Here is a 144179-nt window from a genome sequence, read left to right as displayed (position 1 = left end):
ATCCTTCGAAGACAATGAGCCATTCTGGAAAGATTAGCATCCATCAGAACAAAAATCAAACATATAGCATTCATATTATCAAAAATAAATAAGGATATTTTAAAAAGAAAGATTATTATTTCCAAAAGAATCCCACTCATTAGAAATCAAACCCTTTATTTCTAAGTTTCTGAATATACTCTTTTGTACCTAAATGAAAAACAACAACAACAACACTGTAATAAAGCTCAATGAAAATGTTTCTACATAGTAACAAGTGAATAGATCCAGTCTTTTTAAAAAAAAATGATTCGAGTAAGAATTTACTAGTTATTACTAATTATTTTTAACTTGTGCAAATTGAATGATCATTTGACCGTCAGAAAAAGCAAAGTGTTTAAGTTTGTCTGGTTTTGGAAAAGTTCACTTTGTTTAGGAAGTGGGTGAAATGCTGCTATTAAAAAAAGTCTTTCTATTATGTCTGTTACCCTTGCTTAAAAAAAAAAAAGTGTACATTCTGACCCCAAATCAGTATCAGAAATTAGGTTCTGAGATTAAATTAGCCTTTATTTCTCTTGCATTTATTTTCAGAACCTTATCACAAGGGAAGAGGCATCAATATAAAAAAGAAAAGAGGGAAAAAAGACTTCTTATAATGCCAACCTATTTTGGAACAATGTGTTGAAGCAATAGAGTGGCACTTGGAGGCAAGTCGACCCATACTCAAAGCAAAGAAAGAAGAAAAACACTTTCATTCATTTTTGTGGCATGATTTTTAGTCAGCAAGTACTTAAATTGTGATAATCACAGCCATTAAATTATGAGTCCTATTTTGTGTCACCATCTTATTCAAAATGCTTTTCAGTAGAAGCAAAAAGTCTAGAGAAAATGAGGAACCAATAGACTATGCCTTGAAAGTCTATTTTAGGGGAAAAGAAATAATGGATTCATATCTTTGCCCCATAGAGAAGAAGCCCATTCAGGAAGTATAGGAAACTTTTTGCTCATGGGATAGGACACCCTGCTAGAGACATGTGTTTGGCAAATTCTAGCATCTGTAAATGACATGATAGCAAAGAGAGTCGGCAGATTTGGATAGAATCTAGAATGCATGTGAAGATTTCAGAATAATTTCCAATGCTATGTTCTTTGAATTTGTGGATTCCCCAGTTCCTCCCACAATGCCTGGTACATGGTGGATAACTTAATAGGTATTTATTATATAAACAAGTGTAGTCAATATATTTCTTAGATATAGATTCTAAATGTGAATAGGATATTGGGCCTCCAAGAGTCATTTAAAGTGATAACGGAGATCCCTAAAGTATTATAAACAAACTAGGCGGCCCTGGTTATTTAATTTTCATCTACATATTCTAAGAAAAGTACATCCATATATAAATCTTCATTAAATTAAGCTAGGGGTCCTTGGTGGCTCAATTGGTTAAGCAACTGCCCCCTGTTCAGGTCATGATCCCAGGATCCTGGGATGGAGTTCAGTGTAGGTCTCCCTGCTCAGTGCACAGTTTGCTTCTCTCTCTGCCCCTCTCCCCACTCTGGGCTTGTGCTCTCTCACTCTTTCTCTCCTTCTCTGTCATTCCCTCTGCCACTCCCTCCCCACTTGTGCTCTCGCCTCTCTCTCTCTCTCTCCTTCAAAAAATAAAAAAGATTATATGTAGATATATCTTACAATATACATTTTAATAACATATATAATGTTAATATTTCTATACCCAGTGTAGAATATCTATACAATAGAATATTATTCAGCCAGAAAAACAAATGAACCACTGACAAATGCTATAACATGGATGACCCTTGAAAACAATCACGCTAAATCACAAAAGGCTATATATTATATCATTCCATTCATGTGAAATGTCCAGAATAGACAAAGCTACAGAGACAGAAAGTAAATCACCATCACCGTTGGCCTAGGGCTGGCAGGGAGTGGGAGTGTGAGGAGGAGATGGGAGTGACTGATAAGGGTATGAGATTTCTTGTTGAGATGGTGGAACATTCCAAAATCAACTGTGATGATGATTGTACATCTCTGTGATTATGCAAAAACAAAACAAAACAAACAAACAAACAAAAAAACTCCAAGGAATTGTGCTCTTTAAATGGGTGAATTATATGTTAAATGAACTATTTCTCAACAAAGCTGTCATAAGAGAAAATTCAGGAATGGTTTTGGGGGCACTTGGGTGGCTCAGTCGGTTAAGCTGTTGACTTGATTTTGGCTCAGTTCATGTTCTCGGGGTCTTGGGATCAAGCCTCATGTCAGGTTCCATCCACGCTCAGCAGGGAGTCTGATGTCTACTTGATTCTCTCTCTCCCTCTCCTTTTCCCTCCCCGCCACCACAATAAGTAAAATATATGAGCATGGATCTTATGAGCTGTCACTCACTAATTAGATAAGTTCCTTTTCTGAAAAGGGGCCAATAGTATGAGTATCTACCTCACTGAATTGCTGCTATAATGAGTAAATAAGATATTCCTGGTAAAAAGCCTCAACTCTAGGGGCACCTGGGTGGCTCAGTTGGTTAAGCGACTGCCTTCGGCTCAGGTCATGATCCTGGAGTCCCGGGATCGAGTCCCCCATCGGGCTCCCTGCTTGACGGGGAGTCTGCTTCTCCCTCTGGCCCTCCCCCTTCTCATGCTCTCTCTCTCTCCCATCTTCTCTCTCTCTCAAATAAATAAATTCTTTAAAAAAAAAAAAAAGCCTCAATTCTAAAAAGCACATAAGCGGCAGTTATTATTAATTATTAAAGGACATTGGCCCCATCCCCAGCTCCAGCTGCCCTATTTCATTTAGGGTGCATCCCAGGCCCTGTAGCAGAATGTGAAAAGGCGGGCAGGGCCAGGCAAATTGCTGCTTTTTAGATTTAAATGGAGAAACAGGGAGTTTAGGGTAAAGGACTGTTGCAGTTTTGCAAGTCAGAGAGTTTGGGTGAGCTCTGAGCAATTGGAAAGGATGAGGGAATCGGAACAACTGAGGGGGCCGAAGGAAGCACAGAACACAAGCTCAGTGGGGTTGGGAATGACCAGTACCTAGAGCTCCCTGAATTCCTGATAATTTCCTTGTCTAACCTTGAGCCATTTGTAACCATGCAATATGCAGGCACCTCTGTGGGAGTCCATGCAACCAAGTGTTAAAGAGCAGGGGTGCTGCAATCACATTGCAGAGATCTGAGACCCCCTTTCACATCCTGGCTTAACACTCACTAGCTCTGTGACTTTGAGCAAAGTCTTGGTTCCATCTTTCTGAGGCTCAACCTTATTTGTCCAACTGGTATCAGGTTAGATCTTCCCTCACTGCATTGTTGAAGGAATGAAACAAAATCATGCACCTAAATGCTCAGCACGTAGTAGATACTCAATAAATGTGAGATTATTAGTTAATACCACAGTCTCTGTCTTTTTTATGTTAATGTAACTTTACTCATTATAAGCAAAAGCATTTAATTAAGTAGCTAGTTATACAAAGTCACTTACAATGTGAAGTTCTTTAGTTGAAAAGTAAATTGTATGAAAGACCACTTGACAGTGATATTTAGAAAGAGCCATCTACTCCAGCCCTTTGGCTGATGAAGGAAGAACGGACATCTAAAGATTCAATAGTCCTTCCAGCTCACACAGCTAAACAGAAGATAAGCAGGGACGGGAAGCCTTGCTCCTTGTGCGCTGACGTTCAGATCATCGAGACTGAAACTATTTTTTTTAAAGATTTTATTTATTTAGGGGAGGAGTCAAGATGGCGGAGAAGTAGCAGGCTGAGACTACTTCAGGTAGCGGGAGATCAGCTAGATAGCTTATCTAAAGATTGCAAACACCTACAAATCCAACGGGAGATCGAAGAGAAGAAGAACAGCAACTCTAGAAACAGAAAATCAACTACTTTCTGAAAGGTAGGACTGGCGGAGAAGTGAATCCAAAGCGACGGGAAGATAGACCGCGGGGGGAGGGGCCGGCTCCCGGCAAGCGGCGGAGCAACGGAGCACAAAATCAGGACTTTTAAAAGTCTGTTCTGCTGAGGGATATCGCTCCAGAGGCTTAACCAGGGTGAAGCCCACGCAGGGTCAGCATGGCCTCAGGTCCCGCAGGGTCACAGAAGGATCGGGGGCGTCTGAGTGTCGCAGAGCTTACAGGTATTAGAACAGGGAAGCCGGCTACAGAGACAGAGCCGAGGAGTGAGCTCTCAGCTCAGGGTTACCCGGACCGGTCGCAGGCTCGGTGAGCTCGGAGTGCGGCCAGAGGCCGGGGAGATGGGAGTAATTGGGCGTTATTCTCTGAGGCGCACTGAGGAGTGGGGCCCCGAGCTCTCGGCTCCTCCGGGCCAGAGACCAGGAGGCTGCCATCTTCATTCCCGCCCTCTGGAACTCTACAAAAAGCGCTCAGGGAACAAAAGCTCCCGAAAGCAAACCAGATGGGATTACTCAGACGGCCCGGGTAAGGGCGGTGCAAGTCCGCCTGGGGCAAAGACACTTGAGAATCACTACAACAGGCCCCTCCCCCAGAAGATCAACAAGAAACACAGCCAGGACCAAGTTCACCTACCAAGGAGTGTAGTTTCAATACCAAGGAGAGCAGCGGAATTCCAGAGGAGGAGAAAGCAAAGCACGGAACTCATGGCTTTCTCCCCATGATTCTTTAGCCTTGCAGTTAATTTAATTTTTTTTTCTTTTTCAATTTTTTTTCTTCTGCTGCTAAATTTTTTTAACTTTTACCCTTTCCTTTTTTAACGTTTTTTAACTAGTTTATCTAATATATATATATATTTTTTCCTTTTTATATTTTTTCTTTATTGGTTTTCTTTTTTTAATTGTTTCTTCTTTTTTTTTTTTTTTTTCTGAACTTTTTTTTATCCCCTTTCTCCCACCTCACGATTTGGGATCTCTTCTGATTTGGCTAAAGCATATTTTCCTGGGGTTGTTGCCACCCTTTCAGTATTTTACTTGCTCCTTCATATACTCTTATCTGGACAAAATGACAAGGCGGAAAAATTCACCACAAAAAAAAGAACAAGAGGCAGTACCAAAGGCTAGGGACCTAATCAATACAGACATCGGTAATATGTCAGATCTAGAGTTCAGAATGACGATTCTCAAGATTCTAGCCGGGCTCGAAAAAGGCATGGAAGATATTAGAGAAACCCTCTCGGGAGATATAAAAGCCCTTTCTGGAGAAATAAAAGAACTAAAATCTAACCAAGTTGAAATCAAAAAAGCTATTAATGAGGTGCAATCAAAAATGGAGGCTCTCACTGCTAGGATAAATGAGGCAGAAGAAAGAATTAGCGATATAGAAGACCAAATGACAGAGAATAAAGAAGCTGAGCAAAAGAGGGACAAACAGCTACTGGACCACGAGGGGAGAATTCGAGAGATAAGTGACACCATAAGACGAAACAACATTAGAATAATTGGGATTCCAGAAGAAGAGGAAACAGAGAGGGGAGCAGAAGGTATATTGGAGAGAATTATTGGAGAGAATTTCCCCAATATGGCAAAGGGAACAAGCATCAAAATCCAGGAGGTTCAGAGAACCCCCCTCAAAATCAATAAGAATAGGTCCACACCCCGTCATCTAATAGTAAAATTTACAAGTCTTAGTGACAAAGAGAAGATCCTGAAAGCAGCTCAGGAAAAGAAGTCTGTAACGTACAATGGTAAAAATATTAGATTGGCAGCAGACTTATCCACAGAGACCTGGCAGGCCAGAAAGAGCTGGCATGATATATTCAGAGTACTAAACGAGAAAAACATGCAGCCAAGAATACTATATCCAGCTAGGCTATCATTGAAAATAGAAGGAGAGATTAAAAGCTTCCAGGACAAACAAAAACTGAAAGAATTTGCAAATACCAAACCAGCTCTACAGGAAATATTGAAAGGGGTCCTCTAAGCAAAGAGAGACCCTAAAAGTAGTAGATCAGAAAGAAACAGAGACAATATACAATAACAGTCACCTTACAGGCAATACAATGGCACTAAATTCATATCTCTCAATACTTACCCTGAATGTTAATGGGCTAAATGCCCCAATCAAAAGACACAGGGTATCAGAATGGATAAAAAAACAAAACCCATCTATATGTTGCCTACAAGAAACTCATCTTAAACCCGAAGACACCTCCAGATTTAAAGTGAGGGGGTGGAAAAGAATTTACCATGCTAATGGACATCAGAAGAAAGCAGGAGTGGCAATCCTTATATCAGATCAATTAGATTTTAAGCCAAAGACTATAATAAGAGATGAGGAAGGACACTATATCATACTCAAAGGAACTGTCCAACAAGAAGATCTAACAATTTTAAATATCTATGCCCCAACGTGGGAGCAGCCAACTATATAAACCAATTAATAACAAAATCAAAGAAACACATCTAAAATAATACAATAATAGTAGGGGACTTTAACACTCCCCTCACTGAAATGGACAGATCATCCAAGCAAAAGATCAACAAGGAAATAAAGGCCTTAAATGACACACTGGACCAGATGGACATCACAGATATATTCAGAACATTTCATCCCAAAGCAACAGAATACACATTCTTCTCTAGTGCACATGGAACATTCTCCAGAATAGATCACATCCTTGGTCCTAAATCAGGTCTCAACCGTTATCAAAAGATTGGAATCATTCCCTGCATATTTTCAGACCACAATGCTCTGAAGCTAGAACTCAATCACAAGAGGAAATTTGGAAAGAACCCAAATACATGGAGACTAAACAGCATCCTTCTAAAGAATGAATGGGTCAACCAGGAAATTAAAGAAGAATTGAAAAAATTCATGGAAACAAATGATAATGAAAACACAACGGTTCAAAATCTGTGGGACACAACAAAGGCAGTCCTGAGAGGAAAATATATAGCGGTACAAGCCTTTCTCAAGAAACAAGAAAGGTCTCAGGTACACAACCTAACCCTACACCTAAAGGAGCTGGAGAAAGAGCAAGAAAGAAACCCTAAACCCAGCAGGAGAAGAGAAATCATAAAGATCAGAGCAGAAATCAATGAAATAGAAACCAAAAAAACAATAGAACAAATCAACGAAACGAGGAGCTGGTTCTTTGAAAGAATTAATAAGATCGATAAACCCCTGGCCAGACTTATCAAAAAGAAAAGAGAAAGGACCCAAATAAATAAAATCATGAATGAAAGAGGAGAGATCACAACGAACACCAAGGAAATACAGACAATTATAAGAACATACTATGAGCAACTCTACGCCAACAAATTTGACAATCTGGAAGAAATGGATGCATTCCTAGAGACATATAAACTACCACAACTGAACCAGGAAGAAATAGAAAGCCTGAACAGACCCATAACCAGTAAGGAGATTGAAACAGTCATCAAAAATCTCCAAACAAACAAAAGCCCAGGGCCAGATGGCTTCCCAGGGGAATTCTACCAAACATTTAAAGAAGAACTAATTCCTATTCTCCTGAAACTGTTCCAAAAAATAGAAATGGAAGGAAAACTTCCAAACTCATTTTATGAGGCCAGCATCACCTTGATCCCCAAACCAGACAAGGATCCCATCAAAAAAGAGAACTACAGACCAATATCCTTGATGAACACAGATGCAAAAATTCTCACCAAAATACTAGCCAATAGGATTCAACAGTACATTAAAAGGATTATTCACCACGACCAAGTGGGATTTATTCCAGGGCTGCAAGGTTGGTTCAACATCCGCAAATCAATCAATGTGATACAACACATTAATAAAAGAAAGAACAAGAACCATATGATACTCTCCATAGATGCTGAAAAAGCATTTGACAAAGTACAGCATCCCTTCCTGATCAAAACTCTTCAAAGTGTAGGGATAGAGGGCACATACCTCAATATTATCAAAGCCATCTATGAAAAACCCACCGCAAATATCATTCTCAATGGAGAAAAACTGAAAGCTTTTCCGCTAAGGTCAGGAACACGGCAGGGATGTCCGTTATCACCACTGCTATTCAACATAGTACTAGAAGTCCTAGCCTCAGCAATCAGACAACAAAAGGAAATTAAAGGCATCCAAATCGGCAAAGAAGAAGTCAAACTATCACTCTTCGCAGATGATATGATACTATATGTGGAAAACCCAAAAGACTCCACTCCAAAACTGCTAGAACTTGTACAGGAATTCAGTAAAGTGTCAGGATATAAAATCAATGCACAGAAATCAGTTGCATTTCTCTACACCAACAACAAGACAGAAGAAAGAGAAATTAAGGAGTCCATCCCATTTACAATTGCACCCAAAACTATAAGATACCTAGGAATAAACCTAACCAAAGAGACTAAGAATCTATACACAGAAAACTATAAAGTACTCATGAAAGAAATTGAGGAAGACACAAAGAAATGGAAAAATGTTCCATGCTCCTGGATTGGAAGAATAAATATTGTGAAAATGTCTATGCTACCTAAAGCAATCTACACATTTAATGCAATTCCTATCAAAGTACCATCCATTTTTTTCAAAGAAATGGAACAAATAATCCTAAAATTTATATGGAACCAGAAAAGACCTTGAATAGCCAAAGCAATATTGAAAAAGAAAGCCAGAGTTGGTGGCATCACAATTCCGGACTTCAAGCTCTATTACAAAGCTGTGATCATCAAGACAGCATGATACTGGCACAAAAACAGACACATAGATCAATGGAACAGAATAGAGAGCCCAGAAATAGACCCTCAACTCTATGGTCAACTCATCTTCGACAAAGCAGGAAAGAATGTCCAATGGAAAAAAGACAGCCTCTTCAATAAATGGTGTTGGGAAAACTGGACAGCCACATGCAGAAAAATGAAATTGGATCATTTCCTTACACCACACACGAAAATAGATTCAAAATGGATGAAGGACCTCAATGTGAGAAAGGAATCCATCAAAATCCTTGAGGAGAACACAGGCAGCAACCTCTTCGACCTCAGCCGCAGCAACATCTTCCTAGGAACATCGCCAAAGGCAAGGGAAGCAAGGGCAAAAATGAACTATTGGGATTTCATCAAGATCAAAAGCTTTTGCACAGCAAAGGAAACAGTTAACAAAACCAAAAGACAACTGACAGAATGGGAGAAGATATTTGCAAATGACATATCAGATAAAGGGCTAGTGTCCAAAATCTATAAAGAACTTAGCAAACTCAACACCCAAAGAACAAATAATCCAATCAAGAAATGGGCAGAGGACATGAACAGACATTTCTGCAAAGAAGACATCCAGATGGCCAACAGACACATGAAAAAGTGCTCCACATCACTCAGCATCAGGGAAATACAAATCAAAACCACAATGAGATATCACCTCACACCAGTCAGAATGGCTAAAATTAACAAGTCAGGAAATGACAGATGCTGGCGAGGATGCGGAGAAAGGGGAACCCTCCTACGCTGTTGGTGGGAATGCAAGCTGGTGCAACCACTCTGGAAAACAGCATGGAGGTTCCTCAAAATGTTGAAAATAGAACTACCCTATGACCCAGCAATTGCACTGCTGGGTATTTACCCTAAAGATACAAACGTAGTGATCCGAAGGGGCACGTGCACCCGAATGTTTGTAGCAGCAATGTCTACAATAGCCAAACTATGGAAAGAACCTAGATGTCCATCAACAGACGAATGGATAAAGAAGATGTGGTATATATACACAATGGAATACTATGCAGCCATCAAAAGAAATGAAATCTTGCCATTTGCGACGACATGGATGGAACTAGAGGGTATCATGCTTAGCGAAATAAGTCAATCGGAGAAAGACAACTATCATATGATCTCCCTAATATGAGGGAGAGGAGATGCAACATGGGGGGTTAAGGGGGTAGGAGAAGAGTAAATGAAACAAGATGGAATTGGGAGGGAGACAAACCATAAGTGACTCTTAATCTCACAAAATAAACTGAGGGTTGATGGGGGGAGGGGGGTTGGAAGGGGGGGTGGGATTATGGACATTGGGGAGGGTATGTGCTATGGTGAGTGCTGTGAAGTGTGTAAACCTGGCGATTCACAGACCTGTACCCCTGGGGATAAAAATATATTATATGTTTATAAAAAATAAAATTAAAAAAAAAAGATTCTATTTATTTATTTGTCAGAGAGAGAGAGTACACACAAGCAAGCTGAGTGGCAGGCAGAGGCAGAGAGAGAAGCAGGCTCCCCACCAAGCAAGGAGCCCGATGTGGGACTCGATCCCAGGACCCTGGGATCACGACCTGAGCCGAAGGCAGTGGCCTAACCAACTGAGCCACCAAGGCATCCCTGAAACTATTTTTTTTTAAGATTTTTATTTTTTCATTTGAAAGAGAGAGAGAACAAGTGGAGGGGGGAGGGAGAGGGAGAAGCAGACTCCCCGCTGAGCAGGGAACCCCATGCAGGACGCGATCCCAGGACCTGGAGATCATGACCTGAGCTGAAGGCAGACACTTAACTGACTACGACCCCAGGAGCCCTGAGATTGAAACTATTACATTGACTTAGTGAACTTTCCTATTGTTGTCTTCACCAGCTCTTTATTATTAGTTTCTTAAATAGAAGATACAATTAAAACCTTAAAGTTACTTACTTTTTTATTATATTAATTTTATTATGTAAATTATAATAAACTCCATCCGCTACTTATTATAGTTGGATTTTATTCCACTGTACTATTGGCTTATCCGTCTATACGGCCAAGTCCCACCAGGAAGGAGACAGTTTCTATGAAGAAATCATAAGAAAGTCATTGGTTCCCAGTGACCTAACCTGTTATTCTGTAGCTATGTCCTGAAGAAAGAATTCCTTATAGTGGAAGGACAATGAAGTCATTCTAGGGGTGGCTTTTTTTTTTTTTAAACATGATGCTAATACCAGTTATCCTAGAACAGGGAGGGGAAAAAAAAATAAAACTCTTACTTTTTTTGTCAGATTTCCCAGAGGCGTGAGCATGGCACAGTTCCTTTTCCTTTTCTGAAATTATTATCAAATTAATTTGCTCCTGGCCCGGTTTACTTTTATTCATTTCTATACCCATTGCATCACACCCAGAGGACTTTCCGTTTTCTATTGTTAGACAAATTTTCTCAGAACGTTTTAAGACTTTCTGCTTCTTGTTCATTCTGCCTTGTGGGCGAAGCGTGTTTAGACTCCTTTCTTCTGGAGTCCGCTTGGGTTACAAAGTTAAACAGTCATCCGTGGGTGGGAGACTTTGAGAAAGTTCTCACAGTTGTCGGAGGGCAGCTTGTGAAGTGACTTATATTGTCTGCCATTAGCTTGTCTGTTGAATGTACATTTAATAACTTGGTATTAATCATCAATAATGGTCAACACATTATAACGGAAACCATTTATTGTGGACTTACTATGTGCTAAGTGCTTATGTAGATTGTTCTATTTAATCACAAGAGGTGGGTTTTATGAACTCTACTTGATAGGTGGAAGAAGGTTAAGAATTCCAAAATTTAAGTTGCCTAAGATCAATCAGCTTGTAAGCAGCAAGCACTTCCTGAGTCCTAAGCTCGTACTGGTTACGTTCATTGTTCTCATAATGCTGTCCTCAGACCAGCAGCACCAGCATCACCTGGGAAATTGTTAGAAATGGGAATTCTCAAGCGGCATCCCAGATCTACTGAATCAGAAATTCATGGAGTGAGGGCCATCAGTCTTTGCTTTGACAAGTCCTCTGGGTGACTCCGATGACTGCTGAACTTACAGAATAAGCAGCATCATGCTATTCTTCATAGGAACAAAGGCATCACACCTGGAATTAGGGAGCTGGGAAGTCTGTTTGGGAAATGATTCCAGAAACTTTTGGCTGCCTGGCCAGGAATTGACTGTGACTTCCTGGTTCTCAGATGAAGGGCCAAGATTTCTCAGGGTTCTAGAGGACCCCGTGATCACCAAGGGCTACAGTTGGCATTTCTCTGAGTCCCCCAAACAGCTGGCATCTAAGTTCAGATTGTCTACACCTAAGCCCTAAATAGTTATCGTCATCCATATGCCCCTACCAAAAGCAAAATCACTCACCCCTTCTTAGTGAGAAGGGAGAGCAGTGGGAGGGAGAAGGTGAAGCATAGCTTCCCTTTGGGTACACACACACACATCCTGGTCCAGCTATGGCCCAACCAAAGCACATTGTCTGACCCTCCAAAGGGTGTCCCTTGCAACTGCTGACCTTCTGCCTGGGAGTTTCAGCCTGTACCTCATGAAAAAGTTCAAACCCAATATGCACTTGGGTTAGTTTCCTATTGCTGCCATAAAAAATGCTTGCAAACTTTGTGATTTAAACAATGAAAATGTATTATCTTATAGTTCCACAGGTCTGAAGTCCAACATGGGCCTCATGGACTAAAATCAAGGTGCATCAAAGGCTGCATTCCTTTGCAGGGGCTCAAGGGGAGAACCCATGTCCTTGCCTCTTCCATCTTCCAGAAGCAACTTGCATTCCTTGGCTTGTAACCCCTTCCTCCATGTTCCAGATCAACAATGTTGCATCTCTCTGAGCATTCTTCCATAGCCACTTCTCCCTTTAACCACAGCTGGGGGTGGGGGGTAGGGTGCCTTCTGCTCTCTTTGAATAATTCACCATGATAGTCCACAAAAATCTCTCCATCTCAAGTACCTTAATGCAATCACATCTGCAAAAACTCTTTTTGCCATGTATGGTAACATATTTACAGGTTCTGAGATTAGGACTTGGGCATTGTTGGAGGGTCGTTATTCTGCCTACTCGTTGTTTGTAAATTAGAGGAATATGTAAAACCACATTTCCTTGATTCCAAGACCATTTACTGGATATATACCCCTGTTTCAAAAAAAATTTTTTTTGAGGTAAAAGGAAGCATGGACACATCATAGGTGTCCATAGCTTGTATCCATAGCTTCTATTATGTTTGGCAAGTTTTCCCAGGAAGAAGTTACTTCTGAGTGGCAGCCAAGCTTTAGGTCACAAAGCTCCGGGGAAACAGTAATTACAAGGATGGGGACTTAATTCATCTGTTAAGCATTGGCTGAAGCCTGAGAGAGTAAAAGAGTAATGTGTATTTGTACCTTTTAAATATATGCAGGTGCTAAAATATTTGTGTGTGTGTATATATATACACACACAATATATACACATACATACAGGTGTTGTGATTTTGTACACAGTTTCCTTTGCTCATGTACTGCCTTCACAGTGGCATCTTGGCATTTCATTTTCTAAATACATGGATATGGAAAGTGAAACTGCTATTGGATGAGCATCTGAAATAAAAATACATATATATATATTATGTATGTATTTATGTGTTTCCTCTTCACAAATGAGATATCATTCTTCAAAAATATGGGAGTCATTCTTCTGCTTCATTTTATTTGATTTCAAACATTGAGAAAGTGAGGATCTACAAGAGATCTGCAAGAGAACCATGACTGTGATTTCTTATCTTATGCCTTCCTCCTTCTTTCCAAAAGCACTGAAACACCTTTTACTTGCTTTAAACTTCTTTTGGTGTGATTCTAGCTTCTCATCTTTCTCTTCAATCACTCCTGTTCAGGAACATCAGGAAGATTAAATAGATGGTACACTTGGAGAAGGAAAATTATAGGTTGTACAGAGCTGTCAATCACAGTCCTTGCTGGGCCCTCAGCATGGCTAAGGGGAAAGTGTCCCACCCAGCAGAGGCACTAAAGGTGTAGCACTATTGGCTTACTGGCAGACCTCAGAGACATTGCAGCCTTGGTTCCAGACAACCCAAATAAAGCAAATATGCACAATAAAGCAAGTCAAATGAATTTTTTGGTTTCCCAATTCCATATAAAAGTTATGATTATATTATACTGTAGTCTATTAAGTGTGCAATAACATTTTGTCTTAAAAAATACATACCTTAATTTAAAAATACTTTATTGCAAAAAAAATTGCTAACCATCATGTGAGCTTTCAGTGAGTCATAATCTTTTTGCTGGTGGAGATTCTGGTGTCAGTGTTGATAGTGCTAATTGATTTGGGTGATGGCTGACAAAGGTTGGGTAACTGGCAATTTCTTAAAAGAAAACAAAAGGCAAGTTGGTCACAATGATTGACTCTTCCTTTCAGTAGTTTGTGATACTGTTTGATAGCATCTTACCCACAGTAGAATGTCTTTCAAAATTGGGGTCAATCTTCTCAACCCCTTTATCTACTAAGTTCATGTCGTATTCTAGATCCTTTGTTATCATTTCAACAATCTTCACAGCATCTTCACCAGGAGTAGATTCCACCTCAAGAAATCACTTTCTTTGCTCATCCATAAGAGACAACTCCTCATCCATTCAGTTTGATCATGAGATCCCAGTAGTTCAGTGACATCTTCAGGCTCCACTTCTGATTCTAGTTCTCTTGCTATTTCCACCACATTTGCAGTTACTTCCTCCACTCAAGTCTTGAACCCAACAAAGTCATCCATGAAGGTTGTGATCAACTTCTTCCAAACTCCTGTTCATGCTGATATTTTTACCTCTTCCCATGAATCACACATGTTCTTAATGATATCTAACATGGTAGATCCTTTCCAGAAGATTTTCAACTGATGCTCCCCAGACCTATCAGAGGAATTACCATCTATGACAGCTACAGACTTGTGAAATGTATTTTTCAAACAGTAAGACTCAAAAGTCAGAAAGATCCCTTGATTCATGGTCTGCAAGAATGGGTGTTGTGTTAGCAGGCATGAAAACAGCCTTAATTCCATTGTACATTCTCCATCAGAGCTCTGGGTGACCAGGTGCATTACCAGCGAATGTAAGTATTTTGAGATCATTTCTTTTTCTGAGCAGTAGAGGGCTTAAAATATTTAGTAAACCATGTTGTCAATATGGTCGTAAAAAACTGTCGTCTGGGCTTTGTTGTTCCATGTATAGAGCACAGGCAGAGTAGATTTAGCATAATTCTTCAGGGCCTTAGGATTTCGGGAATGGTAAATGAGCACTGGCTTTAATTTCAAGTCACCAGCTACATTAGCCCCTAACCAGAAAGTCAGCCTGTCCTTTGAAGCTTTGAAGCCAGGAATTGACTTTCCCTTAGGTGTGAAAGTCCCAGAAGGCATCTTCTTCCAATAGAAGACTGTTTTGTCTACATGGAAAATCTGTTGTTTGGTGCAGCCCTTTCATTAATGATCATTCATTCATCAGCTAGATCTTCTGGATAATTTGCTGCACCTTCTACATCAGCACTTGCTGCTTCATTTTACATTTTTATGATATGAAGAGGGAGTCAACCTCCGCTAGCTTCAGACTTCTTCTATAGCTTTCTCATGTCTCTCAGCCTTCACAGAATTGAAGAGAGTTGCTCTGTTTGAGTTGTTCTGGATGCGCCTTGCTCTGGATGAGGCTTTGGCTTAAGGAAATGTTGTGGCTGATTTGATTTTCTATCCAGACCACTAAAACTTTCTCCACATCAGCAATAGGACTTTTTAATCATTCATGTGTTCACTGGAGTAGTACTTTTAACTTCCTCCAAGAACTGGTGTGCTTAACTGGCTTAGTCAGAAAAGCGTGTGATTCTTGATGTCAGGGTTGTGAGTTCAAGCCCCATGTTGGGTGTAGAGATTACTTAAAAATAAAGTCTTAAAAAAAAAAAAAACAAAGCTAAACACAAACTGTTTTCTTTGCATTTACAACCTGGCTAAATGTTGGCACAAGAGATCTAGTGTTCGACCTATTGACTTTCAACATGACTTCTTCACTGAGCTGAATCTTATCTTTTTTTAAGATTTTATTTACTTATTTGAGAGAGAGGGAATGAGTGAGAGAGAGAGAGCACAAGCAGGGGAAAGGGTAGAGGGAGAAGCAGACTCCCCGATGAGCAGGGAGCCCACATAGGGCTCAATCCCAGAACTCAGGGATCATGACCTGAGCTGAAGGTGGACACTTAACTGACTGAGTCACCCAGGGTCCCCTGAGCTGAATCATTTCTAGCTCTGGATTTAAAGTGACAGATATGCAACTTATCCTTCTACTTGAACACTTAGTCAGCCATTGCAGCGTTATTCATTGGCCTAATTTCAATATTTTTGTATCTCAGGGAATAGGAAGACCTGAGGAGAGGGAGATGGGGGAACAGTTGAGCAATCAGAACACACATTCATATGGGCATGGCTCGTGGCACCCCAAAACAATTATAATAGTAACATCAAAGAACACTGATGAGGGGCACCTGGGTGGCTCAGTGGGTTAAAGCCTCTGCCTTCAGCTCAGGTCATGATCCCAGGGTCCTGGGATAGAGCCCCACATCAGGCTCTCTGCTCAGCAGGGAGCCTGCTCCCCGCCCCCCCCGCCCCACCTCTCTGCTTACTTGTGATCTCTGTCTGTCAAATAAAGAAAATCTTAAAAAAAAAAAGATCACTGATCATAGATCACCATAACAAGCATAATAATAATGAAAACAATTGAAATATTGCGAGAATTACCGAAATGGACACGGAGACATGAACTGAACTGGAGCTGTGGAAAAATGGCACCGAAAGACTTGTTCCCTGCAGGGTTGCACAGACCTTTAATTTGTAAAACATAAAAAAATAAAACAAACAAAGTAAGCCAAAAACAAAACCTGCAGTATCTGTGAAGCACGATAAAGCAAAATGCAATTTAAAAAGTATGTCTGGGGGCACCTGGGTGGCTCAGTGTGTTAAGCCTCTGCCTTTGGCTCGGGTCATGGTCTCAGGTTCCTGGGATCGAGCACTGCTTCGGACTCTCTGCTCAGTGGGGAGCCTGCTTCCCCACCCTTCTCTCTGCCCGCCTCTCCGCCTACTTGTGATCTCTGTCAAATAAATAAATAAATAAATCTTTAAAAAAAAAAGTATGTCTGTATTTTATGAAAGTAGTGATTTACAAACTGACCAAATCAATACCATCAGCAGCATCTGGGAACTGGTTAGAAATATAAATTCTCTGTCCCCACTCCAAGGCTTACTGAATTTAGGGATAGACCATGCAATCATTATTTTAAGTGATTCTGATGCACGCTATAGTTTTGCCTGAACTTCTAATGGTAGCTGATTGGATCGAGGGGAACAACGTGAATCCAGACAGCTAGGCCACAGGCTCCGATGGCCTCTGCTAGGCTGTGCTGTGGGACTGAGGAGCTGGACATGACAGGCCTCCTTGTTGTGACAGCTAAGGCTAACAGTGACACTGTGAGTGTTGGCAGCACTGCCAATGCGGAGTGGGGCTGTGCCGTGGCATTGAGGGCTTACTGGAGACAAGAACTGAACCGTGATGAAGCAGAAGCTGTAGGGGGAAAAAAAGACGAGGAGAGACACTGAGCAAGGCAAGCCAATTGCAGAAGAACTAAGTGTGCAGGGAACGGCAGACCTCTTGGAGAGGTGGGCCATGGACCAGGACAGCACCCAAGTGAAGATCAAGAACAGCCGCTACGGAATCTTTAGATTCTGGTTCTGGTTCTGGTCTTGACAGTGTTCCAGTCCCTTCTGAGATGGAAGAATTCACTTTTCTGCAGCTCCTGTTCTGTTTGTGAATCCTTAAAAAGGTACCTCTTGTTTGCATTTTCTTAAAGGAAGCTGTGTGTGTGTGTGTGTGTGTGTGTGTGTGTGTGTGTGTGCTTTCAAAGAGGTAGAGAAGTAAGACCAAACTATTACAAGAAAAGAAGAAAACACACAACAAGCAAGACATGAAAAGTTCTCTGTATGTTAAGTTTTGCTCGTTGACTCCAGCATAAATTAGCAAAACTAAAAAGCCTAAGTCAATAGGCTTTCCAATCAGGTGATTTCACCACACAACAGCTCTGAAGAACATCGAATGAAGAACCACATGGCAATATTGTCCTGCCTCTAGTTATCTGGACTTCTCATTTTTTACTCTCTAAATATACAGAGGCAAGTGTTGTAGTAAAAATAAAAACCTTGGGGTGCTTGGGTGGCTCAGTCAGATAAGCATCTGACTCTTGATTTTGGCTCAGATCATGATCTCAGTGTCATGAGATCGAACCCCGCGTCAGGCTCTGCACTTGGAGAGAGTCTGCTAGAGATTCTCTTTCTCCCTCGGCCTTAGCCCCTCACCCCAGCTCATGCGTGCTCTCTCGCAAATAAATAAATAAATCTTAAAAACAATTTTTAAAAAAGCTTTGGAATGCTCATCTTAGATAATAAATAGGTTGACAATTGTAATAATCACAAGTAATAATTTTTGAGCTATTGCTATGTGACAAGCCATGTTCTAAGGATTTCACATGTTTTGAGTTATTTAATGCCAGTTCCACAAGGGAAAGACTTTTGATCTGTTTTGTTCTCCAGCCTGGAATCGTGCTTGGTTACCAGTCAACATGCAACAAATACTTACTGAATGAATTAAAGTGGATCATCAGAAAATTCAAGATGGAGATGCTATTATCTCCCTGTCACAGATCCTCCCACTGTTGAAATGGAAAGTCACATCCTGAAAATCTATGTGAGCCTAACACTGCCAGGCGGCGAGCTTCTGAGACAAAGAACCTGACCTTCAGGGTTCATCTCACAAATGTTTTGAAGCATCGTTATTTGAGGAATGTTGATGTTCCATGTTAATGGTTCATTCATTTATTTATCAAATATTTCCTTAGCCCATATACAAGCTATGTGTTGTTACAGGTATGGAGGGTATCGCGTCGAACACTAAAAATGCTCTACCTGCCCCCATGGGGAGAGAGGTAAAAAAAACTTAATTTCAGGTAGTGCCCAGGATATGAAGACAATAAAAGAGGTGATGTGATATGCCATAGTAGGGAAGGATTGCTTTGTATGTGGAGATCAGGAAAGGCTTCACAGAAGAGGTAATACTTGTGTTAAGACCTGAATGACAGAAAGAGGCAGTCATCAAAAGGGTAGAGCATCAGAGGAGGAAGGAACAGCAGGTGCAAAGATCTCTGGGTAGATTATGTTCGGTGAGCCCCAGGAACAGTAAGAAGAACACCGTGGCTGGACCACAGTGAGTGAAGGACACCTGACGGAGGATGAAATAAGAGGAGAGGCCCAACTACAGGTGCTGGCAGCCAGCAGGTGTGTGCTCTGGTCTCTCTTTAAGAACAGACCTGCCACAAGGAGTACAGTCAACTGACAGCCTCTAGAAGCAGCCCCTGTGGGACCAGCCAGTAATTAAACTGAGGACACCCTCTTCCTGGGCAGCTCCAGCCAGTGACTGGCTGCAGTGGGAAGACCAGGTCCTGGCCATGTTGGCTTTGTGAAAGACTTCTCTAATGAGCAGTCTTTGCTCTGAGGGTTCCCATTGTGCTTGCTTAGACCTTCTCAGTGTAGCGCTGTATTGGTTACCCAGAGAAACAGAACCAATGGGAGATAGATGTAAGCATCGATACAGAATAGATACAGACAGAGATAACAAGACTTTAAAAAAGATTTTATTTATTTATTTGACAGAGAGAAAGAAAGTGAGAAAGAGCACAAGCAGGGGGAGCGGCAGAGGGAGAAGCAGACTCCCCATTGAGCAGAGAGCCAGACTTGGGGCTCGATCCCAGGACCCTGGGATCATGACCAGAGCCAAAGGTAGATCCTTAACTGACTGAGTCACCCCAGAGCCCCGTGAGACTGTTATAAGGAAGGGGATCATGTGATTACAAAGGATGAAGTCCTGTCAGGTGCCCTCTGCATGCTGAAGACCCAGGAAAGCTAGTGGTGTCGTTCCAAAGCCTGAGAGTCAGAGAGATGATGGCGCAGGTTCTAGTCCAGGTCTGACAGTTTGAGAGCCATCATGGGCTAAGAGCAGAAGATCACTGTTCCAGCTCAAGGAATCGGAAAATTAATTCAACCTTCCTCCACTTTTTTCTCTTTTCAGGCCCTCAAAGGATGGGATGATGCCCTCCCACCCTGGAGAGGACCTTTTGCTTTAATCAGTCCACCAGTTAAGTCAATCAGAGAAAGACAATTATCATATGAGTTCCCTGATATGAGGAATTTGAGAGGCAATGTGGGGGGTTTGGAGGGTAGGGAAGAAAAAAATGGAACAAGATGGGATCGGGAGGGAGATAAACCGTAAGAGACTCTTAATCTCACAAAACAAACTGAGGGTTGCTTGGGGGAGGGGGTTAGGGAGAGGGTGGTTGGGTTATGGACATTGGGGAGGGTATGTGATATGGTGAGTGCTGTGAAGTGTGTAAGACTGATGATTCACAGACCTGTACCCCTGGGACAAATAATACATTATATGTTAATAAAATAATTAATCAAAAAAATTATTGCAAGAAAAAATTGAGTTTAAATATTTAAATATTTCTGAAACACCCTCATAGACATACTCAGAAATCATGTTTAACCAGGTATCTGGACATTCCATGGCCTGGGGAGGCTGACATGTGAAGTTAACTGTCAGGAGCACTCGATTCAGAAGCTTTTCCTGAATGGTGTTTCTTCTTGGCTCCTTCTAGGAAGGAAGGTGAAGATGTAAGAAGGCACAGGTGTCATGTCTGTCTTGCAGTCTGGAGGCTTTTGATGCCAACCCCTTCTGATTCTCTCTCCCTTTGTAATTTTCACAGCTGTTACCATCAAGATATCTTCATTTCTTTCTTTATTTTCTTTAAGATTTTGTTTACTTATTTGAGAGAGAGAGCACAAGAAAGGGGGGAGTTGCAAAAGGAGAGGGTGAAGCAGGCTCTCCACTGAGCAGGGAGCCCAACGTGGGGTTCTATCCCAGGACTCTGGGATCATGACCTAAGCAGAAGGCAGATGCTTAAACATCTGAGCCACCCAGGCATCCCTCTCCAGGATTTCTAATGAAATTCTGGTACCTGTTTTTGAGAGGAACCCCCCTGACAGTCAGGTGATAAGATGGGTTTTGGGTGGGGTCACCCACTTCCTGGGTGGCAGTGACGACTCCCATCTTGAATGGTGGGTGGGGTATGTATGTCTCTGGCAGAAGGTGGCAGCCCAACTGCCAAAAATTTTACTGGTTGTGACCTGGGAAAATGTCCACGTGGCAAGAAATGTCCATACCAGTGCGCTGAGTCAGGAATTTGAAAGGTCAACAGGTACAATATACCCAAGGATATAGGATTGTCTGGTTATTACCGAGTTGCCTTGACCCCCCTACAAAGGATAATGAAAAACCAGGGCAATTAACAAACAGTTGAGGGCGCCTGGGTGGCTCAGTGGGTTAAGCCGCTGCCTTCGGCTCGGGTCATGATCTCAGGGTCCTGGGATCGAGTCCCGCATCGGGCTCTCTGCTCAGCGGGGAGCCTGCTTCCCTTCCTCTCTCTCTGCCTGCCTCTCTGCCTACTTGTGATCTCTGTCTGTCAAATAAAAAAAAAAAAATTAACAAACAGTTGAAAACTGAGTGTGAGGAAAACAAAAACTGAGTGTGAGAGCCAGAGGGCCTTCTACATGGCTTGTAAAGAGGCCTTTATCCATTACTGTGCAAGATGAGACCAGCTGAGTGGAAGATTGATGGTCTAATTGTTGGAACCCAGGGCTCCAGAGATGTCTGGACACTCCGCTAAGTCAGGGATCAGGTTGGAAAAACCTTGGACCTGAAACATGGGACAGGGACATCTAGGTGGGTGCCCTTGGGAAATGTGGCTCTGTGGACTTCTCTGAATGCCCAGAGCCTGTGTAGGTGGCCTCTCTCTTCCCATTGAGAATGAGCTGAGCTGTTCCTCCATGTGGGAAGATACTGCAGAGCTTCCTTCCTTATAAGGTAACAGGTTCCCCTGACACCAACCCCACTTCCTCTGTGGATGCCAGGCTAGAAACAGGATTAAATCCCAGGATAGCCAAACTGAGAAAATGCTGGGCCTGATAAAGGAGGAAAAAGATTTTATGTGAGAAGAGATATAAGAATTAACTATCACGATGGAAACATTGGAACATCTTATACATTGCTGACAGGAATGTAAGATGGTATGACCACTTTGATTTTAGCCATTCTGACAGGTGTGAGGTGATATCTAGTTGTAGTTTTGATTTCCATTTCCCTGATGAATGATGTTGAGGATCTTTCCCTGTGTCTTTTGGCCATCTTATTGCCTTCTCTGGAGAAATGTCTGTTCGTGTCTCCTGCCCAGTTAAATCAGATTATTTGGTGTGTTGTGATTTTTTTTGTTTTTGTTTGTTTGTTTTGTTTTGTTTTTTTTTTTTGTTTTTTGGGTTTTGAGTTGTATAAGTTCCTTATATATTTTGGATGCTGACCCCTTATCAGGTATGCCATTTACAAATATCTTCTTCCATTCTGTAGGTTGTCTTTTAGTTTTGTTGATTGTTTCCTTCACTCAGAAGAGGTTTTTTTCTATTTTGATGAAATCCCAATAGTTTATTTTTGCTTTTGTTTCCCTTGCCTCGGGAGACACATCTAGAAAAATGTTGCCACAGCTGAGATAGAGAATTTACTGCCTGTGCTCTCTTCTAGGATTTTTATGGTTTCAGGTCTCACACTTAGGTCCTTAATCCATTTTGAACTTATTTTTGTGTATGGTGTAAGAAAGTGGTCCAGTTGCATTCTTTTACATGTAGGTACAGTGACTTTGGAAAACAGTTTGGCAGTTCTCTTGATAGGTTAAAACAGAATTACAATATGACCAAACAGTCCCACTCCTAGTTTATCCCCAAGAGAAATGAGAACATATGTCCACATGAAACTTGTACATGAATGCTCATCTGTTCTTCGTAGCAACATTCTTCGTAATAGACAAAACTCGACACTTCAGGGAAGTAGGAATGCTGTTTGGATTTATTCCAAGAGGCCGGAAGACACACCTCGGACTATATCCCAGGGGAGGGCCTGGAGGATGCTCGTTCCCTGAGGCCATCAGGCATGCCCTGGGCAGAGGGGTGCCATCCCCCGTTGGGGGTTCAGTCCAGCGGAGGCTCGCCTCTGCAGGCCAGGCCTGACTGGGAGGGGCGGCCACAAAGCTGGAGCTTACAGATAGTGATGGAGATGACAGGGGCTTGAAGCAAGACAAGCTAGCTGATGGGCTTTATCCCTAGAAGCCAGGGGATGGCATTCTTGTAGCCACAGAAAGTCGGAAGGGCAGCCACGGAGACTTGCCCCACAAGGTATGTGTGGAGGGCAAGAGAGGTGAGGCACCCACAAAGGTGCGATTAACATCTACAGTTGAAGGAGGCTCAGTGCGGTCAGCCCACTGAAAAGAGTGACAACATCAGCAAGCGAATCCTGGCCTAAATCTCAGACTCTGTGCTTGATGTGGCACAGTTGTCAGAGCACATTAGGAAGGCCGCTGGTATATAATGTGCCACTGTGGACTTGGCAGGTGCGTCGGGGCATTTTTTGGGTTTTTTTTGTTTTGTTTTTTTTTTTTTTTGTATTCCTATCTCAATCAGGAAGTAGGATCCGAAAGTGTTCACATTAAAGTGGAATGAGTATATGATCTCACTGATTGTGGGATTTAAGAAACAAAACAGAGGATCATAGGGAAAGAGAGGTAAAAAAAACAAAAGACAAAACCAGAGAGGGAGACAAATCATAAGAGACTCTTTTTTTTTTTTAAAGATTTTATTTATTTATTGGTCGAGAGAGAAAGCGAGCGAGCGCAGGAGAACACAAGCAGGCAGAGCGGCAGGCAGAGGCAGAGAGAGAAGCAGGCTCCCCACCGAGCAAGGAGCCCAATGCGGGACTCAATCCCAGGACCCTGGGATCATGACCTGAGCCGAAGGCAGCGGCTTAACCAACTGAGCCACCCAGGCGTCCCCATAAGAGACTCTTAATCATAGGAAACAAACAGACGATTGCTGGAGGGGAGAAGGGTGGAGGGTTGGGGTAGCTGGGTGATGGGCATTAAGGAGAGAACATGATGTAAAGAGTACTGGGTGTTAGCTAAGACTGACGAATCACTGACCTCTACCTCTGAAACCAGCAATACACTGTATGTTAATTAATTGCATTAAAATTTAAAAAATAGCTTTTAGCTTAAAAAAATGAAGTGGAATGAGTAAACTATCACTTGATAGCAGGAACCAAATTCCACATGTAGCTGCTGATAGCCTCTCCCCACCTCCCCTCTCCCCCACCGCCCTTGAATTGAGAATAGTTCTTACATTTTTTTAAGGTTCGTAAAATAACAAAAACAATGAAATAAAAAAAAGAATATGCAACAGAGATTATAGGTAGCCCAGAAAACTTAAAATATTTGTCATCTGGCCCTTCATAGAAATTTTCCAATCCCTGCCTTACAGCTTTACTCTTGGCCTCTGTTAATGTTCATGCCCTATGTCCTAATATAGTTAGGAGAGAATTGGACTAAATTATCTGGACATCCTACAGAAAATTCCAACGTTCTAATAGAGCACTGATGACATTAAGTTAACCAGACAGGATGAGCAAGAGGGGGCTAGCACACCAGAGGTTTCTGTAAGAAACACATACTCCAGGAGCGCCTGGGTGACTCAGTGGGTTAAGCCTCTGCTTTCAGCTCAGGCCATATCTCCGGGTCCTTGGATCGAGCCCCGGGTCGGGCTCTCTGCTCAGCAGGGAGCCTGCTTCCTCCTTTCTCCCTGCCTGCCTCTCTGTCTACTTGTGATCTCTCTCTCTGTCAAATAAATAAATAAAATCTTAAAAGAAAAAAAAAAAGGAAAGAAACACACACTCTAGAGAACAGAGATAAAGTCATGAAGAGTCAGGAACTTTCCATCTCAGTAAAGGTAGTTTCACCAGTCACACCTGTGCTCGTCACTTCTCCAAAGTGAAAGACAAATTGCTGCATCATGCGTCCCCTACTCTGAAGAGGGAAACGTCAGGACTGATCTGGTTCTGGAAACAGCATATTCCACAATTAGGACTATTATCTAGCCCGTACACCAGGTAACCTGGGAGGCCAGGTTTAAGTGGGGCTGGTGGAAGAAAGAGCTCAGCAGCAGGAAAGAGGCAGGATGGAGAGGATGGCAAGCCCAAGAGAAATAATCACAACGCTAGGCCTCTGGGATTCTGGAACAAAGTCGTGTCATCCACAACAGAGAATGACTGTGATGGTTAATTTTCTGTCACCTTGACTGGGCCATGAGGTGCCCAGATATTTAGCCAGACATTATTCCAGGTACTTCTGTGAGGGCGTTTTGGGATAAGATCAACATTTAAGTTGTAGAAGGACTGAAGCCAATTGTTCTCCCTGGTGTTTGGTGGGTCCCATCTAATCAGTTGACGGCCTGGCTGTCATGAAAGAGCTGATCCTCCCCTGAGTAAGAGATAGTTCATCTTCTCTGACTGCCTTTGAACTGAGACATCAGCTTTTTTCCTGCTTTCAGGCTTAAACTGAAATATTGGTTATTATTGGGTCTCGAGCCTGCCAGCCTTTGAATTAAAACTACACATTATCTCTCCTGGTTCTCAGGCCTTTGGACTTGGACACAGACATATACCATCAGTTCTCTCGGATCTCCAACTTCCCACTCACCCTGCAGATCTTGGGATTTGCCTGCCTGCATAGTCATGTGAGTCAATTCCCCATAATAAATCTTTTCCCGTGTATAAATATATATATATACATTCTGTTGGTTCTGTTTCTCTGGAGAACCCTGACTCATACAATTATGCATCTTTTAAAAAGCAGCTGTTGACATGCTTCTAAGGCCTGGTAGAGATAAAACTGTTGGTTGCCAAGTAATCATGGCTCTGGAACTGCATTCTTAACTGGTTCTGCCAGACCTACCATGTCCTAAGGTTGGACAAGCTTAAGAGCAATCCATTATGAAATGGAAATGGTACATCCAAGATAAGTCCAAGCAAGACTTGATGACACAAGTAAGCTGCACATGATCACAACCCCTCCTTCCACTCATATCTAGGGTTATGTGGAGGTCTCTTATGACCTACAGAATCAGGTGGAAAAAAAGCCCAACCTGAGTTTTTGGATGAGTGCGCTCAGAATAAGGATGCAACCTGAAAACGGATAATGACTGCATCATAACCATACTCAGGGGTGGCCTTGAAAAATGGTGACAATGGAAAAATCTTTGCAATAAACAAAGTCCAAGTTATGTCTTTCGGGCTCCAAGAGCCTCTGCCAACACCACTGTCCTGGAGCTTCTAGGATGCCTTATCTACAGATACGTATTCCCACCAACATAGTGGTTATCCCATATCACACCAACCAGAAGCAAGCTGTCCTCATGGAGAGTAGGAATGAGGTACTGAAGGCACAGCTGAAACTGTCAGCTTGGAGGCCACAGTCTGCAAGATGGGGTCATCTATAAGGACACAGTATATGTATACACACACACACACACACACACACACACACACACAGCTGTCTACATGGCACTGTGTCTCCAAGTAGTAAGAATACACATGGTTTTAGCAATCAAGCGGTGGTAGCAGAAGTGGTCTCACTTATTATCACTCCTAATGACCCACTAGGGACTTTATTCCTCCTGTCCCTAGAACTCTGGGCTCTGCCGAGTTGGAGGTCCTGGTCCCCAAGCAAGTGAATTTTTTCTTTAGACAAGGATCCCACTGAAACAACGGTCATGGCTGCCATCAGGATACTGTAGATTCCTTGCATTCAGAGACCAGTAGGCAAGAAATCTCTAACCTGCCAGGGAAATTGACCCTGATTATCAGGAAAAGTGTGAGGTGTCTTCTCAAAACTGTACAATGGCACTGCCTTTCACTTAGGGTAATAGTTTACCATATCCTCCATCATCTGGTCCTCTGCTACCTTTCTGATCTCCTTTCCTTATTATCTTCCCTTTGTTCACTCTGTTGTAGCCACGGTAACTTCTTTGCTGCTTAGTAAACAGACACACTTTCCAGAAGAGGGTTTTTTCATCCAGCTTCATTAGATAAAAGGGGCAAGAAGACCCCCAGAAGTACCTCAAATGGGAGCTAGAGGGTGGGAGAGATTCTCGATAAAATGCCCTTTTTTACACAGAGTTGATTGGTGAATTGTATGTTTATCTCTAATTTCTAGCTTAAGTGCCCTCAACTAGGGATTTCTCATCAATATTTTCCACTTACTCCTTGATTGGTGACCTGTAAGAAATTATTCAACAGCTTGAGAGAGAAGGTTGATACTTCCTGGAGAAACTACAAAGTTTTTGTCTTGGATAATGATTGCTAATAATAGCAAAGGTTTTTGTTTGTTTGTTTTTGTTTTTTTTTTGGTTGGTATTATGCAATTCCAAGCACTGGGCTAAGCCTTTTACATTCTTTAACTCATTTAATCATTATAAAATCTCTAAGAAGGTGGTATTATTATCCCTATTTCACATATAAAGAAAGAGAGGGTCAGAAAGATGAAGTCATTTACCTCTATCATACCTCTTGCAAGTGGACAGCTTTAAACACAGCTCTTTCTAAGCTTAAACCTATATTATTTTCTCAACCATTTGCTTCCCTTTAAGAGAAAGAGGTCATGATTACTGCCATTAGTTCATTTGTCCATTAATTCAATAAGTGTTCACTTGAGTGTTTATTATGTGTTAGGCTTTGGTCTAATTTTGCTGATTCAGTGGTGAAAATTGGCAGAATCCTTGCCTTGATGGAGGTCATACCCTAATGGCTTAGTAGGATCACGAGTCTAAGGTGTTCAGTTCTCAGAAGGGCAACCGACACAGCATGTGCTGAGACTGAACATTTGCAGAGAAACCTATAACTGTCTTTGACCTAGACCCTGGAGTCTAAATTGTCCATAGCAAATATGTAACTGTAGTTAAAACAATGACCTTTTAGCTTCACCAACTGTGAAATGGGTATGATAATAGTAGGTTGCTTGCCAAGTGGTTAAAATCTCAAACAAGAAAATGTGTGAAAACTCTTGGAAAACTGTGAAATAGTCAACAAGGAGGAAAGGATTTTGTTATATTCATTATTTATTTATTTATTTATAAAAATATTTTATTTATTTATTTGACAGGCAGAGAGGCAGGCAGAGAGAGAGGAGGAAGCAGGCTCCCCGCTGAGCAGAGAGCCTGACTGGGGCCTCCATCCCAGGACCGTGGGATCATGACCTGAGCGGAAGGCAGAGGCTTTAACCCACTGAGCCACCCAGGTGCCCCTATATCATTATTTTAAAATTGCAAACATAAAGTAGAGAGAATAGTATAACAAACACCCAGATACCCATAAACCAGTTTCAACAATTGTCAAATCAAGGCCAATCCTGTTTCATCTCTAGCCTCCCCCACCCTCCCATCACCCACTTTTTGGAAGCAAAGACTTGACAGCATATCTTTTTATCCATATATATATATATTCCAACACATATATTTCAAAGAAAGGAATTATTATTTTTTAAAATTTTATTTATTTATTTGAGAGAGAGAGAGAGAGCAAGCGAGCGTGTGAACAGGAGCAGGAGGACGGGTTGAGGGAGAAGACGACTCCCTGCTGAGCAGGGAGCCCCATGTGGGGCTTGATTCCAGGACCCTGAGATCATGACCTGAGCAGAAGACCGTCATTTTACCGACTGAGCCACCCAGACACCGCAGGTAGGGATTCTTTTAAAAAACATTACCACCGGGTGCCGGGTTAAAAAAAAAACCAACAACAGATACTGCTATATCTCTCCTCACAGATTCTGATTGAGTACTTCATTTTTTTTTTTAAAGATTTATTTATTTGCAAGAAAGACAGAGAGGGGAAAAAAAAAAAAAAAGATAGAGAGAACGAGCAGGGGGAGGGGCAGAGGGAGAAGCGGACTTCCCATTGAGAAGGGAGACCAAAGTGGGGCTCAATCCCAGGACCCTGGGATCACGACCTGAGCCAAAGACAGAGGCTTAACCCGCTGAGCCACGGAAGCACTCCAAGTACTGGATTTCTAACATGTTCTGGATGATGCTGATGCTCGCTGGTCTGGGACTGTTTGAGGGCCACTGTTGTATCTATCCCAGCTCTACCCAGGATTTCCCTAATTGTATCCTTTGGAGAAGTCTTTCAACACGTTCATCTTCCCCTTATTTCTTGTTAAGGCAAGCTCATTTAATTGCTTACAGTACAGCATAATGGCCAAACTCAGGTTTTAAGTTAGATTCCCTGGGTTTAAATCTCGTTTTTGACATTTATTTGCTATGTGACCTTGGGCAAGTCATTTAACTGCTTGGTGAACCCAATATTACAAGGTCCTTGTGAGGCTTAATGAGATTTCAAAAATTTAAGTGTTTGCTTAGCATATTGCCTAGCATTTAGCAAATGCTCAACAAATTCGATTATCGTTTTTCAACCAAGAAATAAAAATGGGGCTCACAACCATTTGGAGGTCCTTGAGTTTTGTAGGGTTTTGTGTTTTAAAGTCAGCGAAGCAAGGTGAGGTGCTCTAAAGGAGAGGTACGTAGAAAAAATTGGAGAGAGCAACTCCAAAGCTACCTCAAAAATCATCCCAGGGTTGGGCCCTTTAAGGAGGGCGGAGCCACGTGATCTGGCGGGTCACATGGCTCCTGGGCCAACATGGCTGCGCCCTCAGTAGGGCCAGCTGGTGGGTGCTGCCTCCGGCTCGGTTTCCTCCTATTGCTGCCGTTGCTCTTGCTGCCCCGCGAGGCGGCTGGGGACGAAGAGGCCAGTACGGGCCCGGGCGCGGCTTCCCTCGCGGGCTCCTGCGGCTGTGGCACTCCCCAGCGGCGCGGGGACCATGGCGCCTCGGCGGCGGCGCACCGATACTCGCGGGAAGCGAACGCCCCCGGCCAGGTCCCGGGAGAGCGGCCGCTCGCGCCCACCAAGGTGCTGTCTTGATTCCCTGAAGGCGGGTGGAGTCCGCGGGGTTCTTGAACAGGGTGGGATGGGCAAGGCAAGCGGTTTGCAGGAAGGCAAGTAAAGATTATAACCACACCGCAAATTGGGCACATGCTGATCCGACTTGACGAAGAGTTCCTCTCCTGTCTTTGCCTCCAAAATTCGCGGGTTGTTGGGGCTCAACTTAATCCTGCACATTAGGGAATTTGGTTTGAGAACAGTTGACCCTCCTTTTCTTACCTCCAACAACTTATTTCCTCCTCGCTCCACCCTAATTTCCTCCTCACTCCACCCTCACTCCACTCCCTTCCTCCTGAGGTGTTCGGGCTTTTAATTTTAGGGCTTATAGATTCCTTAGTCTTGGGTTCCTGTCGTAACTATGAAGGAATCAGGACAGTGGGTCTCTGTGTCTTTAAAATTCTGGTATTTTAATCGATGGACTCTCCTAGTAGACTTTCTTGAGGGCAAGAACTTGTCCTATTTATTTTGGTGTCCTTAGTACTTTAGCACACAGGAAGGACCAAGTCAACTCTAGTTGCTTTATTAGTGCTATTTATCCGTGCCTTTTATAGTGCACGGATGTGTTAACTGTTAGCCTACATAAATAATAACATGAGTAATAATGATTACTCCATTCTTTCCAGGTACTTTGCATATTGGTATGGTTGTGGAAAAAATTTAGGGGGACTAGAACCAAGTTTGACTCCTAAAGTAGTGCTTCTCCTTGTATACTGAGTACATTCTTTCCTTATTTCTTTAATCCCACTTTTCTTTCCTGTGGCTTAATTCTGAACAATATTCAGGGCTTAGGTGAGAGGTATGTCCTCCAGCAGACCGTACCTGACTTCTTTCTTTTTCTTTCCCTGAAGTATTTCCATATGCCGCCACCACAGTAGCTCTTTGCTCTGACATTACAATTACCAAAGATACTTGTCTCCGGTTTCTTTCCCTAAATAGGGAGTGAGGGTGGTAGGGGTTAGGACTATAACTTTGTGTCTCTAGTATAGTGTTAGGGAATTGGTGGCTGGGCTTCTCTTTGTTTCTCCATTTTGTGTAATTTTGGCCTTTTAAATTTTTCTTGACCCTCAGAGGATGCGCTGCATTATTAGTGTTTATCTTTTGTGTGGTGGGAACCCTGGTTATTTTTGTAGTGTGTATTGACCATACATGATTTTAATTCCTTTCTACCTTTTGTGATATTGGATAATCATGTCCTTCCTTCAAAAGAAAGAAGCCCTGTGTCTTGTTTAGCTACTTGGTAACTAACAGGTGGATGTCTTTTTTTTTTTGAGAGAGAGAGCAAGAGAGCGAGCACAGGCAGACAGAGTGGCAGGCAGAGGCAGAGGGAGAAGCAGGCTCCCTGCCGAGCAAGGAGCCCGATGTGGGACTCGATCCCAGGACGCTGGGATCATGACCTGAGTTGAAGGCAGCTGCCCAACCAACTGAGCCACCCAGGTGTCCCCAGGGTGGATGTCATATTGCATTTACACATTGATCTGTATCAAATTTTTCCCTAGAACCTTTTGGCCAGTACAGAACATTCTGCATTTTAAATGCTCTAACTTTTGATTTCAGAATGAGATGTGGGTGCCAGTATCTTTTTAATTACATTTATAAGATACACATTTTTTCCATTTCTTCAGAGTGGTTTTGTGTCTAGACTAGGTATTGTATGGGTCATTTTTGACCAGTTTTTGCATTTTCTTCCTTTCTCCCTCCCTCCCTTACTTCCTTCTTTATATGTTTTTATTTTGTTCTCATTTTCACTTGAATGCACTTTCTATAATGTTTGGAGGCATCCCATGCTATTAGTAAACTAGCAATTGCTGAGAACACAGATCACAAGCCTTCAAGGACTCAACTTAATGACTGAACCCCAAGTAGCCTTGTTGTCAAGACAAAAGACTTCATAAAAGGATTTCCTTGGTTTTAAGTTTTTTGGTACATGTGTAATGACTTTGGTCTAATTCTGACACTTAGACATTTATTCTGAATTCAAGAAGTTCAATATTACAGGAGAGGTGCATGGTTGTAGTGATAGTGCTTTTTTCCTTAAATCTTTAAAAAAATTTTTTTCTTCTTTTTTTTAAGACTTAATTTTTAGAGGATTTTTAGGTTCACAACAAAATGTAGAGGAAGGTGCAGAAATCTCCCATAATACCCCTGCCCCCACACAGTGCACAGTCTCCACTGTTGTCAATATACTCCACCAGAATAGTACATTTGTTACTGTTGATGAGTCTATATTAATGCATCATAATTACCAGAGTCCATAGTTTTCCTTAAGTTTCACTCTTGGTGTACATTCTGTGAGTTTGGACAAGTGTACAATGATGTATAGCCATCATTATAATACCATATAGTATAGTATTTTCATTCCCCTAAAAGTCCTTTGTGTCCCTCTCTTCATTCCTCCCCTTGGTCCCCACTAGCGATGTCTGATCTGTTTGTTTTTTTAAGGTTATTTATTTATTTATTTGACAGAGAGACATCACACGTAGGCAGAGAGGCAGGCAGAGAGAGAGGGGGAAGCAGGCTCCCCACTGAGTAGAGAGCCCAATGCGGGACTCGATCCCAGGACCCTGAGATCATGACCCAAGCTGAAGGCAGTGGCTTAACCCAGTGAGCCACCTAGGCTTCCCTGTTTTTTTGTTTTTTGTTTTTAAAATTATTTATTTATTTATTTTGGAGAGAGAGAGACACGTGATTGCTGGAGGGGGGGCAGACTCCCAGTTCAGCATGGAGCCTGAAGCATGGCTGATCTCACAACCCTGAGATCATGACCTGAGTGGAAATCAAGAGTCAGGCGCTTAACCAACTGAGCCACCCAGGCACCCCTTCTTTCCTTGGTAATATGTACTTAAGATTCTTCCATGTCTTTTAATTGCTTACCTGCTAATTTCTTTTTAGTTCTGAATAATATCCATTGTCTGGATGTGCCACGGTTTATTTATCTACTCACCTACTGAAGGGTATCCTGCTTGTTTCTAAGTTTTGGCAGATAGGAATAAAGCTGCTGTCATCACTTGTATGTAGATTTGCTTATGGGTATTTGGATAAGTACCAGATATTTTTATAAATACCAAGGAACACAATTGCTGTGACATGGCAAGAGTATGCTCAGTTTTTTAAGAAACTGCAAAATTGTCTGTATACTGCAAAACTGTCTTCCAAAGCAGTTTTACCATTTTGCATTCCTACTAGCAATGTATGAGAGTTACTGTTGCTCCACACCATCACCAGCATTTGCTGTTGTCACTGTTCCAGATTTTGGCCATTCTAAGATGTGTAGTGGTATCTCACTGTTGTTTTAGTTTGCATTTTTTGCTTGATATACAATGAGCGTCTTTGCCATCTGTGTATCTTTGGTGAGGTATGTTAAGGTCTTTGGCCCATTTTAAATCAAACTGTTTTGGTTTCTTACTATTGAATTTCGAGAGTTCTTTGTATTGGATAACAGTCCTTTATCAGATGTCTCATCTGAAAATTTCTCTCAGTCTGACTTGTCTCCTCATTCTCTTGACATTCTCTTTTCAAGAGCAGAAATTTTTTATTTTAATTAAGCCTTGTTTAGCAATTTCTTTTGTGGATGTTGCTTTTGATGTTGTTTGTAAAAAGTCATCACCATACCCCTTGTCATCTGGGTCTCTTCCTATGTTATCTTCTAAGAGTTTTACCATTTTGCATTTTATATTTAGGTCTGATCCATTTTGAGTTAATTTTTGTGAAGGGTGGAAGGTCTGTGTCTATTATTATTATTTTTTTAAATATGTGGATATCCATTTTGTTTTGGCATCATTTGTTGAAGAGACGGTCTTTGTTCCACTCTATTGCCTTAGCACCCTTGTGTTGAAGATCAGTTGATTATATTTATGGAGGTCTTTTTCTGGGCTCTCTGCGCTGTTTCATTGATCTTTTAGTTCTTTTACCAGCACACTGTCTTGATTACTGTTAGATTTACAGTAACTCTTCAGGTTGTAGCATCAGTCCTCTAACATCGTTTTTTTCCCCTCCAGTATTGTCTTGGCCATTCTGGGTCTTTTGCCTGTTTATATATGCATAGAATCAGTTTGTTGATATCCATAAAATAACTTTCTGAGATTTGGATTGGGGTTGTATGAAATCTTTTTTTTTGTTGTTTTCTGTTTATTTAGTTTAGTATAACACATGTTTATTTGGTGTACAAATATTATAGCACTGTCCTATGTCTTGGATATAAGGAAGAGAAAAAGACAAATGCCCTACCCTCAAGACATTTGCCATCTACCTTCTGGTAGGCATATGTTCTCTCATGGTATGTGTCTCTCCCTTCCTTACTCCCTCCCTCTCTCTCCTTCCTCTGTCTCTCTCTCTCCCCCTGTCTCCCTTCCCCTCCATGCACAATCACCTATAAGGATCATTTTTCCATAGTGACGGTACTACAGGAGGAGTTGAACAAAGCACTTGGAGAGGAAAAAATGATTCATTTGTCCTGTATAAATTAGGAAGTGGTTCAAAGAAAAGGTCACATTAGAGCTAGGGCTTGAAGGAGACATTTTCAGAAGCTAGGGATAGAAGGACAGACTGAAGGACATTCCAAGAATGGGAATAGCATGGGCACAAACAAAGCATTGTACAAGTGCATGATGTGTTCTGGGAAATGTTAGTAATTTAAGGTTTCTGGGGGGTGACACTTTTCACACTTTTTAATGTAACACTTTTCAACTGTGAGTCTTTTTTTGTATTTTAATTCATTTAATGAGCACTTGGCAAGATGAGGTACACAAAGAAATAAATAGCATTGGGCTTTACCCTCAAGAATTTACAGTTTCACTGGAAAGTTACAGCAGTAAAAATTGTATGGGAAACAGTTTAGATGTTTTAAAATTTTACTCAAGTTCCTTCTAGTTTATATATATATATTTATGTATGTAATTCTCAATGGGAAAATTATCCTAGCAGTTTCTGCACAGGTTATTTTATACAAGGTAGCAAAATGTTTTGATTTCCATGGATCTTTGAAAACAGTTGCTTGAAGGGCATTTAGAATCATGGGATGATTAAATTGTATGTACCATCTCTGTATGTATGGGTAATTTCAGTCCTGAGTTCCTATCTGAGAATGTTTCAGATTAGGTAATGCTTACCCAAGTGTCAAGGCACGACCGAATTGAATGCCATCTCTTCCATGAAACCTTTCCTCGAAGAAGTGCTTTTCCTTGCTTCTAAATTCCCACAACATTTTATTGTTGTCTGAGGGCAACTTGCATGTTTTCTTTCCTGTTATATGTGTAGTTGTTTGATATTCTACATGGGAAGCATTTTTAGACTTTTAAAAATCTTATAAATCTCTGTATCCATCCCCTCCCCACACTTGCCCAGTGTCTTAACACATTTTAGACATTCTGTAACAATTTCTTGAATGATCTGTTACCTTTTTTTGGTGGATACAATATGAGAAACTGCTGTGGGAACAAAGAATATCAGGTACTTTCTAAAGAAACCTTTGTAAAATTCTTTTGCTGTATCTCATCCTCCTAAGAATCTAGTAAAAGATATTATTCCCCACTTTACAGGTAAGGCAGCCGAGGCTTAATAGAATCATAAATCCTAGGGCTTGAAGGAACTTTAATGCTATTCCATCTACAATTAGCATCTGTCTCTGCAGGCCGTAGAATAGGAGAATGGTGTAGATGGATAAGCCTTGTGCAGACAGCCAAGGCAGCAGGTTATGGGCAGATCCAAAGAAGATGATTCTCTTGTTCACCCCACTGTCTTCTGAGCCTTTGATGTATTATCTTAGATTTAAGAGAGAAAAGAAGGAAAAGGGAGAAGAGCTACACAAAAGTATTTGTATAAGCTTATTTCATTTTTGTATATAAGACAAAACCATCACAGTAGTGAGTGAAAGAAAACACAAAACTGGCTTAAGCAGAAAAAAAGTAGGAGAGGGGACATTTATGGGCTCTCAGAGTGGGGAAGTTCGAGAGTAGATACAGCCCCAAATACCACATTCCAGGGCCTTGGACAGGTCTTCCTTTTTGTCTGTCTCCTGGCTTTTCCTTTCTCTATGTTTGCTCCATTTTCAGGCAGTGTCTCTTTTTACCGAGGAAGTAGCTGAAGAGAGAGTATTCCTTTTCTCCAGCTCCAGCCAGAGGTTTAAGATTGACTTTGACTGGGTCATGGGCCTATCCCTAATAACATCTCTTTGGTCAAAAGAATGCCACAGTTGGCCATGCCTGAGTCACGGGAGGTGGAGTAGAGTCACCAGCTCTACCTGAGCCATGTAGAGAGTTGAACACGTGGTTTTCAAAGGGGTGTCAGTTCTGACAAGAACAGGAAGGAGGGTGGGCTGGGTGGGCACCAGTAATAGATGCCAACTGTACCTGCCTGGAGTGTGTAGCCCAAATATCTACCTATCTATTTTTTTTAAAGATTTATTCATTTATTGGGGGGGGGGGGGGGGAGCACTCTGTGTTGGGGGGAGGAGCAGCAGAAGGAAAGAGAATCCCAAGCAGACTCCCTGCTGATCCCATGACCCATGAGATCATGACCCGAGGTGAACTCGCAAGTTGGACGCTTAACCCACTGAACCACCCAGGTGCCCCCCAAATACGGTTCTAATGGCAATAGAGTTACCTTGACTTATGTGTTTTTGACTTGAGTGGCAATGGCACAGACTGGTGTAGCAAAGGGGGTTTTAACTTTCAAGAAGGAATGGATTGTTTGACTCTGGAACTTCAGTAAAGACTTGATTCAAGTTGTTCTTTTTATTTGGTTCAGAGTCCTGTAGGTGAAACAGCTGATACTCTGGGTTTCACTAGGACAACATTTTACATTTGCAGGACAGAAAACTTTATTTCATTCATGTAAATTGGAAATTATGATCAACTCAGAACAATGCAAGGTATTTTTTTTTATTTATTTTCAGCGTAACAGTATTCATTGTTTTTGCACCACACCCAGTGCTCCATGCAATCCGTGCCCTCTCTAATACCCACCACCTGGTTCCCCCAATATCCCACCCCCCACCCCTACAAAACCCTCAGATTGTTTTTCAGAGTCCATAGTCTCTCATGGTTCAACTCCCCTTCCAATTTCCCTCAACTCCCTTCTCCTCTCTAACTCCCCTTGTCCTCCATGCTATTTGTTATGCTCCACAAATAAGTGAAACCATATGATAATTGACTCTCTCTGCTTGACTTATTTCACTCAGCATAAACTCTTCCAGTCCCGTCCATGTTGCTACAAAAGTTGGGTATTCATCCTTTCTGATGGAGGCATAATATTCCATAGTGTATATGGACCACATCTTCCTTATCCATTCGTCCGTTGAAGGGCATCTTGGTTCTTCCCGCAGTTTGGCGACTGTGGCCATTGCTAATGCAAGGTATTTTTATCTATAGCCTCCAGAATGGAAACTTGGCTTATTCAGTGTTGGTTATCTCTGACGGGTAAGGAAAGAAGAAGAAGAAGGGAAAAAAACGTAGGCCCGGAGTTCACAGTGGAAGTTGTGATTGTATTAGCATTGCTGGTACTCACCTTGAGGGAGAAGAGGATGAAAAAAATGAGGCGATTGTAAAACTTCATTAGGCACAATGGGCACAGTTTCCTGTGTGTCTTCTCTTTATGCCAAGGGCTGAACACCTGTTCTCAGAGTAGGACCTACTTGTCTGCTGCTGGCAAGCTTTTTTTAGCTTTAAGTCCTTTATGAAACCTTGGATTAGATCATTTTCATAATCATGTTAAAACTATACTTGAAGCTTTTGTCTGAAGTCTTCTATGTTTCTGCTTCTCTGCAGAGCTGCTTAAAATTCTGACTTCTAAGGACTGAGGAACCCTGTGTCTCAGACATTTGGAGGATAATCAGAATAATGTGTGAACCTTATTTTTTGTTTTGTTTTGTTTTCGTCATCTTGGGATTATTCTTGGGAACTGGCTCTTTATTTTGAAAGCTGGTAAATAAGGGGAAGGAGTCAAGAATTTATCTTGCCTTTCCCATGAATATACCACTGAGTAGCTAAATAACTGAGTAGGAGAAGTTTCTCTATAGAAGCATTTCAGCAATAAATGAAGATGTGATAGAATTGGAATATCGTTTTGCAACCCATGATGAATTGAACTTCGATGGCTGCTAGCATCAGAAAAGAAAGTAACCCATACTTTCCGTGCTTCTTGATGAGGAAGACAAGCCCATCTACAGAAGAGCCTTACTCCCCCCAAACCAAACCTGAATCTGATAAAGCCTCCAGATTCAGCTATCAATTTTTAGGAGGTACAGAGGACAGGGGATAATGATAAGTAAACTACATTATAAAGTTGCAGTTAACAAAAATCTTGACTGTGGGATTCTCTCTTGGACAAATGACCCAGTTTCTTCAACAAATAAATTACAAGGGAAAAGAGAGGTAATGGGGGAACCTATAGATTTAGATTCTTAAATGCCATATTTTACAAAAAAAGAAAAACCATAACAACTATAATGACATTGGGAGAAGGAAAGGAAATGTGAGTTGGGGGAAACTGGAAGCGGAGATGAAGCATGAGAGACTGTGGACTCTGAGAAACAAACAGGGTTTTGAGGGGAGGGGATGGGGGATTAGGTGAGCCCGGTGGTAGGTATTATGGAGGGCACGTATTGCATGGAGCACTGGGTGTGGTGCATAAACAATGAATATTGGAACACTGAAAGAATAAAATAAACTATAATGTTTAGGGATACATAGTTAAATAAAAGTGCAAATAAAATAAGGTAACTATATAAAAGTCAGGATAGTACAGTATGGTGACTGTAGTTAATAATATTATATTATGTATTTGAAAGTTGCTAAAAGAGACCTTAAAAGTTCTTATCACAGCATTGGGGAGGGTATGTGTGGTGGTGAGCGCTTTGTATTGTGTAAGACTGATGAATCATGGACCTGTACCCCTGAAACAAATAATACGATTTAAGTTAATAATAAAAAAAGTTCTTATCACAAGAAAACAGTTTAACTGTGGTAGTGAATGTTGACTAGGCTTGTGTTGATCGTTTCATAATATATATAGATATTTAATTATGTTGTATACCTGGAACTAATATAATGTCTTATAATCAATTATATCTTAAAAATAAGTTAGAAGTTGGGACAGTGGTTTTTCTCTGTGGTGAGGGGGAGGATTTGTGTTCAAGATGGGCATAGGAAGAGCTTTTGGAGTGACTAGCAAGATATTTTCATGGAGGGGGGGTTATAAGGATCTTTAGCTTACCGTTTATTAAGCAATATATTTAACACTTTTTAAAATATTTGTTATAACTAAAAAAGATTTTAGGTTTTAGATGGTGTAGTAAAGTTGTTTCCATTCTCCTCCTAAAACAAGAACAATAACAAAAACAGCCTTATGCTCTGAATTGTCCAAGCAGTGATCTGTAAGATGCACTAAAAACATCACTAGAATAAATTTGAAATATTGTACTGGTTAACTCGGGTCTCCACCTGATTCCTTATAGAACTGACATAAAGTACATGGTATTTTTTAGAGAAATAAAAAGCCATGCCTTTCTGGATCTGACCAGTCTTTTAAAAAAATATCTTTTATTAAAAAAAATTTCTTTTTAATATATAATTGACCAGTTTTTAAAAAATTTTTTTAAGACTTTATTTATTTCTTTGACACAGAGAGAGGGGAAGTGGCAGGTAGGGGAGAAGCAGGCTCCCTGCTGAGCAAGGAGCCAGATGTGGGACTCAATCCCAGAACTCTGGGATCATGACCTGAACCAAAGGCAGCCGCTTAACCAAGTCACCCAGGTGCTCTACCACTTTTTTTTTTTAACCTCTTCCTCTCCCCCACCCCTGCCTGAGGCAACCACTAATCTATTCTTTGTATCTATGAGCTTGGTTTTTGTTTGTTTAGAATCCACATAGAACACAGATCTATGTTGTTTGTCTTTCTCTGACTTATTTTACTTAGCATAATGCCTTCAAAGTCCATCCATGTTGTAAATGGCAAGACTTCATTCTTTTTTATGATTGAATGACATATCTATGATGCATATGATTTAAAAGGACAAAAATTATACACACATACATACATACTTACATACATACCGCAATTAAAAAAAATATTTATTAGAGGGAGAGAGCATGGGGTGGGGAGGGGCAGAGGGAAAGGGAGAAGCAGACTCCCTGCTGTTCAGGGAGCCCAACACAGGGCTATATCCCAGTGCCCCAGGCTCATGACCTGAGCTGAAGGCAGACACTTAACCAACTGAGCCACCCAGGCATCCCCACACCACAATTTGTTCATCCATTCATGGACACTTAGGATGTTTTCATGGCTTGGCTGTTGTCAATAGTGCTACATTGAACATTGAGGTGCTAGTGTAAGACTAGTGTTTTGTGGGGCACCTGGGTGGCTCAGTGGGTTAAGCCTCTGCCTTCGGCTCAGGTCATGATCTGAGGGTCCTCGGATCGAGCCCCACATCGGGCTCTCTGCTCAACAGGAAGCCTGCTTCCCCCCCTGTCTCTCTGGTGCCTCTCTGCTTACTTGTAATCTCTCTGTTAAATTAAAAAAAAAAAAAACTTAAAAAAAAAAGACTAGTGTTTTTGTACTAATGTACTAGTGTTTTGTACTAGTGTTTTAGTTATCTTTGGGTAAGTACCCAGAAGTGAAATTGCTGAATTATGTGGTAGTTTTTTAAATAATATTTTTTAACTTTTTGAGGAGCCTCCATACTGTATTCCATTGTGGTTGCACTAATTTACATTTCCACTAACAGTACACTTGGGTTTCTCTTAACCACATTCTTGCCAACACTTGTTACTTCTTGTTTTATTGATAGTAGCCACTGTAACAGATTTGGGGCATATTGATAATAACCATTCTGACAGGTGTGAGGTGCTATCTCATTGTGGTTTTGATTTGCATTTCTGTGAATATTAACTTTTAATATTATTAACTTTTAATTTGCATATTGTGAATATTAACTCCTCATCAGAGACATGATTTGCAAAAAATGTCTACCATTCCTTAGGTTGCCTTTTTATTTTGATGATAGTTTCCTTTGCTGTATAGAAGATTTTTAGTTTGGTATAACCCCATTTGCTCATTTTTTATTTTGTTACTTTTGGTGTTGGGTTCAAAATATCATCACCAGCGCCTGTGTTAAGGAGCTTACTGCTTATGAGATTTTATGATTTCAGGTCTTATGTTCAAGTCTTTAATCCATTTTTTAAAAATTTCTTTTCAGCGTAACAGAATTCATTGTTCTTGCACCACACCCAGTGCTCCATGCAATACTGCCCTCCTCAATACCCACCACCTGGCTCCCCCAACCTCCCACTGCCCGCCCCTTCAAAACCCTCAGATTGTCTTTAATCCATTTTGAGTTAATTTTTGTGTATGGTGTAAGATAGTGGTTTAGTTTCATCCTTTTGAATGTGGCTGTCCAGTTTTCCAACACTATTTGTTGAAGAGACTGTTCTTTCCATTTGATATTCTTGGCCTTTCTGTTGCAAACTTAGTGACCATGTGTGCATGGATTTATTTCTGGGCCCACTATTCTGTTTCATTGTTTGTTTTTATGCCAGTGCCATACTGTTTACATTGCTGTGGCTTTGTAATATTATTTGAAATCAGGGAGCATAATGTCTATAGGCTTGTTTTTCTCAGGATGGCTTTGGCTGTTCAGGGTCTTTTTGGTTCCATACAAATTTTAGGGCTGTTTCTTCTATTTCTGTGAAAAATGCCAGTGGAATTTTGATAGGAATTGCATCGGATCATAAGGATGCTTTAAAAATATTAATTCTTCCAATCTATGAGCATGACATATCTTGCCAGTGATTTGTGTTGTCTTCAGTTTCTTTCCTTAATGTCGTGTTTTACGTATACAGGTCTTTCACCTCCTTGGTTAAATTTATTGCTAGATATTTTATTATTTTTGATGGAATCATAAATGAGATTGTTTTAATTTGTATTTCTGATAGTTGGTTATTAATGTATAGAAATGTAACAGGCTTTTTTTTGGTATTGATTAGTTTAACAGTTTTTTGGTGGGGTCTTTGTGGTTTTCTATATACGTCATCTGCACACGGTGACATTTTTACTTCTTCCTTTACAATTTGGATGTCTTCTATTTTTTTTTCTCATCTAATTACTCTGGATAATGCATCCGGTATTAAATTGAATAAAAGTGGCAAAAATGGGGATCCTTGTCTTATTACTGATCTCAAAGGAAAAGCTTTTAGCTTTTTACCATCGAGTATGATGTTAGCTGTAGACTTGACATATATGGCCTTTATTATGTTGAGGTACATTCTGTCTCTACCCAGTTTATTGAGAGTTTTTATCATAAGTGGATGTTGAGTTTTGTCAGATGCTTTTTGGTATCTATTGAGGGGATCGTATGGTTTTTATCATACATTTTGTTAATGTCGTGTATCACATTGGCTGATTTGTGGGTACTGAACCAGACTTTCATCCCAGGAATAAATCCCACCTGATCATGGTATGTAATCCTTTAATGTATTGTTGAATTCAGTTTGCTATTATTTTTTGTGTCTATGTTCATCACAGGTATTGGCCTATACTTTCTTATTCTTGCAGCATCCTGTCTGCTTTCAGTGTTAGGATAATGCTGGCCTTATAAAATGAGTTTGGAAGCACTCCCTCCTCTTCAGTTTTTTGGAAGTGTTTGAGAAGAATTGGTTATAATCCTTCTTTGAATGTTTGGTAGAATTCACCAATGAAAGGCTTCTGGTTCTGGATTTTTGATTTTTTGGGAAGTATTTGATTACCAATTCCATTTCCTTAGTAGTAATCAGTCTGTTCAGAGTTTCTGTTTCTTCATGATTCAGTCTGGTAGGTTGTATGTTGCTAGAAATTTTTCTGTTTCTTTTAGGTTGTCTATAGGCTTGGTTGGCAAAACATGCCGATTTTTTGGCATATAATTATTCATCATGGTTTCTTTCTTTCTTTTTTTTTTTTTAAGATTTTATTTATTTATTTGACAGAGAGATCACAAGTAGGCAGAGAGGCAGGCAAAGAGAGAGGGGGAAGCAGGCTCCCCGCCAAGCAGAGAGCCCGATGCGGGGCTTGATCCCAGGACCCTGAGATCAGGACCTGAGCCGAAGGCAAAGGCCCAACCCTCTGAGCCACCCAGGCTCCCCTCATCATGGTTTCTTATGATCTTTTTATTTAAATGGCATCACTTCTAAAATCTCTTCTTTCATTTCTGATTTTGTTTATTTGACTACCTTCTCTTTTTTCTTGGTAAGACTTAGCTAAAGATTTATCATTTTTATCTTTTCAGAGAACCAGTTTCTTTTTTTTTTTCTTTTTTTTTTTTAAGATTTTATTTATTTATTTGTCAGAGAGAGAGAGAGAGAGAGCGAGCACAGGCAGACAGAGTGGCAGGCAGAGGCAGAGGGAGAAGCAGGCTCCCCACAGAACAAGGAGCCCGATGTGGGACTCGATCCCAGGACGCTGGGATCATGACCTGAGCCGAAGGCAGCGGCTTAACCAACTGAGCCACCCAGGCGTCCCCAGAGAACCAGTTTCTTAAGATAGGGGTTTAATGCTCTGAATTTCTCTTAGAATTTCTTTGCTGCATCCCATAAATTTTGATTTATTTCCATTTTTGTTTGTCTCATTGTATTAAATTTTTTTTAATTTCTTTGATTTCTTGATTGGTTGGTGGCAAGTTGTTTAATTTTCCTCTATCTGTGAATTTTCCTGTTTTCTTTGTGGAATTGACTTCTAGTTTCATATCATTTGTGCTTGGAAAAGATGCTTGATATGATTTCAGTCCTCTTAAATTTGTTAAGACATGTTTTGTGGTCTAACATGTGATCTGTCCTGGAGACTGTTCCGTGTGCACTTGAGAAGAATATGTATTTCTTTTGCTTTTGGTTGGGTTCATCTGGTCTAACATGTTTAAGGTTGCTCTTTCCTTGTTGATTTTCTGTCTGGGTGATCTATCCATTGATGTAAATGGGATATGAAGTCCCCAGTTATTATTGTGCTGCTGTCTGCTTTTTCCTCTAGGTCTGTTAATATTGGTTTATTTATTTACGTGCTCCTATATTGGCTACATAAATTTTTCCAAATGTTAAATCCTTTTGTTGGGTTGGTCCCTTTATCATTATGTAGTTCTCCTTGTGTTTTATTGTTGTCTCTATTTAATTTTTTAGATTTAAAAAAATTTTTTTAAAGATTTTATTTATTTGTTTGACAGACAGAGATCAGAAGTAGGCAGAGAGGCAGGCAGAGAGAGAGAAGCAGGCTCCCCACTGAGCAGAGAGCCCGACGTGGTTCTCCATCCCAGGACCTTGAGATCATGACCTGAGCCAAAGGCAGAGGTTTAACCCTCTGAGCCACCCAGGCGCCCTTGTAGTCTCTATTTTAAAGTTGGTTTTGTCTGATATAAGTATAGCTACTCCAGCTTCCTATTGGTTTCCATTTTCATGGAGTATCTTTCTCCTTCCCTTCACTTTCAGTCTCTGTGTGTCCTTATATTTCAGGTTAGCGTCTTGTAGACTGCATAGAGATGGGTCTTGTTTTTAATTTATTCAGCCACTCTATGTTTTTTGATTGGGGAACTCAGTCCATTTACATTTCAAATAATTATTGATAGATATGTACTTACTGCCATTTTGTTCACAATTTTCTGGCATTTTTGGTTATGTCTTTCTGTTCATCTTTTGTTCTCTTGCTCTCCTTCTTTGTGATTTGATGGCTTTTTTTAGTGGTATGCTTACATTCCTTTTCCTTTATCCTTTGTATATTTACTATAGGTTTTCCCTTTGTGATTACCATGAGGTTTACACGTAACATCTTATATCTATAATGGCCCACTTTTATGTAGATAATTTAGGTTTGGTTGCATTCTAAGGCTTAATATTTTTACTCCCTGCTGCCATGTTTCATGTTTTTGATATTTCTTTATATATCTTTTCATCTAACTTATCCCTTAACTAATTCTTGTAATGAGTTGTTTTCACTACTTTTGTCTTTGAACCTTCATACTAGCTTTTATAAGTGTTTAATCTACTATATTTACTCTATTTTTATAAATGTCATAAATTTCCTTTTCTTGTGGCTGTTTAATTTTCTGTTGTATGGATAGCCCACAATTTATTTAACCTTTCCACTACTGATGGGCATTTAGTTTATTGCCAGTCTTTTTCTGTTAAAAACAGAGCTGTAATAAGTTACATTGGATACCAAGGGCTGACATTTTAGAAGGTTCTGTAGGTACTTAAATATTTGTTGAATGAATGACTGAATAGAAGATAAATGGCTTACAGAGGAGCAAGGAGGGATGTGAAAGGATGAGACTGGAGACAGGGTGACTGGTTGTGAGGCCCTCGCAGGTTTCTGGGAATAGAAGGAGGGGAGAGATCCAGTAAGATGGAGTGACCTCTGTAATGCTGGGATTAGGGAACAGGAGTAGTCAAGCATGATTTCTTAGAGTAATAGTAATACATTGAACAAATAATAAGACATTTATTACCCATATGTCATAGAAAAAGAGCTCCATTTTCATTGGGAAATCTATGCACAGAATTAAAGACAGCCACTAGTAACGGAAGTCAATGGAAATAGTAGGAATCAGTGATTGTTGATTGTTACTTTCTGTTTCTTTTAATCTTGTTTTTCTAGGTCTTCTGCTGTTATTGCTAAGTCACATTCTTTCTTTTTATTCCAACAAGTTATCTCTCTTTGGCTTCCTTTTTTTTCCTTCCTCAATTTGAACCCTTATTTTATAGATTAGAGGCTTCACAGTTCTTATACTGCTGGGAGGTCGATGAATTGATTTTTCACTCAGCTGATTAGGAAGTAAGATACTGTGTCTGCAGATAGTATGATTGTGTTCTTTTAAAAAAAATTAAGATAGAATGACATAACATAAAATTCACTCTTATAACTTGAACAATTCAGTGTTTCCCAGCTCATTCACAAGGTTTCACAACCATCATCAGTAATTCTAGAACATTCCATCACCCGCCCCCAAAACCCTATATCCATTAGCAGTCATTCCCCATTTTTTTTCCCCTCAACCCCTGGCAACCACTAATCTACTTTATGTCTCCTTGGATTAATCTGTTCTGGGCATTTCATATGAATGGACTCATACAATATGTGGCCTTTTATGAGTAGATTATTTCACTTAGCATAATGTTTTCAAAGTTCATCCATATCGTAATATGTATTGGTATTTCATTCCTTTTTATGGCTGAATAATATTTCATTTAGTGGATATACCACATTTTGTTTATCTGTCATTTAATGGACTTTTGAGTTTCCACTTTTTGACTCTTCTGAATATTACTGCTATGAACATTTGAAGAAGTTTTTTTCATGGATGTTTGTTTTCATTTATCTTGAATATATATCTAGGAGTAAAATTGTATCATATGGTGACTCTTTATTTAGATTTTTGAAGAACCAAGAGACTGTTTTCTAAAGCAGCTGCATTGTTTTACATTCTTACCAGCAATGTATGAAGGTTCCAATCCCTTGTCAACACTTGTTATTGTCTAGGTTTTGGGTTATAGCCATGCTAGTGGGCATGAAGTAGAATCTCTTTTTAGTTTTTACTTACATTTCCCTAACGAGTCATGATGTTGAGCATAGGCCTACATTTCTTAACTGAATATTTTTGGTGCAATCCTAGGCACTATGCTTAGTGCTGGAAATACAGACGTGAACAAGGCAATCCAATGGTCTCTTAGAGTTTAGGGTTTATGTGAGACAGTATATAGGAGCAAAGTAATTGCAGTTAGAGTTTTAATAAGGAATCAGTTAAGGACAAGGACATAATAAGGACAAGACATGGTCCCTTATTAAACTTTTTAGATATTCTATTTTAGTGATTTAAGTATTTTCTGTTTCACTGGAGATGCACATTCACTCAGTGGTTTTTAGGAATATTACATATGGCATTTTTGCATTTGATTTTAAAAGTAATTCAATGAGAAATTACAAGAAATGAGATCATATTAAAGGAAAAACATACTCAAATGTATAAAGAAGTGGAATTTCTCCTTGTCTTTGTACTCCAGCCATCAGCAGCTTGGTGACTATTGTTCCAGACCTGTTTCCATGGCATGTATCAAGTAGAGTTTGGACTAAAGAACTACTTGCCAAGAGGATTTTCATTTCTTTTTTTTTTTTTTTAAGATTTTATTTATTTATTTAGTAGAGAGCAGGAGTGAGAGCAAGAGAGAGCATAAGCAAGGGAAGCAACAGGGGGAGAGGGAGAAGCAGGCTCCTCACTGTGCAGGGAGCCTAATATGGAGCTTGATCCCAGGAGCCCGAGATCTTGACCTGAGCCAAAGGCAGATGCTTAACAGATTGAGCCACCCAGGAGCGAGCCCGCCCTTCCTTCTTTCCTTCCTTCCTTCCTTTTTAATATTTATTTATCTCTACACACGATGTGGGTCTCGAACTTGTGACCTATAGATCAAGAGTCACATGCTCTTCCAACTGAGCCAGCCAGGCATAGCAAGAATTCTCATTTCTTTTTGAGACTAATCCTTCCCTTTCATAGGCGTGTGGAGTGATTTTACTGATTGTGCAGTGATTTCTGTGGTGGGTATGTAATAACTTTTGGGTGCTTACTGTGTGCTAGGCACTCTGCCATTTAAACACGTCCACTTTGGCTGTGACGGCATGACTCTCCGTCTTCCCTTTCACTGCAGATGGTCCTTATCCCTGCCGGAGTGTTTACAATGGGCACAGATGATCCTCAGATAAAGCAAGATGGGGAAGCACCTGCCAGGAGAGTTGCTATCGATGCCTTTTACATGGATGCCTATGAAGTCAGTAATGCTGAATTTGAGAAGTTTGTGAACTCAACTGGCTATTTGACAGAGGTAATAGGGTTGGGATGGGAAGGAAGAACTTGTTCTTTTCTAATGTTGATTAACCATTTTTTTTTTTTATGTGCCCAATACTGTGCTCTGCAGCTTATATATATTTCATCCAGTTCTCATAGCAGCCCCAGGAGGCCAGTTATTTTTCAGGTAGCAAACTGAGGATTAGAAAAGATATTTGCCCTGAGTTGCCCAGCTGGTTAGTGGTGGAGCTGGGATTCAAGCCTGGCTAGTGAAAATTTTCTAACCATTATGCTGTAATATCAATGCTTTAATATACCAGAGAGTGCCACTGCCTTTTTAGGCTTTTTGACATAGAGGGTAGGATCTAAAGTAAGGCCACTTTTCCTTCTCCAAAAATTGCACTTTGGTTGTTCAAGAAGCATTACATATTTCATTAAACAATAGATGGAGAAGTATAGCTTTTCAGTTTTGTGGTTTTTTCTTTTATTCTTTTGTTTTAGAGAGAGAGAGAGTGAGAGAGAGAATGAACCTGTGGTTGGTGGGGGTTGAGAGGGAGAGGGAGCGAGAGAATCTTAAGCAGGTTCCACACCCAGTGCGAGCCTGATGTGGGACTCGATCTCATGACTCTGAGATTATGACCTGAGCTGAAATCAAGATTCAGATACCCAACTGACTCAGCTACCCAGGCACTCCTGTGGTTTTATTTTAATGCCTGACAACTCATAAGCTCTCCTGTAGCAATTCCAAGTTATTCTCCCATCACTGAATCCCAAAGCAAGGTTCTGCAAGTGGATGTTTCTTCCTCTTCTTCTTCTTTCTTCCTTCCTTCCTTCCTTCCTTCCTTCCTTCCTTCCTTCCTTCCTTTCTTCTTCTTCTTCTTCTTCTTCTTCTTCTTCTTCTTCTTCTTCTTTTGGATGTTTCTTCTAAAAGGGAGTAAGAAGAAGGGGGCTTTTTAGTTTATGAAACTTTCTCTAAGTGTCTAAAATATACTGTTTTGGGGGTGCCTGGGTGGCTCAGTCATTGAGCATCTGCCTTTGGCTTGGGTCATGATCCTGGGGTCCTGGGATCAAGCCCCGCATTGGGCTCCCTGCTCAGCTGGAGGCCTACTTTTCCCTCTCCCACTCCCCCTGCTTGTGTTCCTTCTCTCGCTGTATCTCTCTCTGTCAAATAAATAAAATCTTTAAAAAATAAAATAAGAGGGGCGCCTGGGTGGCTCAGTGGGTTAAAGCCTCTGCCTTCGGCTCAGGTCATGATCCTAGGGTCCTGGGATCGAGCCCCGCATCGGGCTCTCTGCTTAGCGGGGAGCCTGCTTCCCTTCCTCTGTCTGTGCCTGCCTCTGCCTGCTTGTGATCTCTGTCTGTCAAATAAAATCTTTAAAATAAAATAAAATAGAATAAGATAAAATATACGGTTTTGTAGGCTTGCCATTTTCTCTCACCAAAGGACTTTACCTTTGCCTTCAGATTGTGGAATCCTTGTTTTATTTCCCCCGACCCAGCCCGCAGAACAACATTTTTTTCTTTTAAATAAAAAAGTAATTGCTGAAAGCAAAAAAGTGTTCAAATTTGGTTTTGCAGCATAACATTTCTTCGGAATTTCCTAAAATATACAAGGCAGTTTTCTCTTTTGTACCTGTTTATAGTAAGCAGAAGACCCTCTTCTTTTTGTTTCATAAGGATCCTTCTAGATCAGTCTCCTAGGTAGTCTACTTAAGTGAGAAGACAAGCTCCCCTCAGACTTGGGTTCTTCATAAAGAAGACAGAATAAACAGAATTTAGGCCATTCAGGAATGTGGATGGGGAAGAGCGACGTCTGGCTTTTTACTACCCTTTCACTCAAGTATAGCATTTCTTTCAATTATGAGGCAGATGACAGTAAAAATAACAGTATCTATAACTTTGTCACCAGTAGAAATCACAAACATTTTTTGTCATGTTATTGTTATTATAGGTATCTTGAAATATTGTTTGCATTCATCCTTCCTTTAGAAATGATAATTTTGAGACCTTCCACTAGATCTTATTTAATATATTAATAAAGAGCATGTATATATTGCTATACTATAAATTTATTACTATTTTGAGATAACTGGTTTTCTTCATAAAAGAAATCATTTATTTATGTATTTAAACATTTAAACATTTCACTCTGAGAAGGAGGCCCCTAAGCTTCACCATACTGCCAGGAGGGTTCAGGGTACAAAAAGTGTTAAGAACTCCTACTTTGGATAAATGTTTCATATTTTTAGTATACTTCACAGTTTTTTTCTGTCTCTCCAACTTTATTTTATATCATATTCCACTTACCATGTTCAAGCCCAGCTGGTCTTGTTTCGATTCCTTGAAAACTCAGCGTTCTTTTCCAGCTTGAGGTCTCCACTCTTCTCCCTGCCCTGCTTAGAATTTCCTTCTCCCCATGCGCATCTCCCTTTTACTATGGCTGATTCCTTCTCATTTTGAGTCATTGCAGCTGAATGGCCCCTTCTCAAGGAGACCTCTTCTCCCTACTCTATTGAAAAGAGGCTTTTCTTGATACTCTTTACCTTACAAGATCAAGTAAAGTTATAAGTATTTTCTTCCATCCTTTCTTTGACTTGAGTTTTGTCTGTGCCCCCACATGTAAGTGCTATTAAGACAGGGACTGTACTTACCTAATACTGACATTGTATCTCCGTCATTTAGTTCATACTCAGGCACAGAACAAGGATGGCTGCCCAAACAGAGCAACATGTTTGGAACTTGTTCATTGGATGAAGGGATGGTTTGGGTGCTTAGGTACTTTCCCACAACGGAAAGAGGAGGAAGAGCAGGGGTGAAGAAAAGATGATACACTCTGATCAGGGAAAGGAGTTCGAGGTGTTTGTAAGGCCTGAACTACAGGAATCCAGTAAGCAGTTAATATCATCTAGTGAGGACAGGACTGGCCTGGATGGAGGTGGAGATGGGACGGTCATTTGAAGTGCATGCTGCTGGTCATTATAGCAGTGAGATTGAAGGAGATTGTCTGTCAGTAGGTCGGTGTATCTCCAAGTGTGATCTCTTGGACCACCAGTTACCAGTTGAGCTGTTGACATGTGCAGGTTCCTTGGCCTCACCAGAAATTCTGAGGTTGAGGAGCAGTAACGTGTAGTTTGGTAAGCTGGCCAGGTGATCGCCGCTGCACAAAGCCCGGGAGCCACTGGTGAAGAGAAAGAAGAAGCAAGGCAGAGCACTAGGGAGCAACAGTATTCTAGGGGCTAGAAGAAGAGCCCTGTATTTCAGGAGATGAGTAAGAGGTCAGAAAGAGGAGGGAAACTAGAAGAATAGAATCATGGAGACGAAGGGGTTAATATAGGCCTTTGCAGTATGAGGTTTATGCAGATAAAACAGGTAGATGAGGACTCGAGGCAGTAATGTTAAATGAAAATAATAAAAATACACATTTCCATCTGATGCTTCAATTGGCCACTTGAGATTTATAAACACAGTTGACCCCTTAGGGGAGCCAGAGTCTATCAGAATATCAGCCAACAATGTCATTCAATTCTTTTAGCTAGATTGCAGGAGCAGAGCAAAGGACAAAGGTTGGTTATGTAAAGTGACCTGTAAAGAATACTGTTATTTTCCAAGTCATTTGAAATACTTGCGGAGATGTGTTTCCATCAACAGGAGCAATCACATTCTCAAAAGCTAATCTCTTCCAGTCTGCATTCTTATCAGCTAAATGAGCCTGAAAAGACCATGATCTCTGTAAGTGATTGATATTAACCTGTTTTAATAGGAAGCCAGATGCTTTTAAGTCATTTCCGAATCCTCTGGGAAGTCACAAGAATAACTAAAGTTCATTTGGACTAGAAGAATCACTTTTACGCACAGAGAAAACTGTCCATGTGAAACACGTTGTTACAACCATTCTGGATTTTTATTTCCTTCTTTCCTTTCAGGCCGAGAAGTTTGGTGACTCCTTTGTCTTTGAAGGCATGTTGAGTGAGCAAGTGAAGACTGATATCCAGCAGGCAGTAAGTAATGTCCAACCAGGCTCTCATATTTCTCTGCTGTTTGTTGGAAAGGGGTTGGGTTAAAAGTCCAAGCTATAAGGGCCACGACTCCTCAACCCGCCAGCCCCTCACCAGTCCTGCTCTAGATGGGCCCACAAGAGCAGGCCTGTGGGTCAGGGCCCCATGCCTTGAGGAAAATGACACAAGTCCAGGATGGTAGCTGAAAGTGTCAGATCTGACTTGAGTTTCTGTCTTCTGTACCTGAGTGATACATTTTGTTGCTACGGAGGGCTTAGCTGAGCTCTGGACATTTCTGGGTTTCTTCACTTGTAGTCATTTCTAGAATGGAGGGTTAAATGTGAATTTTCTTTAACTTCTGTAAGTCTTGATCTCATCAGGCGCTAGTGTGGAGAGTTTCCTATTTAAACTTATTCATGAATTCCTACAGTTGGAGAAGCATTCATGAAAGGGACCTTTGCTCTGGATATTCATAGGAAGTTGAGCCTGGGAACTGGACTGACTACCCAGGGTGTACCTGCTTTCACAGAGATGATCCAGGGAATGTGAATTAGGTGTGATTTTCTCAGGAGTCATGGAAACAGTGGACTGAGCTTCCATAAGCACCTGTGTGGTGAGCGGAACTTTGGATTTCCGAATGTTCAAGAATTTGTTTACATACAAGTCTCATAAAGAGGTGGAAAATAGAAAAACAAAAAATTGTGGGTAAGCTAGGAGTTTGAGGGTTCAAAAAAACAAAGAGGGAAGGAAATGCGGAAGAGGCTGGAGGTAGTGAGAGAATAGAGGAAATGGGGTCAGCCTTCCTTTCAAGGGAGACTGATTAAGATACAGAGATTGAAGACAGGAATTCAACCCTAATCTTCCTTTGTTACACAAGTTCCCTTTCAGTTGCCTGAGCTTGGTCTTTATGTGTTGGCCTTACTGTTCTTGTTCTTCTCTATTGTAAGCAGCAGTGCCAGAAAAATGAAACCGTCTGGCTCCTGTTTTTCTTTCTCTTCAAATGATTGTAGCAAAGGTGGTCAGGGAGAGAGGAGATACAACCAGACTTGCTCTCAATTCATTTACAGGAGAATCAGGCCACTTTTTTATATGTATTTTACATAAATGTTTTTAAAACACGACCGAGCTATTTGAATTTCAGGGATTTCGGGGTTTTTTTGCTCGTTACAAGTTTTTATTCTAAGTCTATTATGTATTCCGATACACTTTTTTTTTTTTTTTTTTTTTTTTTTAAGGGGCTTTGAGGTCACATTGGCCTAGTGTTGATGAGCCAGCAGCTCAGGATGTGGTGCCTTGTTTTAAGATACGGAGTTCAGATGACGGAGGGCCTTTGTACTCATTTTTGTAATTTGCTCTTTTGGATACAGGGCCTCTTGTCACTCGAGAACCTCCAAGCACATTAGGCATAAAGGCAAAGGCAGATTATTGCTAGGCTCTGAGGGTGCCCTGTAAGTACCCAGCGAAGTGTGTGTGCTCGTAACCAGGATGATAACAAGCAGCTCTCACAGGAGCCTAGTGCTGGTCTCTTGCTTAAATGCTCATAATGGAAAAGCAAACCTTTTAAGCGTGTTTAGAAAGGGCTGGAATGAATAAAATGCATCTGTTGATGATTTGAGAGTGCTAAGTTTTTGTTTTTCAACCTCTTCTTAGGTCTGACATACCCTCATGCATCACACCTTTTTTTTTTTTTTTTTAAATATTTTATTTACTTATTTGAGAGAGAGAGAGAGAGAGAGAGCATGAGCAGGGGCAGGGGCAGAGGGAGAGGGAGAAACAGGCTCCCCGCTGAGCAGGGAGACCAACAGGAGCTCCATCCCAGGGAGTCCCCAGACCCTGGGATCACAGCCTGAGCCCAAGGCAGGTGCTTAACCACTTAACCGACTGAACCACCCAGGAACCCCTACCAGACCTTTTATTAACCCGGTGTTTCCAGAAGCACAAGACAGGGATGGTCCAGGAGAAGATTTGAAGTGAAACAGGAGATGAGTTCAGGTAGTATGTGGCAAAACCTAAGATAATCCTGAATCACGGAGTGAAAACGTTACTCCCTTTTCAGATCTCTTTCAAGACCTGTGTAAGTCAGGACAGAGTCTCATTTCAGGCGGAGCATGTCGTTAACACTCAGCAGCACTTGTTAGTCTCCTGTTAAACAGACAAAATCGGCCTTTGAACCTTCCCCAGGCTACAGTAGCTAACTTGAATTTTGTAACATTGTTTACTTCCATCCAATTATTTTGTAATATTGTTTATTTTCATATAATTATTTTAAAAGTTTCATATAACTTTTAAGTAAATGTAAATTATTTTAAATGTTATAAATCTTTTGGTGACAGGTTATACCAGTGATACAAATTTTCCGTAAAAAAACAAAACAAAACAAAACAAAAACAACACACATACAGAAAACCACACAAAGCAAATGTTTAGCTTACTGAGTTATCCTGAGGTGAGCATGCTTGTAATGATCACCTAAGTCAGGAATTAGAATTTCTCTGCCTACCCAGTAAGCCCCTCCATGAGCCATAGCCTTATTGCCCTTTTCTTTTCCTAGAGTTGCCATTATCCTGCTTTATAAAGTAAATCCTTCCCTGAATTTCTTTATAGTATTATCACCAGGTGTACATCCCAAGGCTGTGGTTTAATCCTATCCACTTAAGGGTAAATTTGTGTCTTTTTCAAGACTCTTAGGGCATCTGGGTGGCTTAGTCAGTTAAGCCTCTGCTTAAAGCTTAGATCATGATCCCAGGGTCCTGGGATCAAGCCCCATGTTGGGATCCTTGCTCAGCAGGGAGACTGCTCTCCCTCTCGCTCTGCCATTCCCCTTGCTTGTGCTCTCTGGCTCTCTCTATCTTGCTGTGAAATAAATAAGAAAATCTTAGAAAACAAAAACAAAAACTCTTTTAACCTTTCCATTGCTCCATCCTCCTCCCCAATTTTTCTATCCCTAACAATTTATCTCTGGAAGAATCCAGGGTGATTAACCTATGGACTTTCCTGCTGCAGCTCACCTGTTTTCCCTGTTCTCTGCATTTCCTGCAAACTGGTAGCTGGATCCACAGGCCTGATCAGACTCCTGTTTGAACCCAATGGCAAGACCTCAGATAATGGCATTGGCTGTGCACATTGTTCTTGGGTTTTTGATGTTGTTATTCAGTTATTCTGTCTGGTTTTATGCATACATTTGGGGAGATCCAAAAACGATGCTACTGTGGCTGTCATCTTAGGTCGTTTTTTTTGTTTGTTTTTTTTTTTTTTAATTTTAAAGATCTGAGGCAAGACAATGAACTGGCTTTTAGGGTTTGCTGACAAAAATATCTGAAACTGTGTGAATTTAATGGTTTAAAACAGAGCATATGTGCATGCTGAAATTTTCTTCGTTGTGATTATTATTTGAATGCCTAATTAATTTTAATTAATCTTAATTAATATAGCTATTAATATAGCTATATATAGCTATATATAATATATAGCTATTATATATATAATATATAGCTATAATATAGCTATAAAATTAATATAGCTATAAAATATAGCTATAAAATAGCTATTAATATAGTTATTAAATCCTAGAAAGGATTAAGGCTAGTTTTGGTTGCTGTGTTGTTTTTGTCTTGGGGTATTGGTATTTTACTCAAGATAACCTTCTATTGTTGAAATAAAGGTAGTGTTTAAAACATTTAATATTTTAAAAGTATACTTCATTTTAATAAGTATGTTATTAAAATAGCTCATAAATCTTTGACATGAGGGATGGCCATGAGGTGGGGAGAAAACAGTTGCTCTTGGTGGGAGCCTGAGAAACAATGATTATCTCTTGGTTTGTGGTTTGACACTTTCTGAATTTGCTAACACTTTAACGAAACAAATTTTTGAATATGTGTCCTTGATAAAAGAGGAGGCTAGGTTATTTTGAGAAGTTCTTTTTAACTGAAAACCAATTTCCGTGAGGAATCAGAGTTACCAACTCATCTTCTTCTTCTTCTTCTTTTTTTTTTTTTTAAATAAAAAACAGTTTTGGGACAGCCATATCCTGCCCAAGTAAATGCTGGCTGCAGCGTTATTTGGATGGTGCTGGACCAGGACAAAAGGCAGGAAATAATGCAGCCTGATGGTCTCTTACATAATCACCACTGGGTGAAGATTCCAAGCTAGAAAGAGAGCCGTTAGTAAGGATGTGATTCAGTTACCTAAATGTGCATGGATTGTGATGAGAAATGCCTTGGGGCCCAGCAAGATTCTGAGGTCATACCCCAAAAATAATTTTTAGAAAAGCTTTACTAAGTTAAATAGTATAAGCCAAGCCAGAAACTGTTCAGAAAGGCAAGTTCTAGTACGTAGGAAAAGTAAATTAAAATAACTCAAAACATGTGCCTGGTGGATAAATTGCTCAGCCTCATTTTTGATGTTAGAAGTTTTACTTTTCTGGTAGCTTAACCACCATTTCCTTGGACAACCTCAGTTCAGCTTTAAGAATTTTCTTCTTTCACCAAGACTTTTTTTCTCAAATTGATTTGGGGGCTTGTTTATTCAGAAAAGCCATGAGGAAAAGATCACAGTCTTTGAGTGAAGGAGACCTGGTTTTAAATCTCCGCTCTGCCTCTCACCAGCTGGTTTTGAGAAAAGTCACTTCTTTGCTGCTTTTTTTCTTTTGGACTTCTCAAGTTCGATGCTTTGTTTTGAAAGTTTGGGGCCATTTTTTTTTTTATTTTTTATTTTTTTATTTTATTTTTTTTTTTAAAGATTTTATTGATTTATTTGACAGAGAGAGATCACAAGTAGGCAGAGAGGCAGGCAGAGAGAGGAGGAAGCAGGCTCCCTGCTAAGCAGAGAGCCCGATGCGGGGCTCGATCCCAGGACCCTGAGATCATGACCTGAGCCGAAGGCAGAGGCTTTAACCCACTGAGCCACCCAGGCGCCCCAGGGGCCATTTTTTTTTAAGCATTTTGATCTACGGATTTCTTTCTAAATGATCTCTTTAGTTCCACAGGTTTTGTAATACATTTGTAATTGCTTGTATCTTAATATTTTCTAACGTCCATTATCGGTTCTCTTGGTGATTCTGTTCGTTTTTGCTTTGTATCTTTCAAAACTTTGCTGTTAAGCTTGGAAGTGTAACTGTGTAAGTGTGGAAGTATGTCTTTCCTGTTGAATTTTGACATATAGGGATTCTCCTTTTGTCTAATAAGTTTTATCTTCAGATCTATTTTTTATTATCTATGTGGGTGTATAAGCTTTCTTTTGTCTAATACATACTTTTTCATCTCTTCATTTTCAGTCTTTCTATATCTTTATGTTTTTAGGTATATCTCTTGTAAAGAGTATATGACTGTTTTTAGAAAGTCCGTTCTGACAGTTTTTGTCTTTCAGTCAAGAGATAGTTTTTTTGTGTTTATGTATAGTTTATTATGATTACTGATATATTTGACTTTATTTCTTCCATTTTATTCTTTGCTTTGTCTTTAAGTTTTTTCTCTTCTTTTTTCTTCAATTTCTTGCATATTTTTCCATTTCTTCCTTCTTCTAACTTGACTTGTATCCTTAGAAGTTAGATACTGTATGTCTCTTCATTTACTAGTTTAATTATCTATTTTAATGCTCACATTTAAAGTCCAAATTTTAGTCCCTTAATACTAGGACCTTGCTGGCATCATCCCCATCCAACTTCTGTATTTCTGATACCCACTATTTCATTCTAATTTGTTCTCTTCCTCCAGTGCTTAGTTATTAATCCATTTCTATCTAAACCTTATTTGGTTACTGCTATCATTACTACGATCTCTGCCTTCCTTTCTGCATCTCAGACAGAATGTATCTTTTGACTATAGGACATCTTTAGGTAGTAAATGTTCTTATTATTAATTGTTTTAAAATATCTTTAATTGTGTTTTATTATTGAAAGATATTTTCACCTAGTAAAAACTTAAGGTTGGCGGTATGTTTTCTCTGCACTCTGAAAGGAGGATTTCACTGTTTTCTGGCTTCTCTTGTTACCATTCATACACAGTCTGTTGCTGTTCCTTTGTAGGTAATCTGGTTCTGGATGCCCCCTCCTTTTTTAAGATGTATTTATTTATTTGAGAGAGAGAGTGTCCATGTGTGATTGCACAGGTTGGGGGAAAGGGCAGAGGGAGAGGGAGAGAACTTGAAGCAGACTCTCTGTGGAGTGTGGAGCTCCTGGCCCCAGCCAGGCTAATCCCATGACCTTGAGATCAAGACCTGAGCCAAAATCAAGATTTGGATGCCTAACCAACTGAGCCACCCAGGTGCCCCTGACTCTGGCTGCTTTTAAGATTAAATCCTGTCTTTGTTATTATACAGTTGGTCTATAATATTTTTAGGAGTTGATTTCTTTCATTTACCTGGCTTGAGTGTCATTGGGCATCATAGATCTGAGAACTGGCATTTTTTTAAACAGCTCCAGACTATTCTTGACCATTATTGTTTTGAATACTGCCTTTCCCTCGTCCTCACTTACCTCTCTCTCGGGGACTCCAGTTAGACATTGGTCAGCCTTTGTCAGTCTCTCTTCTATGTCTCTTAAACCCACTTTTGAACATATAGATGTGTATTCCATTTATTTTTTTAAAGATCTTATTTATTTATTTGGCAGACAGAGATCACAAGTAGGCAGAAAGGCAGGCAGAGAGAGGGTGGGGGAAGCAAGCTCCCTGCTGAGCAGAGAGCCTGATGTGGGGCTCGATCCCAGGACCTTGGGATCATGACCCGAGCTGAAGGAGAGGCTTAACCTGCTGAGCCACCCAGGCACCCCGTGTATTCCATTTATATTTTTCATTTTAATTTGTTGCTTTTTGGCTTTATCTTTAGTATTATTAGTAGTTGCTGTAAGGATTACTATATGTATACCTAACTTCTCATAGTCTGTCACAAGAGTTAATATTTTAACACTTCAAGTAAATATAAGTGCCTTGTAACCATATAAGTTCCTTTACCCCCTGCTGTAGTTGTCATATGTAGTACGTCTACATGCATTGAAAAGGTTTGAGATGATGTTACATTTTGCTTGCAACATCCACACACACATGTGCGTGCCCGCACACACACACACACACACACACACACACACATTTTTAATTTAAGGAAGAGATATATTGGGGTGCCTGGGTGGCTCAGTGGGTTAAGCCTCTGCCTTCGGCTCAGGTCATGATCTCAGGGTCCTGGGATGGAGTCTCGCGTTGGGCTCTCTGCTCGGCGGGGAGACTGCTTCCCCCTCTCTCTCTCTGCCTGCCTCTCTGCCTACTTGTGATCTCTCTCTCTGTCAAATAAATAAATAAAATCTTAAAAAAAAAAGAAAAGAAAAGAAGAGATATATTATATTTACCCAGACCATTTCCGTTGCACTTTATTCCAGAAGCTCCCTGTTTTTCTTGGGTATCATTTCCTTTCAGCCTAAATAATTTCCTTTAGCATTTATTTGAGAACAAGTCTTATATCCATGAATTCTCTTAGTTTTCCCTCGTCTGAGAATGTTTTTACTTCCCTTCATTCCTAAACGCTATTTTCACTGAATACAGGGCTCCGGGTTGGCACTTGTTTTCTTTCATCACTTAGAAAATGTACTTACATTTTTTTCTGGTCACATGTTTTCAGCCATTTGAATAACTGTTTTCTTATACATATTGGTATTACTAATTTCTGGCTTCTTTCAAGATTTTAAAAAATCTTGTCTTTGTAGTTTGATTATGATTTGGACATTTGGACATTGTTTTCTTGGATATTAAAGAGTATCCTATTTGTTGAGGTGCTTGTGTCTGTGGATTTATGTCTTTAACCACATTTGGGGAGTTTTCAGCCATTATGTCAAATATTTTTTGCAGCATTCATGTCTCTTGTCTTTTTAGAACTCCATTGCATGAGTGTTAGATATTATCCTACAGGTTCCTAGGCTTTGTTCATTGTTTTAAAATGGTTTTTTCTCTCTGTTCTTCAGATTGTGTACTTTCTATGGATATGTTTTCAAGTTTCCTCCTTTTTCTGTCATTTTCTTTCTGCTCTTGAGCCTATCCAGTCAGCTTTTAATTTTAGATATTGTATTTTGTAATTCTAAAGTTTTTTTTTCTTTTTTCTTTTTTTTTTAAAGATTTTATTTATTTATTTGTCAGAGAGAGAGAGGGAGAGAGAGCAAGCACAGGCAGACAGAATGGCAGGCAGAGGCAGAGGGAGAAGCAGGCTCCCCACGAGCAAGGAGCCCGATGTGGGACTCGATCCCAGGACGCTGGGATCATGACCTGAGCCGAAGGCAGCTGCTTAACCAACTGAGCCACCCAGGCGTCCCTAAAGTTTCTTTTAAAAATATAGTTCTCGTTTCTCTGCTGAGAATGCCTATCTTTCTTTCTGTTCATTGTAAGAATATTCACCTTTACTGCATAGCTGATGGTTATAACAGCTGCTTTAAAATCTTTGATAATTCTAACATCTGGGTCATCGTGGGGTAGGTACTGGTTCAGTTTCTTTTCCCTTCACTATTGAGTTTCAGGTCCTGTTATGATTCTCAGGAGAACATTGACTTTTTTTTTTTTTTTTTTTAAGGCTATCAGTCTGGTAACATGGTAGGTATAGACCACAAGCTTTGTCTTGACTACTGCTAGTAATGATTTTGTAGTTTTGTTTGTTCATTCCTTTTACTCCAGCACAACCCCGTGGTTATTATTTTTTTTCTTCACTGATACTAGCATTTTGCTTGTTTTAATCAATTTCTTGTAAGGGTAATAATGCCTACCTAGTAGAGAGTATTGTAAAGACCAAATTAAGTAATGTGTGAAGAGCCATCTAATACAGTACTTAGCACATAAAAAGTCTTTTAGTAAATGTCATTATGCTGGCTTCTTCCGGTGCACTGTCTCTAATTGAAAATTGAGTTAAATTTTCTTTGCTTTGCTTTACTATTCCCCATTTGTAAGATTTGATAATGTCACATATAGCACTATGCCAAGTTGCAATGATATTTTGAAAGGATTTGCTATTGTGGAAGAAATCTTTTTGGATTATCTCAGAGCCCTTGGCTGGAGGAGTATCAGTGACATTAAGTGACATATCCTTTTTTTTTCTTCTTTCTTTTTTTTTTTTTATTTTGGTGGGGTTGGTAAAATATACAAAAACATAAAATTTAACATTTCAACCATTTTTAAATGTACAGTTCATTGGTATTGAGTCCATTTCCAATGTTGTGCAGTTATCATCACTATACATTCCAAGAGTTTGTTCACCATCCCAAACAGAAACTCTCTACCCAGGAAGCAATAACTTCCCATTCTCACTTCCCTCCATCCCCTGGGAACCTTGATTGTATTTCATGTCTCTATAAATTTCCTTATTCTAGGTGCCTCAAGGAAGTGTCCTTTTGTGTCTGGCATACATTACTTGGCAAATGTCTTCAAGGTTCATTTATGTTACAGCATGTATCAGATTTCATTTCTTTTTAAGGCTGAATAATATTCCTTTGTTTCTACAGACCACATTTTCTTTATCCATTCATCTGTTAATGGACATTTGTATCTTTTCCAGCTATTTAACATCTAATTGCTGTTTTGGCTTTTGTGAATAATGCTTCTGTGAACATTGGCATTCAAGTGTTTGAGTCCCTGCTTTCAGTTCTTTTGTGTATCTACAGTGACATATTGTTTGAGTTGTTTGGATTCATGCCTCCTTGATTATCAGCCATTAGCCCTGGGGTGTGTTCTTTGACTTCTTCCAGTGATGGAAATGAGACTACCTCCCAATGTTTGAAAGTTTGCTTTCTGGTGTAAAATGTGGTCTGTTTTAGCAAACAATAAAAAATGTTCTACTGTCTTCTAGATACTGTGTTATTCCTGAGAATACAGAGATGAAAGATAGCCTTCCCCCCGGCTCTTTAGGTGCTCAGAGTTTAAGGAATGTGGTAAACCAAAATTCAATGTTTTCTTTCATTTATGAATTTTTAAAAAAAGATTTTATTTATTTATTTGACAGAGAGAGATATCACAAGTAGGCAGAGAGGCAGGCAGAGAGAGAGGGAGAAGCAGGCTCCCTGCTGAGCAGAGAGCCCGATGTGGGGCTCAATCCCAGGACCCCGAGATCATGACCTGAGCCGAAAGCAGAGGCTTTAACCCACTGAGCCACCCAGGCGCCCCTGATTTAATATTTTTTTTATATCAAATGTTTTAGAGAGATAAAAAGGAAAACACATACATCATTTGTTTTAAAATTATAAAAGTAGGGGCGCCTGGGTGGCTCAGTCGTTAAGCGTCTGCCTTCAGCTCAGGTCATGATCCCAGGGTCCTGGGATCAAGCCCCACATCGGGGCTCCCTGCTCAGTGGGAAGCCTGCTTCTCCCACTCCCACGCCCCCTACTTGTGTTCCCTCTCTTGCTGTGTCTCTCTCTGTCAAATAAATAAATAAAATACTAAAATAAAATAAAATTATAAGAGTATATGAGATCTGTACAATCCTGGAGTGTCCTGGAGGTAGCATGAAATAACATGGAGAAAAGAATTAGAAAGGGCATTGGCAGGTGCTGTAGTAAGGAGTGCTGGGGTAGAGTTAGGGGAGGTGCCTGGAGAGCTGCGTTTGTTAGGTTGATCAGGGGAGAAGGCCTGTGTGTGGAAGAGACATTTAAGAGGAACCTTGCAGATGTGGAAGAACTCATTTTGGGATCAACTAGAGAAAAGCATCTGGTAAAGGGCCTACTATATTCTTACACTCTAGCCACTCAGCTTTTTGCTTTGTGTGGTCTGGTGTTAGCTATGTTTACTCTGGGAAGTCCATTTGAAATGCTCCTCTTTTGTCCCACATTCCAGAGTTAGGTTGTTCCATTTATTTGTTCTTGTGGTTTCTTGTGCTTTCTCTTTATCTCATTTATCTCACTCATGATTACTTGTGTAGGTATTTGTTGAATGCCTTTCCCTTTCCCAAGTACGTTCTGTGATGGTGGGAGAGAATGCAATCTACCACTCTATTCCCAGCATGGTTACTGTCACTTAATAAGCAGTAAATATCTGCCCCCTGCCCCCCAAGAAGAAAGAATGCCATTTGGGTATCAACTGTTGGAGCATTTAGTTTTTGAAAGCTGCAGGGCTCAGACCTGGTATGAACCGTCTCATGTTGGAAAGTTGCTTTTCCTTGGCAAGAGAACACTGACTTAAGTCAATCAGCATTGATGTAGGTTCACTGTAACTGAGTTATTTGGGAAGGGCAGCCAGGGCTGGCTGATTGGATAAGATAAGAAGAAAACATAGTCACACAACTGTATTTTGTGTCTGTTTTTGAAAAGAGTAGTTGGCTGTCTGATTTAGGAACCAGTGTGTGGTGTAGGCTCAGGAAGCAAAGCTTGATAACCCTGGAAGGTGAGAACCCAATATAATAGGATAACAGGGCCCAGTTTTTTTTTCCCAGACTGCTCCAAAGTAAGGCATCTGATTAGAATGAGCATGAATTTGAGGCATGCTGGTGTTCCAGATGCTCAGATTTGAAATGTCTCTTTAAGTAGTCCTTAAGTTTCTTGTCAAGTCATAGGTCTTTTGAGAGCTGACTTGGATGAAGTAATAATGATAATAATGATTCTGACATCCTGTACCTCCCAGATGTTGCTGCTTGCATTGTAAACCTGTAAAGTGAGACAAAGATTGACTATTAAGTAGGGGAGTCATGCCCAGGAGATACCCAGCTTTAAGAAAAACTTACGTAAAAGTGAGAATTTAGAATCGATAGAATTTCAAAAACATCTCGCAAAAAAACCTTCCTCTTATAGATGAGGCAACCATGGCCCAGGAAGGGAAATGTCTTCCCTCAGTTCTAGATAATGTTGAGGGTGGCACTGACCTTTTAGCACTGGAGAACCATCCTAGCACCATTCCTATGGTGTAAAACTCATAAGCCAGGGGCTGAGTCTCTCTCTGTCTTTACAAAAAGATATCCCACTGAAAGACTATATCTACAATTGGTATTTATCCAGAAAATGTCACCCAAAGTGGGGAAGGGTTTCGAAAACATGGAAACCTCAGGAACACGTGAATTTATTCATTATAAAATTTTTATCTTGTGTGTGCTGTGGGCCAGACAGTATTCTGAGTGCTGTGGATACAAAAGAGACCCAGGTATAAGTCTTCACTCTCTCAGAGGTTATAACTCTATAGGACTCTAAACAAGTGAACTTCTAACAGTGAACAGTCTAACAGACAATTATGAATAAAATGAAACAGACTTAACAGGATGGAAAGTGACTGCAGAGTAGTGTGGTTGGGTTCTTTTGGCTTTTCTATTTGTGGGGTCTGGGATGGCTTCTCTGACACTTGAGCTGAAACCTAGATGAGGAGTAGGAGCCAGCATGACCCGTAATGAAGGGGGATGAACAAGGGGGATTGTGATGCGGGGGAGGGTGATGGTTAGGTTGGAAAAGTAGGCAGCAGGTGGATTACATAGGGCTTTGTAGCTCAGAGAAATTTGGGTTTCTTCTTAAGTGCATGAGAATTTGTTGGACTTAGTTAACATTTTAAAGGGCGTGCTCCGGTTTCTTCATACGTTTTGTCATAGTGGGTGAGACTTGTTTGGGCCATGGAGCAGGGTGGTAGGAGTAGAGATGCTAAAAGTGGTCTGATATTTGGAAGTGCATCTGAGCCCATAAGGGGAAAAGGAGGGGGGGACTCAAGTATGACTACTGGGTTTTGGCCTAAGCAACTGGGGAGATGGTGAGTTCTTTGAGATGGTAGAGTTTGGAGAAGGTTGAATAAATTACTGAGCCTAGAGAAGACTAGGCACTGAGTGAATTAAATTTTTCTACAGACATCTGAAAGGAATTTGATTTATTCCATGTGATCCTGGAATAAATAAATAAATAAAGCCTAATGAGGGCCAGCAATTGGAACGTCTGGGAAACATTTCATTTTAGCCTTTGATTGGGAACCCTCTATTTATTAGAGTGATCTGGACATGTGAAACTGCCTGCAAGGAAGTGATGAGGGTCACCCGAATTATTCAAGCTGAGACAGGGAGACCATTTATTGGTAGGGTGACCATGTAATTTATTGTCCAGATCAGGGCATTTTTGAGAATGAAATGGGGTGCTGTTAATTATGCTAGATAACAAGTGTAAATCTGGATTGCCCTGGTCATGTGAGGACCAGTGTCTCTCCTGCCTCACCTGTTCGTCCTAGGAACACTGTAGAAAGGATACCTTTGGGTGTAAGTTGAAATGAAGGGACCTCTTAACATCCTTTCAGAGCTAAGGTTCTGAAGATCTTTGGTGTGTTTCGTTTAACAGGTAAGTATTGATGCCCAACTTTTCTGATTAATTCTTATAATACCGGCAGCCTCCTGTATGGGATGCCCTCCCCGTCCCTGCCCTTCATTTGTTCCTCCTTCTTACCTTCTATGGGAAGCATTTGCAGAGTAGCACCCCTTGACTGTTGATGGATGCCCCTCCTTGGGCTTCCGTAGCTCACTGAGTTCTTCCTGGTCACAGTACTTAATGCAGGCTTAAAAATCATCTACTCATTTGTTTGTCTTCAGCCCCAGGTTGTATGATCCACTTCTGTACCCCCAGGGCCCAGCACAGGGCTGGCATAGGGCAGATGTTCATGGAATGTTTGTTGAATGAATGAATGAGTGAATGAATGGAAGATTGTCACCGTAAATTGGTTTTTATAGATTTCCAGTAATGTACTGACACCCACGTATGCATAAGAGTATGTATCTCTTCACTGTTTATTACGCTAAATCTACACAGCAAGCCTATTATATAAGTTTTTGTTTAAAATATTTTATTTATTTGACAGAGATCACAAGTAGGCAGAGAGGCAGGCAGAGAGAGGAGGAAGCAAGCTCCCTGCCAAGCAGAGAGCGAGATGCGGGACTCAATCCCAGGACCCTGAGATCATGACCTGAGCTGAAGGCAGAGGCTTAACCCACTGATCCACGCAGGCGCCCTATAAGTTTTCTTTTTTTGTACTCGTTTTACTGGTTGAGGAAACCAAGGCTCAGAGAGGTTCAGTAACTTTTCCCATGTCACATAGCTAGTAATTAGGAGGAGACGCAGGACTGGAACCCACTAACCACTTGGCGAACTGCTTGGTTCAGTGCATACTGTGTCTCCTTCCTCAAAACTTAACCACATGTTATAGTTTAAAGATTTTGAAAAGTTCTCCAATAAAACGAACAAACAAGAAACTAGTTTAACTTGATTAGCCCAGTGCCTTCCTGACTACGTAGACTGCTATGACTGTGGAACCGCTCCATCACCACCTCCCCTTTACCTACCAACATTTTGTCGTAAACTGTTGGGAAATTCTTGTATGGTGGAAAAGAGTTATGAACTGAAAATCTGCAGTTGTAAGGTTCTTTTCCTGGCTCTGCCTACCACCTTTTCAGGGCTCTTTTTTTTTTCTTTTTTTAAAAGTTTTTATTTTATATATTAGAAAGAGAACACGAATGAGCAGGGAGAGCAGCAGAGGGAGAGGGAAAAGAGACTCCCCGCTGAGCAGGGAGTCTGGGGGAGGGAGGTTGGCTCATTCCAGGACCCTGGGATCCTGACCTGAGCTGAAAGCAGAAGCTTAATTGACTGAGCCACCCAGGCACCCTAGGGGCTCATTTTTTCATCTGTAAAATGAGGAAGTTTAAATAGATAGCTTTCCAGAACCATCCCACCTTTAAAACTCAGCAACATTGTAAGCAGGCCTGCCTTCAGTGTGCAGCCATTCTGGGGAAGCCTGGCATACCTGAGTGTTAGAGTCAGGTTTCCACTCCCTGCCAAGCCTGTGTTTGCTTCAGCAGCTCTCACAGAGCTTTGCAAGATACACAGTATTGTTTTTTTTTTTAAATTTGCATATGTTTCCTACTCTGCGTGCTGTCGTCACACGGAGAATCAGCAGTCAACCTTCCTGTTGCTGGCCCAGGGTCCAGCTGCCGGCTGAAATGTTCATGTCAGGCTGGTACCCTGAAGAAGTCAGCCTTGGGAAGCTTTTAGAATTTCTGTGCTCCTGCAGCCCTAGGCTGAGATGGGCACGTTCTGTGCCAGCCTCTAGTTTCAAGGGGCAGCACTCGAACCATCATGCCGTGCGGCCCTCTGCAGAGGCGTGTCGGGACATCAGGTGGGAAGTAGATAATCTCTGGCTGTGCACCTGGGCTGCCTGGGTAGCAAGAGTCTTTGTCCTCTTTGTCATGATGCTTTTTGGGGTGATGACTCTCCTCTTTTTCTTCTCTCTTACCAAAATTAGGTGGGATTATTCATATTCTGATTTCCCTCCAAAAAACCTGTGTGAGAGAATTTCCCATTCTTTGGATGCATTTACTATATTCTGTCTTCTCTTTGCCTTTTTTTCTCAGAAGCTTCATAGCTTGTAAGGCATGAAGGAAAAAAAAACCGCATTTAAACTTAATGCAGTTTCCCTCTTTTATACACTGAAAAAGATCTAAGTAAGCCACTAGCAATTTAAGAGGCCTAAATGGAGTCTCCTTGTAAAGAATTATAATAAATACCTTGCTCTAGAGTGCCGTGAACTTTTATGTATGCTCAGCCCTCTTTCCCGAGGGTAACTAGCCACAAAATCTATTAATGTTATAGATTAAAAAAAAAAATACATCGTGTATCTATGAACATGAGTTTTAGCAAGAGCTTATTAGAGACTAACGTACCACTTCTAGATATTTAGCAGAAACAAAAAAATAAAAAATGTAAGTGAAGATGTTTGAAGATGTTCACTGTATAATTGTCTATAATAGCCAAAACAAAACAAAACCAAACCAACCTGAGTGTTTCAATGTTAGAAGATTATTTGGTAAATTATGATATAGCAGCATGTCAAAATATTATGTGTGGCCACTAAAAATGTTTATTGTGAAATTCACATTAAACATAGGAAAGTATTTAGTAAAATTAATGAAAATGATCAATATATAATTTGGAAAAAATATGTTAAAATGTGTATGCTTATTGATGAAACTAGAAGATGATTTTTAAAAAGTTTGCAGTAGGATAATGAATATAAGTATTTTTTTGATTAATAAATATTTTTAACATTTCTTATTTTTGTTTTTTCAATGTAAAATTAAGTCTCTTAGCTCTGTTAAAAATATAAAACTTAGAAAATCTGAAAAAGTTTGTTTAGAAATTAAATTTAGAAATTAAAAATGGCACCTACAGAAGAACATTAAATATCACCCATAATCTCAACACTCAGAAATAACCATTGCAGACATTTCAGTATGTGTACTAACTAATCTTTTCTTGGGGTGTCAGTGTTTGTGTGTCTATAGGAAAATATTTTTAAGTAGACTTGTATACACATACTTGTAAGTGACTTTTTTCACTTTCTGTAAAGGGCAAACATTTATCCAACAATTACGTTTTCCCCACATATAATTTTTTTTAAAGATTTTATTTATTTATTTGACAGAGATCACAAGTAGGCAGAGAGGCAGGCGGGGTGGGGGGCAGGGAAGCAGGCTCCCTGATGACCAGAGAGCCTGATATGGGGCTCCATCCCAGGACTCTGAGACCATGACCTGACCCGAAGGCAGAGGCTTAACTGAATGAGCCACCCAGGCACCCCCACATATAGTTTTTAATGACCATTCTATTCCTTCATATGGATGTACAAATAAGGGACTCAATCAGTCTCCTCACTCTGTATGCATGTGATGTAGCCTCTTGCTGAGTATTGTCAAATTGCTCTGAAGATAGGTTATATCAATTTACATGGTCACCTCTTTGCTTAAAGAAGTAAAAAATTATTATTATTATTATTTTTAAAGATTTTATTTATTTATTTGACAGAGAGAGATCACAAGTAGACAGAGAGGCAGGCAGAGAGAGAGAGAGAGAGGGAAGCAGGCTCCCTGCTGAGCAGAGAGCCCGATGAGGGACTTGATCCCAGGACCCTGAGATCATGACCCGAGCCGAAGGCAGCGGCTCAACCCACTGAGCCACCCAGGCGCCCCTATTATTATTTTTTTAAAAGATTTTATTTATTTACTTGACAGAGAGAGAAAGAGAGACAGATCACAAGTAGGCAGAGAGGCAGGCAGAGAGAGAGAAGAGGAAGCAGGCTCCCCGCCGAGCAGAGAGCCTGATGCGGGGCTCAATCTCAGGAGCCGAAGGCAGAGGCTTTAACCCACTGAGCCACCCAGGCGCCCCAAAATTATTTTTTTAAAAAGTACTTTTCTCTTTTTTCTTTCACTGAAGCAACTCCCAAATCAACTTTCCCCATACAACTGACAACAAGTAAACTCCATCACTCTTAATGGTTCTTTGAGCCCAAACATTCCTTGGGCCATTTTTTGAACATTGGGTATAATGAGTGACTGTGCATCCACTCCTGTCTTAAGGATGTGTAATGAATGTTTATAGAGTGTACTGATTGTTGCCATATGGGAATTTGGTGTGTCCTAGCCTGAGGGATTTCACTAAGAACTGAAGCAAAAAGTTGTTGAAAATTTTCAGTTACATTTTAAGTTTCATAAATATTTGTACTCTGTTTGAAAAAGGATGCATTTTTCTCCTGCACAAATTCTACTAAGTAGTGAAGGTACCTAATTTAGGATTTAATAACATAAGCTGTCAAACCTGACTACCTATTTTAATGATGAATTTCTTTTTACTCTTTATTCAAACCTGGTTCTTTACTTTCCACATTTGTATTGAGTGCCAAAGGAAGAGATTTTTTACTCACTGTGTGCTTTTCTACTCCTTTTGATTCCTTCGGAATTCTCCTCCAGTTTTATTTATACTTCATGAATTTGAACAGATCTGTAATTTCTCATTGTTCACTGGTGCCAGTTGAAAATTCTCTCAGGCTCTTTTTATAGGGTAACTGTCATGTTTATACTACGTTTCAAGAAACGTCCATCTTTTTTATTTGCTTGTCTAAATGCATTTAATTTTTAAGAGAACAGTTGTAAAGTTGTGAACTTGACATCTTTATGCTTTAATATGCATAATTACACAGTGCTCTATCCCCTGTGCCGACTTTATTCTAGGCTGTGTGTGTATAAAAAGCATGATTTACCACCTCTGGCAAGAATAAAGATACCTTTGATATCTTCTCCATTTCTTTTCTTTCAACTGTTACTACAAGTCTGGTTATATCCCCAGGGAGAGGTGAGAAAAGCTGTCTTTGCGCTGGGAAGTCCATTTCTCAAGGGGACATCAATACTCACATGGATCCTATTTACATTGTAATTGGTCACTGGCTGTCTGGTACAGCTGTTTCAACTTAAAACCCAAGGCAGTTGCTATGGAGATGGTTGACTAGAAATAGGTCAAGTTAAAGTCCTTTCCCCCTGGATATAAGGAAGTGCTGTAACAACTCTGGAATTGTCTCAGTTGAACAGAAAATCTGTAGGTGGGCAACCACACTAAAAAAAATAACGTTCTCTTTGTAGGATGAGGCTCATCATGGATGCCAGTCTTCTCATGTTGCTTCTGCTACTCTGCAGGCAATACTCCGGAAGACTCTTCGTGTTAAAGCCAAAGAACTAGAGATACCAGGATTTGCAGTATGTCCTTGATTCACTGGCTCATGTATGACTCTCAGAAATCATTTTATTTCATAAGTTCCCAAACATAGTAGGATAGCATTTATTTTTAAGACGCTAACCAGGAGTTCAAGAACAAGTTTTTAAAAACACAATGTTAACAGTGACATTTGGAAAAGGAAGGCACCTGGTGACATTGGGATGTGCCATAAACTGGGCTGGGAAACATCATGGCTTTCTTAAGGCCTGATTCCCAGGGTGAGTGATGTCCTACCTCTCATCGCATCAGTCCTCCTGTAGGGTGACCTCGATTACCTTTTCTTTTTCTTCATTGTGTGTCAGATGGGGAAATGGTTCCTGATTGTGTGTCTGATCATTACAGTGGGGACTTGCAGTCTTCTTTGCAGACAGGCACGTGGTGTAGGTACTCTTACAGGTTCCCAGGCTTTGTCTGGTTTAGCGTTTGGTGAATGTGGATTCCTCCTGCGTCTGCTATGCCCATCACATCCTTGCCCTGCCCCCTCTGTGGTGCTACTTGCTTTAGGGAATGGGTTAGTTTATGTGTAGATGGTTCTCACATCATGATTGTGATGGAAAATGACAACTATACACTTTTCTTGACAGTTCTTTGGAAATGACACATGTTCTAATACTTTCTTCAGCCGATCTTTCTTCCGAAAAGGGTGAACTGAGGGTTGGCTGGGGCCCGTGCTGAAGAAGTATTAGAGGGAAGATTTTCACTGATTAGAATGTATGTTCTTTGAAAGCTCTAAGAGAATATTGCAACATGCAATAACAAGTGAATAACAGTAATAATGTTAGCTAACACTGTGTCATTCTTACTTTGTGCTAGGTAGTGTTCTAAGCTCTTTATGTTCATTTCTTTATTTAATCCTCACAACAGCCCAGAGAAGTGGATAGAAGTGTTACTGTCCCATTTTACAAGTGAGGAAACAGACCTAGAAAGGTTAACCTTTCTGCCCAAGATCATGCAGCTTGTAAAATGTGGTGCTATTTTTCAGGCTCAGGTAGCCTGGTTCTAGGCTTGGATGTGCTTACTGCTATGCCTCTATGAGCTATATATTAGCATTTAAGGAAGACAGTCTCCCCCCCCCCCCCCCCGATTATCATAGTGCAGTGGTTATTCTGCATTTGGCAATGTCTGGAGACACTTTTGGCTGCTGCAATTAGGTGGGGGATGGTGCTACTGGCGTCTAGTGGGAAGAGGTCAGCAGTGCTAGGAAACATCCTACCGTACACGAGACAGCCCCTTGCAACAGGGAATTATCTGGCCTAACATGTCAGTAGTTCTGAAGTTGTGAACTCTTTCTATAGTAATACATGCTCAATCTTAAAAAGTATATTACTCCCGTAGTCTTGACCTCTGTGAGTGCAAGTATATTCTTCCAAGTTTTTTTCTTCTGAGTATACTACCATACATTCACATGCATGTATTATACAAAAACAGAATCAAATATGTATTCTATTCTATAGGCCAGCTTCATGAGATATTATATACATTATTTCAACTTCAGAGTGTTTTTTGATAACTGTATGGTGTTCCTTTGGATAGTTGGATGCCAAGGATGGGTTATTTTGTAATTTTTAATTAGAAGTAATATAATACTGTAGATATATCTTTGTTTATGTACTTCAGATATTAATATCTTGGAGAAAAACTAGGTAGTGGCCTTTGGACAAGGACAGTGTTACGGTGGTGCTCCACCCTACACGCCCCCCCCCCCCCCCCCCCCCCCCGCCGATCTGGAGTCAGTCTGTTTGTCCTGTCTCACCGCACACATCACTGAAATTATTGATCATTGCATAGCTCCGTAACTCTAGTCGTGTAAGCTGGTGGTCTGTTTGGGATGGGTTGCTAAGATCATGTGAAAGATTTTAGAAAAGAGGAATCCTGGGAGAAATGAAAGCAGATATCTAAAATGAAGGAAGTGTGTATGGGTAGAGGGAGGAACTGAGGCAGAACTCTAGCACTAGTGTGTGCAAGGTGGTCCCTAGACCCAGCAGTTGGAGTTTTGTAGACAGTTTTGAAGGAAAATGAAGTGACTAGCTCCATATTTTGTTCCCAACTTTGTGCAATTAACCATGTTAGATAAATATGTAAAATAAATAATTTAAACACTATCAATAAACTGTCTTAAGTCATGCTCTGTGGATTCCTGGGAGTTAAAGATCTCTTTTAGGAATCAGACTCAGTGGCTGGCAGATAGTGAGTGCTCAGCAAATGTTTGTAGCCAGAGTGAATTGAGGGGAAGAGGAGAGGAAAAGGGAGGTCCCTGGAGCAGCCCCACCAGGGTCTGGTTTATATCAGCCAGCTCCATGGAAGCTTCCCTCTGAACAAGGGGGTGGGAAACCTTGGGACACATGGGCCATTAAAGCTTGTGTTTGGCTGTCTTCACTACAGCTATTCCTATGCGGACCCTGTGATTCAGCATTTCCACTCCATGGTGTACAGTCAACAGAAATGCATATGTATACTTGCTAAAAGTCATGAGCTCCTTAGAATGTTCGTAGAAGTGAACATTATCCATCATAGCCCCAAACTGGAACCTACCCAAATGCCCATCAGTGGTAGAAGGGATTAATAAATCAGTTTTAATTGCTACTGATGAAATGTTTCAAAACACAAAAGGATACAAGAAAAACAGATATTCCACTTTCTACTGCTTGGATTTAACAAAGGTTAACATTTTGTCATATTTGTCTTTAGTTCTTTTATTATTTTAAGACACAACCTTCTGGTGGCCCATCTCATCAGTGTTGGGGTGGGTTGGGATTGGGTGAGTGATCTGAAGATACTGAAACACAAGAGTGGGATAACCTGGGCTTTCTATACACATTTTCCCTTGGCATGGATTGAATTACCTGTCACCGGACCATAAACATCCAGCAGTCTAGTCAGTGAGAAAATCCCTGTATGAAATAGAAATAAGCTGTACCTTTTGCCTCTCCTGGTCTCTGAAAAATAAAACACTTTGCAGTGGTGTCCTTAAGGACACTATACCTCTTTTTGTTGAAATATAAGAGAATTTGGTTTTTCCCATCAAAATGTCATTGGAATACCATGAATGTTTTGGTTGTACTGATGTGAAGAAAAGAACAAGAACAGAGTTTGGTGTTTTCAGTGATTGCTATAATTAACAGGAACACCATCCCCTCCTTCTCTTCCACTCAGCCCAGCTCATCAGGATGCAAATGATTGACAGTAGCATTATCATGGGGATAACCTTGAGTCTAATGTAGTATATATTACAAGAGTCGTTTGCAAATTTCTGTTTAGTTAGTATTAGCAACAGCGATGATGAAGATTTTTTTACGGCTCTCCTCCAGTCATGAAGCCACAGTTGAGGCTACTTCTCTTTAGCGAGTGCGTGCTAGTGCTAGGTGGTACTTGTCAGCCCTTTGTGGATGTTACATTTCTTCCTTGTCATAACCCCTGAGGTGGCTGTTGTTATAATCTCTATCTAAATGTGAGTAAACAGGCGTGGGGAGGTTCATTAGGTTGCCAGGGGTCACACCGTGAGTAATTTGAATCTTGTTTTCACTGGCTCCAAAGCCAAGTTCTTAACCAGTCACTAAATGAGGGCCACTTGCTCTTGTTTCTTGGGTTATTACTAGAACGGTAAAGTAGGAGTTAAGGTTGTGGGAACATTGGGTAGAGCACTTCCTAATCTTATGGAATTCAGTCTCCTCTGTAGTCTGAGGTAGGTGAGGCAGAGGTCCTGCTCCCATTTCGCAGATGAGGACTGTCAGGAGCCAGATAAGCAGTGTACTTGCTCTGGGACACACAGCTGATGTTGGGCTGGAAATTAAAGGAGCGTCTTTGAAACACGCTCCAGCTTTTTCCCCTGTGCTTGAGCTTGGCATCTGACCACGTTAGTTGACCTTAAGCCCAGCACTTAGGTTGACTCTGTTTCCCCATCTTTTAAGTAGGAGCCGTACAGCCTGTCTCTCACTTCTTAGAGATTATAGAGGAGTAGCCAGCACTGCATGTTTTAAAATTCTTGGAGGGGTGCCTGGGTGTCTCAGCTGGATGAGCGTCTCAACTCCTGATTTCAGCTCAGGTGGTGATATAAGGGTCATGAGATTGAGCCCCTTGTAGGGCTCTGTACTCACGCGGTCATCCGCTGGAGATTCTTTCTCTCCCTTTCCCTCTGCCCCTCCTTCGCTCTAAGGTAAATACATAAATCCTTTAAAAACATAAAAATTCTTGGAGATACACACCATTTAAATATATATCTATTTAGTCATTGTGGTGCTTTATGATATGGAATAATACTCATTTATTGAAGATTTATTTCCATATAAATCTTTATTTTTGATACTCTGGTAAAAGTATTTGATAACTGAAATGGAAGTTGAAGATCATGAATTTTTTTTCCCCCTGCACATACTGGGTCAGTGTTTTTCTAGAGTCATCATAGCTAACCTCAGCTTTTCTGGGTTGTTTTGAGGTTGCAGCTGCTCCCTGGTGGTTACCTGTTAAAGGCGCTAACTGGAGACACCCAGAAGGGCCTGACTCTACTGTTCTACACAGGTAAGATTGGCGGTTCTTTCCCCAGTGGACATGTTTAATTGCCAAGTAGATTACTGTGCCATTGAAAAGGAGCCCAGTGGCCATTTTCAACTGTAAAAGGGTGAGAAGGACAAACTCTAATTGGTTGGTAGGAAAATAAAATAGGGAATAATACATGTGAAGACCCAAACACTGTGCCTCACTCATAGAAGGTTCTTACTAGGTGGCTTCTTCCTTCCTCATTTGGCCAGTCGAAGAGCTGCCTTTGAAGATTTTTTTCCCCCTTTGACAGGCCTGTTACAAATCTCTTGACATATTTAATCTTCGCAACCTGTCTGTTTGCTCTCTCTCATGAGCGGGTCACTATGAGGAAGAAGACCGTCTGTCTTATGGATAAGTAGTTGTGTCTGGCCAGGTGGTCGCTGTGGAAGCTCCAGCCTTGGGAATAGGATTCTTGTGATCTCCAGGCTTGGACTGACATACTTTGAAGCCACCATCTGACTGAAAAACCACAGAGCTGCAAGTCGGTCAGCAAGTCTCCAGGGTGGCAAGGAAATAATTATCTCAGGCAAAAATAGAGTAGCACTTTAAGCCCCGGAGATGGAGAAAGGTTGGGTCAGGACTCAGCATCTCGACAGCCCAAGAAAACTGTTCTCCTAACCCACTTTTTTCAGATGGGAGTTTTGAGCCTCTATTTTTGACAACGTTTCTGGTTACTGCCCTTGTTGCCAGGGAGCTGAGCGTACATGAGGTTCAGCTTTAGGGCTGTAGTCCCTTGACAAAGGGCAGAAATCTTGCCAAGCGTGAGCCGGCAGCCTTCATAGTAGAAATAGACTGTGAGACAGACAGTCCTAGGATTCTTGGGTACCTCAGGTCGACCGGGCCTCTTAGCTCCCAAGTGACATTTTCTTTCATGAATTTAATAGAAGAAAAAGCTAAGGCAGAAGGAAAACCCAGAGGGGATTATATTTTACCCACTGACTGAGTCCATTTTCTTAGAAAAGCACATCTCTCATCATTGCTGAAAACAGTCACTAACACATATTAGGTACTCAGTAAACATTTGTTGAAAGAGTAAATGAAAGTCCTGGTGGAATTGCCATAGGGAATTCAAAGATGTTTCAGGAATGGACTAGGAGTGTGTAGTCCACTTGAAAAAGCATGAACAGCGAGTTAAGGCTATGTAGTGCTATGTGAATGTGTGTTTCCCCTTATTCTCAAACTTCTCCCCTAACCCTCCTTGTCTTTCTATGCCCTTAGAAAAAATCCTAATTTGGAATCTGCTAGCATGAGGCACATATAGCCAGCTAATCTGCAGTAGAAAGACACGAAGTTTAAAGCCAAGCAACCTTCCTCCCCCAAAGGAGGGGGAGGAAGCAGGACTGAGCAGAGGGAGAAGCCAAGACGACAGTGCAGGCCCAAGAAGTCCCCACTGATCCTTAGGCAGCTTTGGGGTAAATAGGGCCCTTCGGATGGAGCTGTGGTAGGCTGAAAGGACTGATTAGTCATTGGTGGTTCTCTGCAGCTGTGGAAAGCCCTGAGGGAGCACTCCCAGCAGCTGGAGCAGCACTCCTCCCTTAGAGGGCAATGTGGGTGGTACATCTCCACATCCACCTTACCAAGTGAGATTCTGTGGGGGTCCGGGCCTGCCCACAAGAGAAGAAGAAATGTGTTGAGTCTAGTTCCAAGAGGGATTATAACCCATTTGACATCGCAGCCTCAAATGGGTTATAATCCCTCTTGGAACTAGACCTGTGGTAGAAGGTGACAGATGTGGCACAACTGGGGCTTGAGTTGGGGTCCAGGACCACCTTTGTGTCCCGGATTGAGCTGAGGGGGATTATGGGCACTTCGCTGCAGCCGGTTCCCGTTTCCTGTTACCGTTCGTGCCCCTCCTCACTCCGCCTTTGCTGTGTCCCAGGCCTGACCACCCGGTCCTCCACGTCTCCTGGAATGATGCTGTTGCCTACTGCACGTGGGCAGGAAAGCGTCTGCCCACGGAAGCTGAGTGGGAGTACAGCTGTCGAGGAGGCCTGCAAAATAGGTACTTGGAGGGTCTTATCTTACCGATGTGTGTCATGACCTTTTTTTAAATCTGTGGCACCTACTTTGGCTAGAAAGTTGATTTTAAGCAAAAATAACAGCTTATTCTTCCTAGGCTTTCTTCATCTCTATGGGCCTACTTAGGAGACACTGATGCATGGGTCACCAGTGTCTGGTGAAGTGTGCTCCCCACAGCCCCAAAGTGTGCTCCCCACATTCAGCCCTCCACTCTTACATAGTCCTCCTCAGAGCCTTTCAGCAGGCTGCTTTGCCTTTAGGATTTTCTTACTTTAGACAGCTCCCGAAGCAATGGTATTTCTCTGCTTCTAGAGCCATGAGACAGAAAATTCATGTTTAGGTCACAACTTCTAGGAAAGGCTCCTTAAAATAGCAGAGGCTTTATAAAAAAGTGTGGTGTGATGCCGGCTGATTGTGCTACCATATAAGTCCAGAATGATGCCTACTTTCCCAGCCTTCGATAAGCCCTTCTCTTAGCTATGTGATTTATTTCAGGCCTCTTGAGTACTCGGGAAACACGGAGCTTGTTGTGAACTTGATATGAGCTAGTTGTGCGGAAGTTTAAAAAAAAAAGTCCTGGTTAAAAGCTTTGTTTGTTTATATATTTGAAATGTAAAACACAGTTCACTCAGAACAAGTGAGCAATGCTCTTTCGTTCTTTGCATTCCTTCTCTTGACTTTAATCCAGAAGCCTGTGCCTGTTTGACAGGCTGATGCCTGTGTCTCTTCTGACAGACTTTTCCCCTGGGGCAACAAACTACAGCCAAAAGGCCAGCATTATGCCAACATTTGGCAGGGCGAGTTTCCTGTGACCAACACCGGGGAGGACGGCTTCCGAGGAACTGCCCCTGTGAGTAACGAGACTTGGGAAGGTGGGCAGCAGCTCCTGAGAGCGTGGACAGGAGTGGAAGGCATTGCTCACTCCCTGACCAGTCTGCTGTCCTTTTCCTGTTTTCATCCCCTCGTGCACATGGCAGCTGCTAATAGCTAACCACATGTTTTTTTATAACACAGTTTTCTTTCTGATTCCATCACACTTAATAGAAACTTTGGAAAACAGGAAGAGGATAAAGGAGAAATGATAAGGACCTGGAATTTTGCCACCCAGAGATCACCCCTGTTAGCATTTTGGTACCTTTCCTCCTGCTCTTTTCTGTGTTCATGATGCTAGGAATGGCCAGACATTAGTGCTTGCTGTGTAACAGGCCTGGTGCTAAGCCGTATGTATGAATTCTCTCTTTGAATGTGAATTCAGCTTTGTAAGGCAGGTACCATTTAGTTTACACTCATTTTCCAGGTGAGCATTCCCAGGGATGGAGAGGTTAACTGACTTGCCCAGAATTACACGGGCTGGAAAACAGTGTGGTTGGGTTGAACTGGGTCGGTTTTTTTCCAAAGCCCATGCTCTTAACTCCCATATATACCAGTGTATATTTTTCTGGTGTTTATGTAGATATATATATATATACACATATATACATGAAATGTATAAATACATCTATATGTGTACACATACATATACATTTATATATGTATACATTCATATATATGAAATGTATAACTATATGGTATATATATGCTTTTGGGGCATGCTGAATACAGTGTTTAAAATCCTGTTTTCCCTGCTTAATATTAGGAACTTTTTACCTGTCATTAACAGTTTTTCACAAATATATTATCTTTTTAACAGATGAATAACTTTATATTTGAATGAGCCCTAAGTTATTTGTCTCTTATTAACAAGTCACACATTTAGGTTATATCTGTTGGGATGTTTTTGGAGGGTTTATTTTGCTAAATAATATAACAAGGAGTATCTTGTACATGAATATTAAATTGTATCTCTGATGGGGCGCCTGGGTGGCTCAGTGGGTTAAAGCCTCTGCCTTCAGCTCAGGTTGTGATCCCGGGGTCCTGGGATCGAGCCCCACATTGGGTTCTCTGCTCAGCGGGGAGCCTTCTCCCCCCCCCCCCCACCCAGTGTCTGCCTCTCTGCCTGCTGGTAATCTCTGTCTGTCAAATAAATAAATAAAATCTTAAAAAAAAATAAATAAAGTGTATCTATGATGATTTGTTTAAGATGGATTCCTAGCAATGAAATTAATGAGTCGAAGACTAGAAAACTTTCTTCATAAAGGTTTTAGAGATATACTGTTTTGCAGAGGGCGTGTGGCTTATTTCTCTCCAGAAGCGTATGCGAGTTCCTTTCTCATTGCTTTTCTGCTGGTAAAATCGTACACTAATGAAGCAATGTTAAAAACATTTCGTTTTCCCTTAACAGTGAGAAAAGAAATCTTGTGGTGGGTAAATAGGACCTTACTGGGTTTGTTGTTGCAGAGAATAATTTTCTTTCAATACTCTTTCCAACAGCTGTCATTTTTTTTCATATTTGTATTTTTGTTTCACACAAAAATAATTCTTCCAAAATTTACTTTAAAAATGTAACACAGATACATCGTTTGGAAGATGGCCAAATGACTCTAAAACTTCAACTGAAATAATAAAGTAGTGAGAGAGAAAGACCAAGACATTTTTGGAAAAGATAAAAGATGAGGAGACACTTGACGTAGCAAAAATCTAAAAAATATTTTAGTTTCATTTTTTGGCAATTAATATAAATAATATATTGCATGAGAATAGGTAGCCTTCCAATCGGTATGGGCTGCATGTGTGTGCATATGAAACTCCATATATATGTGTTAAGCATGTGATAAAGGAACCAACACAAACCAATGGGAAATGAAGCACTACCCAGTGGAGTCAAAAGTCTAACCATTTGGTCTCAAAGTTGGTTCTTCCAGAGTTTCCTTCCCAATAGCTGCTACTTTTGCAAGCCCATAGTTGTATTCTGCAAAATGACTGATTTGGGGCCTTGGGGACTAAAGGAGCTGCATGCTTTCTCAGACTTCACATGAGTGAGAAGCCCAGTCAGTGCCCCAGGGGCCACTTTTCATCAGCAGAAATGGCCCTACAGGATGGACAGGGTTATCAGTGGTGGTGATCGGTAAGGATGCTCATGAGACCCCCAGAAAGGTGCCGGTAGATGCAGCAGGACTGTGGCCATCGAAGTGTTCCACACTGGTGTAGACTCTACAGCAGCAGTTCACCTGCAGTGTGCTAAGCCTGAGTGTGTATGGCACGGTGTCAGGCCCATACCTGGCCTTCTTTGGCAGTGAGCACACAAGAGAGGCTGGGTGCGACAGGGGCCTCAACAGCCTGGATTCCCTCCCTGGATGCTAGGCTGTCAGAAGGAGGGCTGCTACCGCAAGCCTTGAATCCTAAGGCGCCGGCTTCTGATGGGCCAAATTATACAAGCGCCTGTCAGTTTTAGTAAAGGGCCATGAGAAGGGTGCATTGGACAGTTATGGATGGTTTACAGTGCTTACTGCTCTAGAATTTCATATCCTATTTAAGCACTTGAGCCTCCAAGGAAAATAGTCATTTATCCTTAAGTCAGGGCCCCTTTTCAGAAAGCACAAAGTTCCCTGTGAAATAAGGACACTTTACAGATGTTTAGCGATGGAACATTTAACTGGGAGTGCAACAGATGTCTATATATTGGGATATATTCAGCAGAACTTACCTGAAGAAGCTGCCATGGAAGTTCCCAAAACAAAATTAGAACAGTTACCAGGGACCCTTCAAGAAGTAATTGGAGAAACATGACCTGGGGAGAAAGAAACAGCAGCCCACAGAGAGGCGACTTCCACCTGTGCTTGGAACGAGACATAACAAGATCCATATCTTCAAAATGGGACTCAACAAAATAGGACTAAAATTCCCAGTGAATTATCTCACGTCCACCTTGGCTGCTCTTGTGTCCACAAGCTCTGGTCAGTTGAGGGAAGGAATTTATTTTCAGTGATGGGATGGGCTGCGGTGAAACGGCTCTCTCACCTGTATTTGACGGGTGTCATTACTTCTGGTCTGGACTGAGCACAACACTATTCTGACCACCATGAATCTGTAGAATTGGATTTTTATTCCATTAGGCTGCTGTTACACAACCATTAGCGTGTTTCGGTTTTAATGCATATCAGTTCATTCACTTGAAAATAAGTGGGTTTGAAATATTTCTCATACACATTTGTTTTCTTTTGAGGTTCCTGGAAGCTTTGATTAGTGCAGTTAATTTAACAATGAGCAGTTATAAGGGTTTTTTTCCCTCCGTAATAGCATACTCACAGATGGTGATTTTGGGGTTTTACCTCACTTAAACTTCAGATTATTTAAAGGGGGAAGAAGACCCCAAACCTCCGGGTAGGTATTATTATTTCCTTATCTTCATGGTGTAACAGCACCAGTGGGGTCAAGTTCCTTGTTCAGTAGCTGCCAAGTGTGGGCGCGGAGAAAGGACCGCAGCCAGATGGACTGGACAGCTCCTCCACCCGTGTGTTCTCTGAGCCTGAGAAATGATTCCTTCCTCCAGAATGTTTGTTTCCTCTTTCAGTTGCTCTTGTGCCCCTGGCTCCTTCGCTTCTCTCCCCTGAAACAAATGAATTTCTTCCTTTTCTTCCTATTCTTTCCAGCTGTTGTCCCACCTTGCTGTCTCTCTCATCATCTCCAGATTCTTGAAAGAACAGCTCATGCCGGTGGTCTCTCTGCCTTTACTCTCTCTCTGAATTTGGAACTCTGACCTTGGTTCTAACAAGACACCTCTCTAGCTTTGTAGAGGGAGTATAACCAGAAATCTCTGTAGCCAGAAATCCTGTCCCTCTTGGGAATTTCTGAGGCTTCTTCCCCCAACTTCCCTACAGAGTCTTACAGAACTTCCCTACAGAGTCTTACAGAACTGGATTTTTTGTTTTGGGCATATTCTTTTTTCTCTCTCAGCTCTTTGATGTCTTACATCATTGAACCCATCCTGCCTTCAGTTGACATGCACGGACTTACTGAATAAAGCTGCTGTTTCCATAATGAATCCTGAGTATGAAGCAGCGTGGTAACATTGTCTAGTGTTCCAGCTCATCCAGATGAAGTTCTCTTAAGGAGTAGCCTCATAATTTTGAAGTGCTCTGAATTGCCCAAGTATGCTTCCATATTAATATGTCGGCCTGAAACCTTCCAAAGCCAAATAAAAGTGAATTTTAGTTTATTCATTTCTTTAGTCCTACTTTATTAGTAGGGGAGAAACATGAATTTACAAAAATGTTTTTATTTTTATATCTTATTTTTTGTAAAAAAGATTTTTTTTTTAGATTTTTATTTATTTATTTATTTGATAGATAGAGATCACAAGTAGGCAGAGAGGCAGGCAGAGAGAGAGGAAGGCAAGCAGGCTCCCTGCTGAGCAGAGAGCCTGATGCGGGGCTCGATCCCAGGACCCTGGGATCATGACCCGAGCCAAAGGCAGAGGCTTTAACCCACTGAGCCACCCAGGCGCCCCATATAAAAGATTTTTAAGGGGCCCCTGGGTGGCTCAGTGGGTTAAGTGTCTGCCTTCTGCTCTGGTCTTGATCTCCCTCTGGTTCTGTGATCCAGGCTTGTGTAGCCCTCCCTGCTCAGCAGGATATCTGCTTTTCCCTCTCCCTCTGCCCCTCCCCCTTGCTTGTGTTCTCTCTCTCTCTCTCCAATAAATAAATAAAAATCTTTAAAAAAAAGATTTTTAGGTAACTTGATATTTTTTAATGAAAATTTTCTTTATGTTTGAAATTGCCATTAGAAAAATGTTGGGAAAAAATTTAAGTTGAATATACACAATAGCATAATTGTATTTATTGTTGCTCAAAGTTTTTTTTTTTTTTTTTTTTTTCCTCTTCCCTTCTCCCCCCCCCCTTTTTAAAAAACTTTTTTTTTTTTTTTTTTTTTGTTTTTCAATTTTTTTTTTTTTTTTTTTTTTCCCTCGTCCCTCTCTCCTCCCTCCTTCTGAAAAAAGCTGTATACTTTGGTTCTGTGTCTGTGACAATATTATATGACAGACTGTCTGACCTGCCTTTGAAATGTGATATAACTGCTTGCTGAGGAACCTGTACAGTTGGCCTCATACTTCCAGATTCCAGAGACTGACTGCAAACCTTCTCTTACAAATATGCTTGATAATGAATTCACATTTTCCTTAGAAAAACAAGTCCCCACAGTGTTTTGATGATAAAGTCTGGTACTTAAAGATAAGATAGTTGGAAGGGGCTGGTGGAAAGGACAGAAGTGCTTTGAGGCTTTGAGTGCTAGAAGACACTGTGCCCACATAACTTAGCTCTGAGGACAAGATTTATACTGGGTCTAATGTGATGTTTCTATAATGCTTTTGAGGGTTGAAATATTATCTACCCTGTCCCCCATTAATTACAGATTCAACTTATGGTCATTATTAGTCTCTGTATTAGGAATAGTTTTATTGGTTCTTCTACGAATAATACAGTCTCTCCTTAGGTTTCTACGCTCCCCTTGAGAACTCAAAGCCATAAAATGTCTCTTTCTTGGTTTTCACATTGGCCAAATTGCATTTTGACTATATCGGGATGAAATTAATATTCCTACTTTGAAGTTATAACTCTTTTAGTGCATTTCTGCAGCAAAGATCTTTTCGAAACAAGGTGAGTAGTTTGACAGCATTTTCCTTTTTTTTTTTTTTTTAATTTTTAGGTTGACGCCTTTCCTCCCAATGGTTATGGCTTATACAATATAGTAGGGAACGCGTGGGAATGGACTTCAGACTGGTGGACCGTTCACCATTCTGTTGAAAAAACGCTTAACCCAGTGAGTATCATTCTCAGACTATGTATTGTGAGAAGGTTACATCCATCCCCTAGGCAGGCTGTGGCAAGAATTTCATGTGTTTTCTGGGGAGTATTTGTGTGCTGTTGAAATTCATCTTGGAATTACCCCCAAAGAGATATTTTAAGTAATATATATTAAGTACATGTCTCTTATTTCAATCTTAAAGCACTGTGAAAGAATGTCTGTGAGCATTTTATATGCTGCTGGATTGCGATGGTGATAATTATTTGAGGGAATCTGCCTATAACTTTAGAAATTGTATTTAGTCTCATAAATTTGATTGGAGTGAGATATTTAAATAACTCTGCAAAATTCATTAATGTTTTTAGTAATAACCAGTGAGATCTGCTAGATAGTATTTATCATGCAACTAATTGCCTGAATTTTGATTGGCTGAAATTTTGATTCAGGGGAATCATTTAGTGAAAATGAGAAAGGGTATTTTCTGGTGAACGTTGAGTCAGGAAGTTGAGTTACTTGGTGATTATTTCCTGAACTCTGCAGTATGTCAGTTCAATGCATCATATGCCTTGGGAATTAAGACAATCATGTTTAAGTTTTACTTACTCTGGTACAGGAAGAATGTTGAATACAACTAGTATTATACTCTGCCTCTAAAAGCAAGCTCTCCCAGCAGAATATTTAAAAATTGAGACACTACATGGGCATGTAGGTGGGAAGTACTTCCTTTAAAAAGAATGTGTCTGAATATTTTTTGTTGGGTGAACAGATTAGGGGGAAAGAACCATTTAAAAATCCTATCTCTAACAAACTAGACATTCATAAGTCAGACCCAAGAATATATATTTATACCCAAACTAGTTAGATTGGGAACTTAATATGCTCAATTTTAATCTTTAACCTTTGGTAAAGGCACAAAGAGTCATGATAAAGAAAATTAATTCTTTGATCTCTCCTCAGTGGAGGGTTAAGCAGTTCCAGTAATTGAAGAACTTGTCAGACTCTGTGCCTCAGGCCACTTTTCAGAATATGAGGATAAATTTGTTTGATATGCTTGATTTTCCCTCACAGAATAACACGTGGTCTGCTTATGAATAATCTGGAGACATAAACCCAGTTTCTTGGGTGTAGATGAAAAAGCTGAGTTCTTTAAAAACTGTCATTCATCCCCCCCACCCCCCACACTTCCCTTGTACTTTCTGGCAGGGCTGGTAGAAGTAGCGGTCAGAGACTCTCTTCTCTCCAAAATGATAATAAGGTTATGAAGTTCTCAGTAGGTTTGTGGTTGGAGATGCCATTCTCTGTTGGCAAGATGTGACTTGGCATTTGCTATCAGAATCAGAAATAGAATTTTCTTTTTCCCCCATCACATAAAAGCATCTGCATGTTTGGAAGGGGGTGCATAAGGCTTCAGAATTCTGGCAAGTTGTGAATGTATCTATCTGACCATCTGTTGTCGAGCTGAGTGTTTATTAGCTTTCTGTCTTAGAACTGCTTGTGTTTCTTCTAAGGATTTACAGAAAAATTCACATTTTTCTCCTTTTCCCCAGTCCCAGGCTCTATCTTAGATGTTGTCCTTGCTCTATAAATTGTTCTCATTTTAGATTTCTCTGTGTCACACTGGCCTTGTTTGCTTCCTGATTTGACTGGGATAAAATTCATCTGTTTGGAGAACTAAATCCCAACTTCCTAGAAAACTCAGACTCCATCATTCAAATCTTTACAACTGCCTTCATTTCCAGTGCCACTGGCATCTCCCATCCACAGGACGGCACCAGCCTCCCAGCTGGGCCCTCTCTTCCCCCTCTCTGCCTTGTGCAGCCACGATGACCTACAGAGAACAAGTCTTATGCGGCCATTCCCCTGTTTAAAACCCTTCAGTGGCTTCTTGGTGTCTAAAAAAGAAAGTACAGACTCTGAACACAGCTTCTAAAGGCCAACATAATGCAATCCTTGCTGATCTCTTTTTAGCCATACCTTCTATTTCTTTAAACATTGAATTATAAAATTTAACAAAAATTCAGAAAAGTACAGAAAATAGTATAATAGATACCTACCATTTAGATTTCACATATGATAGCAGTTTACTGTATTTACTGTATTTCTCTTAACCAGAGAATAAGAACAGAAACTATTCTCCCAGTTCACCCTGGGGATTGTTAATATCTTTAAGCTCTTCTGGTCAAGGGATAGCAGTCTCTCACTGTGGTTTTAGTCATTGTATGTTAAAGCCGCATCTGATAACTGGTATCTGGCTACCCTGTTGACCTGCTTCTGTTGTCATTCTTGGTTTGGGCTCACATCTTGTTTCCTCACATACCTGGCTGTGTTTGAATGAGTACCACACAGTGTATGTGAAAGACTGTAGATGTAGACCCTGATAGGGGGTCTGGATAGTATGATCTTTCTCTAGAGAGGATCCACCATTGCCTCTGGAAGCTTCTATCTCTGATGAGCTTACTCCAGTCAGGAATTGAGATGTTTTGAACTGAACTTCAGCCCTTATAAGGGCTGGTCTGGGTATATAGTTCTTCAGGACCCCAAAAGTCAGGGGTTTTACTATGGCTCTTCTTCCTTGAAGGGCTCTGAAATCCTGTTTTTTATTTCCTTAGGCCATGAGTCTATTGAAAGTTCTGCTTATATACCTGCCTACGGTTTTGCTGGGGCTTGTTTGTTCCCCAAGTGCAGTCCTTTTATTTCTAAACAAACCCATTTCTGCTTGTAAAGCACCTAGCAGTTTTTATTTTTAAGGTTAACACCTTCAAGCCTTCCACTTTCACCTATAGGAAAATGAGAAATGTCACAACGTCTATTCTGTGTGCCAGTTACTAAAAGCTTTGTAAGAACTAACCTGTTCTTTCAATAACTCCATAGATGGAGGTTTTTTTTTTTTTTAGTCCTTCCATCCCACAAATTTTTATTTTTATTTAGTCCTTCCATCCCACAAATGAGGAAAGCAAGGCACAGAGGAGTTAAATAATTTCACACAGCTAATAAGAGCAGCGAGAGCGCGAGCCAAGGCAATCTGACGTCAGAACCTGTGCTGTCAATCACTTCATCACTCTGCCTCCAAACTTCTTAGCACCATGGACGAGACCCTCTGCTACTCACAAGGGGATCCATAGGCACGACTTTGCTGGGAGAGTGTATCAGTGTTCTCCCGAGAAACAGAACCAGTCGGAGATGGGTGTGTGTCTGTATGTGTATATTTATTTATGTAGAGAAGCTTTATTATGAGGAATTGGTTCATGTGATTATGGAGGCTGAGAAGTCCCACAGTCTGCCATCAGCAAGCTGGAGACCCAAGAAAGCAGGCATTAGAATTCATTCTGAGTCTGAAGACCTGAGAACCAATGGTGTAAACCGCAGTCTGAGGGCAGGAGAAGATGAGATGAGATGTCACTGCTCAACAGGCAGGCAGGAAACAAAAAAGGGGTGAATACCTCTTTCCTCCACCTTTGTTTCTATTCAGGACCTTAGCAAATTGTGGATGATGCGCGCCCCCCCCCCAGCCCCCACCATGAGGAAGTACAGTCTACTGAGTTCACTGATTTAAAGGCTCATCTTACCTGGAAACACCCTCCCAGCCACATCTAGAAATAAAGTTTAAACTGGGTACCCAGCCTCAGTTGCTCAAGTCTAAAATTAACCATCCAGGTGGAAAGGAGTACAGGTATATGGGGAATTGCCCTAGAGCTGATCAGGCTAGAATGGGGCTTCCAAAGGAAGGAGAATGTTGTTACTTTGGGACAGAGTAGGCAGGGCCTGATCAAGCTGGGCCCTGTGGACTGAGGCAAAGGGTTTGGGTTTTATTTAATGTGGAACAGAAAGTCCTTGGAGAATTGAAAGCAAACTGGTGATAAGATTTAGTGTACGTTTCTAAACGATTCCTGACTTTTGGGTGGAGGATAGGGCCACAGAGGAATCAGGGAGACCAGTCAGAGCTCCTATAGTAGTCCCTATCAGCTGGTCCTCCAAAGTCCTGTGCTGGGCCATTGCTAGTCTCTCATTCCCTGTCATTTCCTGTACACAGTGAACACCTGTCCTGTTTTAGGATGCAGCCACGGCTTCCTGTCTTGAGTTTTTCTCTGCCTAGTTGCCCCCAATAAAATTATACAGTACCTTGTTTGTGTCCCCTTGAAAACCCACTTCAAATATTTTAATACTGCAGTATAATACAAAAATATATTTGGACTTTGTCCCAGTTCCTGGCAAGAAAGAACAAAAATGCTGGAATTTCCCAATAGGATCGACTTTGCCAGTCATAATGAGCCCTGTTCATCACACCTGAGTTTATGCTACTGGAGACTTAGAGTGGGCCCCTAGATGGCCTCATGATGGACCCATCATCTAAAAGAGCCAGTGATTGGGGACTGGGAACTTTCAGCCCCTCGCACTGACCTCTGGGAGGGTGGAGTGGGCTGGAGAGGGAGCTCTGTAAAAACTATTGAACAAAAGTCAGAGAGCTTCCTGGTTGCTGACCACTACGAGGTGCTGGAAGGATGTTGCCTCCAGAGAGGGCGAGGGAGCTCCGTGCCCCTTCCCCATTCCTGGCCCCCTGAATCTCTTCCCTATGGCTGTTCACAAGTTGTATCTTTATAATAAACCAGTAAATGTAAATAAAGTGCTTTCCTAAGATCTGCAGTCCATTCTAGCAATTTGCCAAAACTGAGGAGGGGGTGCCAGAAACTCTGACTTTGTAGCCAAATTGGTTAGAGGTGTGGATAATTCGGGGGCCCAATTTAAGAAAAAAAAAAAAAGTTCTGCTCAGCTTCTCAGCCTTAGAACTGCTGCTGTTGTGAATCAACAGACCCCTAGGTGAAACTAAGTTAGGGTGGGAAGGGCTCACCTCTGGGCTTCCCTTTGCTCTGGAATGTGAGCCCTGCACTTCCTCACAGCTGCAGTAGTCCTCATGTGGTTTGGTTAAAACTCCTGCTTCTCACTGAGGTCTTGCTTACTTGCCCTCTTTCCGTAATGGCCTGTGTGTCACCAGTGCTGGGCATAGAATGTGGTGCATAATAGCTGGTCCTGGAACAAAGCCAATTCAGATACCTAGAATTGAGGGAGTTTGACCACTATCCATATTTCAGGTATTTCAAAAGCAAAGGTTGGTTGGAAACAAAAGATTTTCAGGGAGAGTTTTGAACCAAAATATCCAGGCAATTATTAAGATATTTTGACCCAGGAACTGACCTCTTCAGTCTCATGCATAGTATGTTAGCTCCAAGACTAACTCATAATGGCAAATTATTTTAAAGCTTCTTTGGGGAGATTAAGAAAAGTCAGGGCTCTGTATGCAAAGGCTAGTCAGGGAATATCTTTTTCTTTTTCAGTGACTTCCAGGGAGCAAAAGTTAATCATTGGTGCTTATTTTATTGGGCAGTTATTTATAGCAAAAGCAGGTAGTAGAAACATCTTGTGTGCTTTGTACACACAGTCCCGAGAGAGGCTGACAGGTTATTTGACCATATGAAGTGTGGGTTGGTTTCGTCTTAGCTGGTAGGAGGTTATGGATGGGTAAGATATATCCGTGTGTGTGTGTGTGTGTGTGTGTGTGTGTGTGTGTGTGTGTGTGTATCTTCTGCAGCTTCTTAAGATGGCGTCACTCTTTTCCACACAGACACAATCCCGAATGTGACCATTGTTGCTACCATTTCTTTTAAACAAATAAAAAAAAAAAACCTCATGTTTTTTTCCTCTGCAGTTACCTCACACCAAATTCCCTATAAATCTGTGGCAGTATCTAGTGTTTTCAGTAAAAGAATGTGTAGAACTTCTGTAGCACCCTAGCTTCCAACCCCTGCATACTCGCTCATACTACCCACATACCATGCTGACTTGCTTACTGGGAATGCAACTGGTAATGGGAAAGGATGGTGTGATCTTTCCCACTCAAACTCTGAGGTATATGGTTTCATTTGGGTAGCTTTCTTTCTGAGGGAAAGAACTCTGGTCTTGGAATTAGTTGAATTAACTTGGATTATAGCTTTGCCACTTAATATCGAAGGAATCTCTCTAAACCTAGAATATCTTACCTTTTCTAAAATACAAATTGGTAGTAATTTTATTTGTGAAATTAAATTTGATGATGTTGCACTTGAATATTTTATACCTTTAAAGTACTGTTGCTTACTGTTTTTGTGTAAGTTATGTTTTGGCTACCTAATTGGGCTATTATATGGTCCTGTGAAGCAGAATTGATGAGGAATGTTGGCTTTGGGAAGCAGAAGGGAAGAAAGTGATATTTATAAATAATGAACGCTTGATATTCCTCCTATCCTTACCTTTTGTTGGCATATCCCATAGTCATTCTTACAATGAAAAACTTGCTAGTGCTTCATGGTTCATTCAAGTCCCATGGGAATAAAGTTTTCCAAAAAGTTCCTTTTTTGAATAAATCCTGGCTGCTTGCCAAATTCTATTAGCTGGAGATTGAGTTTTGTCTTGTTTTTGTCAGTGTGGAATTGGTTGTTCAGTTAGATCGTATAGCTCTAGACAGTTTTGTAAATGTGTCCTGTTTTGCAAGGCTGCTTTGTCACTGTATAGAATTGCCCAGGGAGGCTCTAAGCCCTCCTTGTCTGCAGAGTTTATACTCTGCTGGGTTTTGTGTTGTTGTTTTTTTTTTTTTTTTAAGATTTTATTTATTTATTTGACAGAGACACAACAAGAGAGGGAACACAAGCAAGGGAAGTGGGAGAGGGAGAAGCAGGCATTCCGCCGAGCAGAGAGCCCGATGCGGGGCTCGATCCCAGGACCCTGGGATCAGGGCCTGAGCTGAAGGCAGACACTTAACGACTGAGCCCCCAGTGCCCCTGCTCTGCTGGTTTTGAATGACGCTGTGAGCCCTTGCCCATCACACATGGCACACGCCTTCCCTCTGACCTGAGATCCATACATACAGCCTGCTGGCAGGTGCCAAACTCATCAGTCTTGCTCAAACATTCTTTTCCATTGGATGATGGCCCTAGAGACTTGGACTTACACGGCTTTGGTCCATCTTCTAATTTCCACACTTGATTGCTCCTTTTCCCAGTAACCCCTCCTCTGGCCTCCTGCCACTGCATGAATAAATGAATTTTGTGTAGCAAAAATGTTAGACCCCTGCTTAGCCTGTCTCATAGTCTTTCCCTGTCAATGGCATGTGACTGTCCTTGTTTCAGCCTGGCAAAAATCCAGTTAGTAGCACGTCATCATTCTTAGTTGAACCTGCCACCCCCAGCGACTGCCCCCACAGCAGGCTAATCAGTGCAGCAGGCAGTCATCAGACTACCCAGGTTGTGCGAGGGGGACCTAACTGAGGACTCTTACCTGCTCTAAGGACCTCATTCACATGCTCCTAGTGAGGATGTTTCAGGGACACGAGTAAATCAGTTTGAAGGAGAAGTAACTAGTATTAAAAATGGAAAAAGCATTTAAGTGTTAATGAAGTTGAGTTAAATTTGATGATAAATTGATATGGTTTACACTGTATTTAGTATGTGCCAAGGAGGAAAGCAAGGTGATCAAAATATCACCATCTTGAGACTATGTTTAGGAGAAGAATTTTGTCTTTTTCTCCCAAGTAGAAGATGGAAATAATTCTGGAGGAAAAACTCATGTTTATCCACTGCCACTTTTCTTTGTGGCTCTGGAGCAAGGTTGATCATCCAGCAACAGCCACAAAACTGCTGAGGGAAAGAAATAAGCTTGAATGTATATGGATGAGATATTTAGATCCTGTAACTACACTTTCAAACACATTATCTCAACACTTGCTTTTTGCTTGAAAAGAGTGAATGCTAATTCTAGTTGCTATTTGGAAGATCGTAAAAACACTGTTTCTGCTTTACAATAAAATTACCTTTACAGCCTCATGTTACTCTTGACTCTTCCTGAAAAATAGAGCAGGACACTCAGATGTATCGTGACCTCCTCTCTCAGTGTGGAGGATCAGTGGATCTGAAAGGTGGGAAGTGAACACCTCCAGCCTCTACCTCTGCAGGAATCCCTTCTTTGCTACCTCTGGGGGCTGTGGTCCTGCAGCCTCCCCAGCGCCTGTAGCAACTTGTCGTGTTCTCAGATGTTCTCACTGTTGGCAGGTTCCTCTGGCCAACCAAAGTTTTCTCTCCTGCAGCTTCATCTCATCCTGCACTTGGTGAGAACACAGAACACATTTTCTGTTTCGTACATGAAAGCTTTCCCGATCCCTGAAGCTAGTCACAGCCTGTGCCCCTTCATCTTTCTCTTTCTAGATAACCATCCCTAACCTTCAGGTGCACCTTGAATAACTTGGTTTCCAATCCAAGGCAACCCGATTACATTCCTCTGAAGAACATGAGTTGGGGGGGCGGGGGTGGAGTACAGGTCCCTTTTTCTAAATGGGCATCTAGAACCATACTTAGCATTCTGGATGTTCCCTGATCCGTGCGAATCACACTGGGGCAGTCCTTTTTCCTCATTCTCTCTCAGTCAGATCTCAGATTGTGTCAGCAGTTAAGAGGTGAGCCTGTGGGTTACCAATAGCACTGGGTTTGAATTTTGTTGCTATAATTCTGGCTTACCATTGTATGTCACTGGGCGAGTTCCTTCACTACTCTGGTACTCAGTTTGCTTCTTAAGTGAGGATAATGAATCTTACCTCAGAGAATTGTGAGGGACAGAGAGAATGTTTGTGTCGCCCAGCACGATATTTGCAAAAAGCAAGCATATACTATGTGGCAGCTTCAGTTTTAATCATTAGTAGTACTCGAGCAATATTTTCAAGAGCCCTACTACTCTTATTACGAGCAGTGTGTTAGCAACGGGAAGAGTAGTGTCTCACTGTTGGCCCCTAGAAAGCTTGTAGCCAAATAAAACCTCCCCCTTTTCCTCCGTATATAGTGATTTTAGGCCATGTCTCCCAAGATATTGTTGCCATACAGCTGTTTTTTATGTAACTTTCTTTAAAATTGTTTGAAGGAAAACTTTTTTGAATTTTCTCTATGTTTATAGCTATGTTTTGAAACTTCATGCAAAGCCTATCTGCTCTTTCCATCAAGTTCAATTTTTTATGGGTTTCAACCTTGAGAGACAGCCTAAAGAAATCACTGTCTGTCAGCACTATCATTTATGATAGTAGCTTTCCCTTCTAGCTTATAATCAGCAGATTTGGCTTTGTTTTTGTCATTGATACACTATGAACAGGGGCCCAGCCCGTGTTTACTGAGCACTTCCCATGCTCCAGGGCTGTTTCGGGGATGCAAAGATGTGTGAGACAGGCCTGGTTGTTAAGAAGCCTAGAGGTTGGGTAGGGACCAGATCCATGAAGAGGCACTGTGGTAAGAATTATTGCGTATATGGTAGAAGTGGGAGCTTCTATTCCCTGCTGACTGGAGCTGGGAGGGCTTCTCTGAGGAGGTGCCCTTGGAGGAGAATGACAGTAAGTCGGTAAAGTCACCATGCTAGGTCCTCAAATGTAAGAAATCCATCCAAATGTAAGAAAGGCAGGGCACAGCCCTTTGAGAAACTCATGGTAAGCAGAGAAGAAGTTTTGTTTCTTCTTTCTCTATTGCTTCCATTTTCTTGAAGTTAGTGGCCAGCCATTGGGACCCTGAGTCTCAGCTGCCCTGCACTTGCCTCTCAGTCCTGAAGCACCATGCCCTCTGCAAGCTCAGAGTAAAAGTAAAAATAGTGAGGTGTGTGTGTGTGCATGCGTGTGTAGGTATGCACCTGTGTGCACGTGTGCTTATCTTTTAGTTTTGCTAAAGTGTATTTTCCCCATCCTTACGGGAGTATTAGAACTGTTTAAAGAATTTCTCTTACCTAACCAGCTAAGGTCTTTGGAGAATGACTTGTAAATTGTCTTTCTTAGCTTGGTATGCTTAGTAAAAGGGCTTTGATAAGCTATCTTTTCACAGCGTATGACACTCCTGGGAAGGAAAAGCCATGTGCTCTAAGATTGGGATGGCAGAAGGTCAGCATAAAGGATTAGGGTTATAACAGAAGTGTTAAATGAAAGAGTGAAGAGTTTGCTCCTGTGATTATTTGCTGTCCTCAGTCAGGCTCTTCCTGCTACACAGAATAGCAGATCCATTGTTACGTGATGAAAGCAGAGGTCAGTAGCCTGAGTTTCCATCTGAGATTGAACTTGAAAATGTCGTGGGGCCTTAGGTGAGTCATCTCGCCCTTATCTGGCTTAGTGCTTCATCTATACATTTTGCTAGGGATGTAGCAAGCGATTCCTAGGGCACAATAAATTGGGGCCGCTGCCCAGGTGTCTGGTGCTGGCTGCCCCGGTGTCTGGAGAGGAGGCAATGATGGATGAAGCAGCCGGAAGTAATGTGGTTAAGAGGACTGGTTTAAAAATGATCCAGACCTAGGTCTACGTCCTAGTTCTGCTACTTGATGGCACGGGGGCCTTGCAGGAAGAGGATGACATCCTTCAGTTCTGTTTCCTCATCTGTAAAATGGGAGTAACAATCACATTTAAGGACCCTGGGTTGTTCTGAGGATTTAAAAAGAGATTAGAGCAGTTAGCATTGCACCTGCCACGTAGTCATTACTCTAGAGCCACTTCTTATTTTCCAGGTACCTCTCAGTTGGAACATTTACTTTTTGAAAATCCTTTCCTTTTTAGCACTTCTTCCTATTTTTCATTGGACCAGATTAAGTTCTTTTTCTTTCATTTATTTCATAAACATTTAATGAGCACGTGCTATGTGCTAGGGGCAGGCCTAAACAACATAGTTCTTGCCTATAGAGAGTTTGAATTTCAAAATCCCTAATTATGGTCCCTTTCTTCTGTGGTAATAGCAAGTTTTTGCCCCACTGACTTTTGGGAAGTCAGAACCAAAGCCCAGGTTTCTGGCTTCCTCTCAAAGGTTGTTTATTCTTTCCATGTGCCTCTGTGTACTTATGTGTCCTTATTAGTGTAAGGCTATTTACCTGGGAAGGGCCAGGAAGAAAGAAGTGTGGTAGGGCTTGCAGATGCCCCCTTATTTATCTGGGTCCAAAGCCGGAAGACCAGGTCTGAGCAGCTTTTCTGGCCAGAGGAGGGGTACTCGGCGAAATTCTAGTGGATATAGGCCTACATAATGGGTCCTCTGCAGACGTTTTAATCTCCTGTCTCCGTGTGCTCTGGGGTATGAACTGGTAGCCAGAAGCTTAGATGTTGCCTCCAGGACCTAACCTTCTCAACCACACATGACATTCTGTCTTCCGTTCTACGAGCTTCCGACCCATCTTCTGCATACTTAGACTTCCCCGGACAGTTTTCTTTTTGGTTTTACAATGACTCTGCCAATACTCTCCCCAGTGTCTTAGCCCCTAACTTATCCAACATTTTAAGTCAAGGCCTCTATCTCATCGTGCTTGGTATTCAGCAAAAGCCAATTTAACATATGTGTATTTCCCCAGTGCAGAATAATTCTTGTCTTTATAGTTTTTTACTATAAGTTTACTTATAGTTTACTATAAGTCACTACTTATAGTTTACTGTAAGTTTTTTACAGTAAGTCCCATGGTGACTTCTCAGTCAGAGATGGAATCCTGTTTGGAAAGAAAAAGTGGGGTCTCTGTCAACTTGAAGACAGTGACCCAAGCCCGTTCCCATATTAGCTTTCTAGATTATTAGTGTAAAGTGTGTTTTGGGTTCCAAAAGAAGAGATAAGCCTCAGACCTGGCATCCAGGTGTGACCACCCTGACTTTACCACAGGCTGCCGCCTAGTGCTTTTGGGAGGATTCAAATCGAAGTGCTGCTTCTTTACATCTTTAGGGTTTTTTTTTTTTTTCCCCCTGAAGACCTTAAAGTGCTTTTTCTCTGTCAGTCTCTCTCCCTCTATTTCTCATATCCTCAAAATATTCCTGCTTGTGCAAAAGGAGGCATGTGGTCTTAAGACTCATTTCTTATGATAATTCATAGAGAGAGGTGTTGACTTTGCCCCAGATTTTGAATTTGGTTTTCAGAGTCAGGATTAAATCCCAGGTCTTCTGATCTCGAGACTTATATAGTGTTTACTGGACTCCAGATGTTATTTGAGAAACAAAACATGAAAGGCTACTTACTTCCTTATAGTATTTTATCACAGACTGCCTACATTAAGGCAGGAATTTCAGGAAGTGTTATAAATATGGAAGATAATTTAGGAGATGTGAGTTGCTGTGTCATGCAGTGGCTTCTTCCAAAAGCAAAGGAGAGGCAGGGAATTATGCCTGTCGTTCCTTTCATTTTGAGATTTTAAATCAACTTTATGTCCTTACCTTCCTAATCTGTTATTTCTGCTAAATTATTTTTAAAAATTACTGATTCTGCAAATCAGCTTTTGTACCTAACATTTGACTTGTTAATTAATTGTAAAAGTAATATAGTGTTGTTTTCCATTTCTATAGCCTTACCTTCCCTGACTCCCTATGCTATCGTGTGACTCATTTGTTCTTTTCCTAAGGATCTGGAAATAAAACCATGTTATTGAGAAGAGAAAAATAGAACAGTTAAGTCATCTTTTTTGCCAGGTTATTCTGGGAATTTCTTTTCATGTGGATATGTAGACACATTTATAATATAGGCATATACATATTCATATGTGTGATTTCTATATAAGTATATACTTTTATTCATTCAGGAAAATTTATTGGCAGCCCACTCAGTGCCAGACTCACATGTTGGATTCTGGGAATCCAACAGACACAATTCCCTTGCCCTCGCGGAGCTTGCAGATGTTAAGGAATCAAGCAAACTTACCTAATTACGTATACATGTGTATGTACTAAATTCTATGTATGGAAGAAGTATAACATGATGGTTGAAAGCATGCGTTTTTGGGGTTGGACCTGTTTTTCTAGCTCAGCCGGTGACATTAAGTCACTTAAACTCTCACTCAACTTCCTCATTGATAAGGAAATAGGAGCACCCCTTGTGGAGTTACTGAGAGGTTTTAGTAAGATAATGCAAAAAAAATCTTTTAATATAGTGGCTGGTATGTAGTAAGCACTTGATAAATCTAATTATGACCTCTGTGTTTTTCATGTATAGTGACAATTTAAATACAGTTAGTTAGCAAGCTATGAACTGGTACCTTACTCTGAAATTACATCTATAGAAGACATTTGTTCTGGACCTTTTTAGGAATGTGATAAGGAGATAAGCCATCTGGTAGTGTTCAGTTATAAATAACACTTCTTTCCATGGACAGTTTCTAGCTCATACCCACTAAAGGAAGTACACACTGCTTTTAATGAGGCAACAGAACTTATAGAATTGGGGCCTTACCAATGGTCCACTTTCTAGATGTTGAAAATAAAATCATGGAAGTCTTCAAGTATTCTTTGAAAATAATGTCTGCCTATAAATACCATTTGGTACAAGCTAATTGCTTATACTCTCTTTGTAACTTGCTAATGAGTTGTCACTGAAGAACACAGAGGGTGTGAGAGTAAGAGAAGGTGATAAATGAAATCCTTAGGAAGGCTATTCTTTAATTTTCTCACTTCAAGCAATGTTTAGAGCCATATCTGACTTTGTAAGTAGGGCTGAACAGTTTTATACCATTAGTATGAGAGATGAAAGTGGTTGAGTGTGGAGCAAACCTTTCAGCAAACGTAGTCTGTACCCTGTGATATTGGTGGTTTGGTTGGCCTAGAAGCTACTTTCCTTGAAGATGATACCACTGTAAACCCTGCATTGTTTAGGGTGAAGTGTACTTTGGAACTAATCCATTAGATAGACTAATCCATTAGATAGAGCATGTTAATCCCCCCGAAATTAAAGAACCATCTGCATATTCCGTAGAGCAGAGGATGAGAAAGTTGGTTCTTTGTTGTAGAGTTTCAGTGGGCTACTTACTTTCTCTTAATAATTGCTTCTTCTATGTTTACATTGATTGGTTTTCATCCTAGATGTTTCATGGTCTTTAACAATGGTGTTAAAAACTACCATTTATTTCCATAATTACTGTAGTCCATGCTTCCTCAACAGCTCATAAATACCTACCATTAATAGGTCAGAGTATTAACCATTTTCCTAGTACTTTGCTGCTCTTCCCTCTCTCTCTCTCTCTCTCTCTCTCTACTTCCTGCCAGGAAGTTGGATAAAGTGGCTCTAGGAATTAAGGCCCGTGGCCATCTCATACCCACTAGGATGGCTGCTATTTAAAAAACAGAAAATGATAAGGGTGGAAAAGATGTGGAAAATTGGAAATCAGCTCCAACTGTTGCTGGGACTTGCTGTGGAAAACAGCATAGGTTTCCTCAACATATTGAAAATAGAACTATATAATCCAGCAGTTCCACTTTGAAAGCACGGCCTTGTAGAGATATTTGTACACCCATTTTCACAGCAGCATTATTTACCACAGCCAAAAGGTGGAACCACCCAAGTGTCCACTGATGGATGGATGGTTGATGGAAATGTGGTACAACATGCGATGAAATATTATTCAGCAATAAAAAAGAAGAAAATGCTGACACAGGCTATCACACGGATGATCCTTGAAGACATTGTGCTGAGTGAAATAAGCCAGTCACAAAAAGATAAATATTGTACGAATCTGCTTAAATGAGGTACATAGAACAGTCAGATTCATAGAGACAGAAAGAATGGGTGTTGTGCATTTAGCACTTGTGGTTGCCAAGGAAGAACAGAGCCTTAGTGTTTAACGGGTTGAGTTTCAGTTTCGCTTGCTGAAAAGAGTGCCGGGTTTTGATGGTGGTGATGGTTGCATTTGACTGTACTTAATGCCATCGAACTATATGTAGTTGAACAGCGAAGGCTTAGGGGCACTGACCCCCTGGATAATCAAATATCCACATACAACTTCTGGCTCCTCCATAAGGTAACTGTTGCTAGCCTGCTACTGACTGAAAGCCTTACGATAACATAATCAGTCGATTAACACACATTTTGTATGTTATGTGTATTGTATACTGTATTTTTACAATAAAGTAAGCTAGAGAAAAGACAATGTTACTAAGTAAGACAAAAGACATTTATAGGGCTACAGTGTATTTATTTTAAAAATCCGCCTATGAGTAGATTTATGCAGTTCAAAACCATGTTGTTAAAGGATCAACTTGTACTTAAAAATGGATGAAATGGTAAGTTTTATGTGTATTTCACATAAAAATTATATAAAATAATTTAAAAAAAGAAAAGTCCAGGTCCTTGAATAAGGCTTCTGAAAGACAGTTGTGTTGCTTACCTTTCGTCTTGGCAAGAATTAGTAGAAGGGATCCCTGGAGGCAAAGTGGTTTGGGATGGAGAAACTTTTTAAGGCGGAAGGATCTGGGGATGTATGCACCAGCTCGTGCTGAATAGTGCTGAAAAAAGGACTTCGTAGGGTTTCTAGTGTAGCACCTGCATTTCACAGGGGAGGACACATAGGCCAAGAGTAAAGTGACAGAACATGGACTAGACACTCGTTCTCCTGCCTTCCTCGCCTGTGTGGTGGCTCCCTGGTGATGCCTCCTGCCTCAGCTCATCCTGGGGGATCTCTGCAGTTTTCTCACTGATACTTCCTGCTTGTCATCTGTAGTAAGCCCAGCACTTTTTATTTCCAGAGTTAGTGTCAGACACTGCAGATCAAGGGCTCCATCCCACAAGGCTGCTCTCATTTTAGATGCCAGTTCCAGATGAGCTCACTACAGTAGGCACATTTCTGCCCAGCAGAATACAGACTTGGGAGTTCTCATGCTCGCCTCTTCAGCGTGGGAATTTACTAGAACAACTCAAGAACTCAAAAAAGTACTTTACTTACGGTTACTGGTGAATTATAAAGGATGCAGATCAGGAATAACCAAATAGAAGAGATGCATAGGGAAGGGTATGGAAGTGGAGTGGTACAAAGCTTCCATGCCCTTTCCATGTATGCCAACTTCCCAGCACCTCCGATTGTTCAACTTGGTAGCTTTCTGAACCCTGTTATTTAGAGGTTTTTACAGATGTTTAGTTAAGTAGGCATTTTATTATTGGCCAATGGTGATTGAACCCAATGTCCAGTCCCCGCCCCCCAGATCCCTCCCTGGAGGTCAAGTGTGGGCCTGAAAGTTCCAAGCCCTCTAATGGGTTGGTCTTTCTGGCAACCAGGTCCCATCTTGAAAGTAACTACACACCCAACCCCTGTCCCTGATGAAACATCTCATTATCTTACAAAAGAAAGACAGTCATCACTTGGGACGTTCCAAGGATTTTAGGAGCCATTTGCCGGGAACCAGAGACAAAGACCAAATGTTTATTTTTTTATTATAGCACAGCTAGGAGGAAAGGGATATGCGGGGTGAGAGGAGAGATAGTGATGGTGGGTGGAGGAAGGGCATGATCTTTCAGCCTGTCTGCTTACATGCCATCTGATGGAGACACTAAATGCAGCATTGAAGCAAATCTTGCAGTTGTCTGAGGGAAGATGCAGGAAGAACAGTAAGTGTAAAAAGACAGTGGTGTCACTGAGGGCTTTGAGAAAAGGGTTGATGTGAAACACACAGGTGTCTTGTTGTCATGTTATCTAATGTGACGAGCGAGGGGGCAGCCGCAGGTCGTCTACAAATGGTTTAGCACCAGGTTCCCCACGAACGTGCTTTTGTTTTCTTAAAAACCATATCTGCAACCAGTCTTGTATATTCACACATCCACTTTCTATTTTGTGGTTCGCTTAAGTTTTATGGTGCCTATGGTTTTTTAGTAATGAAACTATTGAACTCCCTACTTACCATCTTCTTTCTTTTTTTAAATTAACATATAGTGTATTAGTTGCTTCAGGGGTACAGGTCTGTGAATCATTAGTCTTACACACTTCACAGCACTCACCATAGCACATACCCTCCCCACTGTCCATTACCCAGCCACCCCATCCCTCCCTCCCATCCCCTAGCAACCTTCAGTTTGTTTTGTGAGATTCAGACTCTCTTATGGTTTGTTTCCCTCCCCGGTCCCATCTTGTTTCATTTTTTCCCTCTGTACCCCCCATGACACCCCACCCTGCCTCTCAAATTCCTCATATCAGAGATATCATATGATAATTGTCTTTCTCTGATTGACTAATTTCGCTTAGCATAATATCCTCTAGTTCCATCCACATCGTTGCAAATGGCAGGATTTCGTTTTGTGATGGCAGCATAGTATTCCATGGTGTGTGTGTGTGTGTGTGTGTGTGTGTGTGTGTGTGTGTGTGTGTATGTGTGTATCACATCTTCTTTATCCATTCATCTGTTGATCGACATCTAGGTTCTTTCCATAGTTTGGCTATTGTGGACATTGCTGCTATAAACATGTGGGTGCATGTGCCCCTTTGGATCTCTACATTTGTATATTTAGGGTAAACACCCAGTAGTGCGATTCCTGGGTCATAGGGTAGCTCTGTTTTCAACATTTTGAGGAAACTCCATACTGTTTCCAGAGTGACTGCACCAGCTTGCATTCCCACCAACAGTGTAGAAGGGTTCGCCTTTCTCTGCATCCTCACCAAATTTGTCATTTCCTGACTAGTTAATTTTAGCCATTCTGACCAGTATGAGGTGGTCTCTCACTGTGGTTTTGATTTGTATTTCCCTGATGCCAAGTGATATTGAGCACTTTTTCATGCGTCTGTTGGCCATTTGTATGTCTTCCTTGCAGAAATGTCTGTTCATGTCTTCTGCCCATTTCTTTTTTTTTTTTTTTTAAGATTTTATTTATTTATTTGACAGAGAGAAATCACAAGTAGTCAGAGAGGCAGGCAGAGAGAGAGGAGGAAGCAGGCTCCCCGCTGAGCAGAAAGCCCGATGCGGGGCTTGAACCCAGGACCTGGAATCATGACCTGAGCCGAAGGCAGCGGCTCAACCCACTGAGCCACCCAGGCGCCCCTTCTGCCCATTTCTTAATTGGATTATTTGTTCTTTGGGTGTTGGGTTTGCTAAGTTCTTTATAGGTTATGGATATTAGCCCTTTATCTTATATGTCATTTGCAAATATCTTCTCCCATTCTGTTGGTTTTGTTGGCTGTTGTTGGTTTTTTTGTTGACTTTTGGTTTTGTTGACTGTTTCCTTTTCTCTGCAAAAGCTTTTGATCTTGATGAAGTCCCAGTAGTTCATTTTTGCTCATCTTTACCTTGCACCTGAGGTTGAAGAGGTTGCTGCCTGTGTTCTCCTCAAGGATTTGATGGATTCCTGTCTCCCATTGAGGTCTTTAATCCATTTTTGAGTCTATTTTTGTGTGTGGTGTAAGGAATGGTCCAGTTTCATTCTTCTGCATTTGGCTGTCCAATTTTCCCAATACCATTTTTTGAAAAGACTGTCTTTTTTCCATTGGACATTCTTTCCAGCTTTGTCGATGATTAGTTGACCATAGAGTTGAGGGTCCATTTCTGGGCTCTCTATTCTGTTCCATTGATCGATGTGTCTGCTTTTGTGCTAGTATTATACTGTCTTGATGATTATACCTTTGTAATAGAGCTTGAAGTCTGGAATTGTGATGCCATCGGCTTTGGTTTTCTTTTTCAATGTTCCTCTGGCTATTCAGGGTCTTTTCTGGTTCCATATATATTTTAGGATTATTTGTTCCATTTCTTTGAAAAAAATTGATGGCATTTTGATAGGGATTGCATTAAATGTGTAGATTGCTTTAGGTGGCTTAGACATTTTCACAATATTTGTTCTTCCAGTCCATGAGCATGGAATGTTTTTCCATTTCTTTGTGTCTTCCTCAATTTCTTTCATGAGTACTTTATAGTTTTCTGAGTACAGATTCTTTGCTGATTTGGTTAGGTTTACTCCTAGGTATCTTATGGTGCAGTTGTAAATGGGATTGACTCCTTAATTTCTCTTTCTTCTGTCTTGCTGTTGGTGTATAGAAATGCAACTGATTTCTGTGCATTGATTTTATATCCTGACACTTTACTGAATTCCTGTACAAGTTCTAGAAGTTTTGGAGTGCAGTCTTTTGGGTTTTCCACATAAAGTATCGCATCATCTGCAAAGAGTGAGAGGTTGACTTCTTCTTCGCTGTTTTGGATGCCTTTTATTTCTTTTTGTTGTCTAGTTGCTGAGGCTGGGACTTCTAGTACTACATTGAATAGCAGTGGTGATAGTGGACATCCCTACCACATTCCCGACCTTAGGGGAAAAGCTCTCAGATTTTCCCCATCGAGAATGATATTCACTGTGGGTTTTTCTTAGATGGCTTCGATGATATTGAGGTATGTACCCTCTATCCCTACCCTGTGAAGAGTTTTGATAAAGAAAGGATGCTGTACTTTGTCAAATGCTTTTTCATCATCTATTGAGAGTATCATATGGTTCTTGTTCTTTCTTCTATTAATGTAGTGTATCACATTGATTGATTTACAGATGTTGAACCAACCTTGTGCCCCAGGAATAAATCCCACTTGGTTATCTTGAATAAGCCTTTTAATGTACTGTTGGATCCTATTGGCTAGTATTTTGGTGAAAATTTTTGCATCCCTGTTCATCAAGGATATTGGTCTGTAATTTTCCTTTTTGATGGGGTCTTTGTCTGGTTTTGGGATCAAGGTAATTCTGGCCTCATAAAATGAGTTTGGAAGTTTCCTTCCATTTCTGTTTTTTTGAAACAGTTTCAGGAGAAGAGGTATTAATTCTTCTTTAAATGTTTGGTAGAATTCCCCTGAGAAGCTGTGTGGCCCTGGGCTCTTGTTTTTTGGGAGATTTTTGATGCCTGCTTCAGCCTTCTTACTCGTTATGGGTCTGTTCAGGTTTTCTATTTCTTCCTGGTTCAGTTTTGGTAGTTTATAGTCTCTAGGAATGCATCCATTTCTTCCAGATTGTCAAATTTGCTGGTGTATGGTTGCTCATAATATGTTCTTATAAGTATGTACTTCTTTGGTGTTGGCTGTGATCTCTCCTCTTTCATTCATGATTTTATTAATTTGGCTCCTTTCTCTTTTCTTTTTGTTAAGTCTGGCCAGGGATTTATCAATCTCATTAATTCTTTCAATGAACCAGCTCCTAGTTGCATTGATTTGTTTTACTGTTCTTCTGGTTTCTATTTCATTGATTTTTGCTCCGATCTTTATTATTTCTCTTCTCCTGCTGGGTTTAGGCTACCTTTGCTCTTCTTTCTCCAGCTCCTTTCGGTGTAGGGTTAGGTTCTGTACTTGAGACCTTTCTTGTTTCTTGAGAAAGGCTTGTATCGCTGTATACTTCCCTCTCGGGACCGCCTTTGCTGTGTTGCAAAGATTTTGAACAGATGTGTTTTCATTTTCATTTGTTTCCATAAATTTTTTAAATTACTTCTTTAATTTCCTGGTTGACCCATTCATTCTTTAGTAGGCTGCTCTTTAGCCTCCATGTATTTGAGTTCTTTCCAACTTTCCTCTTGTGGTTGAGTTCTAGTTTCAAAGCATTGTGGTCTGAAAATATGCAGGGAATAATCCCAGTCTTTTGGTACCAATTAAGACCTGATTTGTGACCCAGGATGTGATCTGTTTTGGAGAATGTTCCATGTGCACTAGAGAAGAATGTGTATTCTGTTGCTTTGGGATGGAATGTTCTGAATATATCTGTGATGTCCGTGTGGTCCAGTGTGTCATTTAAAGCCTTTATTTCCTTGTTGATCTTTTGCTTAGATGATCTGTCCATTTCAGCGAGGGATTGTTAAAGTCCCCTACTATTATTGCATTATTGTCAATGTGTTTCTTTGATTTTGTTATTAATTGGCTTCTCCCATGTTAGGGACATGGATATTTAAAATTGCTAGGTCTTCTTGTTGGACAGACCCTTTAAGTATGATGTAGTGTCCTTCGTCATCTCTTACTGTAGTCTTTGGCTTAAAATCTAATTTATCTGATAAAAGGGTTGTCACCCCAGCTTTCTTTCTTTCTTTCTTTTTTTTAAAAATTTTATTTATTTATTTGACAGATCACAAGTAGGGATAGAAACAGGCAGAGAGGGGGGAATGGGGGAAGCAGGCCCCCTGCCAAGCAGAGAGCCCGACGCGGGCTTTGATCCCAGGACCCTGAGATCATGACCCAAGCCGAAGACAGAGGCTTACCCCACTGAGGCACCCAGGTGCCCCCCAGCTTTCTTTTGATGTCCATTAGCATGGTAAATTGTTTTCTACTCCCTCACTTTAAATCTGGACATGTCTTTGGGTCTAAAATGAGTTCTTTTAGACAACATATTGATGGGTCTTGTTTTTTTATCCATAGTGATACCCTGTGTCTTTTGATTGGGGCATTTAGCCCATTTACGTTCAGGATAACTGTTGAAAGATAAGAATTTAGTGCTATTGTATTGCCTGTAAGGTGTCTGTTACTGTATATTGTCTCTGTTCTTTTCTGGTCTGTTACTTTTAGGCTCTCTCTTTGCTTAAAGAACCCCTTCCAATATTTCCTGTAAGGCTGGTTTGGTGTTTGCAAATTGTTTTAGTTTTTGTTTGTCCTGGGAGCTTTTTATCTCTCCTATTTTCAGTGACAACCTAGCTGAATATGGTATCCTTGACTACATATTTTTCTCATTTAGTGCTCTGAATATATCATACTAGTCCTTTCTGGCCTGCCAGGTCTCTGTGGAGAGGTCTACTGCCAGTCTAATATTTCTCCCATCATATTTTATAGACCTCTTGTCTCAAACTTCTTTCAGGATTTTCTCTTTGACACTGAGATTTGTAAGTTTGACTATCAGGTAATGGGGTTTGGACCTATTTTTATTGATTTTGAGGGGGGTTCTCTGTGCCTCCTGGATTTTGATGCTTGTTCCCTTCTCCAAATTAGGGAAATTCTCTCCGATATACCTTCTGCCCCTCTCTCTCTTTCTTCCTCTTCTGGGATCCCAATTATTCTAATATTGTCTCATCTTGTGGTATCATTTATCTCTTGAGTTCTCCCCTCATGGTCTAGTAGTTGTTTATCTCTCACTTTCTCAGCTTCTTTATTCTCTACCACATTGGTCTTCTATATCACAAATTCTCTCTTCTGCCTCATTTATTCTAGCAGTTAAGAGGCTCCATTTTTTAATTACACCTCATTAGCTTTTTTGATTTCAAATTTCTTAAATTTTTTTCTTTTATTTCTCCAGAAAGGGGTTTTGTTTCTCCAGATAGGGATTCTTTGGTATCTTTCATGCTTTTGTTGAGCCCAGCTGGCACCTTGATAATCGTCATTCTGAACTCTAGTTCTGACATATTACTAGTGTCTGGAATTGATTAGGTCCCTAGCTGTTGGTACTGCCTCTTGTTCTCTCTCTCTCTCTTTTTTTTTTTTTTTTTTTTTTTTTTGAGGTGAGTTTTTCTGCCTTGTCATTTTATCCAGAAAAGAATAGATGAATGTGAGAACAAACTACTTAAAGGGTAGCAACAACACCAGAATGAACATTTTAAAAGATTTTTTAAAAAGGTACTGATAAGATTAAATAGTTAAAAAACATTAAAATAGGAAGGAGAAAAGTTAAAAAATAGAATTAGAAAAAAATAAAATTAAAAAAAATTTAACTTTGAAAGACTAAGGAATCATGGGGAAAAAGACATGAATTCTATGTGCTGTATTCCCATAGCTCTGATGTTTTGGAGTTCTCTTTGATTGGTGAACTTGGTCTTGGCTGGTTGTTCTTGCTGATCTTCTCCGGGAGGGGCCTGTTGCAGTATCAAATGTCTTTTCCCATGGTGGAATTGCACTGCCCTTGCCAGGTGCCAGGCTAAGTAATGTGCTCAGGTTTGCTCTCGGTAGCTTTTGTTCCCTGAAGACTTTCCATAGAGCTCTGGAGGATGGGAATGAAATCCCATCTCTGGCCCAAGAGGAGCTGAGAGCTCGGGGCCCTATGCCTCAGTGCGCCCTCAGAGAAAAGCATTCAATCCTTACCATCTTCCTGGTCTCCAGCTGCACTCTGTGCTCAACCGGCCTGTGACCGAGCGTTTCTATTTCTGGCGCACGGCCCCATTCGGAGTCTCCCAACCCCGAAGATTCCTGCAGCGCATTCCTGCGCCATTCCTTCCAGAGGAGGAAGGGGGTGTCTCCCCAGATCTGCCACCTGTGGGGTCCCTACTCGAAGAGCAGTGGCCCAACTGTGCCTCGGATCACAGTTTAAGGTAACCCCGAGCTGAAAGCCCACTCCTCAGCTCTGTCTCTGCAGCCAGCTTCCCTGCTCCGATACCTGGCAGCTCTGCCACACTCAGATACCCCTGGTCTTTCTGTGACCGTGCTGGTCCTGAGACCACACTGTCCCCACGAGGGCTCTACCCCCCTCTTATCCTCTGGAGTGATGTCCCTCAGTGGAGCAGACTTCCAGAAGTTCTGATTTTGTGCTCCGCTGTTCTATCACTTGCCAGGAGCTGGCCCCTTCCCCCCACAGTCTGTCTTTCCCGTCCCTTTGGATTCCCTTCTCTGCATGTCCTACCTTTAAGAACTTGGTCACTTGTCTGTTCCTAGAATTGCTGCTCTTCTTCCCTTTGGTCTCCTGTTGAGTTTGTAGGTGTTCAAAATGGTTTGATAACTATCTAGCCAAACTCCTGGGACCTTATTATATTTAAGTCTTCTACTCCTCTGCCATGTTGCTCCTCCTCTCTCACCTTATTTCTGGGACATGATTTTTTCCTTGAAAGTTTTTGAAAACCTTTCCAGTAATACAGAAGGGAAGGTGAGATTTTACACAGTGGGTCTGTGAAATGGAACAGTTGCTTCTATGTATAAGGTTAAAACCCCCAAACCCAGGGTGGTTTGAGCCAGTGAAGCCACTAAAATCATCTGTGGTATCAATCTCAGTATGTGTGTTCAAGTGGTAGGTGTTGCTGTGGTAGGTGTGGATTTGTGGTAGGTGTGGATTTATTCCTGAGTGAAATAAGCACATAGTTTATGGTTAGAGAAGCATATCTGAGAAGGGCCATGTTTTACCTGCATATCCAAGATTGAATGAGTGTCTTCATTTTTTAAATATATAAACTCCAGAGTCATCATTCTCCTGGGGTTTTGGTCATTTCATCCAGTGAACTTGTGAAATATGGAGAGGTTTGTGTTCTTCAAACTGAACAGTGAAATGATTTATTTAAAAAAATCTGATACTGTGTCAGCTCACAAGGGGCACATGGCAGAGCAGTTGAGTGTAAGCCTGGAGCCAGATGACCTGGGTCGAACCCTGGCTTACTAGATATGTGACCTTGGACCAGCTGTTTAACCTTTCTGCTCCTTACGTCTCCATGTAGCAAATGAGGCTAATGATTAGGTGTCTAAACATTGCGATCTGTGGCTGTGCCTAGAGCAATTGTTAATAGCTTTCCTACTTTTTTCCACAAAGTATCTTTCCTTGGACTATAAATTATATGGCTGCCCTACCAATAATCAAACCTATATCAGAATATCATTTTAAAGATTACAAACATTAGAAACAATACCTGCTTATAATATGTGCTCAGTTAAGTCCTAGTTGCTATTATTAGCTGCTATACCTAGACTCAGTGTTTTAAATACCCGGTTTTATGTATTACCCCAGAAGTAAGAATTGTTACGGTAGACCTTGGGCTATAAAGTGACATTTTTTATTGGAAAATGGAGACATCACACCATGTGCGCAAATTTAATAGAGTTTTGAAAATTCTCTTCGATTTTAACCTAGCATGGGTGAAACGAATAGCATGGAAGAAATGGCTGTTTTCATTCATTTCACTAACAGGCTAATCACCACCTGAGGCATGCTAGTTTGACAGACAAAATGCTGTGGAGGTTGTTAATTTGGTTTTTGTGTTTAATGTGCTGTTCTTTCCAATCTGATGCCTAGTTTTCTTTCTTTGACCTTTCTTTGGACATCATGACTTTCCTCTCCTCATGCAATGTCTAAATAAAGCTAATTGCAATCCCGTCTTCATAGGTCCTTGTGCTAAGGGATAAAGAAATTATACCTAACTGAAAAAGCTTTATTTGAAGGAATGGTTTCATCTGCCTACTCTTAAAATCCTTTGACATGTTTGACATGGGGTAAAAAGAGTGAGTTACTGGGATTTGACTTTCCTTCATACATGCGTTTTGGGCAGAGTTGCTGAGCCTGGAGGACAATCAAGCTGGACAGGCACAGAGGTGGGATGAACCTCGACTCCTGGCCCATCACTTGCTGGTTGTGGGACCTTGGGCGCTCCATGTATTTCATCTGAGTTTCTGTATTTCTTGGGTTTAAAATGGGGATTACGACACTTGCTGCTTCCCAAGCTTCCTGTAGGGCTCAGATGAGATGGTGAGTTAACATGCTCTGAGCAAAAGTTGGCTGGGAGTTCCTTTCTCTAAACATTGGTGGAGGTGATTGAGACTCCTTTTAGAAGATCCGTGAGTGGAGGCATCAGGAAAAAAGGAAGATAAACATGTTGCTCATGTTTGTGTGTTTCTGAGCTGCCTGTTGAGGCAGGTGCTTGGTTTTTATCAGGGTGTTGCTTCAGTATGTAGGAGGTCCTTCAGATGGGCAGCTGGCTGATTTGTCTTTCTTCCTAAACTTCAGGCTGCTGGAACCCTATCTGTGGGAGCCTGTGTGATCTGACAGCTTGAAGGCTCAACTAGAAGTCAAGTGTGCAAGAGAGCCTAGCTTTAAGCCAACCAGGGAAAGGAGGACTTAGCTCTCAAAGGAATGTGCCCACTTCTCAGGCTTATAGAGTGGAAACTAAAATTTGTCCTCTTTTTTTTTTTTAAGATTTTATTTATTTATTTGATAGAGTGGGGGTGGGGGAAGCAGGCTCTCTGCTGAGCAGAGAGCCCGATGTGGATCCCAGGACCCTGAGATCATGACCTAAAGCCAGAGGCTTAACCCACTGAGCCATCCAGGTGCCCCTAAAATCTGTCCTTTTAAACTCCACATTTGCCTGTGCTTAAACTTCTAAGGAAGTCTTGGACTCCTAGCAGTCTGGGGCTCTGTAAGTCGTAGTATTTTTCTTCTTTTAGTTTATCCTGGTTTATGATTTTCTCTCCTTTAACATAAAATTTGTTTTTATTGAGGTGCCTGGGTGGCTCAGTGGGTTAAAGCCTCTACCTTCAGTTCAGGTCATGATCTCAGGGTCTTGGGATCGAGCCCTGCATCAGGCTCTCTGCTCACCGGGGAGCCTGCTTCTTCCCTCTCTCTCTGCCTGCCTCTCGGCCTACTTGTGATCTCAGTCTGTCGAATAAATAAATAGAATCTTTTAAAAAAAAGTTGTTTTTATCATAGAAAATTTCAAATATGCAAAAGTTAAGAGACTAGTATATGATAACCCCATGTCCTTAGTACCTAGTTTTAATAATTTTCAGTTCATGTCTAATATTGTTTCACCTGTATTCCCACCCACTAATCCTTGCTCCCCTCCTCCTCTGGATTATTTGAAGAAATCCCACACTTTATATTAGGAATATAATTTGGTTTGTTTTTATTTTTAAAGAACAGTTTTACTCTAGTCCAATTGGCATAAATTGCACAAAACTAAAATGTACCAGTTGATAAGTTTATACATCCGTGTGTATGTGTGTACACAAACACAGATCAAAAAGTATGTGCCACACATATATCCATGATATCACCAGTCTAGATATCCATGATATCACCAGTCTAGACAATGAACATATCCATCACCCAAAAGTTTCCTTGTGTGCCTTGGTAATCCCTTCATCCTGCCCCTCTCTGCCTCCCCTGCCCAAGCAATTATCTGCTTTCTGTCTCTGCATATTAGTTTGTATTTTTTAGAGTTTTAGGTGAATGGGATAATAAAGTACATACTCTTTTTGGGGGGGGGGGGGGGGGGTCCAGTTTCTTTCACCATGGCATAGTCTTTTATCAATTCTACCAATATTATATATTTTTTAAAGATTTTATTTATTAATTTGACAGAGAGATACAAAGAGAGCACAAGTAGACAGAGCAGCAAACAGAGGGAGAGGGAGAAGCAGGCTCTCTGCTGAGTTGGGAGCCCAATAAGGGTCTCGATCCCAGGATGGGATCATGACCTGAGCTGAAGGCAGCCAGTTAACCAACTGAGCCACCCAAGCGCCCCTATTCTACCAATATTATTTTGCTCTAATTAGATACCATGTAGGAAACTGCAAGACCCATTAGGAGGCCATTGTAGTGGTCCAGGTGAGAAATGGTGGTTGGGACCAGGCTGGTTACCATGGAGATGATAGCTGCCATCAGTTAGAGACCTGCTTTGGAGATAGAGATAATCAGATCAGCTGGGGGTGGGGTTTAGGGAGAGCTAGGAATCCAGAATTACTCCTGAGGAGTCTAGCATGAGCACAGGGGGAGAGTGTGGTGAAATGGAGGAGACTCACTGAGGAGTAGGTATGTATGACCTTTTTTGATTCATTCCTTCACTGGATGTCCATTGCTTTTTCAAAGCTGTCATTAGTATCATTGGTTGGTTTGAAGCAGGATTTAATCTGCAGACAAAAACACAGTATATGAAGCACTTTAAGATATTTAGTGTTACTGGGTCTTCTCAAGAATGATATTAAGTACAGGCTAGCTGCTGTTGTCAAATTGAAAATAATGAATTTCAGTTTTCTACTCAAGTATTTATAATATCATTTGGACCAGGCAGGGGGAGAGAAAGTAGTGCAGAGGCAAATCACGTTTTCAAAAGCTAATTTTAAATACTTTTTGAGGTGAGGTTCACTCCACTCTTTCTGTGGCTCCCAAAATGTTTTTGTGTTGGTTTTACTATTTGAAAGTGTTCACATTCTGCTAAGTGTAATGCTGTGGTGACTTCTGCACACAATGACTAGCTATGCAAATTTCATTGTAAAACAGGATAGTCTGTTTTCCTTCTACATGGTTATTAACATGTCAGCTATTTTATTAGAAGTTGGACTCCCTTTGGGGGTTTGACCTTTGAAAAATTGGGTCAAGTGATCTTGATTTTGGAATTTCTTTAGAAATTACATTCCCCCGGATTATTAAGTTTATGGCTACTTTTGGGAAACCTGAGTTAGTCATGAACTAATACTGTATAATAGTTATAACAACAACTGCACATTTATCATTTATTACTTGCTAAGTACTTTTTGTACATTATCTTATTTAATCCCCACATCAATTCAATGAAATAGATACCGTTATCATCTCTATCATCTCCATTTTGCTGGGGAAGAACCTGGGATGTAGAAGGGTTGCCTTACCAGACCTAAACTAGTTTCACAGTCAAGGTCAGAGCTGTGACTTGGGCCCAGGCAGGTTGTCTGACTGCAGATCTAATACTCTTCATTAAGAGATAATACTTGAGGTGGATTTTACAAGATAAATAGAAGTTTAATGGCATATTCTACAAAAAGAATCTAGTGTCATTTCAGGGAACATGAGAACCTCATTGTTCTGGGGGGTGGTGATGGGAAATAATGTTGATAGTGCTGGTAAGACCAGAAGGAGAGAGAGCCTTAAAAAATACCTGTTTGGGTTATCCAGACTAGTTTTTTCATTGATAATTTTATGAGGTCTTTAAAGAGTCTTCTCGAAATCTCAACTTGATCAAGAGATCCCATTTCTGTTTTCTCAGTTCCAAAGGGCTCAGACAGGGAGCTTCTGAACTAGATTATCTCAAAAGCATTTTCTGATTTTGAACAACGTAGATTTTGCCAGCCAAGAGTAAATCCACTGCTCCCAACTTTTCTGCTCAGCTCTGATTCCCTTCAGTGTTAAAAAGAATAGGCTTAGTTTTAAACTGAATAGGTCTTTCCAAATGTGCCCACACTCTGACAAAAGTTGAAAGGCTAATAGTCAGCTAACATCGGAATACCATTGGAGTGGTGCCTAATTCATTTGGTTCCTAAAAGGATGATGATTGTAAAAAGGAAAGTCTATGATAAGGTGGGTAAGCCTTTTTCAGAGGCTAACTCTTATGTCCTGCTTTAAAAAATGTATTGTGCTATTTAGTATTAAAAATTGATTATAATGAGGAGACAGTGGATGCAAAATAAAAGGTACTTTTAGGCTTTAATAATCACTGTTATCTCTGTCAGTGAAATGGAACCAATACCGCCAGAGCATCTTACTTTTTGTTATACTAAATGTTCCCTTTTTTTCTCATTAAAAAAATGAATAATTTGTGAATGTGGATTTCAGAAGTTACACAACTTCTTTTTTTTTTAATTTTTTTTTATTTTTAAAAGATTTTATTTATTTATTTATTTGACAGACAGAGATTACAAGTAGGTAGAGAGGCAGGCAGAGAGAGAGGGGGAAGCAGGCTCCCCACTGAGCAGAGAGCCTGATGTGGGGCTCGATCCCACAACCCTGGGATCATGACCCAAGCTGAAGGCAGAGGCTCAACCCACTGAGCCATCCATGTGCCCCCAGAAGTTACACAACTTCTATCCTTGTGTCCCAAACGCTTCTTTCCTCCTCAGGCAACATTAATAGTTCTTTAATGACTCTCTTTATAAAGGGAGTCTATGTGTATGTTAGCGTATATGAATATATGGGTTTTTTTAAGGATTTTGTTATGGAAATAGTAATAAGTAGAGCAGAGAGAATGTACCCTTAACTCAGCTTCAGCATCTGTTAACACTTGCCAGTCATGGTTCAATCAAATGTAGAGCAACTAGCATGTGTGCATGTGTGAGCAAATAATCTAAATGTCTACTTTTCACCTAAAAAGGATTAAACATGCAAATGAAATAAAGTGTGATCCATATAAGGAAAAAGATTAAACAGAAACTGACTCTGAGTAGGTCCACGTGTTGGATTTAACAAAGACTTTAAGACAGCTATTATATTTAAAGAAATAAAGGAAAATATATTCAAAGAAATAGTAGGAAGTATGATGTGTGTCAACAGAGAATCCTAATAAACAAATGGAAATGATTAAAAAAAAGAAGTGAAACTTCTAGAAGTGAAAGACATAATAAGTGAAATAAGATTCCCCCAGATAGGAGCGCCTGGGTGGCTTAGTGGCTTAAGCCTCTGCCTTCGGCTCAGGTCATGATCTCAGGGTCCTGGGATCGAGCCCCACATTGGGCTCTGTGCTCAGCAGGGAGCCTGCTTCCCGCACCCCCCACTCTCTCTGCCTGCCTCTCTGCCTACTTGTGATCTCTCTCCTCTGTCAAATAAATAAATAAAATAAATCTTTAAAAAAAAAAAAAGATTCCCCCAGATAACTCAATAGATGAGAAATAGAAGAAGGAATCAGTGAACTTGAAGGCAAATCAATAAGACCTGAGCTGAGATCAAGAAAGAGTCAGACACTTAACTGATTGAGTCACCCAGGCAGTCCAAGGGAAAAACATTTTTGAAGAAATTATTTAAATACCAGATTTAATGAAAGTTATCTGTAGACATCTAAAAAGTTCAAATAACTTCAAATAGGACAAACAGAAAAAAGAACACACCAAGACAATTCGTAGTCATGCTGTTGAGAAACAGAGAAAAACATCTTACCACACATGGGCAACAATAATGTGATTATGGTTGATTTCTCATCAGAAACAATGGAAGCCAGAAGATGTTAGACAGATATATCCAAAGTGCTGAAAAAACTGTGTCCTCAGCCAAGCCTGCAAAGGCCAAGCGGGGAGCCTAGATTTGCACCCTCATGAAGCTGTGTTTGAGGTGCCATAATACCCCTGCCAGGGTGGTAGCAGAGAAGGTAAAGTAGGGAGCCAGGCCTTTCATCACTGCTAAGCAGTTATGACAGCAGGGGTGTAAGTGGAGTCCGTGTGGGGAGCCAGAGCTCTCACCTCCATGTAGCAGCAAGTAACAAGAGTCCTTCCTGAGGTGTCAGGGGAAGCCAAGTGGGGAACCTGGATTACTGCTTTCACCTGGTAAGACGATAGCTCCCTCTCTTCCCCTGCCATCGAGGTCACAGAAAGCCAGCTAAAACAGGGTTAAATGAGATCCAGAGTCTTGTAACATAATAAAAATGTATTCAGGTTTCAGTTGAATAATCACTTATCATACCAAGAACCAGGAAGTTAGCAAACAAAATGAAAGGAACAATGGATACTAACACTGAGATAACAGAGGTATTAGAATTATCCACCCAGGATTTTAATGCAGCTATGATAAAGATTCTCCAGCCAGCAATTATGAATATGTTTGAAACAAATGAAAAAAAAAAAAAAAAGGAAAGTTTCAGAAAAGAAATGAGATATAAATGAGAACCAAATGAAAAATAGAATAACTAAAATAAATGCTTTGGGAATGGGCTCAAAACTAGAATGGAAAGGACTGAACAACAACAACAAATCAGTGAACTGGAAACTAGAACAAAAGAAATGATCCCATGTGAACAATAGAGGAAAAAATAGAAAATAAATGAATGAATGAATAGAGCCTCAGGGACCCATCTGACCATAACATTTGTGTTCTGGGAGCCCTGGAGGAGGAGAGAAGGGGGGTGTCTAAGGTGATACTCAAAGGAGTAATGGCTGACCAGTCCCAGATTTGGAGAAAGACTTAAACCTATAACTTCAAGAGGTTAAGTGAACCCCAGACAGCACTGTCCCATTGAAATCCATACCAAGACATCATAATTAAACTTCTGAAAATAAAAGACAGACAAATCTTAAAAGAAGGCAGAGAAAAGAACACCTTGGCTATAGAGAAAAAAACCAGTATGAATGACAATGGACACTAATAAAGGCCAGAAGAAATGGCATGATATCTTTCAATTTTATCTCTCATTTTTAAAAAATTTTGTTTGATGGTTGAAGCAGAAATTATTAACATTGTCTGATGTGTTTCTAAATATATTTAGGGGATGTCTTTCCTCCAATTACATTATAAACCTGGGAGCCTAAGGGATATAGAAGGAGATAAGTGTTCTGTACCACGCTGGAACTGGTAAAATAACACCAGTAGACTCTGATGTTTTATCATCACAGTTATATATATTATGTTTCTAAATTATATATCTATATATAATGTAGATATAGGTGAGAATATATAAACTGTGATCTACATATAAAACTGTGATCTATACATAAAAAACTGTGATCTCTGTATAAAACTGTGGGAATATACATACATATATATATAAGTGTAAACTTCAGACTCTATAGGTAAATAAAAATGGATTTCTTAACAAAAATGTTTGGGTAATCCCCAGGAAGGGAGAAAAAAGCAAACAGAAACAAAATCAAAGAGAATAGACAGAAAACAAGAAAATGACAGACTTAAGTCCCAACTTACCAATGATTTCATTAAAAGCACATGCTCTAAGTATATCAATTAGAAGTCAGATTGGCCATGTGAATTAAAAATAAAACCTAACTATAGACAGTCTACAAAATATACTCATTTCAATATAATGAAATAAGTGGATTGAAAACAAAATAATGGGAAAAGAGATCTACAAACATTAATCAAAAGAAAGCAGGCTTGGCTGTATTAATATCACATATTAAAGTAGACCTCAAAGCAAAGCAATTTGCCAGAGTCAGCGAAGGACATTCTGTAATGATAGAATGGTTAATCCAACAAAAGGACATATTAATACTAAATATGCATGCACCAATGAATACAGCTGAGACATATGAAGCAAAAACTAATTTAACAAAGAATTCAAAGGAGAAATAGACCAATCCACAATTGTAGTTGGAAATTTTCACACCTCTTTATCAATAATTGAAAGTATAATTACATAGACAATCAGTAAGGATCTAAGAGAACTCCGTGATACCACCAGTGAACAGGACCTAATCAACAACAGCAAAATACCCCTTCGAGAACTCATGGAACATATACCAAAGGAGAACATATCTGAGGCCATTAAATAAACCTCAGTACATTTTTAAAAGTTATAGTTGTATATAGTATGCTCTCCAACCACAATGGAATACTAGAAATCAAGAATAGAAATAAAATAGGAAAGTCTCTGAACACTTGGAAACTAACAGCACACTGCTAAATAATCCCTGGGTCACAAGGCAAGCCCCGAGGTAAATCAAACAGTGCATCAAATAGAATGAGAAAGAAAACACGAGTGAGTGCATTACCCGTGAGGAGCAGCCCTTGTGGCACCCTCCTGTGCCCCAGGGCCAGACGCTCATTCCAGGTAACTAACTCCCCACTGGGACACAGTGTATAAGAAAAGCAGAGTAAATGCTTGATTCCATATTATTGTCTAAGCAAAAATGATAGTGCAGTATATTCTGACAGAAGTGCCTTATATTTTCTTCAATGTACCTCATTCTTTTTAACAGCCACGTAGTATTCCATATTCTGGAATGTTACCAAGCAATATGTTTAACAGCAGTGCTTTTTTACTTTTTGCTGACTGAGGAAGAGTCAGATTCTCTCTCCCTTCTGTTGCTTTCCTTGTCATCATGTTGGGTGTGCAAAGGAGAGGAGGGGTAGTATCTCTCTTGACTACACAAAATGTCATTGTTAATGCTCCTATGAAGTACATCCTTGCAGCTTTGAACAGGCTGGCCACCGTCCTTCCTGCAGGCTTATTTCTCATTCAACAAGCTAGTCTTACTGATGAGGGTTCTGTGGTGTCTTGTGTGGGTTTTTCATTGTTGACAACTTTTATGCCTTTCCAGGTGTTTTAAATGAGGGTGTATTTCCCTGCACTAACACTCAGAGCATTGCTTCTTTATCTCTTTTCCTGATAACCTTAGCTGCTTCTTGGCCTTTTGAGATTATTGGGGCAGACATTTAGAAACTTGCGTATTTTTGTTTGTTTGTTTTTGCTGTTCTTTGCAAGCATTAGAGGTGTTAAAATTTTGGTATCTGGGAGGAGAGCAGCTCTGGGTAATAGTCCCTTGGGAGATAACAGTCACCTGTGTCCTTGTCAGTTTCTGGGTGGAGTCCCATGTGTGGTTTTTTATTTAGATTCTTAATGTAGGCAGTAGAAGCGATGGGACACTGCAGCCTCTATTTTTGTGAGGATAAGAGGCAGAAATACGAGGCACTCAGGCACTAGTGTTGGTAGCTTCCTAAGTGGTTTAACCTGCATTCACAAACTTGATCGTGAGAGACAATTTAAATATTGATGTATCCATCCTTTCTTTAACAAATAGAAAGGAGGACATTTCCCCTTTGTACTTGTGTCCTAGGGCTATTATAACAAATCACCACACACTTGGTGGTTGAAACAACAGACATTTATTCTCACAATTCTGGAGTCAAGGCTGAAATCAAGGTTCCAACAGGACCATCCTCCCACTTGCATCTCTAGGGGAGAACCCAACTTCTGGCAGATCCTGGGAACCCTCGCCTGGTAGCTGTGTCACACCAGTCTCTGCCTCCATCTTCACATGGCCTCCTCTAGGTGTCTCTTTGTGTCCTCTCCTCCTGTGACAAGGGCAGCAGTCATTGCATTTAGGGCTCACCATGATATTGTACGACCTTACCCTAAATTATGAAAATTACCAATCTGCAAAGTCCCTGTTTCTAAATAAGCTCACATTCTGAGGCCCTAAGTGAGTGTCAATTTTGAGGGGACACCATTCAAACTGCTACACCCTCCTAGTAATTTTTCTGTGTTTCGGGTTTGTTTTTTTTGGTTTTGTTTCGTTTTTGGTTGGTTGGTTTTGCAAAGTGGTAAGCATTTCAAACAGTCATAGTTAATCCTACATTGTGTTGTTTTCTGGCAAAAATAGTTTTATTTACAAGAATCATCTGAGCAGTCACCTCAGTTGATGCCGGCATCCATTGCTGTAGTTGTGTTGATACAGGATGACTCTTATTAGTGGCCGTGTCCCTTTGATGGCTGTCGTATTTATTGACTGCAGGCTCACTTCCTCGGAGACGGTGACGAAAGGGACTGATTTTGTTCTCACTCATTCTTATTGGCAAGTCAGCTCCTTCTTGTCCTTAGATGTAACCTAACAAAAGAATTTAATCTTGCATGATATCAGATACTCCGGTCAGAGTTGAAGCTGTCATTTGGGTCATTGTAACCCAGTGCACCGAGAGCCACCTGAAGGAAGCAGTGTACGGCAAAACCTCCTCAGTGAGAAAGTTCAGGTAGGAGACAGTGGCCATTATGTAGGGTAGCTCCACAGACAGCAGTGTGTTCCTTTCAGCTCCAGACTTCTCTAGAATAATAGAGAAGATTGTAATGCAATATCTGCCAGGTTCCAGACACGCCTGGGAAGAAGGCTGCACTGGCCGTCATTATTTCTGCAGGTAGCTTTTCTCACTTAGAGTTTGCCCGTTTCTCACCGCCGAAAGTTTATTAGCGTAGCATTAAGCATTTAAGGCCCTGGAAATACGGGGGCCCTGCCGTGGAATGAAGAATAGCCAGTGGCTTGGCCTGTGACCCTTTCTAAAGACCTGGAAGTGCTTAGAAAACATGAACTTCTGCCCACGTAGTTGACATTTGCAGGTTAGTATGTTCGCCAGGCTTGGAGAAAACGTGGCTCTGCCACTTAGTCTGAGCCCTTGACTCTAGGTAGTTGACAAGAGAAAGAAAACTAAGATAGGTGGCATTGTTCGAATTTGTCTCATTTTCAGGAGACAGAAAAGCAGGCAGCTGCATGATTAATTGACTTTTTGCCTAACAAAGGAAAAGCTCAAAAAAAAAAAAAAAAGTCCTTGTAAGCCCCCAAACTTGCCATATGTGGTTCTGGTTTGTAGGAGGTTATTGGTACTTCTCAGATGTTCTTTGCATGACTCATCTAATGTTGAGGCCCTTATGCTGGCAACTAACGTTTTAGGATGTTCATTTGCAGTGCACTTTTATCGAAAGCCCTCCCTAGAAAAAAGAGCCTTGTGTCTTGGCTGCCTGTTTCAGGCTTCAGTTTCCGTTATGGTGGTAGCCACGGTTGCTTCTTGTCCCCTTGTCAGCATTGCCCAATTTCCTACATTCCTGGTCTCTAAACGGGTAGCATAATGGAGTGGAGCCAGACTGCCTGGGTGTGAATCCTTATTCTGCCACTTGCTGATCTTACCTCAGAACTTGGTATGGAGAGGGGTGCCTGGCTGGCTCAGTGGGTGGAGCATGTGACTCTTGATCTCGGGGCTGTGAGTTCAGGCCCCATGCTGGATGTAGAGATTACTTAAAAATAAAATCTTAAAGAAAAAAAAAAGGAAGTTATGGCGATTACATGGGTTAATATTCACATCCATGCTTGGTTCATAGCAGCACTATGTAACTTGTTTTGAAAAGGATAAACTGTATTCCGTAACTTGATTGTGGTAGTGGTTACATGCCTATACATTTGTCAAAACTCATCAGATGTGTGCATTTAAAAATGATTAAAAAGATTAAAGTTCATTGTATGTAAATTATACCTCAATCAGCCTGACCCCCATTTTTTTTTAAAGATAAAAAGCAAAATCCTTCGGTCAACAAAGGGTTTATTAGGTGCTGCACAGTGGGATTACAAAAACATAATTCAGAAGGTGAGCCAGTCCCCTTAAACAAGACAGTTGTTATGCTGCATAAACTCGCTTATCAGCGTGAGGTGATAGCAGAGATGCTGCTAAGCAGCTTATTAGTCATCTAGGTGAGAAATGCTATTACCGGGTTCAGAAGGGGGATTGTTGCTGCAGTCTCAAAGATTTCACCAAAGTGGAAACCTGAGGCGGACCGTATAGCCTGGGTAAGATTTGGAGAGGTGGGCATTTGGAAGGGTGCACGGGTGCAGATTCAGGGCCCAGGGGCAGAAAAACATGGGGAGAGTAAAGGCAGATATGAAAGAACTAGTTGGACTAAAATGAACTCTCCGCCAGTCGATGAGGAACATCTGTGCTTTCTGGACTGATGCATCCTCTTCATCCACAGAAAGGCCCTCCTTCTGGAAAAGACCGGGTGAAGAAAGGTGGATCCTACATGTGCCATAAGGTAAGTCAAGTCATTAAACTGCATTAAACTCCAGTGTAAACATTAGCCCTAAAATACCCCCCATTCACTTCTGCTAATACATACCTACCCTCATCAAAGTAAAACAAAACAAAACAAAAAACATCTTTCCAGATTTGGATATGGGACATGGGGAAAAGAAGCAGAGGTTGTGAATAATCTCTTGTTAACCAATTTCCATCTGTTAAATCTTGACCCTTTGAGAGACCTTTATTGTCCTGTAAACCAGGGTGGCTGTATACTCTTTCCAGCATGTCTGTCTGGAAGTACACCCTTCATTATTTGAGATTTCTGTAAATTTCGGGATCCTCTGTTGAGATTAAGGTGAGAGTTGGAAGAGGAGGGTGGATTATGGTATACTGGGATGGAAACATCACAAACGTTCTAGGTATAATGTATGTGGTTTATGAAATAAGCATCAGTCTCAGAGTGTGTCTGCTCTTTGGGCTGATTTCAGTGTCAGAACTGGTTGTTCTTGGGTAATCAGTGTGAGTTGGTGTTTCATGAGTAAAATTTTTGAGGAGTTTGGAAATTGAGTACCACCTCTCCCTTTTTTCTTTAAATCATGTATTTTTAGTATCTTCAACACTTCAGCTTCTTTCTATCCCTATGCAAAGATGGCATTTTGCAGATGGTTATTACGAGAAGTTTTCCATGGTAATTCAGTTAGACCAGGCAGTTAGAGAATTAAAACAACCTATAGGGGCTTCACATTAAGTGACTAATTTGACAGTGGGTGTATTATCAAATTTTACCTTAAGACAGTGGTTTTCAAACTTTATTGCACATTAGAATCATCTGGGATCTGTATAAAAGACCAATGCCTATTCCCCCCTCATCTCATTTTGATTTCTCTGGAGTGTGGCCTGGGCATCAGGATTTTAAGGGTCTCGGGGGTGAAAATATACTGCAAAAATTGGAAACCACTGGTCTAAAGAGAATCTCTGTAGATAATGTGTGTGTCTTCTGTATTTCTTTAAAAATTTTAATCCCGGGGTGCCTGGGTGGCTCAGTGGGTTAATGCCTCTGCCTTGAGCTCAGGTCATGATCCCAGGGTCCTGGGATGGAGCCCCACATCGGGCTCCCTGCCGAGCAGAGAGCCCGATGTGGGGCTCCATCCTAGGACCCTGGGATCATGACCTGAGCGGAAGGCAGAGGCGTTAACCCACTGAGCTACCCAGGCACCCCAATAAATAAAATATTTTAAAAAAATTTTTAAATCCAGTTATTTAAGTGGAAGTTCATATTTGAGTTTACTTTATGCTTTACATCCACATTTATGATAAGATGTAGGCAAATTTATCTTTACAATTCTAATTTTAATTTGAAATTAAAAGCATTGCCCTAGGTCATCCCGGTACTTTTAAAGGTTTTTTTGTTTTTTTGTTTTTTTAAGATTTTATTTATTTATTTGACAGAGAGAGAGGGAACACAAGCAAGGGGAGTGAGAGAGGGAGAAGGCCTCCCTTCTGAGCAGGGAGCCTGATGTGGGCCTCGATCCCAGGACCCCAGGATCATGACCTGAGCCGAAGGCAGATGCTTAATGACTGAGCCACCCAGGTTCCCCATCCCAGCACTTTTAAATGTTCACATACATATTAGTCTGTAGCTAGGGAAATAGACTTTTGCTAGGGAAATAGACTTCCATGAAAAACAGGTAAATTTCTTTTTGCAGAATAGAATATCACAACTTTAATTACCACCAGTTGTATTTCTGACATATGACACTTTTAAAAATTGAGAATCCATTTACTCTGTAAGATTTGAGGACCAGAAGAATTTTCCTCAAGAAAATAGAGAAAATGATGCTTATAAAAAACATTTTAAAGCATGAACACTAAAAGTATTCTATTGTTGTGCATATGAATGTGTTTACCTTAACATTTCATATTTTTTGCTTATTTTAAATCTGTATTTTCATAAGCTCCCCAGCTTATTCTTTTAAAATATCTTTTAACCTAATATATGTTATTAATAAATACATTTACATGATCTAATTGGCTTATCTTGTGTTCTGCGACCTTTGTAAACTCAGCTATACTAGTAATGTTTTTGTAGCTTCTTTTGGTTTTTCTACATTGGTGGTTATAGCATCTGTGAATATAGACAATTCTACTTCCTTTAAAATCTTTTTAATTACTTTTTCTTGCTCTATTGCATTGGCTAGAACCTCCAATATAGTATTGAATATGAATGGTAAGAACAGACATTCTTACCTCATTTTTGATCATAAGGGGTTAAACATTTTTTAAAAATTAGCTGTAGTGTTCTTGGAGATATTCTTTGTAAGTCCAAGGAAGTTTCTCTCTATTCCTAGCTTTTTGTGAGTTTTATCAGAAATGGATGTAAATTTGCTGGATGCCTTTTCTGCAGCTGTTGAGATGTTTATATGGTTTTTCTTTTTCAGTCTGTCAGTATGGTAAATTACATTAATAGATTTTCAGTTTTCAAATGTTAAACCATTTTTGCCTTCCTAGACTGTGCTTGCTTAGTTATTATGTATTAACCTTTTTGTATGTTTTGGATTCGGTTTGTTAAAATATTGAGCATTTTTGCATATACATTCATGATGGATATTGGTCTGTTGTTTTCTTATCTAGTTTTGGTATCATTGTATTGCTGTTTTTAGATATTGAATTGGGAAATATTCCCTCATCTTGAATTTTCTGGAACAGTTCATGTAGAATTAGTAGTATTTCTTATTTAAATGCTTGGTAGAATTCCCCCAAGGAAACCATTTAGGAGTAGAGTGGTAACCATAAGTTTAATTTAGTTAACAGGGTTATGCAAATATCTCTTTCTTCTTGATTAAGCTCTGGGAGTTTGTGTCTTTTAAGGAATTTGTTCATTTCAACTGAATTGTTGAATTTATTGGCATAATCCCTGCCTTTCTATTGGCCGTTTGTACCATATACACTTAATGTGGTCATTGATATTGCTAAGTTTAAATTTGACATCTTGATATTTGTAGTCTTTTTTGTCTCATCTGTTCTTTGTTTCCTTTTCTCTCACTTCTTTAGTTAAGCATCTTTTATCACTCCATTTTCTGTCCTTTGGCTTATTACCTAAAACTCTTTGTTTTAAAATTTTCGGGGTTCATTTAGAGCTTATATTATGCATCTTTAGCTTTTCTTAATCTGCTTGAAAGATAAGTTTTAATTTAGTCATGCACAGAGTGATGAAGAGAGTATTCCAGAAGAGAGAATAGCAGAGTAATAAAACAGTGGGATCCATAGGATTTTCCAGAAAAAAACATTAGCTCTAGGATCTTCATCAAGCTAGTTGCAGATGATGTAGATATTTAACATCAGGCTGGTATTTCAGTTTTGTTTTTTTTTTTTAAATAAGGAGTCAACTAATGAACTAACTAGAGAGGCAGAATCCTTGAAATGATTCTTATAGCATAGGTAAAAATCAGTAAAAGAAAGGAAATCTATATAAAGGAAAAATGTAATTTATTTTGAAAAAAATCACCTTGCTTAAAAGGTGACTTAACTTTTGATCATGGACCAGGGCTAGCTTGCATGACTAACATAAGCCCTGACGGTTATTTGTAACTTGTTTAAAGTCCGTCCAAAGTACGGCTTCGATAATGAGAAGAGAGCACAGGAAGAAAAACTAGCGACAACATGGCATTGGGTTAAGAGCCCAGACTCTTAAATGGGATCGAAAAAGCTGTAATTGTGGATCTACTGCCTATAGAAGGTGATCCTAGACACACTATTAGCATCATCTCTGTGCCTCAGGTTTTTGTATGTATACAGTGCAGATGCTAATACTTACCTCAGATGATTATTAGGAGGATTAAGTGAGTTAATACATGTGAATTTCTTAGAACATTACGTACAGTAAGTACTCAAGAAATACTAGCTGTTGTTCTTGAATACTGTTAGACTAATCCCTGTGGGATCTTTAACCCAACCTATAACATGAAGGAAATCCTCACCTTCCTTCCTTCCATTTTACACCAAGATTATTAAGAAAGGAGTTGATCTAGTGTCAGTAGCAAGAGCAATGGGTGTGAAATTGAGAACCCCAGGTTCTGCTGTGTGATTTTATATAATGATTTTTTTCACAATGAGCTACACTTTCCTTAAAACTTCCCTTTATCCCTGGAAGTCTTCTTCTCATAAAAACCATCTTGCTGTCCCACTTTGACTTCAGAGCCCCAAGGCTGGTAAGTCATTATCTTAAATGGATTGTTCCTGAGTCCAGGATCACTTTCTTAGTGAAGTTATTGAGATCAGTTTCATTTAGTAATTATCCATTTTGATGAAAAAGGGCTAAAATGGGCCCTTCCCACTATCCATGTTCTTAATTAGTAAAATGACCCATATTTTAGCCACTCAAAGACCTAACATCATTAGTAACCATTTTGGGTAGTAAAAGTAGAGCTGGAAAAAAAGAAAAAGCAATGAGGACATTTAAAATCAGGCCATTTACCTTTTTAATTATGTGTTCTATTAGTTGCCCATTATTGGAATTGAAAATGAACTACTTATTAATAAATGTTTGCTGAGTGAAAGAGTTCATTTGAAATGGAATGATGATGTGAATTGACTCTCTTATGGTGGTCCTGACCTCCCACCTTTTAACTCATGATGAGACTTGCTTTTTAGGGTTTAGTTCTACACAGTCGTTTATGCTAATGGAAGGTTTAGGGTCTGCTGTGATCTCGTAAAGGAATAGCTGTTTTTGTTGTCACTGATTTTAAGCTTTTATTATTTTACTAAAAAAAAAAATTCAATGTGTAAAAATCAGAAAATAAATAATAAACATAAAAATGACAATAAAAACCACTCATCCTGCTTCCTAAGTAAACTGTCCTTAGTATTTTGCCCACATTTATTAGTGCATTCTTGTTTCTTTTCTCCCCCAGATGGAATTATTTTCTGTGTGCCAAGGTATTCAAATATGGTTATGGCAAAAATCTCTTACATGTTATGGATCTCTTTCCTACTGTCTTACATCACAGCTGCCTCACAATCCTTCTGAATATGGTCCTCCAGTCGGGCACCGTTTCTCTGAGTTGTTACAGCCTGAATTTTGTGGCATATGAGCAGCATCTTATTTTAAAATCTTTTTTTAATTTAATTTGAGAGATAAGTTGCATATAGAAATATGCCATCCAACAAAGACCTTAGTCCTATGCCTTAGTTACCAGAGATAGTCCTCATCTTTCCCATTTATGTAGCAAATAACTTCTGTGTGTAGGTAGCCCTTGAACATCGCAGTAGCTGGGGCACCAACTCCCCATGCAATCAGAAATCCACATAAAACTTTTAACTCCCCCAAAACTTTTCTGATAACCTTCTGTATACTGTAAACCTTATCGATAACATAAACAGCTGATAAACACGTATTTTGTATGTTTTATGTATTATATACTGTATTCTTATAATAAAGTAAGCTAGAGAAAAGAAGATGTTAAAATTATAAGGAGAAGAGGAAATACAGTGCTTTACTGTATCTTTTTTAAAAAAATGCATGTAAATGGACCTGGTGCAGTTCGGACCCATGTTGTTCAAGGCTCAACTGTAAATCCACATTCAGATACTGGCAGTGTTATCTCTCCAACAGAAGCTATTTAAGACCTGTGGGGAAGCTGGCTAATGCTTTTTTTGTTGTTGTTTGTTTTTAAAGATTTTATTTATTTATTTGACAGAGAGAGATCACAAGCAGGCAGAGAGGCAGTCAGAGAGAGAGGAGGAAGCAGGCTCCCCACTGAGCAGAGAGCCTGATGCGGGGCTCGATCCCAGGACCCCGAGATCATGACCTGAGCCGAAGGCAGCAGCTTAACCCACTGAGCCACCCAGGCACCCCTAATGCTTTTGTTTTAATGAGGAAGCAGATTAACCCCAAAATGTCAGTAAGACAGTCAACGTTAGTTTCTATAATTAAGAGTGTTGTGTTCATTATATATTTCTGAAGATTCCTTTTATTTATTTGAGAGAGAGACAGAGCACACAAGCAAGGAGAAGGGCAGAAGGAGAGGGAAAAGCAGACTCCCCACTGAGCAGGGAGCCCGACGTGAGGCTTGATCCCAGGACCTTGAGATCATGACCTGAGCTGAAAGACAGAGGCTTAACCGACTGAGCTACCCAGTTGCCCCTGTTGTGTTCATTATAAAGTAACAGTTACAATAACTTCCACGTGGCCAATGCTTTACTTTTTTTATGTAAAGATAAGATGAAGCATTTTGACATTATTTCATTAATAGCCCCATTTCATCAACAGGGGAATAGAGTCAGAAAGTTTTTGCCTAAGGTTAAATAGCTGAAGAGTCTTGGATTTTGCTCTTTCTGGTGAGTAAATTAGCACAATGGTTGTCACGATTTCCATTTGTATCAAGCCCAAATTCTTTCTGTTGAGAAGATTGCCTGTAATGTAACACCATCCTATTTTATCTACCCATGTTTCCTGCTTTTTATCACTTACTGTCTTTGTACAGTGATTACTTTTGCCTGGAATTACTGTTCTCTAAATCTTTTGGGCAACTCACCTGGCACCACCTCAGAGAGGCCTTTCTAGGCTGCCTTGTCTAAAGTAGCCACATACTCACTCCCACTCCTCTCTCCCTATTTTACTTTCTTCCAAACTGACCACTCTCAGAAACAATCTTGAATTTATCGGTTTATTTGTTCTCTGATTAATCCCTGTTGAATGTAAGCTTTCTGATGACAGGTGGATTTCTGTCTTGTTCTACCTTTTATCCCTCATGCCCAGAATAGCATCTAACATGTTGTAACATCTCGAATATTTAATGAATAAATAAACTGTGCTCTGACATGATCAGGCTATGGCCTTCCTATCCCCTTAACTTGCCTGAGTTTTTTCATTTTCATGCCTCTGATGTCATTGTTTTCTCTACTTAATATACCTTCTTTCCTCCTTTCTAAATTCTATAAAAGACTTCTACCCAAACTGCAGCTCTTGGGTCTCATAGCATCAGCAGCACCTAGAAGCTTGTTAGAAATGTGAATTCTTGGACTGCACACCGGATTGACTGAGTCAGAATCCTTGGGTGTGTGGCCTAGGAGTAGGTTCTTTTTTTTTTTCTTTTTTTTTTTTTTAAGATTTTATTTATTTATTAGAGAGAGAGAGAGAGAGAGCAAGCACAGGCAGACAGAGTGGCAGGCAGAGGCAGAGGGCGAAGCAGGCTCCCTGCCGAGCAAGGAGCCCAATGCGGGACTCGATTCCAGGTTGCTGGGATCATGACCTGAGCCGAAGGCAGCCACTTAACCAACTGAGCCACCCAGGCGGCCCCTAGGAATAGGTTCTTAAGCTGTTCAGGCTATTCAAGTCCGAAGACCACTGCCATAATCCTGTAAATCCAGCTATGGCCAAGGTTTGCCTTCTATAAGTCTTTCCAAAGTCTTTTCTAAAGACTTTGACCTTCTACAAGGGACCATTCCTTTACCTGAGTTAATAAAAACCTCAGAATCTTTTAACCCTAGCATGTTTTATAGCTGTCTGATGTGTTGTCATTGTTCCGTCAGCCAGCCTGTGATGTCCAGCAGGACAGGACCGTGCCCACGGTCAGGCTTCCTCTATGGGTGTGCACAGCAGGCAATCAGGAGATGCTTGTTTGTTTTTTGTCATGTGTGGTACAGTTATGGAACAAGAATGTCCATGTCTGGATGCTTGCCTGCTCGGGAACTCGGTTTTTGCTCCAGTGTAGAATTCACTATGCACACTTGGTAGCATGGGGCCCTGGATTATCCACTGGCATTCTAGGCTGGAAACACCAGAGCACTATTGCTTCACAGCATCTGGGTGAGTGGGGTCTATGTGGAATGAGGCGGCTGCTGCTGCTGCTGCTACTTCTTCTTTTCTTTTTTTTTTTTTTTTAAGATTTATTTATTTGAGAGAGAATGTGTGAGTACATGAGTTGGGGGAGGGGCAGACGGCAAGAATCTCAAGCAGACTCCCTGCTGAGTATGGAGGCTGATGTAAGGGTAGATCCTCCAACCCACGAGATCTTGATCTGCCCTGAAACCAAGAGCTGGATGCTTAACCGACTGTGCCACCCACGCGCCTCTGGGATGAGGCTGCTGCGTCCTCCTATGGGATGACCTCTAGTCATTTTAGGGCTTCCATTGCACGGCAGGCACCGGTCGTGTAGCAGATGCCATCAGTTTTTTCATTATTTCAGGCGTACTCTTTATTCATCTTCCTCTGCCTGAATAGTGATAATATATTATATTCCTCACTGGCCACAGGGAAAATGAGAAAATTGGTTGCTATTGTTTCACTATCTGTAGAAGACAAACCACTATGTCTTTCTTTTTATGGTGGATGTACTCCAGACAATTTCTGTGGCAGTTTTAGAGATAATTTCTATGAAGATTAGAAGCACTCAACTTCTGTGAGAAAAAGAATAAGAGTTAAGGAAAAAATAAAAACAGCCTCTTTCAGACAGACCTATTTTCCCCTCCACAAAGGATCTCTCCTTCATGAGTCCCAAAGTTACTCTACGTGATTCTTTGTGCAGTTTCTTTAACCGCCTTAACAGGGACTTTGGTTTCACTGGGTCACCTCAACATTAATGCTCATGCTACACTGGGTAACTACTTTATTTTCATTCTCTGTTATTTTGTGTCAAAGTACCATCCTAGGATAGAAGAGTGCCATGTGTGGTTGTTTTGGGGATACGGCAAGTTTTGATGTAAATTCAGTAATCTGTGGTTATTCACTGAATATCTACTTGGGGGCCAGTGGTAAATCTTGCTTTCTTACCCGGGCAAGTAGGCATGTCCCTGCAGGACAGATGTGTTGGGGTTGGGAAAGAAGCATGAGATGTGCTGTCTTTCCGTCTAGGTGTATAGAATTTTGCTACAGAGGCAAGCGCTCTGCCAGACAGAGCTGGGCTTGAATTCCACTTCCCTCAACAACTATGTCATCTTGGATAACCCATTTAATTTCTCTGGGCTGTTCTGATTCGATGAAATAACACCTGCAGTGCCTTGCATCCCTGGCGTGTGCTAGGCACTCAATGTCTGTGTCTGTTTGTGCTCAGGTATGTATATGTTCTCTGCTCCTAGAAAATAAAACATCTCTCATACAGTAATGTATAGCTTTATAGCTAATCCAAGAGCAATGTATTTCTTTTTTTTTTTTTTTTTTAAGATTTTATTTATTTGAGGGAGAGTCTATAAAGAAGGGCAGGGGCAGCTGGAAAGGGAGAAGTAGATTCCGTGCTGAGCCAGGAGCCCGATGTGGGGCTTGATCCCAGGACCCTGAGATCATGACCTGAGTGAGAGTCAGATGCTTAACCGACTGAGCCATCCAGGCGCCCTCCCCTCAAACTAACATATTTCAAAAAATGTTTTTTACAGCCTTTTCTACTCTTTATGTTCCTAGGCTTGCTGTTTAATTTTTGCTCCTCTGTTGAATATTAAATAATATCTTAATGTTGTTCATAACTAATATTTTCTCAATTGCTATTTAGCTTTATTATTTGGTTTAATGTCATGTACTCTAAATGTAAAAATAACTTTTCAAATTAGGAAAGTAATATATACTTATCATAGGAAATTTGAAACTCCATTGCTCAGATGTAACTATTGTTTGCATTGTGCATTTTGAATCTGCAGTCTTTTTTTCTTTGACAGATGTAATTATATAGCTTGCAATCACACCACACACACAGTTTTGTATTCTGACTTTTCATTTAACAGTGAATCATGAGAATTTCCTGTGTCATTAAGTATTACATAAAAACATGGCTTTTAAGGGTTGCTTAGTAATCTCACATGTGGATGAGCATAACTTCTGTAGTCATTGCTTGTTACATGGGTTTTCTTTACTGTTCTAAATAATGCTGGCACTAACATCTTTACACCATAGTTTCTAAGGTAAACATTGGATTTCATGTGGTGAACTCTGAGTGTGCGGCCCTTTCCAAAACATATGTGCTGACTGGGTGTTTTGTGTGTGTGGCGGGGGGGGGTGCTGTCTCCCGGTGGTCACGCCTTCCCTGGAGCTTCTGCTTGGGTATAGCATGAATCTGACAGTTGAGACCCTTTCACGAGTCTGAGAACACTCACCTTTCTCTCTGTCTCTGGCCAGTCCTACTGCTACAGGTACCGCTGTGCTGCTCGGAGCCAGAACACGCCGGACAGCTCGGCTTCCAACCTGGGGTTCCGCTGTGCCGCTGACCGTCAGCCCACCATGGGCTAAGAGCTGAGATGAGCCTTCCCAAATCCAAGATGTTGTGTCTGACCTGCCCTTGGCTTTCCTCAGAATGTTGAACGACCTCGAGTGAAGAATTCCCACTCTGAGGGGGGTTTCATACCCGCCCAGTGGCCAAAGGAACCGCTTTGCGAGACCAAATCGCTGACCTGCGTCAGCCCACTTGCTTTATTGTGTGGCGCATTTCTGGAGATCATCGCTGTGCTTACTTTGGACAGTCTTTGAAAGGGGAAGTGGGTGGAGGAGACCCTGAGTGAAACTTTGGAAGGCATGTGTTCTTCCCTGGCTGTGCCACAGGGGCTAGACCTCAGGGTCCCACACTTGACCTTCCGGAGCCTCGGTGACCTCCTCTGTCCAGTGAGGGGATGCGCGGCATGACCTCTGAGGCCTTCTCCAGCTCACAGAGTCTATGCGTATATCAGAGTCTATTGTGGTTTCATAGTAAGAGTTTATGACAGATGATTTTTTTAGCTATTTTTTTCCATGTGTGAACTTGGGTGATACTAATCATGTAAAATAAGAGGTCCCTTATGTATTATTTTGAGAAAAGGATGGGATGGTGGAAAAGGTGGTGGTGATGAGTCTTTATATTCATACTGCACTTTGTGTTTTCAAGGAAATCGGTGTCTTTTACATTGTCAGGATGAATCCCACATGGGCTCCTGGTGGTGTGCTCAAGTTCAGCACTGAACATGCAGGAATGTCTGTGGGGTGACTCTACCGTGCTTTATCTTTTAACATTAAGTGCCTTTGGTCTGGGGGGGTGGTTAGAAGCCCTTCACCCGCCTCTCCCCAAAGCCTTTGGTGAATGTGAAATGTGTACTACACGAAGAAACCTGTTTAATGCTAGATGGAGAAGAGGAACAAGAACTTTGAATGAACTCTCTTCAGGGTGTCCAGTATTTTATAATAGGGAAGTAGGAAATCTTGTTGATTGTGGAATATCAGATGCTCTGAATCATGCACTATGTCGAATAAACTGGTATCTGCTCAAGCAGGCTTCACTCTCCTTTTGTTCCCCTCCACTGTGTTGTTTTCTTTTAAGGAAATGTCTGTGATGCATATGTGTTTTATTTGCTATAAAGCTTTCATGTCCATTAGCTACTTGATAACTTTGATGTGTGGGCAGTTTGTGGGAACTTTTATTCCAGAAAGCCAGGCTATTTGGCCGGGAACCTTATTATAACCCTGCTTCTTTGTGCCTCGATAGATGAGGCAGAGGCAAGGGCATGACCTTGGTTGGTGGCCCAGTAAAGCCTGACAGCTGCTTCACGTGTAGGAGAGCACCTTGTTGTAGAACGATGGCTTTTAACCAGATGCCCCTGTCATTAGGAGCCCAGCATGATTCCCTGGTCCTTGAAGACCCCTAAGACGTTTCTAGCACATCGTTTGAAACAAATGGCTCATTTTATGTTGGTTGTTCAAAAATTAAGTCAGATAATATTCATGAGTATTCAGCCAACGCTTGATTGCTACTTTTGTGCATGGCCTGCTAACATTAAAATATTTCTCTTGAAAAAAAAAACAAAAAACAGTGGTGTTGCTGGGGCGTTCAGCTACATTTGTTAATCTGTCATTTTGTGGATACAAAATGTTTCCCTGCAAACTTTTACCAACTGATAATAAATTCCAGGCAAAACAAACAAAAATTTCATTTGCTTAATTGAAAAAGCTAAGTGTAAAAACCAAGGTATTTTATTCTTAATGCAGTTTTTGTTTTTACTTGTTACCTCCCACCTGCTTGTATTTTTTTTTTTTTAACATGGTTATATTTTTAGTGTGTATGTTTGGATTCTTCTCTTGTTAATGAATGTGATATAGCATAAATATTTTGGGGTGTGTTTTGGCTTAGTCTTCAGAATTGCATTTTTAGCAGCAGCATAATATTGGAAAGCATTTAAGATGAAATCCTAACAAGCTTTCATTTAAGAACCGTATTTCTAGGTAACCAACCAATAAGCACAGGGAACTCGAGACATCCATGACCGCTACACTTGAATACTGTTGCCTCTTGACATGTGAGCAGACCAACAAGATGGCAGTGGAGTAAGTTCAGCTTTAAGGTGGTCCACGCAGTCCGGAAAGACCTCACCTTCTGCCAGACTCCACGCAAAACATAGGGGACATAAGGGAACAAGAAAGTGAGTGGCAGAGCACTTGAAACTTACAGAATTTTGTAACTAGAGCATTAACAAAAATAATGACTATCCTATGACCTTAAATCTCCAATGGCACTTACAGCCAGCCTCCTAGCCAGTCAGCCCTTTGCAGACTTACACCTTTGGGGTTCCTTCTTCGTTCTCCGAGATACAAGTCCTGGAAGACACTGCTTTTCATGGAGGCCCCTTCAAAAGTCAAAATCTGGGACTCAGTCAGTTGAACATCCCACTCTTGGTTTCGGCTCAGGTCATGATCTCAGGGTTCTGGGGTCTCCCTGCTGAGCAGGGAGCCCGATTGTCTCCCTCTCCCTGTGCCCCTCCCCCTGCTCCCTCTCACTCCCTCTCTCTCTCTCTTAAAAAAGTAAATCTTAAAATCAAAATCTGACTGGGGTGTGTACTTCTTCATTGCTCATCTTTTAAGAGGTGTGGGCAGTGTCTTCATAACATCTTTATCTGTACCCTCAGCTTTTCAGAGAGCTTAATTAATGTGGTGGAAGGTGTCGCGATTCTTTTTCTTTTTTTAAAAGATTTTATTTATTTATTTGACAGACAGAGATCACAAGTAGGCAGAGAGGCAGGCAGAGAGAGAGGAAGGGAAGCAGGCTCCCCACTGAGCAGAGAGCCCAATGCGGGGCTCCATCCCAGGACCCTGGGATCATGACCTGAGCCGAAGGCAGAGGCTTTAACCCACTGAGCCACCCAGGTGCCCCAGGAGGTGCGGCAATTCTTAAAGCCACCAAATAGACCATTGCTTGCACCTCATGAGATTTTTAATTGCTTTTTTCTGAAGTTTTCAAATATTGCTAAGTTTTCTTTTAAACTACAAGGAAGTTTACCCCTGGCTATCACAAAACAGATTTGGAATGTCATCTGCCCCAACGTGACTGCCACATTCTACTGTCTTCCATCGTCTCCTTACCGGCCACTTATTCTCACTACAGAAATACTTACTGTAGCAGTACAGACCACGTGGGTGATGTGCTGGTACCAATATTGAAAGTCTGGGGTTTATTTGCTTTGAAAGAGCTGGTATAGTAGGTCTGTGCTCCTAATTCCCTATTTCTTGCCCCATCGAAGGATGGAGGGAATTTGAGGTGTGTGCTTAAATTGGCTTTGGTCCCCATGCCTGGACAATCTTAATTGGTTTTCAGGACTGTTACCAGATGAGCTGAGTGGGAAGAAAGTCATGTCTTCTTTATTTAAAGCTTTGTAAACATCATTAGGGGTGCCTGGATGGCCCAGTCGGTTAACCATCTGTCTATTGATTTCAGCTCAAGTCATGATGTCAGGGTCATGAGATTGAGCCCTGCCTCAGACTCCGCACTCAGCATGGCGTCCACTTGAGAGTTTCTGTCTCCCTCTCCCTCTCCCCCTCTTACCTCCCTCCTCCCTCCCACCCTTCAAACTCTCTCTAAATAAATAAATAAAGCCTTAAAGTCTGTAAACATGATTAGAAGGGGTTAGGGGATGGACAGCGATGGTGGTGGTGATCAACTGTGGTATTTCCTTTGTGGAAAATATCAAATTACATGGATGCCTCAGACTTTGTGTGGTTCAGCCTGCAGCTTAAAGTGAAATAGAGATCTCCATTAGTTTATTTTTGTTTCCATTAGTTTAGACATTTCTTTTCTTCCTCTCTTCTCCCTCCTGCTTTTTTTTGGGGGGGTGTGGGGGTGGGGAACAAAGCCTCTCTGTTGTTACTGTGACACTGAAGAAATGGAAGGTGCCATTTATTTTAGTTAGTACTGATTTGGGGCCTGGTGGAATTGTGGCTCCAAGCTAGTGTATTGGTAAGTACTATTTTCCCAGATTTTCTTTACTGACAAATCTGTTGTTGACATAAAATAAGGGAGTGGGCCTGGGATCCGTGAGAATCTCAGCGTTCTAGTCCTCTTGCTAATCACCTCTTCAGCAAAGATCATGTTTTCAAGCTACACATGGAATTGTTGCATGTAGTAGCTGACAGTGAAAGGAGTATTTTGAAAAACACATGGAAATACGGTGTTTTCTGAGACTTCAGGAATTAAAGAAACTGGTAGGGGTTTGTTTTGTTTTGTTTTGTTTTGTTTACATGATATTTTGCATGCATTTCTTCCTCTCTCCTTCCAGCAAATACTAACCATACCATTAGCAATATTTCTCTCAAGGGGGTTGGCTCTTTGGAGGAAAACAGGAGGTACAGCGCAGGGCTGTCGTGGGACTAGGGCCATAGGCAAGATGCAGGCTGAGTGTGAGTGATGCCCTTTTTAAAGAGGCTGCCATGTCGGAAATATGAGTCCGGAGTGGCTCACTTGTCCAGTTTCCAAGGGTAGCTGGATACCTTCATTTTCATGTGAAGTCTTTTTTGAGTTATGTTGCCAACCAATTCAGATGAAAAAAAAAGAGAGTATACAGCAAAGACCTACTAAATTGTTTCCATAGCCAGATTTGGCCTGTGGGGTGCCACTTTTCAACCTAAATTACGAAAATTTGATTCGTTTCATGGAACACAAAATCTCATGTATTTCTATCTGAAAAATACAGATCAAATGCCAAAGCATTAGAAAAGGCAGTGGCTTAGACCTAAGGACATGTTACCTAGGAACTCCTCATGTGACTCCTCTCCGCCTTCCCCACCCCATCCCACCTGAAATTCTGTGCCCCCTGACAGTCCGTTCCCATTAGCTTTTGCTTACTACTGAGTTTGCAGATTCCTATCTGAGAATAGCAGAAATGTCTCTTTCTCGCCTTTGGTTTTCATTTCATTTATTGAAACTTAATTCTCTGTAATACAAACTACCCTAGAAGAGGCCTCGTATTTATAGATTTGCTGGAGTCAGTTGTGCTATTAGTGAAAGCTGGCCTTTGTTGTTTCAAATGCTTAAAACACCATGGAAATTATTAACTCCCAGAGCCTCACATGGAGTCTTGGCAGCTGGCCCGAACTTCTTCCTTCCTCTGACTCTTGTGTTTAGTTTGACCATGAGAGCAGGAGTTTAATTTTTTTGATTAACCGAAATCATTACAGATCATATTCAGGTAGGATACAAAGTGAGAATTGCTCTTTTCTGAAGCTTGCCCTATTTAGGATTGGAAAGTTCAGGGGATTAGCATTAAGGGGTGGAATTTTTCAGCTCAGATTCTAATCTGCCCCCAAATGGTAATTGGCGCCCAAGTCATCATGATGAGAAGCCTGGTTGGGCCTTTGGAATTAGTCACAGTTGTCAGGCGAGAAGGTGATCCCATTTCAGAATAATTGAAGGTCAGATAGGATTGCTCCCCTGCTCCCTGATCTGGGCCGTGTTTGACAAACTCCTGTTTTCTTTGCTGAGGAAATGGAAGACTGATCAGAGCAACTCTTTTCCAACATGTCAATTTGGCACCTTAATGGGGGTAATGTTAAAAGCTCTGTGTCAACGCTTAGGGGAAAGTGAAACCAGCTAGCAGACTATGGAGAAAGGAGATAAGCCGGGCCTTACCAGGTGGCACTGATAAAAGGTTCACCTGCATTTAGTTTGGTGCTAATGAGGAAGGGCCCTGTGTGGTTGCTTTCTTGAAGGCCACAATTTTTCTCTGGTTCAGACACTCCAAATCAAATTGTGGTTATGTACTTTTAAGTGACATGGAAGGATATCCCTTCAACCTCTTTATTGACTATAAGGCAGTTGAGCATCATGTGAGGAGAACATTGGAATAAGATTGTCTGGGATCGTATCCCCATACCCCACCACATACTTAACTGTGTGACCTAAAGGTAAGTAATGTCCTCTCAGGTAAAATGGAGGTAGTAAGAGTACCTACCTCTTGGGGTTGTGGAAAGATATGGAATAATGTGAAAATTAAGTTTAGCACAAAGTACTTGGATAAGTGTTTACTAGGTACTTGTTCCTGTTATCAATATGATTATTAAAGGTGGAGGAGCAAGAAAGTACTACCAGAGGGTTCTGGTCAGCCAAGGGTTACTGCCGTAGGACAGAGAGCATAATGGGCCAGCAGTAACAAAGAATGAAGAGGCTGAATATAAAAGCATGAAATTGACCTCTATCTCAAACATTAAAAAAAAAAAAAAAAGCTGATGTGATTGATCTCCAAATCTCTGTTAATACTTGAATTTGAAAATAACTAAAACTACATGGTCCATCTGTCCCATAAAGTTCTCATTAAAGGAGATCTGGTTATTGCGACATAAATTATATAATTCTTAAGCTTTTTATCTTGAATCCACCTCACAAAGAACCTCTGCTAGTTTAATACTAATGAAAATAGCATTCTTGGATATCATATAACTCCATAATTATTCTTGACAATGTTTAAAGAGGAGGGGCGCCTGTGTGGCTCAGTTGGTGAAATGTCTGACTCTTGATTTCAGATCGGATCAGGATCTTAGGGTGGTGGGACTGAGCCCGGCGTTACTCCATGCAGGACGGAGTCTGCTTGGGATGCTCTCTCCCCCTCGGCAACCCCTGCCCCACCCCTGTGCGTTGTGCCTCCCTAAATAATAATAATTAAAAAGGAAAATAGAAAAGGGAGGGCAGTTTGTTGGCCCACAATATGTTGATCAGCCTGTTAACATTTTTGAAGTTGTTTTCAATGCTATAGAAAACAACTTACATTTCAGTTTTCGATAATAATAGTTTAGGAAATTCTACTTAGTCATTAAAATTCTTCTGTCTCATTGAATCCTTCTCTGAGATTATTGGTCCAGGATCTACATGTTCCCTTCATAAATTATTGGATTTAAAAATCAATGTGATGTCCAAAGGAGACCAGTTGAGGATTTGGCAGACAGCACTTGTAGACATTAGTGTAGTGAGTAATTCTCCAAATAATGGTCCGTGGACTCCTGGAGATCCCAACTTCCTTGCAAGGGGTTGAGTCAAAACTATTCTCATAATAGTATTAAGATGTTATTTGCCTTTTTAATTTTCATTATTTCCTGAGTGTATGGTAGGATTTTCTAAGGACTACATAAAATATAAACTTGTATACTTTCTTATGTTTTAAAAAAGTCCCAGTCTTAATTTTTAATAAGTTAATCTCTCTAGATACAACAACCCACATGATGAAGAATCCTCTTTGGGGTCTTCAATAATTTGTAGGCACGTCGAAGTGTCTTGAGAGCAGAAAGTTTAGGGAGCTGCCCCTCTAGGAGAAAGGCAAGGTCTGATAGTGTCCAAGTTTGTTATGGGAATAATGACCAGCCCTTCTCCATCTGTTTTGAAAACAGTCAAGAAGAATTGAGTTTAAATGACCACAAAAGAAAGTAACATTAACTGTTCAGGAGCATGTGTATTCATTTTGGAAGATCTATGAAAGGCACAGGTGAGATGGACTCAGGTCTTTCGAAAAACAATTCTGTGTGGACTACCCCGAACAGTCCTGTCCTTGGAATCATTTTGATCTAGGACTCCCCAAAAGGGCCTCACAAGTTTAGGTACTTGTAGTGAAGATCCCCCCCTCCCTCCACTAGTGCAGTCTCTGCTCAAGGCAATATGGTCGTGGGACCCGGCATGTCACCCATGTCCACCCCCTCAGAAGGCAGTTGTATTGTAAAGCCAGTGAGAAAGATCGAAGTTTCACTTTCATGGAACAGTGCACTTTCTCCTGGTGGATTTTGTCTTCATTTTGGCATAAACTGTGATTGTTCTGCCTCTTTTCTTGGCTGGTTTGTCTTCCTGGCCAGCAATTTCAGGCACCCCTTCGCTGGGCACTGTGCTTGGTGCATTCTGTACACGGGCTAATTTAATCTGCAGGCAGTCTTGGGAGGAACCAGTTATTTTTGGGTATTTCCAGTGTGCACTTGGGAAAGTAGGACTTGCAGTATTTGCAAGGTGCCCAGGTGACACAGCTGCATGAGGCCGACCCAGCCCTCATACCAGCTTTTTAAGACTTAGGTTCTCAGCACCGCACCATTAAATCATGGGTTTTATTGTGAGTGCCGGGTGGGGAGGCGTGGAGTGAAGAGGGGAGAATACTGGGGCAGGCAGTAGCCTCAGGGAGAAAAAAAGCCCAGAGCAAGGAGGTGAAATGGATTCGTGGTTAAGAACATGGACTCTGGAGGCAGACTGTCTAGTTTAAATTCTGGTCCTACCACTTGCTGGTATTGTGACTTTGGGCAAGTTTCTAAACCTAGTTGCCTTTCAGATTTCAAAATTAAGTGGAAGTACTTCTAGAAAAGGTAGAAGTGGAGGCATTAAGGCTTCAAAGAGTGAGAAGAGGGTTATCTGCCTATAAACCTTTGACCTGTCTTACGTCCGTTCCAGACTTGGAAGGTTGATGCAGTCATCATTCTCCATATGGTAATGAGTTATCCAAGGTTAAAGCTACACGTTTTCAAAAGGCAAGTTTTCATCATATCCTCCCCGCCCGAGAATATGCCACTTCTTTTTGTAAAATGATTATGTCTCCATAAAGAGGTGGATTTGGTGGGGTGGAGTGGGGTGGGAGGAGACCAGGGGTATGGGAAACACTGATCCTCTGGAAATAATAATCAAAGGTGCATTATCAGCTCATTTGTACTAGGCTCAGATCCATGAAAAGAATACAGCTGATAAAGACCACTGAGATCATGTGTGAAGAATGAAAGGAAAAGTGTCCAGCTCCAGGCTGGTTAAATGGCCCTGTGAAAAAGCAGGAGAGGGCTTCCTTGAGAAGATGAAATCCCCTTGTCCTGGTGAAACTAAGCTCAAGTTCCTCACTCTCTCCTAACTCGCTGCTGGGCTCAAAACTGGACGTAGTTTTGGGGTACCTTCCAACTCAACATTTACCTCCATTCCAGAGCATTTGTGAATATTCTGTTCTGCGGGGGGGAGGGAAGAAAACCTCACTAATATGGGAACCACATTCACATTCAAATTTTTTTATTTATTAGCAAAACCTTCCCCCCCCACCCCCCCGCCCCAGGACATACTAGGCAAGCCGAAGGCTGAGTCACATTGATTATTGCTTGTGGCATATTAGCTTTGGACAATCCCTTTTGGAGCCAGCCCTGTATCTCCCTCTGTGGGAATGTTTTTATGTGAGGTGGCAACTTAAAACTAGTTTTATGTGTAGTGTTCCCCCTCTAGTGGCCAGACTGTTTTGGTTTTTGCTGTTTTGGTTTTTGCTGTTTTCATACAAATGCTCTCTCTGGAGTTGGACAACTTTTTACTTAGGGGTATTCTGGATTTGGGAAGGCTAGAGAACGGGGACAGAAAAGGGAGGTGAAGAGCACAAGAAGGGGGAGGCAGCAGAGGGAGAGGGAGAAGCAGGAAGTTCCTGCCAAACAGGGAGCCCCATGCGGGGCTCAATCCCATGACCCCGGGATCATGACCTGAGCTGAAGGACTCAGCCAACCAGGCACTCTGCAAACCTCTTTTCCATAAGAAAAAAACATTAAAAAATGTTTGTCCATCCCAGTCTCTAGCTTTATATTTTTTTAATTAAAAAAAATATTTTTAGGGCGCCTGGGTGGCTCAGTGGGTTAAGCCTCTGCCTTCGGCTCAGGTCATAATCTCAAGGTCCTGGGATGCAGCCCTGCATCGGGCTCTCTGCTCAGTGGGGAGCCTGCTTCCTCCTCTCTCTCTCTCTGCCTGCCTCTCTGCCTACTTGTGATCTCTGTCAAATAAATAAATAATATCTTAAAAAAAAATTTTTTTTAAAGTAATCTCTGCATCTAACATGGGACTCAAATTTACAACTCCAAGATTAAGAGTCACACGCTACACTGACTGAGCCAGCCAGGTTCCCCAATCGCTAGCTTGTTAGAGGAGATGGAGATGATGAACGTGACCTGCAGGAGGGTCTGAATTTCTACTGCCTTTATTCACAATTATGTTATTAATAACTATCCACCAAGTTTCATTAGAAAACTCATTAGTATATTTTTAGTTTGTAAGATCAGTAAAATACATAGGGTAAACCTAGAAAATCTCAAAAATACACAAAGTGTCCTTAGAAGCCCTTCATGTGAGTTCTGTTTTCCTGAACCTGGGCCAGCAGGTAACTACTATCAACAGTCAATGTATCTTCCCGGATTTTTTGTTTGTTTGTTTGTTTGCATTTGCAAACATATATTATACATGTATGCATTGATATTGATATATATATAACAGACAATTTATAAATATATACATATATATACACAGAAATCAGGCACAGTATATACAACTTATATTTGGTTTCTATAAAAAAATGGAATCATACTATAAACACTATTCATTTAATCTATTTTGTACATTTTAAGAAAGTACTATATAGGTCTAGCTCTTTTTAAAATAGCTGAATTAGGGGCACACGGGTGGCTCAGTCAGTTAATCTTCTGTCTTCAGCTCAGGTCATGATCTCTGGGTCCTGGCATTTAGTCCTGCATCAGGCTCCCTGCTCAACGGGGAGCCTGCTTCTCCTCTCTCTCTGCCCCTCCCCCTTGCCTGTGTGTGCTTGCTCTCTCAAATAAATAAAATCTTAAAATAGCTGAATTAACTAAATTAATTTTAGCATTCCACTATTGATGAATATTTGGGTTATTTTCAGTTTTCATTGTTTAAAAATGTTTCAGTAAACCTACTTGTACTTATGTGCATTTTTGCCAATTTGTACAGATAGTTCTGTAGGATAAATTCTTAGGAGTCTAAATCCTGTATCAAGGCACATGGTTATTTTAAATTGTGATGGATACTGATTGACAGCTTAAAAAAAAAAAAAAGGCTGTACCAGTTTATATTCCCACGCACAGTGAATCTGCAGCTTTTTCGTGGTTTTTTTATCCTAAAATGAATCTGAGAACAACCAAGGTAGTTCAGCACAGGGGAAATTCATCTGTAGGATTCAGGAATAGTTGTCAGGGGAGACAAATAAAATCAAGGAGGTCTTTATGGGCCTCAGCATTATAGCATTCCTGGTTGTCCGTTGCTGAAATATACCCTGGCGTGTGCTGATTGGTCCAATCTTGGTGGCAAATGACTCCGGTCTGCAAAAAATGGCTGTTAATGAAGTCAGTTTTCAGGAGTAACTTGCTTCCACTCCTCACCCCTGCCCATAATCCACAGTGACCTCTTCACTGCTTCTAATTACCATGTTATTTTTCTCCTAGTCATTTGGTGATCTGGAGCCCCTCTGAGTTAGTAATTCTGACTTTTCCTAAGCATAATGTGGTTGGGGATGCTTCTGACCCCATGTGCCCCAGAAAAATAAAAAAATCAGAGTCTGAAGGTCAGGAACCTTACATGTTAGCTAATCTCTCCAGCCTCCTCTCACCCATCTCCTTTCTCCATCTGATGGCCTCTGAGTGGGTCTCTGGGCCTCACCTGGCTTGTTACATTAGAAGTACTTGGGGGGAGGGGGCTCCTGGGTGGTTTAATCGGTTAAGCAGCTGCCTGCAGCTTAGGTCATGATCCTGGGGTCCTAGGATTGAGTCCCCCATCTAATTCCCTGCTTGGTGGGAGCCTGCTTCTCTCTCTCCTTCTGCCCCTCCCCTTGCTTGTGCTCTCTGTCAAATAAATAAAATCTTAAGAAAGGAAGGAAGGAAGGAAAAATAAAAGAGACTTACTTGGGGGAGATTGTTAAAAAAAAAAAACCACAAACAAAACAAAACAAAACAAAAAACGCGCTTTCCCAAGCCCTCCCCAAGAAGAAGTGAATAGGGATAAAATGAGGCCTGGGATTAGATACTTTTCCAAGTCCCCATTCTCACCCCCTAAACCTTAGTCCCTTTAGGCACTATAGTTGCATTATCTGTAAAACAAGGGCCTTAATTATTTGAGCTCTTCTGTAGGAGAAAGGAGAAGAGGGTTGTCAGGAAAATTCTGCCTGGAAGCATTAGATTAGGACAATTGCTCCTGGAAGTGACTGGTGTGTCCATCTGGTGGCCCTGTTCCCGAGACACTGATGCTTTAGGCTCTATTTCTTTTTTTTTTTTTTAAGATTTTATTTATTTATTTGACAGAGTTCACAAGTAGGCAGAGAGGCAGGCAGAGAGAGAGAGAGAGAGAGGGAAGCAGACTCCCTGCTGAGCAGAGAGCCCGATGTGGGACTTGATCCCAGGAACCTGAGATCATGACCTGAGCCGAAGGCAGCGGCTTAACCCACTGAGCCACCCAGGCGCCCCTAGGCTCTATTTCTTGACTCTTCCGGAATGATAGTAAACCATTTGGGAGGAAGGTAAGACGAAAAATGTATGCGCCTCCCTTCGCATAGACCCGCTGTAGACCCCAGGATGCTGAGATCATGACCTAAGCTGAAACCAAGAACTGGTGGTTCAACCAGGCATCCCTCATTTCACAATCTTCAAGGAACCTTCCATTCTGGAATTCTGTGATGGGGATTCCTGGGTGAAGTAAAAACCAAGGTAAAATCAGCTGCATAAAACTAAGGAGTAGCTTTTGCTTTATGGTAGCTTAAAAAAAAAAAACCAAAGCGGGGTGCCTGGCTGGCTCAGGAAAGCAGGCAACTCATGATCTCTGGGTTGTTAGTGCGGGTCGTGTATTGAGTATAGAGATGACTTAGTGAAATCGTCAAACAGAACAAAACAAAAACAACAAAAAGTTTACTGTAGTCTTGAAGCACACAAACAACGGCTGGTATGTATGGGTGCTTCAGAAATGTTCGCTAAATGACCTGAGCTTTGGACGTGTGTGAGAAGTGAGGACCTAAAGTCAACACTCTAGCAGCTTCTCAGTGGTGTGTGGCCTTTTGATTCCCCGGTGCATGTGCTTTGTTGGGACCTGTGGATTTGGCCATTTAAACTTGGAGCTTAGAACTTTCACGTCCTAGAATGTCTGCACACTCCTAATAACCAAGTTGGCTTCGTGATAGAGGATAAACTATTATTTATTGCCTTGTGGATCCTCCACGTGGCACTATTTATAAAAGAAAAAACTGGAACTGCAACTGGAGACTTCCAACTGAATTTCTTCTTAGTTAAAAAAAAAAGTGAGAATAGCATTTGTCATCACCTTTGGTATTTTGTGGCAGTGGTGGGGGAGGTGGACATTGTGCCTAATCAGACACACACAAAAAAACGTGTGTTGGTAAAGAAATAGAGTCTTTTTCAAGGGAAAAAAAATGTTAGTGAATCCATTTGATCTCTGCCCAGGAATCTCTGCTTAAGGAATGCTTGTTGTACCTTAAACTATTTCAAATAATAGGTTCTAAAAAATCCCCCTGGCTTGTAGCCTTGTAAGTCTCCTGATCTTTTGAAATTTTAAAACCTAACTTTATCTGGTATCATAATAAAAAAAAAAAGAAGAGAAAAGCTATATATTTGTTTAATATTTATTTATAGCAGGATGAGAAAGAGACTCCTAAATCTTAAAGGTTAAAGCTTAGGTTAAAAGATGACTTCCTTCTGGGATCTAATGCTCAGCATTGTCGTTATTATCAGCAATATTGTATTGTATACTTTAAAGTTGCTAAGAGACTTGAGCTTAAATGTTTGCACCACAAAAAAGAAGTGGTAATCATGTGACTTGATGGAGGTGTTAGGCAACAGGAGGGTGGTGATCATATTGCAATATATAACATGTTATCCACATATTTCAAATTAACACAGTTGTACACATTGAATTTACACAATGTTATACATGAATTGTATCTCAGTGAAGGAAAAAAACCAGGAAGAGGGATAAAAGTGTAGATTTTAAAAGTACTGCAGAATGTTACCCATGTTTTTGAAATGACTAGTGAAGGCATATTTATTTTCTCCCACCTTGTCATGTTAAAATATATTCCACAAGGGACACCTGGGTGGCTCAATCAGTTAAGTGTCTTGCCTTTGGATCATGTCATGATCCCAGGGTCCTGGGATCCAGCCCTGTGTTGGGCTCCTTGCTTAGCAGGGAGACTGCTTCGCCCTCTCCCTCTGCCTGCCACTTCCCCTGCTTGTGCTCTCTCTCTGTTAAATAAATAAATAAAATCTTTAAAGTATATGTATTCCACAAAATATTAAATACTAAAGTATTGAATATTAAAACCATTAAAGATATATGCTACAAAGAATAATAATAATAATAATACAGATTGATATAAATGGAAAAAATAATAAAAAGTGATTTAAATGGGAAAAAAAAATTCCTTCTGAAAAAACAAAATGCCCTTAGT

General features: G+C 40.8%; 1 protein-coding gene across 5 annotated transcripts; it reads left to right on the top strand.

Annotated features, from left to right (window-relative positions):
* Positions 1–29306: 29306 nt before the first annotated feature.
* Positions 29307–130993, top strand: LOC111143975 (sulfatase modifying factor 1). 5 transcript variants are annotated; one of them, XM_022498016.1, is made up of 10 exons: positions 29307–29588; positions 47264–47437; positions 51324–51398; positions 69765–69878; positions 74330–74412; positions 76313–76435; positions 77188–77302; positions 83035–83148; positions 119695–119754; positions 129844–130993. In XM_022498016.1, the coding sequence occupies exons 1-10, from the start codon at positions 29319–29321 to the stop codon at positions 129952–129954; spliced, it is 1239 nt and encodes a 412-aa protein (XP_022353724.1). In that variant the 5' UTR covers positions 29307–29318; the 3' UTR covers positions 129955–130993. The 5 variants fall into 5 exon arrangements, with proteins under 5 accessions (XP_022353724.1, XP_022353725.1, XP_022353727.1 ...); XM_022498017.1 differs by lacking the exon at positions 69765–69878; XM_022498019.1 differs by lacking the exons at positions 51324–51398; positions 69765–69878.
* The last annotated feature ends 13186 nt before the right edge of the window (positions 130994–144179 follow it).

The sequence above is a fragment of the Enhydra lutris genome, unplaced genomic scaffold (assembly GCF_002288905.1).
Source record: "Enhydra lutris kenyoni isolate GAN:26980312 unplaced genomic scaffold, ASM228890v2 scaffoldscaffold10, whole genome shotgun sequence".
In the NCBI taxonomy this organism is placed as follows: domain Eukaryota; kingdom Metazoa; phylum Chordata; class Mammalia; order Carnivora; family Mustelidae; genus Enhydra; species Enhydra lutris.
This window is presented reverse-complemented; position numbering and strand designations above follow the sequence as displayed.

Excerpts from the sequence above, each read along its gene's own strand:
- LOC111143975 (XM_022498016.1), top strand. The coding sequence starts at position 29,319 with ATGGCTGCGCCCTCAGTAGGGCCAGCTGGTGGGTGCTGCCTCCGGCTC. Across the intron at positions 74,413-76,312 it reads GACTCTACTGTTCTACACAG|GCCTGACCACCCGGTCCTCC; the intron begins GTAAGATTGGCG and ends GCTGTGTCCCAG. Across the intron at positions 119,755-129,843 it reads GATCCTACATGTGCCATAAG|TCCTACTGCTACAGGTACCG; the intron begins GTAAGTCAAGTC and ends GTCTCTGGCCAG.